This window comes from Copadichromis virginalis, linkage group LG5, assembly GCF_057382275.1.
Source record: "Copadichromis virginalis isolate Kocher_CV1m ecotype Utaka linkage group LG5, C_Virginalis_male_GT1.1, whole genome shotgun sequence".
In the NCBI taxonomy this organism is placed as follows: Eukaryota; Metazoa; Chordata; class Actinopteri; order Cichliformes; family Cichlidae; genus Copadichromis; species Copadichromis virginalis.
Genome location: NC_140622.1, coordinates 24919428 through 25055010, shown reverse-complemented (window position 1 = coordinate 25055010; position 135583 = coordinate 24919428). Strand labels below are relative to the sequence as shown.

The following is a 135583-nucleotide window of genomic DNA, read 5'->3' as shown; positions in this document are numbered from 1 at the left end:
CATAAATGTCTTTTTTGATGTCTTTGTAAACTTGTGCACTTCATTTTCTATTGTGATGCAATTCAGAGCAGCTCTTTCCTTTCTTGGCTCTGTTTGTTTTATTTTATTTATTTTATTTTATTTTTTTTTGTTGTTGGCATGTTCACTTTTGTAAGCTAGAGCCAAACAAAATCTTGAAAGGGACCTACATGTAAAAGTGGGTCACTTGGTCGCTGATGTATCATGAATATGTATAATATGTGTAATAGTGTGTCCAATCATGTTTTCATGTATTACTGGAGAAAAAAGGGACTTAATTGCAATTAAACAGCAAAAATTAACATTTTGTTACACATAAAAAAAAGATATGAACAAAAATGTGTATTTTAATGGAGAGAAAAAAGTTAGGACACCCTACCCCCTAATAACTAGTGTTGCCCCCTTTGGCTGATATAACTTCAGTGAGACACTTTTTGTAGCCTTTTACCAGTCTCTGACATTGATTAGAAGAAAGTTTGCCCCACTCCACAATGCAGAATTCTTTCAGCTGGGGGTTTCTTGCATGTACAGCCCGTTTCAAGTCACCACACAGCATTTCAATGGGATTAAGATCAGGGCTTTGACTTGGCCATTCCAGGACTCTCCACTTCTTAGTTTTTAGCCAGTCCTTGGTGGATTTGCTGGTATGCTTTGGGTCATTGTCATGTTGCTGTCTCCAGTTCCGCTTCAGCTTTAATTGTTTGTTTGTTTTTTGTTTTACAGATGATTTCACATATTCTTCAAGCACCCTCTGATACACAGTCGAATTCATGATGGATTCTATGATGGTGAGCTGGCCAGGTCCTGCTGCAGCAAAGCATCCCCAAACTATGATACTGCCACATCCATGCTTCACAGTTGGTATGAGGTTCTTTTCTTGGAAGGCTGTATTTGGTTCATGCCAAACATGTCTACTGTTCTGGTGTCCAAATAATTCAATTTTAGACTCATCAGTCCAAAGAACATTATTCCAGAAGTCATTGTCTTTGTCTATGTTCACTCTGGCAAACTTCAGTCTGGCCTTAATGTTTCTCTTAGAGAGTGAAGTTTTCATCCTTGAACACCTCCCATAAAAGTCAAACTTGTGTAGTCTCGTTCTGATAGTAGAGTCACGCACTTTCACATCGACAGTAGCCAGAGCCAGCTGTAGTTCCCTGCTACTCTACACCAACCCCACTACACGAAGATGCCACACCAATAAAACCACTGTAGAGGAAGTAAACAACAGTGATTATCTTATTAGAACGCAGTGTTCTTCAGAGAAACATTGGTTCCTGGCATTCGTGTGGATGTTTCTTTGACACATAACACGTGCCCAAACATTGTTGCGAACCAAGCAAACAATGAACTGCGACCCCCCCCCCCCCCCCCCCCCAAAAAAAAAAAAACAATGCTCAGGAAGGGCTTAAAGGAAGAGCTTTTGATTTAGCCTCCAAATTTCCCAGATTCCAAGGACTGCATCCGCATGATACGTGAGGTCTTGAGGAACCAGAGGTGTGAAGGGTCAGAGGTGATTTAGCCGCAGGTAGGGGACTTACACAATGTTAGGAAGGTGGTTTTAATGCTGTGGCTTGGTGGTGTATTTCACATGAAAATATGCTGCTTCTTTTACTCCACTACCCAAAAGTATAAAACCTTTAAAACTAGCTAGGGTACTCTTTCCATTTTTGAAAATAGAAATACTATTATAGTTTTAAATAGTTTCAGAGGCGAGTGAAATGAGCTCAAAGAAAAAGTCAAGCTTTGGTTTTTTGCGCAGTTTTGTCAAATCAGCAAAATCTTCTGTCTTTCACATTTGTTTAAAATGTTAAAGAATAAAACAAGAAATGGAAGACTTCTGACCGAGAACATGAGGTACCAGGCAGAGAAAGCGCAGCAGCAGATTGGACTGAATAATTGTGAGCAACATCAAGCAGAGCAGGTGTGAAACAGCAGCAGGGATCACTTCTAGGATAAATGAGACTTACCAAATGCAAGTCTGTTTACAGAACATTTAAAGTAGAATCAAGGAATTTGGATAAAAAGGGTGTGTGATGTTTAAAACTCAGAAATTATGGCTATGATTTTCAAACAGACATGTACTGTTGTTTGTTTTTGTAAATATTTGGATGCAAACTTAAATCAGCCAAATACATAAATAAAAATACACCTTTTATTTACATTGTAACTGCATACCCCTCTGAAATCCTTTGCTATAACCTGATATACACCCCCTAGAAATGTAACTACACGTCGACTCTCACCGACATCTTGGTTAGGTACACCTCTTCAACTCCTGATTAGCCGATTACATGGCTTGATCTCAGTGCATTTGGTCGTTATGGTCAAGATGACTTGCAGAAGTTCAAGCCAGACATCACAAGGAGAAGAAAGGTGATTTACGTGACTATTAATGTGGCATATTTGTTAGTGCCAGATGAGCTGGTCTGATTATGTTAGAAACTTTTGATGTACTGGGAATTTCCCACAGAACCATCTCTTGAGTTTACCGAGAATCATCTGAAAAACAAGACACCCAGCCAACAGCAGTTCTCTCGGTGAAAATATCTTGTTGATGCAAGAGGTGACTGGCCATATTGTTTTGAGCAGCTAGGAAGGCAAAAATAAGTCAACCACTTGTTACAACCAAGGTTGTAACCAGAAGAGCATCTTTGAATGTACAGCACGCCAGTCTTTGAAGCAGATGGGTTACAGTAGCAGAAAACCACAGTCTGTACCACTCTTGTCAACTAAAAACAGGAAACTGAGGCTGAGATGTGTATGTACTAAGCAAAATTAGACAAGAAAAGATTGGAAAGATGTTGCCTGCTCTGATTCTCAATTTCTGCTACGGCATCCTGATGGTTCGGTTATGATGGCTTCTTCCAGCAGGATAATGCACAAACTTCAAATCATCAAGATCATCAGATCTGAATCCAACAGAGCACCTTTGGATGTGGTAAAACAGGAGATTTGCATCATGGACTCAAACATGACAAATCTGCAGCAACTGTCACACAGTTGCTTCAGTGGACCCAAACATGGACTAAATCTCTGAGGAATGTTTTAAGAGAATTAAGACGGCTATGACAAAAGAGATTTAACATGGTACTAGTAAGGTGTACCTAATAAAGCGTCTGATGAGCGTATGTGACCGACGTCGATCTTCAGCCCCCCCGTTGTAGAAATATTTTGCAAATGAGGAAATTAAATTCACAGAATATCCCACAGAGCACATGCAGCATACAGAAGCGTGAATGAGCGGATATCTGTGCCCTCTGTCACATGGAGGAAACCACAGCTATTTCAACTAGTTGACTTCATGGCCCAATATTGTCAAGCAGTTTCTGCAAACTGCAAGGAACCCAGCCTAGTTTCTGAAAGACTGTGACTGAACTCTTTAGGGCAGCCACTGCTGCATGACCAGAGTGTTTTCTTGAATATGTATTTTTTTAAAAATATATATAATTTAAAGTGTAGCTGTGCCATTTTGCTTTAAAATAATTTGCTTAATCTTTGACATTTTGTCATCTAGTGCAGTTGACCTACATTTTTTTAAAGTGTGGTTTTGGTATCCAAACACATTTTTGAGGTTACCTTACATGTAATACACAATATAGTGATGTGTGGTATCTTAACAAAAGAAAATGATTCTTTCAGCAAAACTGTACACACAAGATATGCATTTTACAACAAAGATTGGATATAGATGTAATATATTATGATGACTGTAGACTACACCTCTCTCCATATTTACATTTTTATTTCCAGCACGGCTTATATATATTTATATATACATATATATACAAATATAAACAATAAGTAACAGTTTCTGCCTTCAAAGTGGAAATAGTTGTGTACCTTAACATCAGTCTTTCATGCATATGAGTCTTGCTTCGTGTGCTCAGTGCAGTAATTGGAACTCTCCGGCACTGACATTAGTGACTGTTTGCCATCTTCTTGCTGTGGGGTGCTAAAGGACTCCTCTTCCTCTCCATAGGGGAGCTTACAGTCAGGTTTTATCAAGTCCGCAGGTATGAAAGCTGGTGTCCCACAGGACCCGTTTCCTATGTGCAAAGTGATGTTAACGTTGACGTGTGGGCTGGTAGTCATGGGCGTGATGATCTGAGGGCTGCTGGGCTGAGAGGACGTCTGTGTTTGGATACTGGGCTGTGGTGCAGCAGAGTCTTTGTTGGAGTGTAAAGTCTTGGGCTCGGACAGAACAGACAATGGATTGTCAAGCGCAAAAGTGGAATGTAAAGGGCTGATGGATTCCTGGCTGCTGCAACCATCAGTTCTAGTTAAAGTTTCGGTATTGGTTGTGCATTGACTGTGATCACTGCTGGCTTCCCCTTTTTCTAGCAGGCACTCATTTTCTTGTGATGCAACTTTAAATAAAGTCAGCTGAGTTTTCCCACTGTATTTCTGCAGGGAGGAAGAAAAAGAGAAGTTCATTTCCAGCGGATTTTAAAAAAAATCACAAACACTGAGCTATTCTGCCATAAAGACAAATTTTATGGTGCCTACCAAGCCCAGTTTTTATTGATGCTTTTATTGGAAGTCGCACTGTGGTTACAGTTAGCAGTGGTGTTGTACTGGACTGGATTATATCAATAAACGTGCAAATGGGAATGTTTCATGATTTAATTGTTGTAAAACTGAACGCAATCAACTTTAAAAGGGGGAGAATAAATGGCAGTGATCTTGTACTGAATTGCAGACCACAGAGGATGTGTACTTCACTAAATGTAGGGTGTATTCAGTATGAAAGATAGAAAGCCGAGACTTACTTCGTCAGCAGTCTCACAGTTTCCGTTTGCATCCACCTTAGGAGATAAACTTGCAGTGTCTAAGAAAAAAGAACAATGGTTGTAAGTAAGAGAGGGAAAGTGTAATAAAAACTGTTCCTTGTAAAGAAGTTAAAAACTAACTGGTCCTTATCATTCTCTAATGTAACTCAGAAATAAACATAATGCCTATAAAAGCATATATTTACCTTTCTTGCAGATTTTTTGACAATAACATAGCAGAAAAAGGATGATGGTGATGACAAGTAATCCAGTGACAGAAGCAATTAATCCAACTAAGAGAGGTAAGCAGAGATACATCTCAAAAGAAGCAAAACAAGAGCACTTTTGAAATACTTTTCATACACAGCTGTTTTCTTATGAGTAGTCTGAAAGTTAGTCAGTTATAGTACCATAACTGCTGTCAGGCGGTGGGGTCAGTAGGCTTGTTATTAAATAGGTGGAGGGTTCTTCTGAAACTGAGGCAGACTGTGTGGTGCTTCTTAGCAGAGATGTCGAGCCTGAGCTTGGTGCAACTGTGGTCGTGCTTGTGCTGGGAGTTGTACCGACACTCTTCTTGTGATTGTCAGTTGTTGTCGACTGTGAGTACGGTTCACACACATTGTCTGATTCAGTATTGCCTTCTCTAAGAACAGCCCTCCCATTGCAGCTGAAGAGAACAAAGAGAAGGGTCAGCAATTTGAGTCTGGAACACCTTTGTGGAAATACCATAGCTCTCCTTCACTCACTCTGTGTGGGGCTGGCAGGGGTCAGTGGAGGAGGTCTTGTCAGAGAACGTGCCTTCGGGACATATTTTACACTTCACATCTGAATTTGGTGTGCCTGGCAACAACAGAAAAACATTTAATTTAATGACGTGTTTCACTCTATGACTTGTATTGTATGGAACATGTTACAAAACAACATTAATAAAAGCACTGGCATATTGAGACTTCATGGGAAATATCAGAGAGACTGAATAGAAATCTGCAGAAAAAAACGCTGTAGCTGCGAAGAGTGCATCTGACCCACTGTCCCGAAAAAAGCAGTCACATGAGCACAGTATACCGACAGCTATATTGCACTAAGGATAAAGGTCAATATACTAATAATGTCATAACATGGTATTTGTTGAGTGATTTGGTGGGATGAGCCAGAATAATTGATCATGTTGATGACTCTTGATTGATCTATAAATGAATCTGTAACAGCATATAACTTTGTCAATGAGTGGAGTATATCTACGAGGAGGCTGAGGGCCGACACCAGTACTTTTTCTATTCCAGTAACCACTAAAGTTAAAGCTATACTTAGAAAAGGGCCTGTTCTTGTTAAATCAAAACATCAACCCAGATAAGTGTGGACTGTGGGAGGAAATTAAAGCACCCAGAGGAAACTCGCACAGGCAATCAGGAGGTCTTGCTTGAGGCAAAAGTGCTAACCACTGCACCAGCATGTACCCCTCTCCTTTTATTTTTGTTATATTTTTATTAGTAGTAATTACAGAAGACCCTCACAGAAAGAAGTTGGCTCATCTGACAAATGGTACATCCTTAAATTTCAAAATATTGTTTTAAGATGTACCATAAAAACATAGTGACAAGAGAGATATAAAAAAAAAAGTTTTACCTTTTACAGACACTCCCAAGCCAGGTTTGCATTGTTTGTATTTTTGGCAGTCTGAGCAGTATGGATTGTCATATCCCAAGCGGCAGAACCTCCCAGGTCTGCAAATACACTTGGACGGTGTTGTAGAGGAGCAGTTCTGTGCATACTGTAAACCTTTTTCTAGTTGAAGACAGAAAAGTATTCTTTGCTCACATCCATTGCTTGTTGGTATTAAACAAAACAATAACTGGACAAATATGAGTGTAATAACATGGAGATGTACAGTTCATCCACTGACCTTCTTTGCATTTTTGACAGCTATTACAGTTTGGATAGAAGTTAAAGTTCTCTCGATACTGATCCGGAGGACATGGTGTACACACAGTATCGGTAGTTTCAGTGCAACGTGTGTCCCCTCGATAGCCTGTAATTATATCATTTTAGTTACTTAACTTACATTTATATTTAATTTATAAGTTTTATATGCATTTTATTACTGCACATAGGTACCGTAACTCTACAAAAGCCCCAAAAAGGCCAAAAGCATAAGTTTAATGTTATTTGTCATAGTTGTTAATTGTTCAGCCTAATAAAATCTGGTCATACTTTGATAACGTAACAGTGACACATACAATGCATTATAATACAATACTTTATACTCTGTCCCTGAGTGCATTAAGTTATTGCAACTATAGCATTTAATACACACATTTAACCGATAAAAGGCAGTCCAATAAAATGTCTGCTGCACTCATTCAGTGGTAAAGTGGGAAGTAAAACAATTAACTTCATACTGAGTGGGAGAGATGAGATTAGTGAGCATGGGAGATCAAGTTATCTCATGAGCAGGGGTGGAGTGAGGGCAAAACGGCTGAAATGCTTCAAAGTAAAACTGATTTCCAGCTCAGTGTGGCCCAAATCACTGTTGTCACAGCAGGAGGTTCACAAAGCCAAAAACACACACAAGCCACTGCTTAACAAAAGAGGAAATAAACAGAGGGAAATCCTTGTGTGAATGCACCTTTTGTTAGTGCAGTCATTACGAAACCCAGCCTACCTGCAGTATTAACCAGCATTTTTGTTCGGAGTCAGGAAGTACACAATTACCAAGCTGGTAGTTTTTGTTGCAGAAAGAACAAAAAAGCCCCTGTTCTCTATTCCTCAAATCCCATAAAGTCCACCACTGAGTAATACCTTAGTATTTAATATATCTGTATCATTCAAAAGAGTGTTCATTGTTACTACTTGTTGACAGGTACTACCTGTTTATGTTACAGTATACACATTGTATTTTAACTATGAAATTCTACATAGTAATAGCTTGATTTTTCATGTCTATTTCAGTTTGTAATAGATGTGGAACTGTAGACTTTTATGAGGCTTTGTGTGTGCACCTTTCCAAATGAAGTTGGGCGGTCTGTGTTTGTTAAGCTGTGTTATGTGTAAGGTATTAAAATTCTGCTTTAAATCTTTAAGTAATTAACAGTATTGTGCGTTTGCTTTCCTTCGTCTCTGAGGATGAAAGAGCAGCTTATAAATACATATAATTAGTCACAGTAGGTGAAAATTTCCTTCTTTCACACCTTCACACCCAAGTTTTACTAACACGTTTCATGACATGCGTTAGTGCTCATCGTGTAGTGATGCAACTTTCAGAATAGCTTATGCCTGACCATTGTTTATCTAGTCTAACTGTTGTGGTGGAAAGTTTTGTAAAAAAAAAAAAAATGCAGTCTTTGTTATGTTTACAGGACAACTCTTACCAGGGCGACACTTTGTACAGCACAGGCCATTGTGATTGTACTCTGTGTCATTTCGACACTGTCCATTTTCACTCTTGTAGGGTGTAGAGCAGACCTATGGGAAACAGACAAATACTTGAGCGCATCTCATTTTCTGCTCCTTAGATGTAGACAGCGAAGAATGCTGTAACCCTCCAACCCAGAGCCAGTAATTCAGGTAAATTTAGTAATTCTGAAATTACAAATTTATGTGGAAAGTGTATGACGTTTTTGCTATAAATGTTCTCAGAAGTAGACAATAAGCGTAAACATTAGCAAACTCAGTTAAGATAGTAATTTCAAAATCAAAGATTTAGTCACTGTCTGATATAGGAAACAGACAGGTTGAGATATAACCTGCTGTACTTTTGAGTATGTTAAATAGGACCTTAAAGTAGAACCAGACTACCCACACCTTCGCCCACTTTTTCCTTTCTGGTAATGGTGCTGGCCCCAGTGCAGACATGGTCAAACAAGCAAACTCTTGTTCAGAATTCATAGGAAGTGACTCTTTTTTCTGCAGTATTTCTGGGCGTTTGGGCAGTGCACGCATACCAATGCCTTAACTCACATGCCATCTCTGCCTGTGCTTCTGTCTCACACACCAAAAGATAGTAAAGACTGAAGTACATTGTAGCTGCTTGCACACCTGTCCTATGCACACACAAAAAAAACATGAAACTCCCTCACCGCAGTGGCCTCCAATGACAAGCAAAATGAACGATTATGCTGACTGCAGCACCGTGTTTCTCGTATTACAGGAAACAGAGGCGGCGACCTGGAAGCGCTGGGTTCCTAAGCAGTAAATTCTTGTGTAGTGTGACCACCGGTACTACTGCGAGTCATGACAAAGGTGATTTATGAAGCACTTTGTTCTTATTTCCTGACAGTTAATCAGTGATAATAGTCTGTGTTTTCCTCCAGCTCTCGGCTTCATGCCTAAAACAACTAATGATTTACAGAAAAGCACAGTGATACAGGGAGATAACAGAAAGAGCTGCTCCTTCATTTCTGCAATGAGATATTCAGTCTGAAACTCCATTAGAGAGCAAGTAACCGAAACCAAACATTCATACAGGTTCACCACAGCACAACCTATTCATTAAAATTCCACGGTAAAACTTACTGTAATATGATCACATTGATACAGACTATTAAGAAATGCTTTAAAAGAAATGAAAAACTCTCCGTTTGTTGGTTTCAGGACAGGTGATCAGATTAAACAATATACAGAAACACATTAGAAAGGTTAAATTACATGACAGAAGTTAGACATCTACATTAAATCTTTAATGTTAATGACGGTCTTTCAGTGATTTCAGAGAACTGCGTCTTCAGTTCCTTTTCCATTTAAACTGTCCCTCTGGTCATTAGCTGAATCCCACTGCACTGGTATTCATCCAGTCTGCGATGAACAGTACAATCAAGTGTGACAGACTTAAAGACAGTGACAAAGCCTACCTTGATAGTTTGGGCACACAGCAGAAACAGCAGTAAAAGCGTGTCCTTCATTGCTTCTTTAAAGTAAACCACAGAGGAGACGAGTCGGCAGCCAGCGTGCGCACTGTACTTTTCATTTCTAGGCGGGTCAACACTCACTGTGCTCATGTGTAAGCAGGAGTAGTTTCCTTGAACTGAGTTAAGTAGTTGGAGGAAGTAAACCAGTAACACGTATTCACATATCTGTAAAAACCTAATACGAAGTGGTACAGTTCATGTTTAAAAAGCGATGTTGGACTCCCACATGTTTACATATGATATCCGTTATAAATGCGCAGTATAAGATTGCTATGATCTCAGCGTTTGTTTACCTGGGGTAATTCAGTGTCTGCTAAAAGAGTAAGATTTACTCCAGCTGCTGGCTGTGCCGTGAGGAAACAATGGTGTTTATGGATAATATTTCTTTCATGTTAAAGTAAAATTTAGACTTCTACAAAGAAATGTCTGCCTATGGACAGAACACCAGTATGAATAGGTAATAATTAATTTAGTACATATGAAAAGGGGTCGTTAGGTCAGTAACATGATGTGCCAAAAAGTTTGTCACATAAAAAAATTAAGAAATAGACCTTTGAACAACAACTTGGAAGTCATTTTTAACCCACATCTTTTCGCATTATGTCGATTTGCTAAGTGGTCTTTACTAGTTTCAACAAGAAGGTAGGGCTTTATTATCAGTATCTAAACATCTGAGTGAAAAGACATTGGATCTGGCATTCTCAGCTACTAAGTTCTATTTAGTCACGTAAACAAAGAGTTTTATTCAGCTAAAATGCATGTGACATTAGTGTTTAGCTATAAGCATTAAATTTGCTGATGTGCATTGAGATGAGGATTGTGTGTCTGTTGCCCTTCAACGCTCGAACGTAGATCAGCATAAATGCACCAGAATTACTTCCCACTTATCGTGGTTACATCTGCCTAATTATGCTGCTTTAAATTCAAACTCAGCAATCAAGTTCTGCTGCTGAGGGCTGTACTACAAAATAGCATTTGGGACTTAGCAGGGTTACTTAAGGTTCAGCCCTGAGTTTTTAGTGTCACAAAGATTGTTGGAAGATAATGAAAAACATCGTCTTGGAGTTGTAAGATTCAAAATAAGGACATTGTCCTAAAACCTAAGTTTTGATACTCATGTGTAAGCAGGAGCAGTTTCCTTGAACTGAGTTAAGAAGTTGAAGGAAGAAAACCAGTAACACACATTCACATATCTGTGAAACCTAAGTTTTGATACTTGTCACCCTATATACATTTGTAAGCCTGCTTACAAGTTTGAATTGTGCTTTTGTATTTCTTCAGTCCATTTAACACGACCAGGGTTAGGGCTGAAAGAGCAAGCCGAATCTTGTCTTACCTGCCATAAGACTAGCATAATTTAAGCAACAACACACTAGATACAATATGTAATTATAGTCAGATTCACCTGTGCCTTAATGAAGGCGTAGTGATTCTGGTAAACGTTAGGTTTTGTTGGCAGCTTTCCTTTCCAGTTGTAAATGGACTTTATCTGTAAGCATTTGTCTAGTCTAAATCACAATTGCATTGCTTTTAGCCTGTATTATGCCAACAGCATACTTCTCCATGTGGTCGGTAGACTAGATTGGGAGATCTTGGATCAGCTTATGGAGCTGAAAACTACTTTAATTTGATCATTTAATAGGATTTTTGATGTTCGGGGAAAAACTGACAGGTAATAAAAAGTTAAGCGCTGTGTCAACAATTCATTCAAAAAATAGAAGTGCTAAAAAAAATATGTATTGAAGTCACCTTTAAAACAGGAAGTGAATGCCCTAGATTTCTTTATACACAGCAACCTAGATGCACAGCCGTCTATAGAGCACAGCTTGCAAATTATATGGGTCAAATGCAATGGCTATTGTACTACCTAATCTACTCAAAGGATTGATGTGGATAGATATGTGTGTCTAGACTTATAGTTTTGTCACACGAATAAAGATTTTTAAGTTCCTTTTTAATGATCTAAAAAAAGAAACCAGAAACACAGGTTCAACTCTGTGGCTGCTAGCTGACATTGCTCAAGAGTCTTTGGGTGAGACGTTCCCAGCTTGATCTCTCTGTGGAGACATGGGAATAGTGAAAGGCAGAGAGGTTTGTTTTATCATACTTTACACCTCAACTGTTTTATTCTTGTTAAGACATGTTTTCTGCTATGACACTGAATGCGTTTGTGCTTTGCCCAGTCTGATGCCCCTGTGCCGCAGTGTTTGTTCCTGTGTGAGAAGTTGACATTTCATAATAAAGTTTCCCCTCCCACATTGTCATCACGTCTCTGCTGCTCAGCAGTATCAGCCCTCTTGTCCATTACAGTCTTCTAATGTTTAATCTAAAATAAAAAACTTTTTTCATGAAATTCTGAGCTTATTTTAGAGCATTAGCCTCACCTGAGTTTCATGTTGTAGTAAAAAACCACAACAAGGTGAATTGAAACCTTTTTAAAGGTTTTTCTAAATATCTTAACTTTCACGTGATAGGGCACTGATTTTGCATATAGTACTGATGACTAATTTCCAAAAGTACAGCATGATATTTGTTAATGACAGACATGAAACATTCTTGAGACGGGAATGAACGCACTGCTTGCTTCTATTTCTGAAGAAGTCAGTCTAAATATTTCACAGCAAATTGCGCATATCATCGAAATCCCAAAATGCATCTATGCCACCGTTACCAGCCATAATGATGATTATGCAATGCCATCTTGTCACTCTCTAGTGACTTTCAGATCCTGTTTTCGCTGAAGGAAGAAAAAGTTGGTGCTTCTAACAAATACACTGAAAGGTTTAACGACCATAATCAACAGGGTTAGATTCGTTTATTGACAAGTGTTAGAGAGAAAAACACTTTTGCTATCACAGGGCCACATCTTACACAGAAGCCTTTCATTTATGTCACAACATCCGCAAAGTAAGTCAACTATCGGATGTCTGTCTGTCAGATAACTCAGTCTCTGATGTTTGTGGCACAAACCTTCAAAGTGCTTCACCAGAACAGGAAGATATGAATTATTACCCAGTCATTATATCCCTTCGGCCTGTTGTTTTAGAAGGTTTTTCACCTGTTTCACTACCAGAGCTGGGAAAAATAGTTAGTGCAACAAAATTATCCTCTTGCTCTCTTGATTTTTTACCTGCATCATTATTTAAAAATGTCTTTTACTCTACTGGTCCCTGTATTCTTACTATAATTAATACCTCCTTGGCCTCGGGCATAGTCCCTGCCTATTTTAAAACTGCTGTTATACATCCCTTGTTAAAAAAGCCTATGCTGGACCTATCTCTCACTAGCAATTATAGACCGATCTCAAAAATTCCGTTAATTGCTAAGATTCTAGAGAAGATCGTGGCTAAGCAGCTTACAGCAGTTTTAGATAAATATAGTATTTTCGACAAATTTCAATCTGGCTTTCGTAAAGTTCATTCCACTGAAACAGCCCTTCTTAGAGTTTCTAATGACATTTTGTTACAAAGCGATGCAGGTAAATGTTCTGTTCTCTTAATGTTGGATCTTACGTCGGCCTTTGATACTGTTGACCACTATATTTTACTTAACAGGCTGAAACACTGGGTTGGTGTCTCTGGGACTGCATTGAAATGGTTCTCCTCGTATCTCTCTGAACGATATTCTTCTGTGGCAGTTTCTAAGTATAGATCATCTTCTGCGTCCCTGTCTTTTGGTGTGCCACAAGGCTCTGTGCTAGGGCCATTACTGTTTTTAGTTTATTTACTCCCTCTTCAGCACATTTTGAGCCCTTTTGAGGATATTTGTTACCATTGTTATGCAGACGATATCCAACTCTATATATCTTTTAAACCGGAAGAGGCTTCTAAGCTGCGGCTTTTAAATGTGTGCTTGGAAACCATTAAAGGCTGGATGGCTGAAAACTTCAACTAAATGAAAGTAAAACCGAAGTCCTCTTATGTGCCCCAGATAGACATATACCCAGTATAATAAATGCTCTTGGTCCTCTTTCAACGTTTGTAAAACCATCTGTCAGGAACTTAGGGATTATCCTTGATCCTGCTCTTACGTTAGATAGTCATGTTAAATCTCTTGTTCGGTCTTGCTTTTATCATTTAAGAAATATTTCTAAATTGAGCTCTATTATATCCTATACCGAACTGGAGATTGTTATTCATGCTTTTATCTCTTCACAACTGGACTATTGCAATTCCCTGTTTACTTGTTTAAATAAAGGTTCTTTGGAGCGTCTGCAGATCGTTCAGAATGCTGCAGCAAGACTTTTGACGAAAGCTTCTAAATTTTCACATATAACACCGTTGCTCATGCAGTTACATTGGCTTCCTGTTGAATTTAGAGTCCAGTTTAAGATTTTGGTTTTAACTTTCAAGGCTCTTCAACAACAAGCACCACCATATATCATTGAACTTTTACAGCCCTATGCCCCTAGTAGGTCTCTGAGGTCGAGTAGTCAGGGCCTACTTGTCATTCAGTATACGAGACTGAAAACTAGGGGTGATAGAGCTTTTGCTACTGTGGCCGCCAGACTGTGGAATTCCCTTCCTCAGGACTTACGATCCGCTGATTCATTGATTACTTTTAAAAAACAGCTAAAAACACATCTTTTTAAAACTGCCTTTTGCTAACTTTGTTTGTATTTTGTCTTTTTAATCTGTTATATCTTGTAAAGCACTTTGTGATCTCTATCTAGAAATGTGCTATATAAATAAAATTTTACTTACTTACTTACTTACTTCTGAGCAGCAGAAATACATCAGAAAGAAATCAGTAGAATCGTGTTTACCCTATTTCTGTGGATTTAATTGGTTGAAATACATTGCATGTAGATTTTTTAATGTATTCAGAAATTCAAATTAGTTGGCTTAGAGGGGACAAACTGGAAAGCGACAGTGTTATGGGTGGGATTTCTACAGCATGTGACATTTAACATAGGTGTTTCTTTGGTTTCCTGTGAACTACTGCTTCTGTACCTTACATCAGCCCCTGCTTTTGCTTCTATTGTGTTCTCAGCCCAACATTAAGGAAGTGTCAAAGGAAGCTTAAAAACAGAAGTAAGCTAGACCCTGGAGCCAAAACAAGAGGCTGGAAATGGAAAAGCAAACTTGAGACAACCAAAACAACATCCTTTATGTTGCAATGTTGTACATACACTTCACTGAATAATTCTAAGTAGTCTTGCTTCACATCCACAAGGCTGTTGACAGTAACATGTGCAGTCTAAATCGGTTCAGCTTTTAACAGAGATGAAAAAAAGGAACAACCAAATTGGAATTGCTGCAGTTATTCAAGTTTTATTGTACAGACGTGAATAAATTAATCTAATCTGTCATCTATGACAAAACTTTTTAGACATCCGCTCAAGGTTTTCAGTTTTGGCGCTTAATACAAAGAAACAAACAAAAAAAAGCCCACTCAGTATACTTTGATAGTTTATCAGCACGCAGGGTAAGGAGGGTAAGATATGCCGCCCACTCTTCTTTTTGGATTAAACCGTTGAAAGTTGTGACGAGCTAAGCGAGCCACATCTGAGATCTGGTTTGGGTTATGAGACACCCTCAGTGCAGACCGATCCTGAAAAATATTTTTAAAAACACCGTTTAATTTGTGACATGTACAGCACCCTCCGTAATTATGTTAACAAGAGCGAGAAACTGTATACTAGGAACAGCTGCTTATTTATTAATTATTAAATCAGTCAGCCCTGTGGCAGCTTGGACTGTATAAAAACCACACAGTTGTCCAGTTCCTCACCTCCAGTTGTTTATTCAGTGGTCCTTTTGGGTTCTTCACATTAACACTGCTCTGCAGGTCAAGGCTGCTGGGTGGTGGCAGGGTGCTCTGCCCTGTGTTGGACCACCCTGATAGACAGTGCTTGAAGGTGGAAAAAAAAGAAAGAAAAGAAAGAATGCTTTGAGATGAATTTATAGATTTGAATACAGGGGCCATAACACAAGTTGCAGAGATGGCTGATCGGCTATACAGACCTCATGGTCAAATTCACAATTGCGGGTACTTTACAGTCAGAACATCCGACCAATCAGTTTAAAAAAAATAAAATTAAAAAAAAAAAAAAAAGATGCTAAAGCCTTTCTAGAGATGGGATATGCAACACTTCTGTATCATAGTATCTGGTAAAGTGATGGCATTACTTCAGATACAATAATTTTCCTCAGAGCTATATTCATACAAAGTCATGGTACTTGTGTAATATACCTGAGATACCAAGTAGGACATCAAGCCACACAGGATGCATGAGGTCAAAATTTTCTTTCTGCGTCATAACAGGCCACAGTACTGCAAGTGTTCACTATGCTGAGCAACACGCATTCTGAGAGGTACACATTTATCAGGAGTAGTAATCTCGTGCATGCCTATCTCTTAAAGTTTGCAGCATTTAAATGTGCTGTGTCTACAGCACCATATTAAGGTGTTTATTGGTCTATATCGCCTGTACAGATACAGGTGATGCAGATTTGTCAGCTGCACCTCCATGATGTGGATCTCCTATTCTACCATATCCCAAATATGCCCTCTTGGACTGAGATCTGGTGACTGCAGAAGACATTAGAGTACAGTGAACTCACTGTCATGTTAAAGAAACCACTCGTAGATGAACATGGCCTCAGTCTCCTGTTCTTAGCTTACAGGAGTGGCACCCAGTGTGATCTTCTGCTTTTGCCTTTTCCTATCAGGTCAATGCAACCTCACCCAGAGAAATGCGGCTCATCGGCTGCTCTGTCGCTTTCAGACCATTCCCTCTTAACCCTAGAGGTGGTTGTGTGGGAAAATCCCAGGAGATCAACAGTTTCTGAAATACTCACACCCACCCGACTGGCAAAAACAACTATGCCACGCTCAAAATAAGTTAACTCACCTTTCTTCCCTATTTTGGTTCTCACTTTCAGCAGTTTCAGCATGTCGTGTTGACCATGTCTACATGCCTACATGCATTGCGTTGCTCCCATGTGACTGGTCAATTAGATATTTGTGTTAGCAAGCATATTAATGGGTGTACCTTACAAATTGGCCAGTGAGTGTGCGTTTGTGTGTATATACTGAAACATTACAGTTTATTAGCTATAAGAGCAGCAAGTAAGACAATAACCCGTGCACACGGTCTAACTGTTTTTAGGAAGTGAGATGTTGCACCTTCAAATCACCAATGAATGGAAAGACACAATGGCTAGAAGGGGTTTTATTATTGTGGGACAGTGGTTCAATCAAATCAAGTGGTGATGATCTTTAGTCATTAACCTGTAACTCACCGATGGTAATCCTAAACTGTCAGAAGGGTCAAAGCTGCATCGCCGATGAGCTTTGTATATGTAAGGTGGCAGAAGCCTGGTGCGAGGGATGCTGACCCTTAGAAATACAAGAGAAAGAAGATGAGTAAGAAATCTGAAGAAATCTATTGTGAGGTGATAATTTTTTCAAACTAATCCTGATAATTTTTTAGTCAATATCACACAGCAACACTACTGATTACAGCACATTTGAACAAAATGTAAAATGAGAATACAGGCGCCGTTGCTTTTAGTTATTAGGACTTGATCCAGTGGAGGTTTCGGACGCCCTTTTCACAGGTTTCCCTTGCCTTGTTGCAGTGTATCATACTACAGATCAAAGCTACCATAGCTTGCTTTTTGTGTCGCTGCTGTTTTACTGAATTCAGAAACAGCTTCAGCTTTTAACGTGTAAAATATGGGAAGGCAGAAAAAAATAACACAAGGTCTAAGTCCCTGCTGCACACAGTAGAGCTGCTGCCTCCTGTATTCAATTGAAAGTGACAGACTAATATATTTTAGATAAAACTGATGAAGTGCTTTAATGTTCATAAGTGGTTTAACAATGCAGTTCAAGTGCAGGCCATCAGTACCTGATTAGAGCAGGTTCAGCAACAGTGTGAGGGTGGGAGGATTTAGGCTTTTTGCACAAGGGACAGCACTCCTGAGAGTGGAGGGGGACCGGGAACAGTCTGCTGTTAATCCTGTAAGAGAATGTACCTGCACAAAAGGTGAGCAAGCAGAGACAAGTGTTAGAACAGCCTTAATGAGAGGAAATAGAAAGTGGCCTGTTCAGATAAATGCTCCCTCTTACACTGATGAGTGTCCATGTTAGCTTGTGGGCCATCCTTGTCTGTTAGCAGTTGTGTCACTGGCTGGTTCCCCTGAGAGAATCTGTGAGGAAAATCTTAATGAACCACAGGAAAACACAGTATGGATATATAATAGAGATATTTAAAGAGCACCACTCACTCGGTTTGTCCACTGTGGACACACTCGTCCTTATTGAGCGATCGAAATACACAGAGATCATTGAAGAACTCGTCTGAGCGCTCTATCAAGGAGTCCTCAGTATCCAGCACTCCTAACAGGGTAAAAACAAACATCAGCTGTTATCGGTACTTCTGCTTCAAAGATAAAAAGTGGACTCAAGGCGTGGAGATGTCAGAAAGCAGCTAAACAGGACAGTTATAAGCACCTGGGTATCCCATCGGCCAACAGGAACCACAATAACAATACATAAAGGTCAGCTAAAGCCAAATACCTCCACAAGGTAAGACAGGTGCTGAGAAGCCAGCTCAATGTTAGGAAAAAGATCCAAGGCATCAATACAAACACCCTACCAATCACCAGATACCCAGCTGGAATAATAAGCTGGCCACAGAATGAGATAGACACTAATGATGTAAAGACACAAAAACACCTTACAGTGCACGGAGGTGTCTACCCGAAGTCCAGCACCCTGACACTCTATGAGCAATGGAACGAGAGGCAAGAGCGACAGGATGAAACACGGAGCATACGTGAATATACCATGAGGATCGCCCCTTGAGATGAGCTGCTCCAAGAATACCTCAGGCAGCTGAAGACAGACGGTGATGACAAAGAGGAAGAGGAACTATCACTGGACGACCAACCTCCTGCATAGGATGTACCATTGACATAAGACAGATACAGAGGAAGTGGCTGACACCAAGAAATCCTACCAGTTGCTAGAAAAGGCCGGCTTAAAGAACAGCACAAAGGTTCAGTCCGAACCTGGGTGGCTGGCTGGGATAATGTTCAGGAATATGTGTTGTTCATATGGACAAGTGTCCAACTCCCGATGGGAAATGCTACCACAGGTAGTAGAGAACAACGGGGCTAAGAAGTCTCTGTCCAGAAGTGCAGTCAGTACCTTAAACTCTGGTAGAGGATCAGAGCCTGACGAACATGCATACCACACTCCCAGGGGGCAACGGGGAGAATTTTGATATGATAATTTATCTTTCATCATTATTAAACAATTTAAATATCAGAAAACAGGTCTATGTAAAGAAAACTTAACATGCAACATTACACTAGAACTATACTCCGCCTTAATTCAAAAGAAAAAGCTGTAATAAATGTATTGAGATGTCTGTGGATATCTCCACAATCAGACTTTTTAAATTATTTGTTAATCTTGGGCACCACAATAGAAAATGCAAAGGTTATATCTAGGTTATATCTATTTCACTACTGCAGGTTCTATGAGTCAGTACTTTCAAAAGCATATTGTGAAAATGTATTACATGTGGGATTAAAAAAAAGAAATCATGTAACTTGACTTTTCAGCATTATAGATTTCCTGTTACTAGAACGATTAAATCAAAGGTCAGAGGAAAGGTCAAAAGGTTAAATAGATCTAATAATAAGATTTGAAATATATGCAAACTAATTTAACCTAAATTAGCAAAGCGTGGCTCCCTATATTTCAGGAGCATTTTGGCTGCAGATCAGTGCGATATGTGACAGACCGATAAAGCTTACCTGCTATCCAGTCATATCCGAGTAAGGGTGGTAGGTGATGCCTCTCTGGGTCAAGGACGTCTTTGAAATCGTCCGACTGAAACGTGACCCTGCTCTGCACACCCCTCTACAAAAAGAAAGCAGGCAGTGCATTAGCAATCAGCATATTCTACTTCCACCTTTTCAGTGGACATAAAGCACACAGCTTGCTGCAGACTTGTAGTTTATAAACTAGTTGTAACGATATAAATACAAAGCTCCCAAACCAATGTAGATGTGAATTAGCTTTTTTGAAGGGGGATTGTCAGTGAAATACTAGTGAGTGCCTTTTCAGTTTGAGATGAATTATTTATTCCTACTAACTTTATAAGAGTAACACAGGCAGGGTAATGCTGATGCTCCTTTGCTTACCTGTCCTTTGCTCGGATTTACTACACAGGACTTGGTGCTGAATGGCTCTGTGTCTTGTTTCTTGCTGCCTCTAATGAGATCTGATTTAACTGTTTGTTCAGCAGTTCCTTCTCTGTGTTTGGTGAAAGATGGTGTGAAAACAGTCTTTTTGATGACTGTTCTTTTCTCACAAGTGCCTGATGAAGACAGGAAGAAAATGATTTCTAAATGATTATTTCACACATTACATGCAGACCACAGGCTCACAGTCAAATGGAAAGTACCAGCAGGATAAAAAGGCTCCACAACAAAAAAAACAAAACAAACAGAAAAAAAAAACTGCCAATAGTGTCAATAGTGAAAAGGTGATAAAGACACAAATATTTTTTTTATTTTAGTTACATTTGAACACATATCAGTTAATTGTCATCTCTGATGAATGGTAATAAAGGTGCACTTTGTAGTTTTTCTTCCAGATACTTTCAAATTTTACACATCATTTCATCATGTATATACTAAATCCACTATTAAAAAATAAAACCAAGCACCATCCACTCTCTATAATAAAGCTCACATCTCCAGGGAAGAAATACTTATATTTAAAGTACTTTATTAATAATTACTTCAGGCCTCAGTCACACTACACCACGAAAAACCATTTGTCTTGCATTTGATTGCAAGTGTCTGAAGTGGAATGTTGAGCATCTTAATTTAATCAAACCTATCATACTATCGAGGGGCGTGAAAGAAATGTGAATATGTTGCACTGTGTGAGCGAACTGCTGCTTCACTGTGTCGAAATGTGACTAAAAAAACTGAAACGCCCACTCTGCTTGCTGTAAACAGAAAAAATAAAGTTTTATCCATTTATCTGTTCAGTTCAGTTCTGCTTTATTTCAGGGTTGTTAGGGAACAGAAATATGCGGGCCTTTGCTCTAAACACTCACAGTTACGGGGCAAAGCCAAAGTTTTGGCACTGCACTCAGCTTTGAGCAATCCATCCGTAAAAGTTACGCACTCATTCTGCTAAACTTGCTCTCCTCTCATTCCAAATAAATGAACACTCCTAAAGACAACTAATGCACATATATCGGGCGCAAAATAAGACTTTTTTGTGCTATTTGCAGGCATTTGCTAAAAACTTTAGCAACTCAATTGTATGTGATTTATTACATTATATCCTCACTTGGAGAAGTAAATGATGGAGCAGACTAACTCCGACCGATCTTGGCAATTAATTTTCCATTTACAAATAAGACAGCGATTAACTGCAGACGTGATACAGGTTTACTCCCACAGTGTGGCCTATGCAGTCGCTTTGCAACCAAAGCTGGTCACTGAGAGGTTGAGGGTGCTGCACGCTTAACCTCTAGATCATAGGTGTCAAACTCTGGCCCGCGGGCCAAATTTGGCCCGCAGCCTAATTACATTTGGCCCGCGAAGCCATACCAAATTACTATTAGAGCTGGCCTACCTGTATTATACAGCTAATATATATATTGTTTAGTATTAAGCTTTGCTTGTTCCATATTCAGTTTTTCAGAAAAACTTGTTTGAGTCCATAAGAAAAGATTTATTCTTCTATCTGGAGGAAGATTTTTTTTTTTCAATAAATATTAACGTTAGCCCGCGACTTTGTTCCAGTTTTGAATTTTGGCCCACTGTGTATTTGAGTTTGACACCCCTGCTGTAGATGACAATTTGGTTGGTGCAACTATTTGCAAAAAAATTCATTCCAATCACTCACCAACCACCACCTCTCGTGATCGCACAGAAGTTACCGGCCTATTTTTCCTCTAGTGTGACTGAGGCCTTAGTGAAATCCGAAACAGACTATGAGAGTTTGAGAGTAAATATGTGAAGTTTGGCTCTGTAATGTCTGTTACAGCATCAGGCGCTGCAAGTTCTAACTGGGAATGAAGCAGTAAAGTGACGGTGAGGTTAGGGTCTTTTCACTCAGGAGTGAGGCAGCAATTGCACCTTCTGTTGCAAAACCAACAAACATTGCACATTACATGTCTTCAGAGACGCCCACATAACAAGGCTTTCTGACTGCGAGATGTGAAACAGCAGCCGCGGTGCACAGACCCAGTTCAGTTTCACAGACTGTAGAACAACCCACATGGCACAGTAGCAGTATCTGTATTAACACACAGACTGCTCTGGATATGATAGCAAATTACCTTTTTTATCTTGTACACAAATATTTTGTTCTTGGTAGAATACTGAAATGAACGAGCTGCGTTTGTGTTTATACATTTATAAATTTGCCCTTTTTCAATCTGGCTGTCTGTGATCGAGAGAATCAAACCCCATGTGTGGCTTCTTCGTGGTCTGCCAGTAGCGAGTCCACCTCTAGATGTTACAGCACCACAGATCTGATGCAGATAGCAACAGATTAGAGATTTATCACAGCTAATTGGGGTATTATTGCAAATAGATTGCATGTAAGTGGCAACTTGATCCTTTTCAATCAAAAACTGATTAAACAGGATCAAGACTGAGTCCATCGTATTTTCATTTTATTGTAGTCTTGACACACCAAGGTCATTTTGCAGATGGCAACTGACTGGGAATGGTCTCAGACTTGGTCACTGACTTCGAAATAATATGTTACTATTTCATGAAAAATATATGTTGACTTTCATTTTGATGGCAGCAAAACATGGGCCAGGGGCAACGAAGGCCAGAAAAGTAAATGGTACTAAAAAGAAACAGCTAGAGGAGCAGGTCAAGATGATTGGATTAAAAAAAAAAAAAAAAAAGCATTTTAAACAGGCAGAGTTTCCCAGAATCAAAGATGGGCAGAGGTTCAGCAATCTGTACAAAACAGCATGTACAGCTTGTGGAACAGGTTCAGAATAATTTCTTCAATGTGAAATTAAAAAGATTTTGAATATCTAATCTACAGTACATAATATCATCAAAAGATTCCAAGAGTCTGAAGAAATCTCTCTACACAAAACACAAGGCTGAGAATCAATACTGGATGCCCATAGTCTTCTGACTATCAGGCAGCACTACATTTAATGATGACTCTCTCATGGAAATCACTACATGGACTTAGGTAAAGTGAAAACAGTTTCTTTTTGGAAAACATGGCTGCTATGTCCTTTGGATTAAAGAGGAAAAGGGGCATAGAGCTTGTTAATAATGCTCATGGCATGGGAATACATCAGCATCTATGAAACTGGCATCTGGAAAGGTCTCATGAGTGCTCAAATATATCCTCGTTTCCAGACTTCTTTTTCAGGGAAAGTCTTGGATATTTCAGTTCCTCCATGCTGCATGTATTTCAACAGCATGGCTGCTGGGCATTGAACTGGCAAGCGTACAGTTACTTCTAACCAAGTAAAAGCATTTGACGAAGAAGACCATCTGAGCAGCTAGAATCCCCCAAAAGACAAGAATGGGACAACATTCCTGTCCCACAAATCCACCACGTGGTCTCCTCGGTGTCCAGACGTGTACACAGTGGTAAATATGATCCTGTCCCACGTTTTTTGAGACGTGTTGCTGCCATCAAATTCAAAATGGCATTATCTTCGCCTCTAAAACCGTACGTTTTCTAGTTTAAACATTTGTTCTAATGTGAATATGCGCCTACGAGATCTGCAGATCATCGCAGTCTGCCTTTATTTACGTTTTACACGTTCTTGGAGTTGGGGCTGTATATGTGAAGGAGTTTAATCTGGCTATCTGGTAAACAAAACGTCGACAGCTTTGGTTTGTTGTGATGTGAGGTCTGGATTGATCAAGAGCAACTCTGATGTGACCTTAGCTCATTGCTAATTACTTCTCTCGTGCTGCTGGCGTCAAGTAAACAAACAGTTTAATTACCGGCAAACTTCACGGAAGACTTGGCTAGGGCCGCCCTTGCAAGGCAGCGGTCTCCACCGGTCATCCCGATCGTTTCTTCAAGTGGTCTTCTCTCCTCAGCTCCATCCTCTCTCTCCCTCTTGCGGCTTTCACGGCAGCCGCACAGCCGCTCCAGTTTCTCTCCATGCTGCCTCAACTGGTCCAGTAACTGTTTATTGCGCTCTCGCAACACCTCCAGCCGATCCATGGACATTTAGTTTTAATATTAGAGAAAGCAAATAAACTGTAGCTTTAATTAAAAGTACATCAAACACACAAAGAAACTTTCGGGATCTTCTATGCTTTCAATTAGGCCGACTCCATAACAACGCGTTGACAACAGTGATTTGATTGGCTGTTAACATTTTACCCACAATTCTGAGCATTCTTAAAGTGACAGGCACACGTGTAACTATAAATTTTCACTACAAGGCCAGATGTTGAACAACAGAGGGCGCCACACTTCCATGATGGAAACACTGATGAGACTGATGGGTGACTTCCCCAGAAACAACAGGACCCACGTTTTTTAGGATATTAGCTGGCTTTTTCTCCCCCTTTTTCATCCCCCCTTTTAAAAAGAAACACTTATAAGTACATTTTTATGTTTCTGTTTTCAGTAAGTTTCTGCTACTACTTAATTTTTTCCCCCAAGAAGCACGAAGGAGTGACCAAAGTCTAAAAAATATCAAATTCTTCAGTAGCATAATTTTATATTGTCGGGCATTTTATATCACAATGCCCGACAAGTTTATCTCACAATAAAAGTATCCTGTTACCTGTACTATTTTAATAAATGTATATGTATAATATATGTACTTCAGTAGTTACTTGTTATTTTTTGTTATATTTTTACTTTTGCCTTCCTCTCTACTCAAAGCACTTTGGTCATTTTCCTCTAACCTCTGGCATCAACAAGGCATTTTCTTTCAGAGAACCGCCACTCACTGCATATTTTCTCTTTTATCAAACCATTCTCTGTAAACCCTAGAAATGGTTTTCTGGGGAAACCCCAGCAGATCAGCAGCATCTGAAATACAAGTCCAAAGTCCCTTAAATCACCCTTATTCCTTCAACAGAACTTCTGTACTGTAAAATGGTTCCAGTTAGTGATTTGCTATTAAATATGATATTTTTTGGATTAACATCACCTTCTGCATACCCATTGCCAAGATAATAGAGGAGTTTTGAAATTATGTATTTATTTTTAAAGTAGGAGAATTTTTTTTAAATGCCATAAAGGAGAACATAATCCAAAGTTCATTATAAATATTAAAATTAGCAACATCATGAACAATGTACCTTAAAAGCAGTTTGTTCCTATGATGTACTAGTTACATTCCAATACATTTTTAATGTTGATATACATAACCATATAATATTTAATCATGCCTCCATAACTTTGCAGCCTTTTGTTTTTTGTAAAAACAATTTTAGTGTTTCTGTAAAAGTACTTGGTTGCTCTCTACTTATTGATAAGGTCAGTGATGTAAAAAATATGAACGCACAAGGTCAAACTTAGTCTTAAAGCCATTCACAAAGCATGTTTTAAAAATTTTACAAAACACGAGCCCAACAACATCCAGCTAATAAATGAAAAGAAAAAAATGTTATTTATAGCACAAGAAAAACAAAACAAGATACGATAGACTACAGAGAACAGAACAAGCCTTTAAAGGCTGAGTTGAGCCTAAACAGTACCATCGGGGTTTCAAAGAAAACAAGGACAAAATGCTCCCAAGAAACCCATATTAGGTGCAAGGAAGACCAGGCAGCTCAGAGGAAAATCCTCCACAGGCCCCTACAAGAGGTGCTAGAAAATAATAGAACCTTTGGTGAATTTACAGTTAAAACTACTTGTATTTACAGCCTTTATGTCATACACAGTTTAGGATATTTGGCATGTAGTAATGAACTTGTTTGCAAATTTCCTAAATGAAGACACAGGCTCCCTAATAACTGCAAAACCCACCCATCACTTGTCAGCAAACTATAATTATTCTACTTCAGGGTCTGACATACTTCTTGTTTTCAGTACTCGGACATCTCCAGTTGTCATTGATACAGCCAGAGAGGCATTCATTTTTAAGACCACAATTTTTAATGTTACTGTGTTATACTGACTTGTCTTTGTACTATTTTGCATGTGCATTTTACTAAAACGAATTGAGATGAACAGCAGAAACAAGAGCATTAACGTCTCTCTGAGCCCTAACTGTAAATTGCAGTAATAAATTATATGAAGGCACTTTAAGTGACTGACCTGTTGCATTTGGACTGGATTTAAGTCTATGGGTGTATCTAATATTTTTATCTAACATACAAGCAGTTATCGCCATGACTGTATTTGAACATGACCCAGCTGATGTTTTTGCCCAGCTGCTGCTATTTACTCGTAAGATTAAAAATATAGAAGAGCGCTGGTTAACATTTGCTTACAGTTGTACTTTATTTATTCTGTTTATCTGTCTCAGTGGCAGTAACTATACTTTGCCCATGAAGTTCAGGATGTGTCTTTATCCTATGATTCTCTTATACATACAAACTTTAGTCTCTATGAATATAAACTGAGAGAAACTACAGCAATGAACATGCACGCTTCAGTTTCCTGTTTTTCTCAGTTTTAAATGTGATGTCGTCATCAGAACTTTTTTTATACCTTAGAGTTCTCGTAATACACCAAGTACTACCGAATCAGCACATTCTTTTCCTGTTGCCACGCTGCCGTTAGCTGATGATATTCGTATCAGATAAGAGCATGCAAAGATCAATCAATAATCAGAATTTCTTGCCAACTTCCTGTAGATCAGCACCCTCATTTTCTTCTCATTGTATGACCTTTCAAGGGCAATCTGTGCTTGTAAAAGTGTAGACAGCAGCATGTGGTCACTCTTTTTACTGGGTGGCTTGATGACATTGGTTTATTTACATTAAACTGTCCATGCGTGGTAGCACTAATGACATTGTTGCAGGTGTTGCAGGGTCACACCTATAATCATATGCCTGATCCCCTGTGGAGTGAATGGTGTGGAACTGTGTGGGCGAGCACCTGCTCAGTATTCCAGTCACGGCTCGTTTGCACTGAGAGCTGTCCAGGCCGGCCCAGTATGATTAGCTGACCACAGTAGTGTGGCGTTGCACCCCATTATCATTAAACAGTACCAGTCATGAAGTCATATACTCCTCCCTGTCTCTCTAATTACACCCCCACTGTTGGGCTCTGAGCAATTACTGCCCGCCGCCAGAACGTTTCATTGTTCATTAGGCACAGATAACGGACACATCAACAACAAAAACAAAAGAAAATGTGAAAATATTCATATTTCTGATAACGAAATCACCTAAGAAAGACATTTTCTTTTCAAAGAAACCACTGATGTGTTCAGAAGAATGGCTGTGCAATTATTAGAAAATGAGTCCCATGACCCAGAGAAACTGTTATATTTGTCGTGATGTGTTCAGAAGGACCGTTTCAAGTCTTTGTATCCTTTCCTGTTTGGCTCTGTGTAATGAAGCTCTTACTAAATACTAAATCAGCATAGTGCAATTGGCTCACATATAGAGGGAAAGAACTGTTTACCATTACAGTTGCTTAAAGCTATTTATGTATAACTTAGCTTATAATAATAAAGAAACAAATAGCATTAGTGGCAATAAGTATTAATAAGAATTAACATATAGACTGTATACAAAAGCCTGGAGAGCCGCTGCTATTTTAGTTTTTGGGTTTTTGGAGTGAGAATTAACAATATTTAGATGAAAGAACAGAGTGTTGCCAACTAACAGGCAAATTTATTTAGAAAATTATTTCTATGCGTAATTTGTGATGAGATACAAGTGAAATAAAACTGGAGCATAGCTTTCTTTGACTTGCTGGGAGTACATTAAATGCACCTTAAGCTGTAGTATTTAGCAGATAATTCAATAAAAATGCTCCAAAAGGCACCAACGGCACAAATATGAGCTGGAGTTAAAGCTGCCCAGTCGGACTCACCCTACCTTCAAAAGAGCCACACCCTAATAATATATAACTTTTGTCCAACAAGATTTCTATAAAAATCAAACCTCAGTAGCTGTTACGAAGAAGAAATCTACTATAGCTATAAACATGTTGTTAATTGCTCTAAGTTGGGCATTTTAACATTTGAAAAAGGAGAGATCATTTGGAACAACTGAACATGAGTTGAAATAGACAAATTTGTTTTTATTGTCTTCACTAATTATTGTAGAAATGAAAAATCACAGCGATTTTCGCAAATTGATGATGATTCATCTCACGAATTATGACACACTGCTCTCCCCTACATAAACCTTCATAGGTTTAAAGTGTCAGTATCAATATTGGTATCATCAGTACTGTCCCTGTATTAACTTGGTATTAGAGCAATATCATGGCAGAGAGCACTGAGATTTAAACCACGCAGAGTGGAGGCTGATTGGCTCAAAGAAAGTGGGGAAGAAGATATTAGACTCGTGTAATGATATCACTAGTAATGATGTCGCTTTGCCGCACTGAGTTTGATAGCATGGGAAAATGGTAGTGAAGAAAAGAACAGACTAGCAGCCAAACACCCAGGAAAGCAGGCAAATGGATGAATACAGATCTTACTTATTTGAAATTATGCATAAGTTCAATAAGGAAGATCTGCATAATAGTAATAGAAATTTGGCACTAACGTCAAATGGCCAGTGGAGCACCTAGGGGTGTGCCCACAAGGGTGTGCACACTGGACGCTTGTCACATATTGCTTTGAAACTGATGGCATTCAAGCCTCTTGTTGCATAGATGCCTAGATGTATTTACTACCGGGTCATATGTCAATCAAAAGTATTCTTCATTGTTAATAGTGGTCACTTCATTACTTGCCTGGAAGTAGGAGTGCCAAAGACACTAATAAGAACAAATAGTTTTAATTTTGACCATCGGATAGGAGTCTATCTGATGGTCAAAATTAATTTTTATTTTCACATTCAGCACATTTTGGTGTCAGACCGATCTCCTGAAATGACAAATGCATCATATTGTATAAACAGTTTTAGTCTTAAATACAAGAAAAATGTGGTGAAAGAAGACAATTTTGTTTCCTTGTGCTACAGTGCCTGAAACAGAAGAACTAAAACACAGAACTAACAAAAAAGTGATCCAACTGATGCTGATAGCTATCAGCTCCTGAGCAGCAATTATTTTTCAGAGCCGATTATCATCCATGGTAAATGATTTCTGCACACAGAGTGTTTTGGACAGTGAAAGTCTTTCACATACAGCTCAGCTCCCTTCACGTTCGCGATGAAAAGAAAGATAACGTCACAATAAGACAAAGTAGAAGATTTAGGCTGAGCTCAGATTTATTAATATGAATGCTGTTTGAATATTTCAAATATTTTTAAGCATTTCAAGCAAAATCTTTGCATTCACATTGCATATTTGCTAGGACATGCTTTTTCTGAGTTTTAGTGTTTATACAGCACACACAGTTTTGCCTGGGAAACCAGGTATATCTACATTTGTTTTCAGTCGACCTAGGGAAACTCAACTTTCTTGTTATAAAAGCCAAACTGTGATAAGGCTTTGCAAAGAAAATCTTTTTTAAAAATCTGAGCTACAAAGCCTCTCTTGACTCCCCTGTTGCAAAGTCCCTATTGCCACAGTGGGAATATGGGGAGGCAAAGAAAATAACCCAGAGCCAAGGTACAAAGAACACACAGGACTGTGTGTTCTTTGTATTTGCACATAAATGTGAGTGTTTTGTTTTTTCAGATACGTCAGCCATATGCCTATTTCAACAGCAGCGACGTTTCCTGAGAAGATTTTTTAATGTTTTCCTGGAAACATGCATCTGGACATCAACCGAGGTTGGGATTATCACATTGCACAAGAAGATTTGGTAAGTTCAGAGTGACACAGGCCTACTGATGGTGAGAGAGCAGGGTGACCAACAGGATTGGTGAGGGAAGTGGTTTTTGCTGATAAAGAAAGGCAAAGGGTCGATCTTCCCTACAGCTCCAGCAATAAGGCCAGATGCCATTAAGATAAGGAGGATTAGACCTGCCACGGTGCTGTCCTAGCTGCTAAAACCCGAGGGACAGGTGGCTAGTGGGGGGTATTTTGTCACTTCACCTTTCTGTGACCAAAGAAACTCATCCATTCACGTTAACACGTTTTATTTAGTTTAATATTATTGCAATTGACAGCAATCCAGTTATATTTCACCATCAACAGTTCTACCTGAAGCTTAAAAAACTCTCACCATCAATATTTCCATAATAATGAAATAATGAAGAGCTGAATGATTCTCACTGTTCTCTTGTGATTAACAGCTGCAGTGAAAGAGCACTAAATGTCCAACAAAAATGAACGGGTTGAAGGAAAGGTGGTGACAATATGTAAAAAAGAAAGGTCTTGCAAGACGCTACTATTTGCAGTAGTACATTAGTTAAATCTGTAATATATTGATTAGAGTTTATTAATAGGTAAGCTGTGCAGATTAGACGATTGTGCCCCTTCCAGCATGAATTACGATCACGCTGTTGAGTAGTTCAGCCTATGATAATGAATCATCTCCCTACAGTTCAGCATAAATTATACCTTTACAAATATAACAATGTTCAGTAGTGATTGACACTGTCAAAGAGCTACTGTTATGGTGAATTGGGTTGCATCATATTATTAAGTATTTTAATGATTTTATACTGATGTCAGGGGTCACTGGTGATTGTACCTGTTGTAAATGTGTCAGTAAAATAAAAAGTAGGAAACATTTAAGAAATTATTAAGCAATATCATGAATTGCATTTTATTTACATTTTTACTTATAGAAGTCTTTTGTTTTTATTGGGTCATTTTGTTTTATTTTATTGAGCTACTTTATTTGGGGTGTTTTGTTGTGTTTAATGTGTAGGCTACGGGTATTCACAACTTTGTGCTAAAAAGTCTTATTTTAAATGCCGTATTTGAAGTATTTGTGGTCCAACTGCAGACAGACTTCAATAAAGCTTTCATAAATGCACCATACAAAGTGTATCGTAGTGCTTTCCATATGAAAGCCTAACCTAATTCAAGCTCTTCATGCTGCTGTGACTGTTTCCCCTTTCTTGTTATTACTTTCTAATTAGTTCAGTGCAGGTTTACATCTGCTTGACAAAATAATTCAGGGAAAAACTATTTGTTCTTATTAGTGTCTTTGGCAAGCTAGACAATATTCACAAACTGAGAAGAAACCATGAAAAGCAGAAATTACCCTATGTTCCATCTATAATGGACTTTTTCAGCAGAACACAAACATAAAAAAAGACAATGCTAGTCAAAAAAATATGTTTTTAAAATCTTTTTGTATGGCAAAATCGTCTAAAGAAGTATACTTTTATACTTTCTTTTCCAAAGAAGTTATCCCCAAAGCAATTATGCTCAGCCATGCTTATGCTGCATTTGAGGAATGAATATACCAGCAGCCACTTGTATTTCAACACATTACACCTGCAAACTGTGATCTAATGAATGCTGATTTGTGAGATGAGGACAGAGAACATGAGGTTTGCTTCCCATTTGGTTCCTCAGAGTTAGTCTGCAGCGGGACCTCATTTTGAAGCTTTTATGTTAGCTCTGTGCTTAATGGCCTGTGTGCCTTCTCCGAGGCCTATTAAACACATGCAGTAAATCAACAGAGGAGGAACATACCAGTTAATCACAGCCTTTCTTTCAGGCTGAGGGAAGACAATGACTCTAACTGAATGCCACCAAGCTGACAAAGAGTGTCAGCACAACATACACTGTCAGACAGACAGACAGCCTCAACATCCACCTGCTTCTAACAAGATTCAATGCCACTGTTTCATGCAATCTCTGCCTCTTTCAGCAAACCACTCTTACATAACCAAGAGACTATAGTGGTTTTTGAAAGAAGAGACAAATATAAGTTCATATCACCTCATCAGAAAGTCCCAGTAAATGAGCTTTTTGTAAAATGGCATGGTTTTAATTGTTGGAGTTGAAATATTCTGAGCTTTTTAAGCTTACGCTGACTGCAGGCCTAATCCAACAACCCACAGGATGTAATTAATAGGGAGATGAGAATGTAAAGCCATGATTGCTGCTATTGTCGTGCACCAAGCTCTAAAATAGGCAAAACCGTAATGAGCAGAAATGAAAAACTGTTTTTTAAATGTTTATTAATTAAGGCGTTTACAGTTAGAACATGCTGTTTTCTTATCTACTTAGTCTAATGAAAAAAATTAAATAAAATTTCTATTTTTTCCAAATTGCATAACACATAATCTGTTATCATTCTTAGTTACGGGGTTTAAATATACAAACTGTCTTCCCACAACAACAACATCCTTCTAACCTCACTCTGAGAGTTTCTGAACACACATTCCATTTTCTGGCAAAAGCTTTTTAGCAAAGTAGATCAGCCTTCTCCATCAAATACGTACAGTAGCATTCATCAACAATAGCCTAATTAAAAAGCTTTCAAGCTTGTTTTTCAGATCCACTAATCACCAAGACAGTCCAGTATTTGTTTATGGCCTGCGCGAGAACAAACGGTCTTACAGCAAATAAATCTCCGATAATCTAATTTCAGGTTGCCTACTTAAACGCTATAAGACTCTTGCAAAACCGCAGGTAAACTCTGCACTTCAGTATATGACATGCAATACGTGGAATTGTAAAAAGTACGTTGAAAAAAGTAAAGACTTGATGCGAGCAGAGCAGCTTGTTTGAATTGTGGCAAAATAGAAAAAAGAAAAAAAGAAAAAAGAAAGGTCAACCAAATTAACCAAAGCTTTTTGTTTGCCTACTCCGAATTAAAGCTCGTATATGTTGAAAAATAGAAGTCCTTTCTTTTAAAGCAGCAACATTTTTATTGCCTAAAAAGTAATTTCACAGCTCTTTGTAACACTTAAATGAGCATCTGTGCAAGTCCTCTGCTTTTGTGTGTATTTAGCTCGGTCCTTGTGGGATGACTTCATAGTTCAGAAGCAGAGAGCGATGACCTAACACTTTTATGCCTGATTGCATGTTCCTGTTTCTGTGAGTAAGAAATACATCTCAGCACCTCCCCTGCAGGAATTACACTTGGACCATGCAATAAGACACATCTCTCTGTAGAGCCGACATTAAAGTATTAATAAATAATAATGATGATGTCTTGGGAATATGTTTCAAACTGTGTTTAAAATCCATGTGTAGTTTTCTTTTTTTTAATTGTAACAAGTTATTCTACTTTTTAGTAGTTATTAAAGTTAGTCTGATCATTTCCTATCACTGTAAGCCTTAATTACACGAAATCAGTGAAATCAGTGGACTGATGACCAAATTCAGGATCAACACTGAAATAAATTGATTGCAGTCTTGCAGAAACATTATAGGAGAGGAAACATTCTCCTGCTAAATAAAATCTATGAATAAATTATTAACTCAGTTTCAAATCTCCACTCCCTGCTGCGTTTCACTCCATCAGTCATGCTAAATGACTGCAGCTTTGCACTTGTAAACATCTCTCCACAATTCCTTTTTCTAAATGTAAATGATGCTGCATGTGAGTAATAAACACACGAGTGCATTTTCAACAACACGTGCTCTTTATTTTTATATTTTTTAGTTTTGATCAAGATCCTTAAATTTGTTGTCAATTTCTTGGGTAGCAACAACACCTGACTGGGAGTCTATGATCATCAGCCAAACACATTACTTTCTCTTTATTATCAGCTTATTAGTGTGGTTAATCAGGCTGATAATGAGCCCAGGCGCCATGCCATTTAGATTTGATACCAGGCCAGGTATCCCCATCAGGCTCTCCATAGGCATCTAAGAGCTCCCTGGAGTTAAGTTTTCCTGGACACTAGGGGAGAGAGGGGTGACAGGAGGATCAGCGGTGAGTGGTGCTTGTAGTGATGATGACTGGAGTAGTATAGATCCATATGTTTGTGGCTGCTGGGATGAGAACAAAACAGCTAAAATAGGTTTAAACACACGGTGTATGCCGGATTATTTGTTAGCAGAGGGCTTTGAAGACGTGTTTGTCTTATCTCTCTGAGAGCTTTCCAGATTTTTCTGGTCTTTCCGCTCAGCAGCTGGGCACACTCCACAGTGAGAAAAAGAAATTGATGCTCACTGTAACACAACCAATATCCTTTTGACCCCTCAGCTACACACCTCAGCTCTTCATAACACACACACTTGTTCCTGATGTGCGTTTTTTTTTCTTCTCACAGTCATGCAATCAAAAACAATCTAGTACTATCACCTCCCATCTGCCTCCTCTTTCTCCCTCCCTCTATCCTCTCCTTCTTTTATTCTCCCTCCCTCTCGGCTGCCTCACTCATTCCCTGAGCAGCACACTGAACTGGATAACGTCTCCTTCAACCCGCAGCACAGACTCATTTCTCTACACACCAGCTCTGAGTGGATGCTCAGCAGGGGTGTTTGAGATATTAGCACGCTGTGGGGGAACGGCTCAGGGACTTCTGCCATCCATATACAAAGGTAAGCCTCCGGATCCTCTAGATTGCATTCCTGTTTGCTGTCAAGTGCCAAAGTGAAAGTGGTTAAAGTTACCCTGTGAAGCTGCAGCCTTCAGGCATCAGGTCAGCAGCAGAGTGGTCCCAGGACAGATTCAAAACACTAAGCTGTTAAGACATTGCTGTGGGGAAAACGTAGATGGCACCGTCACAAAGTTTAGGGCAAAATAAGGGAATGAGAATGAACGCCTATGAAAGTGTGCAGATCGCTGGCTGACCTGATAATCCTTGTTTTGTTTGTACAAAACAGTACCAGTCACTGAACAAAGCCGCATATAATCTTAACGTGCCTAAAACAAAGACTCCATAAGACCTTTAGCACAGATTGATCCCACTTACAGAGAAAGGCTCTTATTTTGGAGACCCTGAATCTCTGACTGTTAGATTGTATTTGATACTTTTGGGTTTTATTGTTTTCTAGCTTTTAATGTCAAAGCTGCCGTGAATACCTTTGGAAATGAGTTAAAATCAATCTGAAAGTGTTTAGCAGAATTTTAACTTTTGATCTGCAATGTCACTCAACAAATGAATTGGTTTTCGCTTAAATGCTCATCTCACTGTTGACAGAGTGTACCACTAACTTAAACACATTAATCTCTGTTGGTTCTCCCATATCTTTTTATATGAATGTGTAGAATTAACAAAATAGCCTGTAGAAGTTGTTTGCACTTGTAATTTGTCATTTTAAATATATTTTAAATAAGCTATACCATTTATTCTCTTCGCTCTTGTCTATTCTCCTACCCTCTTTGGCCAAATATCTTCAAATATGATATCGTAATTTCAGCATGGTTTTTAACTGATCAAACAAAGGAGCCTAGAAATAGAAATGCCATCTCAGCTGTGACAGACAGTGTTACTCTGCCTTGCTAAAAGCTTACTGACAGACTGTGATGGACTCAGGAATATTGAAAATGTGACAAGCCTGCTGCAGTTAGGGAGTTTCAGAGCTGTGAGTCCTTTAAATGGTGCTTATAAAGGCTTAGCGTTATGCTACATTGAGCACAGTAATCTCACAGTGTTATGAGTAGCAATATGATTACCGGCCAGGTAGCCATGTGAGCCTTTGAACTCAGCTAAACAAAGTAATTTGAACCAACAACGAGAGAAGGAAATGATCTCGATCAGTGATCTTGATGATAGAGTTGGAAATATTTACTCTCTTGGCTGATTAAAATTTTTGTCTTTGCTCGCTTATGTCTATTTGAGCCCTACTTCAGTAAAGGTTATCAAGGTTACCAACTCAGCAGCCACCTAAATTTCAGCACCCATTTTACTTCTGTGTTTTTTTGCCTTTCTTTTAAAAAGCAAGTAAAACTCCGTGGATCTCAGCTACAGCTGACGCAAGTTGTCCTCCACTGCTAAAAGCTCGTGATTGAGTCAGTGACAATGCTGATTCATCTCACTTTGAAAGCATGTGTTTAACATGTCTTTTTTCAATCTGCTGAACATCTGAAAACCTCAAGCATGGTGCCCATGCCGTCTCTTAAAAGTGTTGCCAGCTTTATAGTTGGTAAAATGAAGATAAATCAATACGCTGGACTGACAATGATGAGTGTTTTCGGTCCTCTTTTATCCCGAGTTGTGTCTCTCAGGCTACAAAGAGCCTGTCCTAACCATCTGCTTGGTCATGTTGAGGAATAAAGATGGAAGCCGGAGGTAGGCAATATGTTTTTGGCTTCACTGGACATAAAAATAAACGACAACTTTTTCCCACATGATAAAGAAAGTGGTCTGAGAAGGAATTGGACTCCTGAACCTCCTCTAGGGTCTGGTTATAGGATTTAGAAAATCGAATTTATAATAGGAAACGCTTGCCAATTACAGGTGTCTTCAGAAGGCTACATCTTGGCAGAGCACGGTTCAGATGCTGAGTGAATCAACACTGATTTAATTTTAGTGCATGTGAAGCACATGCGCTTGCGCACACTCATCTGCTTGTTGTTCATCTATAAGATAAAATTTTAAATCTCAAATGCACTAATTCAAACAAATCAGCACTGATAAATATCTCAGTTTCCGTAATGGCGTGAAGTACAAATTAAAAGTGACATCCTTGTGTTCAACTTTTAACCAGCTTTTCCTAAAATGACCAGTCAAAAATAATACATGATGGTTTTAAAGGTTTCTTGTCTTATTAGAAAAGGAGTCTGTAAAGAATAATGAATTTTGCTTCTTTATTGTCCATTTCTTTATGCCAACTCAGTTTTGCATTAGTTGGAAATGAACATTGGATTTAATATTCAGTGAGACTGTCTGAGAACATTTGAAATATGTAAATAAGTCCCTGTAGTGAGCAGTAAATCTTGTGTCGTCACAACAGACTGAACATTATTCCTGAACAGTTTTCTACAATATGAGGTCGGTCTTTAACGCTTTGTCAGGATTGAGCCTCAGAGGGTGTTTCTATGCGGTGTGATGCTGATACAGTCTGCGGCTGGTAGTGAAGCTTTAACAAGCCCCTGCCTGCTCTTCATCACTATAGAGCCAGATATGTGCCCATGAGTATTCATCAGGAAGGGCTAATGGGCCACAGCAGTGTGAACCTCTGATTTACAGCCCGTCCCTGTCAGGCCTAATGATAGGGCAATGGGAATGGTTATGGAAGAAACAGGTGCTGCAGAGTGAATAGATGCAAAGCAATGCTGCTGAAAGCCACGGGTGATTGTTGTTTTGTCCATTGCACAAATGCTCATTTGCAATATTGTGCTCACAAATGCATAATTATTGTGCATAGAAATTAGCTCCCTTGAAGCAAAGCATGGCTCAGTGTGCATGTGTGTGGGGCTGTAAGGTGGGACCAAATACTTGCATTTAAAAAAAAACAATGAACAGAGTAGGCAAGTTTAATGTTCAACTGTTTGTTAAATTGTTGTCAGCTTGAGCGTCGCATTCGATGCACAGTGACTCTTTTCTTGCCAGATTAATAACATATGGACCTTAGCAATAAGGGTGCACCGGTGAAATGATCTTCTACACAGTACAAAATATGCTGAATATAGTAAAAGTATTAAACCATGTAGACCAACCTCTGTAGAATCATCAGGATTATAGAAAAATATTTAACAACCAAACATTCCCGCTGACATATTAAAGCTACAGAAATCCATTGTGTAATCCAAAACAACAACACATCCACACGGCTTCTACAAAAAAGTCTTTGACCCTCACACTTGGCCTTAAAATGTGTCGAAGGTGATGGGCCCACAAGTGGACAGCTGAGACACATAATCATTTACACCTGTGTATCTAAGGTGTCCAGGTAAACGTTTGGCTCTACTGGAAGGCCAAGATGCCTCGAGCACAGTTCTCGTATCTGTCTGTTCATTTTTTATAGCAACAATGTTTGACCTATGCCTGTGGTTCCTCTCCATTTTGGCACATGGTTGCTTAAACTGAAGCACCTACTGTTTTGGACTGTGCCGCCAACTTTTTTCTGAAGGACTTAAGAGATAAAGATATCCACCAGTTTCACTTGGGGGGGGGGGTTAAAGTACCCAAAATGGAAACATAATTTTGACATTTCTTTCATAGTTACTGTCTCTTAAATCACACCAAAACTTTTCATCTCCCCCCATCCGTCTGCACGATGAAGACTCATTACCCACATGGTGACCTTTTCAGTTTAAATATTAACAGCAGAGTAATTTCTCCATATTTATATTTCTCCATATTTATAATTCAGCATTCCTCCTCCTCTAATAAAATAAAAAGATTGAAGGCACTTTAACCTCTCCAGCTACTTGGATTTTATTAAGTTTATAATATATTGTTAAGCTGTGTAAAGAAAATCTCAAAACCTTATTTGTGGATTGAACAGGTTCAGAAGTCTTAATGAAAGACTACAGAAAAAAACCTGAGCTAAAACATTTTATGTCACTTTAGAAAAGAAAAATAAATCGCATCGTGCATCAAGACCAACAGTTTCACTGTCAGTGAAACTCATGTCAGTGAAGTTGTTGTAGGTGTTCGGCAGTTGAAGCTCACTCACTGCAGGTCAGCTGGCACAGTTTACCGATGGATCACTGCACAGCCCACACACACATACACACGCAAAAACACACGGCGGTAGCTCTGTGCCTGGACCATCCCACACTCCAACGGTGTCTTTCCTACAGAGCCGGCAGTTAGGAGGAATATGGGAAAATCCGAAAGCCAAATGGATATCATGGAGAAATCAAGTAAACCCGGAAAGCGTCGCTGGACTGTTGCGGAAATCGGTCTGTCTGTGCTGCTCCTGTTAGTCAGCTGTGCCTTGGCCGGGCTTGTAGTCCTCTACACATCAGCTATGAAAGGTAAATGCTCTGCTACGATAACCGTGGAAAAATCCAGATATTACAGTAGTAATGGCATGTGTCTCCCTACTCTGTTTGTAACATCAAGGCAAAACTGACACATGAAATAATCCTGGAAGTATTTTTTAAAATGGTCATCTTTATGCAATAATAATGTGTGTATGTTTTTAGATATCCTTGGTAGAAAGTTTAATGTTTAATGTCACTCACAAAAATTTAAACATTAAGTTGGAAAATGCAACTGGCTTCTGTCTGATGGCCTTTTGTTTAAAAATATAATTCAACCCACTCAACCCAGTTATTAAAGTCATGATAAATGATTGCAGAGTTTGTCTGATGTTTTGATCGTTTTTCTTGCATCCGACTCAGAACAATCAAGCAGGCCGAGCGCGTCCAGGAGCTCAACAGGTGAGGGTAAGTATAATCTTCTAAGCTCAACACAGAATACACTGCGGGATGAGCGGGGTGGCATGTGTCATATTTGAGCCTGCACCTCTGAAAGACACTGTAATACTGTAATTCCTTTTACTGCCTGATCAGCAGAGCCACACAAAAGTGAAAGAACACAGTCACTGCTGACACAGGCATTTCCTCTCTCGCACAGACTACAGATCTAGGCTACTTAAAATTGGGTCTGAACTTCACACAACAACATCCTCCCTCTCAGCTGGGGCACAGTTTGTCAAAGAGTTCTCTCGTAATTGTTCGCACTGATTTTTCCAGGCCAGCTGTTACGCTCCAACCCCAGCAATGTGTGTACAACTGCAGACTGTGTTACCGCAGGTGAGAAATCTGCTTTTTCTTTTTTTTCTCCTGCTCTTACAATTTTGAAACTATCATCCTCCCTCAGTTGCCTTGTGAGATTTTCACCGCACTGTTCTTACGTCTCTCTTTCCTCGCCAACATCTTAAAGCTGCCCGGCTCTTGCAAAACATGGATGAGTCCGTGAAGCCTTGTGATAACTTTTACCAGTATGCCTGTGGGGGTTGGCTGGAGCGACATGTTATTCCGGAGACCAGTTCCCGTCACAGCGTCTTTGACATTCTGCGAGACAAGCTGGAGATTGTCCTCAAAGGTCAGCTGGGTGAAATCTTCAGTGTGGGTCAGTGTGGGCTGCAGTATTTCGGTGAGACATTTTCAGACAGAAAATGTTTGTTTGTGTTTGGTTGTTGCAGGTGTTCTCGAGACAGTCAGTGAAGAGGACAGAGATGCCATCAAGAAGGCCAAAATCCTTTACAGCTCCTGCATGAATGAAAGTAAGGCTGTCTACAAAGGGGCAAGAGAGCACAAGATACACTGACAAAAAACTGTTTGCTGTTTATTATATCAGTCAGCCTTCCACAGCCGGGGTATCAGCAGGGTTCCCCAGCTTGAACTGAAGACTTTTTAAGACCTTAATATTTAATACTTACCAGCTGTGCATACCAGTAATTTCTGCTATGCAACCTGGGCCTGGCTAAATTGCATAAAATCGTTTGCTAGAGTAACCTGTTAGAGTCACTGGGAAATTTATTTAAGAAAACTTGCCTTTTGAGTCAGTGAATAAATAGCTTTGTATCTCAGAGCAGTGTAGGTGCCTGCTGCTGGTCTGAACTCAACATGGCGCAATTTCTTTTAGTAGTGAGACCATAATGTTCCTGTTATGTTCTACAACTGAGATTGTTCTTTTTTCCCTGCAGGCCTCATAGAGCAGCGTGACTCGCAGCCCCTCCTGAAGCTCATTGAGAGCATCGGTGACTGGCCTGTGGCGTCAGAGGACTGGAACACCACCACAGGTACAAATCACACTCTGATTAATGCCTCCTGCCTGTTCTATACAAACAAGCACGTGTGCACATGTAACACCGGCACACAAACAAGTGCTGTTCTTTCTCAAAAACATCACGCAGAGCCTGTGCAGCTATATTTGCTCTCAGTGAATAGCTGCGTATAAGCTTTGTTGGTGGGATCAAGAGGCCGGTCGAGGCTTTTCAGTCGAGCAGTCAGGTGTGGGGTTTGGGAGAGTGATGCGTGGGCAGAAGAGCAAGTCCTCAATCAGGACTGTGAAGGATGCTTTAAATAGTCCCCTCTTCCTCGTGCTCCTGGCTCTTGCCACTTTAATTAAATGTAATCATGGATGGTGGCTCAAACAGAATTAGCCACGCATAGCTGCATCTGCGCACACCGATTTACAAAGCGAGCCCAGAAAATGTGCAGCAGAGGCATAGAGATTTCTGCAGCCAGGTATGCTGAATAGCTCCTTACAGCTAGATAAATGTTCTTAAACGGAGTACAAATTTCTCTTTTTTATTTTGCAGAGGAAGCCTGGAGCTTTGAGGACACACTGGCAACACTTACTGCTCATTTCCACAAGAAGGTCGTGCTGGACATGTATGTGTGGACGGACGACCGGGACTCTCAGCGCCATATTATCTATGTGAGAAAACATTTTGTCTGGGCACAATTAGTACATGACAGCTGCTATACAACTACTACAGATAAACCTGACATTTGCTGTTGTCAACAAGGTCCGTAAACTAATGAAATGAACAATCTGTCCAACTTCCTTCATTGACTCAATCCTAATCACACGTACTCAGACATTTGTCTGGTTTCTTTTCTTAAGAAGGATGAATAACATTCTGAATTGACTGGCCACTTTTTGGCAAATGGTACTCCAACAGGGGTAGGTTTTCAGCAGGATTTAGTGCTCTGCACCGAAGGACAGTGTATCACTCACTCATCGTAATGAAGACACATGTCTCCCAGTCCAACAGTGTGTCCCATTAATGTGTTTCAGTGTTTACAGAGACATTAGAGAGCATTGTTCAGAAGAATGGCAGCACTGTTCTGTCAGTCAGTCCATCCTTTCACTTAAAATTAAAACATCTCAACAGCTCATTGCTCATGGATTGCTATGAAATTAATGGTACCCAATAAATTAGACAGACCTCTCTTTTCTTCGTTCAGCTGGTCTTTCTAGGCGTCACCACAGCATCAGGCACGTGCAGAGGGGGGGGGGCTAGAGGGGCTTGAGCACCCTCCCCTTTCCTGATGGGTGCCCAAAGTGCCCTTTTGTTGAGGCAACTTTTCAAAAAAAGTTATTATTATTATTTTTTATGTCTGTGCCCCTCAACAATAATATTTAACTATTAATCACAGTTTTGCTAAATAAAAGGATCTGGCTTGCATCAGTCACATGATCACATTTAACCAATGATCGCCCTTGACGGCAGAACGCGCTGGTTACGAGCCGGGAACGAGCTCACAAAGAGCACGCGCATTTTTAGCGGTCCGGAGCTGTAGGAGAAACACAAGTTAACTCAGAGACACAGACTTACTATATTTCTTCCATACAGACTGATGCTACAAAACCAGTAAGTAGGTGTACAGCGCACACTGTAGTGTATAGCACACAGGAGTATTAGCTTATTACGTACACGTTGGTAAGTTGTCTTGTTGCAACTGACGAACTGAAACAAATGAGCGTCCTGTGTGTGCAACAGCGCGACAAACATTACCTGTCCTTTTTTTTTTATTATTAATGTGTGTTTTTTATTTAGATGGATTTAAAAAAAAAATATTACTCATGATATAACATTAGACGTGCCTGGTAAGGACATGAGGAGGAAACAGTAGGAGCTGTGTGAGGCTACTAAAGGCAGGGCTATAACATTTTTCTGTCATCATTTTATTATAGATTAAGTGCTGGAGTTGTTAGGTGTGGATAATCAGATTATAGTTTGCAATAGCAAGTTGTGCCTTGTTGTCAGATAGACAGCAAGTGGAGAGTGATATATGAAATGATGGGATGGAAGGAAGAAGAGAAGCAAAGAGTGATTCACAGGCAGAGCCTAAATTATTTTTCACAGTTTTTTGTTGCCTTATGGTTCCAAGTGCTGTCACCAATCTTTGCATTTTGTTATTATCTCATGACATTTAATCAGCTACCATCTCTCCTATGGACTTTTTAATGTCTACAGTCTCAGATCAACACAGCCCTGCCCTTCCCATATTAGATTCTTGATGAATGTGTGTTGTTGTTATTCAGACTGGCTCAATGTGCCCCTTTTTAACTTTGAGCACCCGCCCCTTTAAACCTCTCCGCACGGCCCTGCAGCAGATCACCCCATCTCTAACATCTTCCTCCGTTACATCAATCCTCTGCATCTCCTACTACATCCACAAATCTTCTTTGTGGTCATTCTCTTATCCTTCTGCCTGGCAGCTTTATATCTGACATCTTTTGTCCAGCATACTTTTGTTTCCAAACCACTCAGCCTGAGCCATCACTTTGATGTACTCATTTCTAATTCTGTCTGCTCTGGTCAATCCCAGTGAGAGACTTAATATCTTGAACTCTGAAACGTCTTCAGATCTGACAGTCAGACAGATAATTGAGTTTAGCATGCGGATTTTTGATTATCATTCTGTTACAAACACATCTCTGCAAGTATTTTATGGATTATTGGTATGAAAAAGTGTTTAATTGCTGTCCTTATTCTTATATTTTGTTTAGATTGACCAGCCCGGGCTTGGGATGCCATCTAGAGACTATTACTTCAATGATGGAAACTACAAAAAGGTGATACGCAACATTTCACTCAAACCCTGATAAAAAACATACTGTTATCTTCATGAAATCTTGTGGATGTCTTCTCTTGTATTTGATTTTGAAAAATGAATGCATGAGATATCTGCCTCCATCACAGTTCAGTGGAGGTGAAAAGGATTAATATTAAAAGCTAGTATCTGGAACCTGCAGTCCAATGAAAACTGCTCATAGTGAGATCTCATCTTGAATAACAGCCAGTTTGGTTTGGGAAAAAATGTGCTGTTGAGTTTCACTTTTGCAGTTTTTTACTCATATAATACTTAGAATATTCGTTCTAAGCTTTTGTTAAAATAAAATTAATATATTCAAAATTTTATTTAATCTATACCACAGGTTCGAGAGGCCTACCTACACTTCATGGTTTCCATTGCAAAGATAACCCGAGAGGACAGGAATTTGACTCAAGATGACGACCGAGTGTGGGAGGAAATGATGCAAGTGCTGGAGCTGGAGACAGACATCGCCAATGTGAGTGCCAGCTGCAGCAGGAAATGGAACTGTGAAACGAGGTTCAGGAAAATTAACAATGACAAGATGAAAAATGAGCACCTCCTCTCTGCTTCCAGTAAATGAGAGAATCAGACAAATACATATTGGAACCAGGAGATCAGCCAAGCTCTTAACCATCCTTTTTTCAAATTCATGCCTCCTAGGAGCATAACAAATGAGACTCTGCTGATGAAAGGATAGCAAAATGTGACTATATAACAAAAAAACAAATCAGTTTAGATTTTTTTGTTTTTCCTTCCTGTTGCCTGACAGGCTACATCACCAGCAGAGGAACGCCAAGATGTCACCATTCTTTACAACAAGATGGCACTTGGTGAACTGCAGAGCACATACACCTTTAATGTAAGAATTATTTCACTTCATTTTTGTTATTGAGGTGCAGGCAGGTCACTCTGATTGGTTACAAAAAGTCAGATTGCATTGAAGTCTATAAGAAAATGATCGTACTGCTTGCATGATGTATAAACTCACTAAAGCCTTTCCTGATGACTCTTTGGTCACATTCACAATTTTAATGCCTTACTTTATAAAGCCTGACTTTTTGAATATTTTGGGCCTCATTGTAGTTAAAAATGGGATAAAGCAGGGTGTGCTTTAGGGTGAGATTCCACTCAGGTTCCCTTCCTCTCTTCTTCTCTCCAATTTACCAAGACGTCGACACCCAAAATGCTCGGTTTAAGGCTTCAGAATAGGACTTCACTAAAAATGGATGACCTCATAATAACTACCAGGACTCAGTTAGCATGTAAAATGTTAAAAATCTGTGATAGTAAGATCAGCAAAAAGACTTTGGAAGGGTTGCCAAGAGAAAACCTTTTTCTCTCTAAAAAGAGCATGATAGCACAGCTTAGGTTTGCAAAGCAGCATCTGAACGAACCACAAGACTTCTCAGACAATGTCCAGAATGGACAAAGGCCAATTTCAAGAATGCAACAATGGACAGATGGGATCAAACCACCACATTTGGTAAAAGCCAAACACCTCATACGAACTGTCAGCACAGAGGTGATGGTTTGGGCTTGTTCTGCAGCCACAGGTCCTGGATACCTTGCGGTCACTGAGCTGACTGAACACCAAAGTATTGTAGTGTCAAGTTTCTGAAAGCTAAAGCTTTGTGCCATGAAACAGAACAGCGATCCCAAACACAGCAGCAAATCCCCAGCAAAATAACTGAACATGGAAAAGAAATCACAGTGTTGCAATGACTCAAAGTACAGACCTCAACCCCAATGAAATGATGTGTTTGCACATGAACAACTACCTCCAAACCTCAATAAACTGAAGCAATGTTGTAAAGAAAAGTGGGTCAAAATTTCCCAGCAGTTATGTGAGAGACAGATAAAATCCAGAAAATATTACTTCAGGTTATTGTTGCTAAAAACGATTGTACACGCTACTGAATCATGGGGTGTGGTTAGCTGTTTATAGGACTGCAAAAAGCCCTGTGAAAACTTTCTTTTTCACATGACTCCATGTACTGTTTATGAGAAAACATCCGTTTCTGAAATGTAAATGCAATTTATATGCCTTGTTTTAAATTTTGCAAAATCACCTCATTCCTTTTATTATTAAGAGTTAGGAAGAAGATCGATGACCCTTTTCCTGTACAGGAAATATGAAGATATAACCGGCAACTAGTTAGGTCAGCTTTGCATAAAAAGTTCCCAAAATGCAAAATATTTCTCCAAAAATCTGCAACAAGAAGCCCATATGGCAGTTAACAAGCGCAAGACTGCTGGTTAATAAGGCAGCATTGCTTCAGAATTATTCAGGTTAATGCTTTTGACTCTTACATGTGATACTTATGTAGCTGCAAAGAAAGTATTTACAGAAAAAGAGACCTTTGGAAACATCTCTTGGATCCTGTGCACAACAAGCGGCCAGTGTTCAAAATCTGCCGTGTTATTTTTGTGAGTAATGACGCCTTGTACAATGTTTACACCTTGCACATTGTAATTGATGGTACCACTTTAACTTGTTGTGCATGGTGGCTATTTTGGACACCGACCGACACGGGGGCCATATTTGATAGCTGAAATTAGAAACGTTACAAAAACCCAGGTGATTGATATATGCTTTTTTTTTTCTTTTTTTCTTCTTTTTTTTTCTTTTTCTGCTCATTCTGTTGGTTTTTGGTTTTTGCCCTTCTCCCCCGTCCCTCTTCTCAGCTGTTTCTCTTTCCCTCTTTCTTTCTCCCCTTCTTTCCCCCAGTCAAGTCTGTCCCATATTCAGTAAGTGAAAATAAAAAAAATAAAAAAAAGAAACGTTACAAAAAAATGGCTGAAAAAAATAATGTTGTTATTCAGTTAAAAAGGAACATTTCATAAGCATCCCCCAAATACTCACATAAGAAAGGAGCACACTGACTTATTGGAAAGTCAGTGGTTTGATTCATGGCTCCTCAAATCCGCCTGTCTCTTTAGGCGAGATACTGAATCCCAGGAAAGTTCCTGTTCTTTCCTTCACTGTGTGTGTGTGTGTGTGTGTGTGTGTGTGTGTGTGTGTGTGTGTGTGTGTGTGTGTGTGTGTGTGTGTGTGTGTGTGTGTGTTTTCAGTAAAAAGCACCATATAAATGCAGTTAATTCACAGTGTTTGTATGGCTTTGGTCAAAAATCAATAAGTAATTAACATGTTTCTTTAAGAAATACTGTTTATCAGCCATTGTTCAACCTTATTTTAAACAAAGGAGGTGTTGAAAACCATCTTAGTTGAATCCAATGAGATGTAAAATCTTTAAAGATTTAAAGTTTGTACCTATGAGTGACCCCTCACCCTCTAAATTAACTGAGAGCTGGAAGGCCTACAACATGTAACCATATTAAATTATAACTATACACAAATAAAACTAAATATGTTAAAAATATAATATATTTGTCTTGCAGGGTTTCAACTGGACACGATTTATTCAAGGTGTGCTGTCGAGTGTGTCCATTGATGTCCAGTTGGACGAGGAGGTGGTCGTGTATAGCTCTCCCTATCTTGAGAAGATGAACGATGTTCTCTCCAGACACAGTATCAGGTCAATCCTGGACTGTCATCCAAGGAGTCTGTAAAGATTATATTATAACTGAAAATATACACTGCAACACAGCTTAACAAAAACTATTAATCTTTGCAGAACTATGCAGAACTACCTCACCTGGCAACTCATCATTGACAGAGTTAACAGCTTGAGCCGCCACTTTAAAGATGCCAGAGCGCGATACAGAAAGGTTTGACATAACAGAACAACATATGCTAATGCCAGCTTATTTGAAGACAAAATAACTGTATTTGTGTGTGGTTAGACTCTCTATGGGACCACTGTCGAGGATGCTTGGTGGCGAGAATGTGTGCGTTATGTCCAAAGCAGCATGGAGAACGCAGTGGGAGCTCTGTACGTGCGCGAGACTTTTGCAGGAGAAAGTAAACGAATGGTGAGTGCTTTTGGCCCCGAAACCGCTTCGAACACAGCAGAAAGAAGTTTGAAAATGAGTTTAAATTCAAGTGAAACACAAATTCTGCTTCGTTGTTACGTATTTGTAGCATTTTTATCCAAACGCCAAATTGGAAAAAAAAAAAGTACATATCATTTATTAGCACTGATGCTTTGGAAGAATTAGACAGTATGGGGATAACTTGCCTTCTTTATTTAGAATTTATCGCAGGTTTTAATACATGCTGAGTCAGCTGAGTTACTTAAATGCAGCTTTACTTAAACAGAAAAATAAAAAGGGGGTGCAGGTTACAATTGTTAATGCAGGAAAAGATAAAGACATGGATAATTTGCTCTACGGTCTAGGCTTGAACTTTTTTAGCAGTATTTTTGAGCTGCAGTGCCACAAAATTAGGAAGCCAAATAGGATGAGACTTTCCATTAGGCCATGCTTAACATTTTTATCACACTAGACAGACCTATTTGTAAACTCAAAACATATTTTTTGGCATATTTTTTCTGAGTTTCTCCTTTAGTACAGGACTCAGATTCTCAGTCTTTGTCATTTGTTCACAGGTGAGTGACCTCATCAGCAAGATCCAAGCAGCGTACGTAGAAACACTGGAGGAGTTAAGCTGGATGGACACTCCCTCAAAGGAGAAGGCGAGAGAAAAGGTATAATATAAATAAAAGTTTTTGTTGCTTTCCTCAGAGGGTGATTGGCATTATCATACTGATTGCTCTGCATCACTTCAAGGCCATGGCAATCAAGGAACATATCGGCTATCCAGATCATATCCTGCAGGAGAGCAACCAAAAGCTTGACCAAGAGTATGCCCATGTAAGTAAAAGCCTAGTTTCTAGTTTTTCTAAAGATTCTCTCATCATTGATGTGTCACATTTCTCTTTTTAGCTAAATTTCAGTGAAGAACACTACTTTGAGAACATCCTGGAGAACCTCAAGTCAGAAGCCCACAAGAGTCTGAAGAAGCTCAGAGAGCCTGTGGATCCTGACTTGTAAGTGACTGATACAACTGGTCCTGTTTCAGATGTAGTAAAGACAGATGTAGTTCTGTCTATCTAAAAATGTACTGGGTGCACTGAATGTACTGCTGCTGCTCCACGTCCTTTTAAAATAACTCAAAGGATACTAAAAGTGAAGGTTAAAATTCATTTTTCATGGTGCAAAATGAGCTCTGCGCATGAGCTGTACAGCTGCTGTATTAAGTATAAATGTGCCTTAATAAAGCCTGTCACACCTCAGGTGGATCATTGGTGCTGCTGTGGTTAATGCATTCTACTCACCCAACAGAAATCAGATTGGTAAGAGCTTTACAAGAATCACACAAGGCCAACGGCAGCCTCTCTGACACATTAAAGATGTTTTTTATAGTAACTCTCCCTCCTAATCACATGCCTGTTCAGCACTGCTAGTACTTGTGATTTCACTCCCTCTTTGCCTGTATCCATCCAGTGTTCCCTGCAGGAATCCTGCAGCCGCCGTTCTTTAGCAAGCATCAGCACCAAGCTCTTAACTTCGGCGGAATAGGGATGGTTATCGGACATGAGATCACGCATGGATTTGATGACAACGGTGAGATGCTGGTGACTGATAAGTCATATTTTTAGGAACCTGAAATGATGAAGGCAGTTTGTTTTTAAGTAACCTTTTATTTCAAATTTGTTATTGCTAGCTAATGACAATGATGAGTGTCTCCGTGCAGGGCGTAATTTTGACCAAGATGGTAATATGCTGAACTGGTGGAGTAATTACTCTGCTGAGCACTTCAAAGAGCAGTCGCAGTGCATGGTGCAACAATATGGCAACTTCAACTGGAAGCTAGCAGGCGGACAAAATGTAAGCAGTTGCAGCACGTACGAAATAGCATGTTTTGTCTTGGCTGTAATACCGTTTATTAAGCGAGCACCACAATGAGTGTTTTCACACTGCTGTGTGTGAATGGTTTTGTCCGTGTGATTGCAGATCAGTGGAATCAGCACTTTGGGGGAGAATATTGCAGACAATGGAGGGGTTCGTCAAGCATACCAGGTTGGATGTTAGACGCACAAAACCCACATGTTACTATTTCAGCAGCAGTGACAAACTCCAGAAGGCTTATAATAAACTTTCTGTGTGGGGATGTGTGTTTACAGGCTTATCTTAAGTGGGTGGAGATGGAAGGTGAAGAGCCTCGTCTACCTGGTCTAGACATGGATCACAAGCAGCTTTTCTTTCTTAACTTTGCCCAAGTAAGTAATGGGGGAACATGAGCTAAAACCCGAAGCTCACAAGGAGCATTTCTTTCAGTGGATACTTTGCGCTGTGAAGTAAACAGAGCAGCAGAAGGAGAGGTTCAGGGCTTCAGAGGGTGAAGCAATCCCAAAGCAAATCACTGTTGAGCAACACACGCAGCTGTGTGGCAGAGTAGCTGCCAAAGTAAAGAGCATCTTGGTGCCACAGTATATAAAGCAAAGGCAGAAAGCTGTCACTGACAATAAAACAGTACAAATAATTAAAAAAAATCTGCTCCTCACTGAGATAAAGAGATAAAAAAGTGGACATATAAAAACTGAGAGTTGATTTATTAGGTGGGATATTAATACTTTAAATACACAAAGTATTCAGAAGTATATTTGGTTGGTTTAATACAAAGAGAAGCCTGTGCAGTAATCAAAGTCTGCAAAAAATCGAGCAAAGCACTAATGCATTATTTTTTTCCAGGTATGGTGTGGTGCTTATCGGCCTGAGTATGCCAGCCAGTCCATTAAGACTGACTCACACAGTCCTTTAGAATACAGGTAAGAAGCTTTAGTATGGAATAATTTCAGAGGTACACTAATAACATTTTATTTTTGTCAGAACCTCAGACGTACCCTTAAGTCCTTCCTCTCCACTCAAATGTGAGATCTGTGCAGTGTCATTTCTCTGCACTGAGAAAAAGGACTTTAGGATCAAATCTTTATAGAAAGCACTGAAGTAAATGTGTATATATGAAAAAAATACACACACACAAACACACACACATATGTATATATACATAGTGCGTGATAATGTAGCTCTGAAAAGCAGAAAGAGGAAAAATGAAACTGAATAAAACAGAATTAATATTACGTGTTTTGTTTTATATAATGACCCAATGAAGAAATCTTACTGACTAAATAAAGATTTGGATGCAAAATAAATGCTGCTGAATTAAAGTGTTGGTGCAGCTATGCTGAAAAAAACCCTACTTTTTACAAGCAGCAGTCCTTCATTTTTTAGAGCATGTTTGTTGGAAATTTTATACATTTACAACACTGGAAATTCATTCAGCAGGGCTATTTTATATAAAATCAAACAAATTTAATGTATTTATATGATATGATATATCTTTATTAGTCCCACAAGGGGAAATTTCATAAACTATATGAAATACTTATACATATATAAAGTGTTTTGAGTTTCATCTATTTTTAAAATTCACAATAACTTTAGTATATTCACTTAAGGCATGTACAGTTTTACCTTACCATAATAGTATGAATGTTCTCAGACGTACAGATGCTCTCAGTACATAGGGGTAGATCAAAGCTTTTTTTTATTGCACGTCATTCTTTCCAACAGTTATGAGCCCTCATGACTTCTTAAGTACAGCACATACCCACATGAAGTTTTCAGACACATTTAAGCTGTTAAAAACCACAACCAAATCATCCACCCACTCCAAGTGTCAGCATAATGTTTTTCCATAATCAGCTTTGAGCATGGGCCCACACTGATGACGTAGAAGTCTCAAAAATGTATTAAACATGATACACTCGGTGTTAAATGGTTAAAGCTTGCGGGTAAGTGTGGAAGTGGCTCAAAAAATGAGGTACTGTGAGTATAATTATCACTTATTTGCACTTTGTAATTCATAGTTGTGCTTTTATGACTGACCTTTTATAACCTTTCCTCCCGTCTGAGTGCAGCTGCACTCCTCAGCTGAACAGCTCTGCTTTGCTTTATTCAATTTAAAGATTCTCCATACTGAAAATATAAGCCTGATACTCCCACTTGTCATGACAAAGGATATATCCGTGAAGTACTGGTGCAGTGTAGCTCAGTTTGTTGATCCAAATGAGTACTTGGAGACTGAACTAACACCATCAACATACTTTAGCTTTTATTATCCTTGATGTTCTGCTTTTCTTTTGTCCTCAGGGTCCTTGGATCGCTCCAGAATTTTGAAGCTTTCTCAGAAGCCTTTCAGTGCCAAAAAGGCAGTCCAATGAACCCTGAGCTGAAGTGTCGGGTCTGGTAGAACTCCTGAGATTTGTTGGTTTTCTTAGCATGGGCAAGTCAAATCAAAAGAATAAGTTGTACTTTAAAACCCACAGAGATATCCTGCTCATGACTTATTCCAGTATGTTTGGGGCCGAGTGATGACGCAGACACGTGCATATATGGTACCGTAGGTGTTTTTTAAACAGCTGGCGTCCTCAGTACTCCATAGGTTCTTAAATTTAAAGCACGCAGATTGTAAAAGAGAAACTTGCTTGAATATCTTATCAAGTTTGAATTATTGTCAGTGGATGAGGAGGTCAGTTGTTCCCTTTTGCTTTGTTTTTATTTGTATTTTTTTAATGTCCCACATCGGGGCACATGAATGGAAAGGCTACATGGAAAAGATGAGACTTTTTGAAAGGCTTAATGAGGTTGACTTTAAATGCCCAGCGAGCATTTGTTGAACAAATTCTTCTCATAAATCTTAAGTGGATTTTTGTAATTTAATGTGTAGCCTTTCATCTGATGTACTGTTTTTAAGACATCGTGCCACTTCAGAAGGAATAATGGTGAGCAAATCTGACTCTGGCTGAAGAGCATGAAATAAATGAGAACTTACGGCTTTGCTGATGCAAAGCTACAAAAGAATTAGTCACACTCTGAGAGTTTGGTCATTCACTGTTACATGAAAACAAATTGCTTAAAGACTTTAAGACTGTTAAATCTTTGCAGCTTTAACCTTAAATTAACACTCTGAGGGAGCTGCTGCGTTTAGCATTTTTACACTTACGGCATGGATAAATATTTAACATTTTCAAAGCTGGCTAAGCAGTTTTCTAAGTTTCTTTGCCACATTTTGCAAATGATTGTTACTCAATACTCTACCACGGAAATGTACTATATACATGTACTGTATGTCATGACACTTTGCTGTGGCCTGCTCCTTAGATCGTGAGAAAAAAAACCCAGGATTTGTTGGAGGTCGAGTGATGTGACATTGATATTAGTTGCATTATTGGTTACTCCCACTTTTGACTGTAATCTGTTTAGACCCCAGTTGTTATGTGTTTCTGAAGCCGAGAGGTTAAAGAGCTGAGCTCAAAATCCTTAACATGACGTGAACCTACATTCATTTTATAAAATAATGTTACTCGTGTGAGATCTGTAAGTTCACATTTAACCCAAAATAGTGCTTGGGTTTTTAGTTTTGTGCGCTTTCTTTCCGACATGAGTGAAAACTCACACAGACATTTAGCCTCTGGGGCGTAGCCAATTACATGCTGTGCTGAAATGAGGGGAAAACCCCCTCAGATACACTTGGACAGGCAGCAGATGAAGTGGTTTTCTTCTGATCTTGCATTGATCAGTGTCGTATGAGATGAAAGGATGGAGCGCGGTGACCGCTGTAGCTGATCCACAAGCTCGCACTGAAGATTGGGGCTTGTCATTAACAAGATGGCCAGGGCCAGGACTGTTATTTTCTACCTTTATTAACAAGTAATGACAGGAGAATCAAAGAGGATGGAGACACTGGCTGCCGTAAGCCGACATTTTTGTGCTGGAGAGAGCTTTCAAACACAAACAACACACACACACACAGACGGTTTTGAATGTTTGCTGTCACTGGTCACATTTAGGGTGGCCTTGGTTAACTGAACACGACTGTTAGGTCTCAACAGAGGCTGCTAAATTGAATGTGCATATTGAAGCTTTATACTTTCAGAGGGTCAGTCTCAGTGCTCCAAACAACAAAAACTGTTGTTTCAAACAGGGGGGGGAGAGGAAATATTACTGAGAGATTTTTCCCCAGAATCTAAGTGATGACAGTGTGCTGCCATCTCAAAGACAAATGTTTGACATTTTGGGAAATGCATTTAAAAAATATATACATGTAGGTATTCATTTTCACATTTAATAACAAAGAGGAAACAGTTACATCTGACTAATGGTAACAAAATTCACCTTTCAGCACCTTTGTCGTTTATAAATCACAAGGATGTCTACTAGAAATTACAGCTACTGTATATACTTAAAGATTTTCCCAGAGAACAACAATCACTTGGCTACAGTTAATAACCCTGGCTGTATCTAAAATCATTATGTATTATATTTTAATTAAGCCAGACCCAACTTTATCACAGGTGGGTAAAAAAAGCAAAGGACAAAATAGTTAAAGTCTCTTAACCCGTAAACCTTGAAACACGAAATAGTTACCAGTAATTTTTTTTTTTAAATCTTCTGACAAAATCTTCTAAACAATATAAAGTTAGGATGCAAACCTCTAAGTCAAGTTTGGCAAAAGTTAATTAAAAAACAAAACCTGCCAAAGAATCAAAAAGAGGCACAACTGGGGGGTAAAAAAATGTTTGAAAATCAGCTAGCAATGTGGCTCAAAATAAACTATAATCACAATAGTTGCAGTCTACTATATATATATATGCGCTGAGAATGATACAAATAACTTTGTTGAGTGAACTGGTAACTGCAAGGGCGGGAAAGGCAGGGGTTATCCTAGGGCAGGTGGTAATAGCATGATCTGAAATGACAGAAGGGTTAGAGTTTGAATAAGCTGTGACAGAATCTTCTCCCAACGGAGGCCAGAAACTAACACAGCCAACCCATAGTGGACCACCAGGAGCAGTCATGTAGAAGATAAAGGGTGCAGGCGGACAGGCAGGAGGGACGAATGGTCCTGCTGGAGAAGTTGAAAGCAGAGCTGGGACAAAGAGACGGGACAGTTGCTCAGAGCAGGATACCTACTCGCCACTGTGCAGCTATTTTAGCTTGAACCTGATGTCACCTGATGTGAGGATAATGTCTTTATATTCCTCAGTTCTCAGTGTTTTTTGAACCAGAGAGATAAAACACTGATAGTTCAATTCAATTAAGTTTTATTTATACAGCACCAAATCACAACAACAGTTGCCTGAAGGCGCTTTATATTGTAGGGTAGACCCTACAATAACCAGTGTTGGGCAAGTTACTTTGAAAAAGTAATTAATTAGAGTTACTAGTTACTCCTTCAAAAAAATAACTGAGTTACAAGATTCTGAAAGTAATTAATTACTTGAAAAGTAACTATTGCGCTACTTTAAAAAAATGTTTAACCCTCTGGGGTCCGGGGATAATTGGCCATTTTTAACTACTTTTGATTTTCCCTCCACATTTCACCTTTAAAAACTATTTACTTTGCCTTGTTTGGTATCATTCTTTTCAGCACAACCTCACGTGTCTGAATTTACAGTTATGTTTTCATGTTGACATACTGTATTAACACAATTGATCTAAAATCAGACAAAAAACATAAAATCCGAGTAGAAAAAGTTATATTTTTTTACTGTAACAACCAAAAAACATGTTTAATGAATCATATTTCATAACTTTAAATGCAAATATAAATTCTCCATTTTAAAATCATATGCACAAGTTTTGCAAACAACAAAGTTATTTGCAGCCATTTATCTTTTACCCCCTTTTCTTTTTAATAACCATTCAAACTGTTTACATAACAATCAGCTGTTCTGCATTCAATAAGATGCCGCACAAATTATTTGTGCCACTCCAAATATTTCTGTCCACTATAAAGGAGAACATCACAGCCTGATACCTGCAGGTCTGAGAGCAGGTGTATCACTCCTGTTTCTACCTGGAGACAGCAGTCGCCTCATTGTTCTGACACACAACACAGAACTATCCACAACACTACACACTAACTCCACAAGACACATTAACTACACACGCCAAACACGCTAAACGTCACAAATCTCTCACATCTCAAAACTCACTCTCTCTTTTTCTGCTCTCTCTCTCTCTCACTGTGACTCCTAAAACTTCCCCCTCTTCCTAAACAACCAAATCTCATGTTGCCATATCATTTTTTGATTGGTCGACTTGGTGCATTTTTCCACCAACACGAAGGGGCTGGTTTTTTTTTTTTTTTTTTTTTTGGTCATAAGCAGCAAGTGCTTACTAGCGCTGTCCTTAGACAGTAAACGTGATGAAACTATTCAGGAAAAACACCGGTATATATTGTTTATCATGACTCTGGTTTTACGTGGCCTATCAACACAATTTAAAAACTGGTATATATCACCTTGTATGTCTTTAAGTGGTCATGTGATTGGCTTACCATGACTACTTTATTCTTCCTCAGTCAAACAGCAGCACTCATGCGATCGTTTTGCCCCCTTAGCTCCAGGTGTTGTGCTAGAAAGTGATCGTGATTACAGTCCGTGGGAGCGCGCGCAGCTGCTTAAAGCTGTAGCGCCCAGATTACTTACGTAGTCAGCTACTTCCGTGCAACTGATATAAGATGCGGTAAGCTGAACACAGCTTCAACCGTCTGTTGAAAAATAGTAACGTGACCGCATTTTCTTGTTAGTAACGGTAACGGCGTTGTAACGATAGAGACAGTAATTAGTTAGATAACCCGTTACTGAAAAAAGTAACACCGTTACTCCCATCACTGACAATAACACATACAGGACTGGACAAAAGATAGAGGAGAACGTCAACGACACTGGCAGGAGTTCAGGTATTTGGTGAAGACCATGCACTCCAGGTTCCCGTCAAAAGTCAAAAAAAGGCTACTCTCAGCCAATCTCTGTGCTCCTCCAGAGCAAGCTCCACAGCTGTCAGTTCACAGTTGTTAGCATCTTCTGTTCTTTCTTTACCGGAAAGCTTCCAGCAGAAAATCAAAGGTATATGGATGGACATACAGTGAACGGTCACTCCCAAAGTTTGTTAAAGTCCTGGAAGTGCCAGCTGATGAGCTTCTGTATGTCACCAACAAATATGAGTACAAATGAAACTGTGAATCAACATGAATTGCGAAGTAGGAAAGAATCATGACAGACTCTGGTCAATTTTAATTACGTTTTATTTAGCATCAAAGGTAAAGAGCCTACAATAACACAGAGAAGCAGAGTGATACTGTGTGATGGCATTTGAACATGTCAGACTGTAAGCATAATTTAAACCAAGAGCAGTAGAGGGTCACAAAACCGTGTGACCCTCTACTGCTACTGAGCAGTACTCTACTGAGTGACCGACAGGTGCATTTTTAACTACTAGAGAGGGCGTTTTCTTTCTATAGCTTTAGGCAATTTTAGTTCCCTTTGGACTGATATGCGATTTCCTTCTGTTTCAAGTTTTTTTTATGCCGAGCCCAGTGAGGTATCAGTCCTCTGCTAACTTTCTCAAAATGTCAGATGTTTCCTTTGAACAACATCGCACATTTTAAAGCGATGCTGGGAGATGGTTAGAAGACAAACAGTTTAAACTTCATGTTTTGTGCAACAAGTTGTTAACTGAACAAGGGTATAACAAATAAAACGTGTTATTGTAGATGCTTGATGTTCTCCACGGAGGAAAATCAGGTACAGAAGAAAGTGTGTCTTCACTTAGTTTTAGCACCACATTTACCTAAATTGTGAAATTGTGTCGTTTTGAAGTTACCAACTAGAAACGCATTTTTTGCTATATATGAACATGTTTCAACCTGTATACCCATTTAGAGTTTATTTAGCTAAATGAATATTTATGAAATATTATTGCTTTGCAAGATTCCAGATGTTTAAGATGTTTTATGAATGTTCCTGCTGCTATGTAATTATCTAGACTGCTATTTTTGTGACTCAGATATGTTATTATTGCCATTAAAGTGACTGTCTCAACTGGCGCAATCTCAAGTCTCTCCTTTAAAAGTGCAATTTATTTTTTTAACATAAAACATGACTAAATCTTTTAGAAACCATTCTCAAACTGCAAAAGACTAAAAGATGGACACAGCCACAACTGCATCACCCATCGGTTTGTGCACTACCTTTATACACCTCATGGCTAGCTTAAGGCCGTCCCTATCTCTCTTTCTGAAACCAGGAAAGGCCATTTGTTGACAGGAAGGGAGAGCGCTAAATTATCAGTGAGCAGACTTGGTTAGGAAGGTCACAATTTCTGTCAGACAGCCGCAATAAAAATCCTCCAAATGGCACCAAGACAACACAATCTGGACAAGAAGTACAGTTCAGTTTGTAACTATTTTTTAAAGCCAGTAATTACAATCACTCACCACCAAGTTACTCTTGAACAGTAAGACCCTGCATAAATAAAACACATAAACAGACTCGGCCTGCAGACCATCACCTGAGTGCTGGTGATCCACTCGTTCCTCTAAACGTTTCAACTTTAAATAAACTCTTAAAAAAATATATTTGTTTACTGTTTACTCTTACTTGTGTCACAGGCTGGCTCAAGGAACTGACAGAGGAGAGGAAGACTTGAACTTTTAACTAAATATTATTTTCATAAAATGCAAGATAACCATAATATGAGGAGAGTAACTCAGTAACATCAGTGGAGTGCATGCATGAGGAAATAGACCAGTGTTAGGTATCATGACAGAGGGCCTAAAATATCATCTGAATCTAAGTTTATGTTACAGGTTTGTGAACTTGTCCAAAAATGATATATAGTAAATTTAATATATGAGCATAAAATGAATCAGAAGTGACATTTTTCTATAAAGTGAAGCTACAAAATGGGCCAATTTCAGCTTTAAATTATAAACAAAAAGAGCTGTAGGTGTTAATATTTGAGCCCTGTCAGTTTAGATTTTGTTTTTAAAGTAAATTTTTGTGGATTTTTATCTTTTCTCCTGAGACGACAGTGAAGAAAAGACAGAAGAGAGGAGACAGACATGCAGTGAACATTGTCAGAGCACAGTCAAACCCAGACCTCTGCATTAGCTTTATGACATATGGGTCACCTGCTGTGCCCAGTGAGCTAAAACAGCCTCCAGAGTGTTGAATTATTAATGAAAACAATTCTTCTCTCATATCAAGAAGTCAAATACCTCCTGACCCATTTTGAAAGTCTTTAAATGAAGTCAAAGGCTTTTTAATGAGCAGATATTGTTAGACACATACAAAGTAAAGCTTGTTCTTTATAAACTGGATATTAAAAAAAGACAATCACAGTGATGTAAACACAATTTAAATGTAAAATACCAGCTGTTGTAAAAACAAAGATTAGAGCACTCTATTTGTACCATAAACCATTACAGTTTATTAAAAAACAAACAAACAAACAAACAAACAATAGATTAAAAACTGTGGCACTGGAATATTATTAGTGATTATTGTCAATCATTTTAAACGGTATCCCACTTCATGAATCTTCCAAAGAGGCGAGACGTGCAGTTCAGGTACGAAGAGCAGCTCCGTCATCATCGTGTACAAACATCATCGTTGCACTGCAACAGATGACAAAGATGCATTAAACAATGAGAACAATAAATAATGAGCCTCAGCCATGTATTTAGGAGAAGCAGCAGCTCATAGATAAAGATGCCGCTCACCGATCACCTTTTGTGGATAAAGCTCCATCAATAGGAAGCCTTGTTTGTCTAAACACCGCGTCTTGTTTGCGGTCCCTCAGAGTGATCGCTCAAGTTAGAACACGAGTCATTCTTGTGGGAAATCTAGTTTGAGAGTTCCCAAACCTGGGCACAGATAGAAGAACCTCCAAAGTAAACAGAAAGGTTTGAGGAGAGACATTACTTCTAAACCCATGAGTGGTCTTAGTGGTTTTATCTGGACCAGCCTGTGACCTCTCTCTGTTAACAAAACATTGCCCGGGCCTTTCCAAACCAGACATTAGCTTGTGACTTTTACTCGTTCCTGACACATTTTGACCCCTCAGAGATAACAAGGTCTATTCTGTTGTGGGTTGCAGAGATGACATCGGCTGGTCGTCAGAGATCATGGGGACTGTTGCAATAGTTTCGACACGGTGGATTCTGTGGGAAGCGAGCAATAGCGCTCAGAGGCAAAGTGGTTGAAGAGCATGTGCTGGATGTGACGGGCATGTCGAAAGCCCTGACGATCACAGGACAAACCCTGCAGAACTTAAAGTGTTAGGCCCATGATCTGTGAGCAGTTTGTTTTGTGAATACACTAACATAAACCTAGGCCACATTTTTTTGAAATCTTATAAATCAAACTGAATTCTTATATCTTATACCAACACAGCAATCAATGCAGCTCATTCTCTGAAGCAGAGTTTCTCAAAGTATATCAAAGGTTCTCAGAGCTACAGCCATCAGGATGTGGATGACCGGAGGGGGCGGGGGGGATCTAAGTTGAATGAAAATGGTTGTACAGGAGATAAACAACAGTTTGCTGATCTGACCTTTACTTCATTAAAGTTCAGATTTATTGTTGTCAATGACTGATAAAAACTGACAGGTGTGGGGCTTCTTTTCTTTTCTTTTTTTTTTAGTTTGTGAAGAGAGAAGGAAAGAAAAATAAAACACTGCACTGTCTGTCTGAGACCTGTGCAATGCCTGCACTTACAAACTGATAACATATAAACTGCTGTGCTTAACTGATGTTAAAAAGACAGTTTTTTTGTAGCCTGAATAGGTGAAATGGGATGCATAAGTGTTACCATTTTCATTAAACACAACAAATGCTCTGATTTTGCAAAACTAATTTGTAAGTGTAACAATATGAACACTTAATCCTGAGATTATTCTTTCTTATCAAGAACACAAAGCCAGCGCAACTCACCCTGCAGAGTGAAGCAATACTGAAGCTTTGATGTTTTATGATGTTTTTATTACGACATGCTGATGTCAGCCTGTTATGGCGTCATATATATTACTCGATATGGCTTCTTGAAACTTTTTTAGAGGTCATCCTTGACCTTGGGTGCTGACTGTGAAAGTCAAGGTCAAATGCTTAGCCAACCTAGGTACTCCTGTCACCCAGGTTGAAAGACAATCCAAAAACAAAACACATGTGAGTAATATAAAGTTTTTACTGATTTTGGCCTGACCTTGATCCCATTTTCACCAAAATGAAATCAACTCCTTATTGTTATCTGCCATCACACAAAATGTGAATATGTCTTGAAACCTCTGAATGCTAGACTGCTAACAAACAGACAAACAGAACATATTACATACTCCATAGTGTTACTCTTGTAGATGTTTTTATTATAGACACAGGACCGCAATCAGCAGCTGGTTAGCTTATCTAACAAGTGCCTGGCTCTGTGGGAACATAATAAATACCACCTCAGAATAAGATGTGCAAAACCTTTTTTTTAAGTTTGGATACAGCAAGCCATTTCCATTCTTTGTGTTGTATTAAGCTAATTTTAGCCTGGCTGTAGCTTAATATTACAGTCCTGTTTCAATATTCTTGCGATGCCCCCAGCCAGAAAGCCAGATCTCTCAAGAGATTTAAGAGTAAATAGTGTTGTTGGGTCTTGTACGTTAACATAAACTAGTGGTTTTGCAATAGATACTAAATTCCTGTTTGCAGTAAGCAAACAGTTAAAAAGCAGGCACAATCTGTCACTAAAAATGTGTTAAGTGCTGAGACTTTGCATATAAACATAATGATGGTAGTGCAGTAAGCAAACAGGAACTTATGTTATTGTTAAAAAATTCCCTATGCAAGCAGACTACTTAATACTACATAGCCTCCAAAAAAAATACATCCCATGATTTAAAAGGTTCATGATTACGGAGGAATTTTGATCCTCTCCCTTTGCAACAGTCATTGTTGTAGATTTACTGCTGACTGGAATCATTGGCCCTGTCCTCTTGTTACATTTCTAGGAAAATCCAAGTCAGGTTACGCTGTAATTTACGACGTAGGGTTTCAGAAGGGTTTGAAGTTACTGCTGAAGCATAATTCCCAAGTAAGTGCTCAACTTCAAATTTGAAGTATCTGAAATCTAAGCAGCGCTTCATCACAGTGGTCGTAATCAATGAGGAGAATCACATGGATGCTACAGCGAGCCTCTAGTGAGCCTATTGCCAGTCGCATGGTGGAGGAGAAGCGACGATTATGAGCTCGCTACACAATAAGGTTGAGTCAGGACATTTTATAGAAAACAAATCCTCAGTATAACCATTTTTGAAAAGGCAATAATGCTCTAATAACATATAATTCTCAGTTTTACACTTTAAATCTGCTGTAGTTTTAATATTAAATATCTGTAGTTTCTGTTTTTCATTCACAACATGTTTGCCTGCCACAGGCTGTTTATCATTTGTCTCTCAGTGGTAACCAATTTATGACACTGTCATGACAACACTGACCTTCCAGCTTCTTAAAATCCCACTGTGCACATTAGGTAAGAAAATTCTGAGTCGCCTCTACCAGAGGGTTTAAAAAAAAGAAAAAGGATGTAAACAGGGCAAAATGATTAGGGTGGAAACCACATGAGGTAACAATGACCTCAACAGAAATGGTCACCGCAGCCAGTACTGCCAGTCATTCCCATGTCCTCTTACTAGACATGTCCCATTTCTGCTGTGCTGTACGAGTAATCTACCACACATACACAATGATGATGGTAGTGATCAAGGACTTGCTAAAAAATATGAATTCCTCCATAATATAGTGATAATTTCAATCTGCAGAGCATTTGTGCTTTTCAGCTTGCACTACAGCACCGCTATTATATGGATCTGTAAAATAACTGCTGTGTTTTCAAGTACGGAGATCATCTTCAGTCAAGTTTAAAAGGTTTCGGGGCCTTTGACACAGACACTGACAGACCATGAAGATGCTGTAATAAGTGTGAAATTGTCTGTGAAGAGGATACTCTGATGCATTTGTCTCTACTGACGTAAAACAGACTCTGTTGAAAGAAACTGATGATTAGATCCCTCCAGTGTTTTCACACACACAATGACACCAGTTTGCTCTATCCCATTTAACCCTTTGCTTTACAGCTCAGTTCATAGCATCAATTATAACATGGACATGCATGGTATGCCTTACCACTGGCCTCTGTCCTTCTTTTACTGTGGCTGAGATACCCAGAGCCTTGGTAATCTCCTCCAAAGGCAGGTAGTCTCCTGGTGAATCTTGGATAAAGTGCAGTAGGACCTTTTCTCCACCTTTGCAGTGCAAAAATAAATCACTTAGATACTTTCATCATATAAACAACTTGCTGGCCCTGTTTATTACAATATAATAATGTAACTTTGCTTTGGTTGCCTCACTAGGGATCCTTTTTTAAAAGCAAAATACATGAAAATAAAAAAAATGCTACGGCACACACAGAACAGTATTTCAAACATGTATGTATAGTGCAGTTTGGTTTAACGCAAAGCTTCTGTTTGATAAACTACTTCCAAACACAGAAAAATGTTAATATTATAGAAATAGAACTTCACAGGGTTTACTGTGTAGGTGTTGAAGGACTTTTGGTGGAGCCAAGGCTTTAACACTGGGAGACACACCAGACAAAGTGACCCACTACCTACTCTACCAGATGCCTTTTTCCATAAGGACAAACTGTTCTACCGCACCGTAAGAAGACTTTGGCACACAAAGAGGGAGAATTAGAGTGACCAACCATTTTATTTGTATTGTAAAATTAATTGAATACTGTCAAAAAAACCTTTTAATATAGTCTTCGTTTTCCTAATGTTGTGCTATAATGTATATATGTAATGTATTTAGGACTGTGCCTTTTTATTTGGTGAGCATATTTGCTTTTATATGTTTAAATATAGCTAATAATCTAACCTTAATATATTCGAACAATTGAAAAATAATCCTATACTTCATGTAAATGAGCAAGAATAGTCAGCAGACCTGTGGAAAACTGGATTTAGAAGTAAATGCTGCTCCTGACTGCGTCACCATAATGTGATGCTGCACTGCCCTCTAGAGGACACACCACAAAAATGCAACTTAAAATGACAGAACACCTTTTCTGTACTCAGTGCCATACCACAAGGTGAATTATGAGGAAAATCCTCTAATTTGTCATATGTTTTAACTCCTTATCTCCTGAATGGGTACTAGGGATAACCTCTGAACTGAACTGAGCCATTTCTGTCATACTTCAGGCCTGCTTCCAGAACAAAATACCTGGGTTTTCATCAGAAGTTAGCACGGATGATCCCTGCCTATACAGCTTACCATGGATGCCCTTAAAAACCTGAAACCTGTGCTAATAGTTGTCAAACCACATCTTTATTGGTACAGACTGAGGTAACAAAACTTGTCATTAGGGGTACAGGGGAGGTGGTCATATGTCATCTTTATTTGGTAAAGGTTTAAACAATCAGTGCCTTTCCACTTACTTTTACATAATCTTAAAATGGACCCTTGCACCCCTCCACCCCACTGGTGTCCACCCAGTTTACCTTTGGCCACAATGACCATGCCTCCACTCTGGAGCAGATCTCCTGAGAAGTTTCCCTGGATTCCTTCAGCGCTGGCCTGAAAAAAGCAAAAATTATCAGCTTGAAAAAGCCACCGTGTACCACTGCTCTTTTGTTTTTAATTCGTTTTTGAAAGTGACAAATATGTCTACCTTTGCTGCTACATCTCGTACTTTTTTCCCCAATGCTGCAGGAACCACACTTAAAGCGTTGTACCTGAATGGGAAAAGAATACAGTTTTTCCATTACAGAACATTAAATATTCGTGCATTTGATTTGATGAATGTTTTCTTGATTCCTGTTATGATCCCAAGATGATGTTTTAAAATGATTGGGTTGGTGAAATTTGTTTACTATAATGAATTAATTGAGTCAAGATCAATACTGTTTAAGTTACTCCTTTTTTTAGTAAGTTTGACAATTTAAAGCAAATCACATCTTGGTCAAAGCACTGGTCTTAGGAGCTTATCCGTTTTAGGTTTGCAAGAGGTAGTGCTGAACACTACCCCAGCTGTCATAAGGCAAGAAGCACTGTTCACCCTGGGTAACAAATACGAAGACAACAGCTCATGCAGACAATCGCCTGCCGGGGTGCATGGCTAATTAACAACAGCTAGTTAATTTAACACTGATTGTAGTAAAACCCATGCAAAACAAGGAATAGCATGTAAACCCCACACATAAAGGCCCCAGCAGGTTAAAACCTAGAACAGGGTTGTCACTTTAATCCTAAGTGGGCCACAATGGGTGAAACTCTTCTTTCTGTTAGTGTAAAGAGATTTAACTATACATTTAATTCCCAAGATCTTTTAATGCAAGAAGTGTAATTTAAACATTACATCTCTGTTTTTCTACGTGATTAAAAAATGCTTCTTTGGGCTTGAAATGAAAGACAGAAATTTGTAATATTGCAGAAGAAAATTTTGTTAGCTCTTTGCACAGACTGCCCTTTAGTTATAAAATGGAAACATTTAGTTGATTCATTTTGCTTTTCTTTTTTTACTGTGAACCCACTATAAAAATCACAAGTTTCTATTAATTATTTATTCGTTTAAGTATTACATATTTACTTTGGTGTTGTCTCTTGGGGGGGGGGGTCCTTTATCAGTTACAATTCAAAAATTTATGTCCTCAATTTTTCCAAAGATGTTCAGTGGGCCAGATTGGAGTCTTTGTGCCTTGTGTTTGACATCCTTGACCCAGAACCTTCTTGGTGTACTGACATTAGCGCTCTACATTTATTGCACTCACCGTTTGAAGCCCAGATCCTTGTAGCATTTCTTTTGTTCATCCACATAAAGGGCTAAAAAAAAGGAAGCTGATTAATGATTATTCACAATCACACAGCAGGAGTGGCTGCTGACAATTTTGAATGCTCTCAGCAGGGAAGTTCTAGTCAGTTACAGAAGGCCTTTTTTTTTTAAGATACTCTAGTCTGGTGTAACCTAATTTTTCGACAGCTTTTATAAGAACTTACCAAAAGATAAATTAATATGCACTGCACTGAATGATTAAGGATGCTTACGTCCTTTTAAAAAGCCTCCTTGCTTGAACTCCTGGAGCCCAAATTCTTCTGGTCCGACTCCCACTAGCGCTACCCCGTTGGCCCTCAGGTCTGGCTCCAGTTTGCTGATCTCTGATGCCGTCCACCGACATACCTGACAGCCAAACCTGCGCAGGAAGAAGAGGACCACGGGCCGGTCCTGCCACAGAGACTGGAGCTCTACTTTCTGAAAGACAAGCCGAAAGAAACAGCAAAACACACACACACACACACACACACACACACACACACACACACACACACACACACAGTAAATATATGAGGAGCTGGCCCTGTGTGTTATATGTGCAAATGAAACGTTATGTCACAAGTGAACATCATCATTATGTCACTTTAAAGGCCTCGTTACTCAGCAGTTGTTTCAGTGCTGGGGAGGGGGGTGGGGAAACAGGTTTAATTTAGCTGCCTCGGCGGGGTAACAAGTCTACTACTTCATATCACAGCTTAATTTGAAAAAATAAAAAGGGGGTGGGGGGCACAAAAAAGCGAAGCAACTATCCGAAACGATAAATAAAGTCCACAGCTGTAACCCTCAGCAGCCGCCCATCTACGTAACTCACCTCCTCGCTTTCATCGCTCTTCAGTAAGTTTTTTCCAACTTTAGCAAGGTCGACTGACGCCATTTTCTCCGAGCCGGGTAAAAGACTCCAAAACACCACGAATTAAGTTCACAGATCAAGGTGACAAGCTTCGGGAGTGAGTGACTGTACAGTAAAGACGTCTGTTACACCCGCATAAACTGTTGCAAAACATCTACATCCGTATACGCCCACTCAACACGAACCTCCAATCATATTCAACTGGAACTGAAAACACAACCAATCAAGGGGCGTGCTACGAGTCGCTTTCAGCACGTGCAGAGAGTACTACAAGCAGCTTTTTTTCTTTCTTTCTGTTTTTTTGTAACACGGTGTAGTAGTTGTTGTTTTAAGATATCTGTTGATGCACATGTGAAGCATGTGCGGAACAATTTTAAGCTGACCCCATGCTCTGTGCTTACAGTCGTGGTAATATCTATATGTTGTGTAAGGTTCAGCACAGGTGAGCTCAAAGGTGGGATTTTATTGCATGGTCTCTGTTTACTCTCTTCGCTCGATTATATATCCATTTTATAGCTCTTTAAGTTCATCCCATGTCCCAGCCTTCTGTTTTCTATTAACTCCACAGCAAGTTGTGCCACTCCATCTGAAATCACCTCAGGCCCCGTGGGTAGTCTTTATCTGTCCTCTACCCTTGTGAACAGAGATCTCCGATGTCGTTCCTGGGATCTGCTGGAGCCACCCGCCCAGTTTGGGGCTTCCTGTCTGAGTGCTCAGATTACCACCGGGACCACTGTTGCCTTCACCCTCCACATCTTTTCGAGCTCTTCTCTCATCTCTGGTATTTCTCGAGCTTCTCATGTTTCTTCTTCCTGATGTTGCTATCACTTGGTATAGCTACATCTAGCACTATAGCCCTCTTCCTCTGCCACGTGTGATTAGATACTCATCACCAGTTTGTCCCTTTGTATCTGGAAGTCACACAGGATCTTAACTCGGTCATTCTCAACCACCCTAGGGGGATGTGCTATTTTGACCTCCAGACTTCGAGACCATATTCGGCACAGATGTTTTTGTATACTATGCCAGACACTTGCTTATGGTGTTCCATGTATCCCCTGCTTGCTGGCATCTTGCGCCCTACTGTTATGTGCTAGATTGTCCAAAGGACATCTTTGCAGAGCCTGCACCTGGGGTCTTGGCTGATGTGGTCGACCCCACTGCAGAGATACTTTTGACAAAGGTGGGAAAAAAAATCTGAAATGATTAAATTCCTATGTACACATTTAAGATACTGTTGTCTTCACTTTCTGCTGCTTATTTTACTGATTTTTAGAAGAAAATTGTTTCTCTACTTACTGTAGATCAGCCCAATTACACAATGTAACAAAACCTTTTTCCTCTGTATATTTCTCGGTTGCTCATGTCTTAAATGTAGAGAAAAAATATTATTCTTTTCAGAATGTTCTCTCTTGTGACCAGGACAGTAACATTTTCTATTCTTTCTACTTCATTGTGTTATGAGACATCACTGACTATGTTACTTGCTACCTTAAACAAAAAAAATCTGTTTCTATATCAATGGGATGTGTGTAAGATGTATAATATTTGCGGTCTCATTCTGCTCACTGCTCAGGCTGGTCAAGGCAGATGGCTGCCCCTGCCTAAGTCTGTTCTGCTGAAGGTCTTCCTGTTAAAAAAAAGTTCTTCCTTCCTGCTGTTGCCAATTATTTGCTCATTGGGTCATTGGGGGTTCTTTCTCTCTTTTAAGATCTTTAGCTTACAATATAAACCAACTTCAAACAACTGTTGCTGGGAAATGATTATATAAATAAATCAGCATTCAATCTAACCAGTTCTCCAAATAGAAACCATTTCATTAAAAAGATATCAACCTCAGTAACAATAAATTTAATACACTATACCTACGGGGGTGTTTCCATCTCTCATGTACCAAGGTGAACATCCTGCAGGCCAGATTAACCTGCTACAAGTCAATTAGACATAATGAGCCTGTTATCAGAGGTGGCCCTAAAACCACTTTAGTATTTCTGCAGGGACCAGAGCTATCTTTCGTGCTGCCATTTTAAATAAAGGGCGGTCGACTCCTTAAATCTTGAAGGAGCTGTTAAAGAAAGCAGCCTTACATCCACCTGCTGATCTGGGAGCGGCCTCAACGACACACCAAACTGAAACCCCCACCTGCTGTTATTTCCCTCTGTCAGTGCCAAACATCTAATCCAGGTGGGACTGCTCATGCAGAACAAGTACTGTTTTACAAAACATGCATTTTCAAATGGCATAATGCAAAAAAGTGTGAATTTGCACAAGACTTTAGGCCAGCTACAGTTTACCTGAGTATTCTTGATATGACAGCTCTACGTGTATCCTAGCAAAAGGTTCTGTAGCCATTTGACCTTTCCTTTAACACAGTCCTCTCACTCACTGCTAATGAGGGGTCTAACTGTGCCAGCAGCACCTTGGGGGGGGGGGGGGGGGGGGGGGGGTGTTGCACATTTTCTAGACTGAAAGACATGTTTTACAGACACAGTGTGAAAGGGCATGCAACACTCTTTGATGTAGCCTAGGATTTCACTCTAGCTCTGGTGGGTGTGTCACATGTATTACCCAACGTGAAGCCTTCATAAACATGTCATACTAAAAAGGCAGTGCACACAATGGGCCACACCCTGATGTGCTGTGGATACATGCTATAGGGACAGGAAGCAATGCAACACCATTTGACTATCTGACTGAAAAAAAAAAAAAGCGAAATATCTGCACAAACATCGTGGACAGGAAAATAGTATACAACCACATTCACGATGCACACAGAAAACTGAAAAAAGCCGAGCTGTCTGCATTTATATGTGTTGGTTATTTCGAATTTCCTGCTGCTTTCTTATCGGAAAAGTCACAGTTGAATAAAATAAAAACTATCTAGCAAGTCAAAGTTTCAGTTAAAAAGCAGGAAAGACATAAAAAAGTAGTTCAAGAATGCATAATTAAACAAAGATTAACCAATATGATAAAATAAAGGTGTGAATTTCTTTTCCTATAAAAGAAAAAGGAGTGCAATTTATTAAACCCGTTTACCTGAATTTGGAATATAATTATTACATTAATATTGCTGCTAAGTACTAGGCTCATACTGGAGTAGTGCTGTATGCAGATAGATGGGTCCTCTGTGCTGATGTTGCAGGGAGGGGCGTGACGTCACGGGAGAGACGGGGAGGAAGACGCGAAGGGAGGGGGACAGATAGGGGGGGATGAGGAGAGGGGAAAGGAGAAGGGACGAAGGAGAGAGCGGGGGGATGACTGCATCAAAGGAAAACAAAAAAACAATCATGACTCCTGTAATTCATACTACGGTTTCTATACATCACAAAGGTTGCTGTGGTTATCTACACAGTATGCCGCAATAAATGACGAGCCGCCCCGAAAAGGTAATTATCCTCTTTCACGTCGTAATGTGCACGCTTTTTATTTATTTATTTATATTTCTGTGCATCCTCTTACACAGTAGATCGCCTAATCGTCACCTTAAGAGTCTATTGCAAACAGAAGAAAAAATCGAGGATCATGTCTCTTAAAACAAAAAAAAAAAAGCAAAAAAGGCTCTGGGTCGGCAGGCTATCAGTCAAGTATTTCTATTAAATGTGAGCGACAATGATGCGTTATCCTTGTGAATGTCCTGAAAGCCGTCATTGACATCCACACCGCTTACATTGTGTCCTGTTTGAGCTTCCTACATGAAAAATTAAAATGGAAACAGGCGTCATGAGCGCTGCCGCATAGTACACTGCTGTAGTCAGCCACGCAGAGCACATGGGCTTTGCGCACAGCATGCGCACTGGTTGCAGTGCGTCGTGCCCACCGACGGTGTCTGCACATGACTGCAGTGTCCTTTTGGTTGCACTACATAACCATTAGCAGCACCAAGTTAATGCTGTGCTAGTCCGTGCTGATCTTGAATCAAGTCCAAACAAACTTTTGCGCATGTCTGACTTGTAATTCATCATTGGTATCACCCTTTAATATGTTCCAGTTGCTGCTGGCTTGAGAGAGATGTCATCTCCAGGAATGGGCACCCCCAGTGACCCCCTCTTGGCCAGTCCAGGAGGGAGGTTTTCCACAGCTCAGGAAGGTATCTGGAGGAGCTCACTTCCCAAAACTGCCAGCTTTCCAACTTCCACCACTCGGCACCTCAGTCACAGAGCCAACAACTTCCAAAGACAGCCAAAGCGGAGGAAGCTGATAAGACCTTCGCCTCCTCCGCCACCCAACACACCTTGTCCCCTGGACCAGTTGGACCTCAGTGAGCTTCCCCCGAGACGTACCTTCCAGGAGCTGCTCTTCAATGGCTGCATCTTGTTCGGGATTGAATTCAGCTACGCCATGGAAACAGCTTATGTGACTCCAGTGCTTTTACAGATGGGCCTGCCTGATCAATTCTACAGCTTGGTGTGGTTTATTAGCCCCATTCTCGGTAAGTAAGCAGCAGAGGTAGACGACTAGCTGCTGTACAGGCATATGTAATGTATAATAAGAATCCTAGTTGCATGGATTCTAACTTTGTATTTCGTTTTGACTTGAAGGATTCCTCGTTCAGCCTCTCATAGGAGCATGGAGTGATCGTTGCACATCCCGGTTTGGGCGAAGACGACCTTTTATTTTCGCCTTGGCAATAGGTAAGACGAATTAAAGCAGTACCATAGTGTTTTTGAAATGCAATTATGTGAAGCTGCGTAGCTTGCAAGTGACAGTGTTGATCAAATGGTAAATAATCTGCAATTATATGGTATAGTTACCTCAAATGTTAGCACTTTTGTGAAGTGCATTACAACATGTTTCTTATTGCTGTTATTTAGAAGAATGGTCAAAATCATAGCAGTTGTGGCCTCAAAGCAAATCCTGCATTTCCTCTGATGCAGCTCAATCAATAAGCAGTTCATTCCTGTAAAATGCTCAAATAAAACCATGGTTGGATAATCATAACTAAAGACCATAGATAGGAACTTGGCCACAGGTTCACCAAAATGCATGTGCTCCACCTAAGCACCTAAGTGTGGTTGCATAACACAGGGGAACTTATACACATACCTACTCAGTCTACTGCTTTTCTGTTACACTGTATACATGCCATGCTAGTACAGTGTGACATACAACATCTCAGATACATTTTAAATAAAACCACTGTGAAAAACATCCCACCATAAGGCACAACTCTTCATCTGGTTTTCAGTAAAGAGCTCAAGTAAACTCCCAGACAGTTCAGATTCAGTGGTTATAACTGGCTGTGTCTCTGTGTCGAATGTAATTCAGAATCAATCCACCTGGGAACTTGTACTGTTTCTCCATATTGACTGCAAGATCACAATTTTATTTTAAATTTATAGCCACATCATTTTGATGGCCAAAGATTATACACAGCCAGTAAAAACATGTAACCATTTGTTATGCTCTACATCAAAAAATTGGAAAACCCAGAGTTCAGGAGACATTCAGGTCTTCCGCCTTCATCTAGCTCTCATCTAGTTCATCTAGCTTTGGTGCTCATGTTAATTTTTTGTCACTTCCTCTGCTCTGCATTGTAGGAGCACTGATTGGTCTTACTCTGGTTCTCAATGGACGGGATATTGGGAGTGTCCTGGCTGACACAGCATCAAATCACAAGTGGGGAATAGTCCTGACAGTGTGTGGTGTGGTTCTAATGGACTTCAGTGCTGATTCAGCTGACAACCCAAGCCATGCTTATATGATGGATGTGTGCAGCCCAGAGGACCAAGATCGGGGACTGAACATCCATGCGTTACTGGCAGGTAGGAAAATAGTTCTGTAGCAGGGAAAGCTGAAGCTGTAACATATGTCCTTTTGAGATAATTTAGCAGAAAACAGTAGAAATTTAGCTTTACAAGTATTTTGTGGTTTCATTTCTCTACTCAGGTCTAGGAGGTGGATTTGGCTACATTGTAGGTGGCATCAACTGGGACCAGACACAGTTTGGAAGGTCAATGGGAGGTCAACTCCGGGTCATATACCTGTTTACGAGCATCACTTTGGTGATCGCCACAACCATGACTCTAATGAGCATCCCTGAACGGCCCTTACCGAAGAGCCAGCCGAACAAGAACTCAAGCAAAAACAGCCTGAAAAGCCCTAGCCTCCCTCTTCCCCCCTCCCCACCCGTCCACCCTGGACCAGATTTGGGACTAGATGAGGAAGACGAGGACGGTCTCTACAGCTACAATTTCTCAAAGTCTCACCCATGTAATCCTGACCCCTTGGCCCATTCTTGCAGTGCAAGTGCGCGTCTTTGTGCGGGCCTCAATAGCCCCATATCGCCCCTAAGCCCCCTCACTCCAAAGTATGGCAGCTTTATTAGTAGGGACAGCTCTCTCACTGGCATTAATGAGTTTGCCTCTTCATTAGGAACCTCATATATCGACAGTGTGCTCATAGACTGCTACACAGGCCAGCAGACACCACAAGCTCTGCCCCCCAGCTCCACCACTGTGCCACTGCCTCCAGGGGACTCCCCTCCCCCAGACGGGCTCATGCAGGGGCCAGGGAACCACCCTGCAGGTGCAGGACAGACCCAGGCCAATGTGGTGTCTCATCCAGTTGGGGACGCACAAGATGCAGAAGGGCCTCAGCCTGCTGGAGATGCACAATCTAACGGAGCATCTCAGGTCACAGCTGGGGCTCAGACTGCTGCGGGGTCACACCGGGGCTCCACGGCTGGCATCCTGAAGCGACCTCAGAGTCTCGCGCTGATGGAAGAGCCCATGGCAACACAGATTGTTGGGCTGGAGAATGGACGTAGGAGGACAGTGACTTTCAGCCAGCAGGTCAGACGCATGTTTTGAATCTGACATAAGGTGTTTTGTGAGAAGCCAGAACAGAGCTTTTTAAACATGATGTCATGTGGGTTTTTTTTCTCCTCCAATGAAGGTTGCAAACATTTTGCTCAATGGAGTGCGCTATGAGAGTGATCTAAGTGAGAATGTGGAGAGTGGAGAATCCCAAATGTCAATGAAGCTGCTGTGTATAGCCATCTACAGGATGCCTCCCTCTTTGCGGAGTTTATGCACTAATCATTTTTTAGGTGAGTAAAAAAAAAACTTAATTGAAATGTATCTCTTTTTCTACACTGCTGAACCTTAAAATCAACCTGTTTTGCATTTAATTTCATAAAAGCGTGATTTTTTTTTTCAATCTGTGCTTTAGGCTGGCTGTCCTTTGAAGGGATGCTGCTCTTCTACACTGACTTCATGGGGGAGGTTGTGTTTGAAGGAGATCCCAAAGCACCCCACGACTCCGAGGCTTACCAACGCTACAATGCTGGTGTCAGCATGGGCTGCTGGGGCATGTGCATCTATGCATTCAGTGCTGCTTTCTACTCAGGTAAGTACTCACACATCACATCACATCTGGCAGGTGTGATTCCTTACCCTGGTTGGATTTGTGCACTGCTTCGTCATTCGCTGAACCTCTCTCTGCTTTCCCTTCTTCAACTTTCAGCCATATTGGAGAAACTAGAGGAGCGTTTCTCTCTTCGCACGCTATATTTTTTCGCCTACTTGGCATTTGGTTTGGGCACCGGCCTTGCCACACTATCCACCAACCTCTACGTGGTACTTTCTCTCTGTGTCACCTACGGGGTGCTCTTCTCCTCTTTATGTACGCTGCCTTACTCTCTGCTGTGTGAATACTACCAGAGCCCTCAGGTCAGTATCGATATAAGTGCAGCAATTACCTAATTATAGTTGCTGGATGATATTTTCCCTGTGTGAACGTAAAAGAATAGATCAAAATGTATATGATCACCTTACCATTATCGTGTTTGTTTGATGGCTATGAAGCCACAGCCATCAGCCAGTTAATTTAGCTTAATGTTAAATAATGGGGGTAATAAAATCTGCCTCTGAGCTGAATAACTAGAGGTTTTATTCCAAATCATACAAAATTGAAATATAAAAATAAAACTTTATTGTTGTGAAGCAGCTTTTTTTAAGCTTTAGAGTTGCAGGAAGTAATAGCGCCAGATTTGCTGTCTCACTGTTTCTTGGACGTTCTACAGTAGAATGCTTTTCTGGGTGCTTTTTGCCAGACATTAGCATCACCCTGGTTCATTCATCAAAGAGCCAATTTAATTTTTAGGCCTTTTGAATTACTGCAGAAAACGACCTTTCTGGGAAATGAACATGAGTTTTGTTCAGCGAGATCATTTTTCCCAATTAACTCAAAGTTTAGGATTTTTTAAAAGCTGTAAAATGCGTAGATTTTACTATAAACTTGTTATGCCACAAAGCTCTCATATTTTGCTGTGATCAAGTTAAGTTCTGGAGTTTCATTTCGCTATTTTTTTGGGGAAACGCCTTCTCTGAGACAGATAAAAGAAGAAGAAGTTGAGTATTTAGGTATGTATTTTATGTTGTAGAATAAAAGCCTGCGTAAGCATCTAGAATCTAACTTCCAGTTAAGGGACCCAAAAGTGCTCAAGGTCCATTTTCAGATTTTAGGACTTTTTCCCACAGCACTATCTAAAGCAAAGCTTTGTATAATTTGCATTGACTGTAGCTTCATATTTAGTTTAGTGATGTCAGAAGAAAACAAATGAGCATACTGTCAAAGTCTTTCACAGCTTTACCCAGCAAATGTTTCAATGGGAGGAAGACTTGAAAAATAGTAATCACTCTCACTTTCCTTCCTAGATGCGCCTTGAATATCATTGTTGGAGAGAAATTTTGTTTTCAGTGATTGTTTTGTATTATCTGTTTACTAATTAGATCAAAAATCAAAACAAAGAAATCTTTATTTATTAAGAGTTAAAAAAAAATACATACAACACAAGAATAAGTTGATTTCCTAACTCTTACTCTGGATGCTTTTCTTCAGGGAGCAAAGAGGCAGTGGTTGTGACAGTCCAAGTTCATCATGGCACAAATGAGGCAGAATTTACATGTAGATAACCATAAATGACTTAAAAAGGTTCATATTTAAAAAATAAACAAACAAACAAACTTTTTTCTACTTGATTTACATGGAGTTGACATCATGCAGCTGTCTTCATAGTTACATAGTCTCATTACAAAAAAAAAAAAGACAAGAGTGTTTGATTTCTCCACTCCTGTAAAATGACTTGCATTCTTGCTTTGTCCACTGTTAGAACATCACCTTCCAGCTAGCATGTTTGCTGAGTACTTGCTTGCAGTGCTTAGACTGTTCCCACACTGTAATTAAACCAATTGTGTCTTTCAGTTTTGCGGCTCATCGGAGGAAGGGACCAGACGAGGGATGGGGGTGGACATCTCTCTGCTCAGCTGCCAGTACTTCCTGGCTCAAATCCTGGTCTCTGTGGCGATGGGACCTCTGACCTCCCTGGTGGGTGGGGCCCAGGGAGTGATGTACTTTGCAAGCCTGATGTCATTCGTGGGCTGCCTGTACTCCTCTCTCTGCGTGGTGTACCAGCTGCCCCCCCCTGAGGGTGAGCCCCCCGAAAGCGAGACCCAGCCACTATTGGTGCACATTTAGAAAAGCCTCTTACAAATTTATTTTTACCTCACACACAACCGCACGCACACACATACTCACTCCACAGCACTGTTGCTTTAGTGTCTGCTGTGTTGACCTTCACAGTGCGACAGACGCACTTGTAAATCCTGCCGCACACTGTACAGCACAGATTCATATATTGTTTTACACCAATTTAGCACTGCTCCTCTCAGAGCTAGACAGACAGACAGACAGACATTGGCCACCTCTCCAGTCTTTGTTTATACATGACCAGCGTGTTCATACAGTGTGTGTGCCCATGCATTTTTTCCTAACTTTTGCAAACGAATGTGTGACCTCTCTGAATGTGTGTGTGACTCTGAGTGACTCCTGTGAGTATAGATAAGCCGTTCTTGTGTCTGATTCTTTGCTGTCAAACTCTTGCATCATTTTTCTTGCTCATTTGTTGGTGTTTTTAGGATAGAAGTGTTTACCAGTATGCGCAAGCTAACCACTGCTTTCCCTCTCTTTTTCTTCCTTTTATCAGTTGCCTAACGTCTGCATGAGCTGCAGTGTAATCTCTTAAAGCCCTGTGTTAACGTTTTGTTTTGGTCATATGGCCAAGGGAATGTCTACCTGCCTGTTTCTCTGAGTTAGCATACTACACCTTAGGCAGGATTTTCTGACTAATTGAATGTGCTGCCAGTAGCCATTCAGGCTCACCGTTCATTCCTCTTTATTAATTCAAGAGCTCTCATTGCATAATTTAGCAAACACATACTTAATATTCACGTGAAGGCGAACTATGCCTAATCACAGTCTGGAAGGCTTTCACATTCTCCACATTTTAACAGCAAATACAAACAACACTTTCCACACTATCCAGTCATTATGAGACTTAACCAGTGTGCTATCCCCAAAATTTCACAGTTTGGTGCTGGGTGACTCTTAATCAAGAGTCCAAATAGGAGTACAATGTCAACTACTTAATCATCATAGAGCAGTGTCTAATAGGATGACACGCGTACTCGTACAAAAAACACAGAGAAATGTGTACTGGTGGCTAATTCTTGTCTGGGCCCTCACTAAGCCATGGACAGCCCTGTGAGCTGTTACCCTACTCCTGGCCATACCATTGTAATAATGACAGTGATTCTTGTCATTATCAGGAAGAGGAGAAGTTGAAACTGGGGTCTGAATCAGCAATCAGTCGGAAACCGAACAAAACAGAAGAAGAGAAAACAGAGAGAAGACTCATGTGAATGATGGGTAACCCTGAAGGTGGACAGCATTTTAAAAAAGCAAAAAAAAAAGACTGGGGGTTCACAGCCAGCGGCGGCGAATGCTTATCGTCATCATTAGGGCGCATGCTTAAGGTAGTAGGCTTCCGCTCCACTATGCTCAGTCCATCAGTGACGTATAGTGATGACTTTTCGTTTGTTAGCTGGACGTTTTAAACCTCATTCCTTTTTCCATCATCGAGAAGCCATCTACATCACTAAACTGGTACATGCAGTTTATTTTTTCATGGCAAAACGGTACGCTTTGTCTGTTCAGCCAAACACAGGCACCAAGCCTGATTTCAGGGCTTCAAACAAGCTTTTCGTTGTGTTGGTTCCACTGACTGAGCACCTCAACATGCAGGTGCCCCAGAAGAATGTCTGTAATTGCCTACTATCAAAGCCTGCTGGACTGACCAGATGCACGCCACGCTAACGTTTCTGAGGAAACAGTAAATGTGCGGATCATGCTGTTGCAGCTTGCTTGGGAAAGAAATAAAACACAGTTTTTGTGTTACATGGTACCACCTATTGCTCAGTATTAGCAGTGCTACTGTAAAAGCTACTTTTATTCAGGGTTAAGTTAAAACTAAAATGATCATTTTTTGCCACGCTTGACTCCTGTGTCAATTATTTTGTTGCATGCCATGTCAGTTGTAGCTTCCCTTAATGATGGGGTGAACTTCTCAACTACACCACATGGGGGAGCAAGTGTATACAAGAAAGTAATCCATTGATTCTGTTCACCCTTTTCCATTACCAAGTGAAATTATTCCTCTTTCCTGCATCTAAGCCAGCCATTTTCCATGTTAAGAAAAAAATAGGTCAAGTGACATCATCCACTTATAAAACCATGTTTTGTTTTTTAAAGAAAGCACTGATGATGAGCTATTAACAGATAATAAACACACACGAAAGACATTCTTAAGTAAAAAGACAATTTATTTGTTAATCAGAATATACAAAGCAGTGGCTGAAGTAACCGAATGTCATTCTGGTTCTGAAAAAGGCAGTCTTGTACACAAAACTGAGCTACCCAACCATAACATAACACTCATTGAAAATGTAAGAGAAACAAAGTATAAATGGTACAAACTTGCGTGGAATGCATACAGAACAAATGACCAAAGCTTTAAGATTTAAGAGGGGTTAATTAACATTGCAAAATCCTGCCTCCACTGAACTGGGAAGTTTGGGGGGAATCAGGGGGGTCAAACTATCTAATCACGGAGGTGCAAGACAGAGCCCCTCTAATTCATTTGCACCATCTGCTATGTTAACAGGGCAGCCAAAGATTAAGTAGCAGCTCAAACACAAAATATTATGCCTTTTAACTAATAATGCTAACAACTGTCCATTATCCCCTGCTTAAAACTTATCTTTGGTCCTTTAAGTGTATCTGAGAGGTCAACATGAGCCTTGGAGGTGAGCAGCTGCCTGTATGTATGAATCATCTGGTCAGCACTGACATAATAGAGATTGTGCTTCTAACATACTGATATCAAACCTCAGGAAATTTAAAAAAACAAAAAAACAAAACTGATCTCGTGGCATGGCCCGATTTGTACAAGTAGGAAAAAAAAAGAGCTCATTTTAAAGACCAATAAATAACATTTCATTTAAAAAAAAAAAAAAAAAAAAAAAAAAAAAGGATGCAGGGCCACTATGTTTCAAGACTCCAGTGCAATGTGATAACATGGGAGCAAACAAAAAGAAATTTCTCTCCAAAGATACAAAAAAGCACAAGCTCTACAACACGATGTTGACCAGGCTGGTAAGACAGTGCTGCAAACAAGTAGCAGGACAGAAACCTAAGCCTCCACTTCTGCCTCTTTCGAATCCCCATTTTCCTCTGTCTTCTGCTTTTTTGTCTCCACCTTTTCCTAATGGAAAAAAGAAGAAGAGTCACATTAGCAAAGGCCAAAACCAAGACTAAAACTTGCATACTTAAGGCCCAAAGACAACCCACCTCCTCCTCTTCAGCTGCACGCTTCACAGGCTGTGCATCAGTCTCCTCAGCAGGGGGCGCCTCCTCTGCATCCCCTATAAGGACAGTTTGTCACTTCAGAAATTACAGCCCTCACTTCCAGCGCATTTTCATTTTTAAACATATCAAGATTCACTTGTATTAAAAAGGGAAGATTTTGAGGTCAGTACCACACAAGAGAAATAATTATAGGGCAAATCAGTAAAATCTGAATACAGTACACATATAGTTGCAATTCCAATCTTTCAGAAAACACTAGTAGCACTTAAAATTAACTTACCTTCCCCATTCTTGTGCTCCTCCTCTGTGGTTTCTTCCACTTTGTCACTGTGTTCAGCACCATTCTGGATGAAGCAGAGGAAACATCAGTCTGGTAAGGGTATGCAATGACTGGCCTTCAATTATGTAAACAAATTATTTGCAGAATAACAAGGCATCCCGAGCATATTTTAGATAATGCTCCCACAGACTTGCATGTACAGGCTCCTTTGGGGATTCTTTAAAAGGCAATGTGTAGTGAGCTGTTATTACACTCCCAGAGGATTAGCTACCAAGCTCTGGGAAACCTCAGAGTAGAGAAAAACCAATGGAGACGTCCAGAGGGTTGCTAGCGAACATCTGCCATTTCACAACCCAAACAAAGCACAGTGTGGAGAGCAGCTGAACAGGAGGGGGGAGGCGGGTGCAGCGACACCTGCATGATGAGGGGCGCTAAGACAAAAGGCCATGAGGCTGCCTCTCTCGGCTCCAACTTACTGTGCCATTGGCAGGTGCGTCCCCGTTATCGGTCTTTTCTTCCACTTCTGCCTCTTTCTTCTCTTTCAGCTCCTACAAAATAAAAGCCCCTTTGATCAATGTTCAGTTAAGAAAAAGAGTTAAGTGCCAAATGTTACTCCCACGTCCGAGTTTGATTACGAGCTGGGATTGAGAAAAAAAAACACGATGAAAACGGTATTAATTTTGTGTTCTTTTATTAAAACTAAGCGGGAATGCTGGTCTTTTTCACCCCCATGCCGCGCAGTTACACAGCAGTGTAAACCGTGCTGTGGCTTCCCGCCCACAGCGGCAGCTCCGCTCCACCAGCTGTACCGTTTGTGCCGCTTTGTCTGCTTAACAAGACATTTTTAAGTCAAACCACATCACACACATTTCAGTTTCCAGTCACAGCAATTAGTCGTCGATGCTGAAAACTGCTAAATGACTCGCCTCCACGAAGTATGGCTTTCGCCATGTGATATTTAAGACAAGTTGCTGGTTTAACTTACATGAACTAACGTTAATTACAAGCTTTGCTGCTGCCGTCAAATAACTCACTTGTTCAGCCGTAGTTAGCTAAAGAAACATAAACACTGTAACAACTTGTACAAGTTTTCTAAATCTTTCAACACGACGGTTCAGCCGAGAAAAAAAAAGAAAGGGGGAGAAAAAGGTGAATGAAACGCACCTTGGCTGTAACCTCTGCAGTGGCGGTTGTGTCAACAGCTGTGTCGGCCATGGTTAATTTTGTGTATTAATTTAGCTAATTATATTCCCGATCTAAAGAATAATTATTTCTCGTCTCTTCGCCTCTGTGTGAACAGTCCAAAGACGCTGAGAGAGAAACGATGTCTGCCTGTCTCCGCTTTTCTCTCGAGCTCGTTGAAAATCCACTCTCGTTGGATACAGCGGCTCCATCCTACACCTGATTGGACAATGTCGACCACCGGGATGTTTGATTGGATGAGTATCTTTTCAATCTTGAAAACGAATCCCACCTCTGGTCTATCTCACCGTTGATTGGTCAATTTTTTTAAAGCGCTGCACTACACCATAATTCCCCCCCCCCCCCCCCCACTGCCCTTCACTTTGCGTTTGGTTTTTTCACTTAAATATGAAGAATGAATACTGTGAAAGTTATAATAATCAACAAGAATGTATTATTTATTAATATTGTTTCAAGTTGATGGATTGTAAAAGTTTATTCATACACAGAAAGACCCCAGGGCAATATCTTTTGTCTCAGCGCTCTTTCTCCGCAGAGATGTGGTGTCAAATTACATGCAAAAAGGAATAATGTGACGGGCTTGAAAGCAGACGGCCACTCCTCCTTTCTATATTTAACATTTTTAACGAAATGTGCTCACGCCTGAGTGTTCTTACACTTTCATTTTTTCCTTTACAAGACCCGATCAAAGTCACTTCTGTTTCAATAACTTCAACACACATCTTAATTAATTAAGACCACAACTATAATCTAAACAGCAACACTATGCCCCGCAACCCTAGAGCCTAACATACATCCTAAAATGAAAGTTTAATTGTTTCCACAAATGCTGTGCATTTGGACTGTATCTATTTATAATTGAATGTCTCGTCGAACTATTGAATGAATAGTGACATTTTTATTTGTTTTGTTTTTTTTATTTGTTTTTCTTACTGAAAACAGTGAAGATGATCAATTAGTACTTTAAAAAAATGTACAAACCGCTATCTGCTTCAGTATGTATTTATTGCAAAGCTAGGAGGGGAGATCAGTTAAACATTGTATGTGGTATGTGATTTGTGAGCTTGTAAAAGATAGTAATAGAGTGTGGTGTGCCGTGTGAAAGCCTTTATAGCTGGCACATGAAGTTGTAACCTTTATTACACTGTCAAAAAATAAAAATACAGACTTCCTTTTTAGTGGGAAAATATAGAGCGAGCATGAGCTCATATTTAAAATAAAATTGGCAAAAACTGAGTTTGTACAACTGTAGCAAGCTTGAAAGTCAATATTTGGTAATGACCACCTTTATTCTTCAACAAGGGCTGAGCTCTCTTGGGCAAGCTTTCTTCTAATTTCCTTAAGTAGTCTTCAGGAGTAGTTCTTCAGACTTCTTGCAGAACATTCAAAGCTCTTCTTTGGATGCTGGCTGCCTTTTATTAAGTTTTCTGTCAACATGATCCCACACTGCTTCAACAACGTTGAGGTCCATGCTCTGGGGAGGCTAATTCATGACTGATAGTGTTCCATTGTGTGTTTTACATCCAGGTATGCGTTTACTGCATTGGCAGCATACTTGGGAATATTGTTATGCTGAAAACGGAAGCCATTTCCAATCAGAGGTTTTCCACTGCCTGAAATGCAGCCCCAAACCAAATTTGGATTCATCACTCCATGAGACGTGTTGTGACTGATTTTCAGTCCAGTTATTGTGTAATTTGACATACTTCATCTTTTTGCCACATTGAAAGAATGAAGTAATTTTTAATGAGGCTTTAGTGAACAGTAGATGGATCAACTGAAGCTCCAGAGGTATCTCTCAGGTCCCACGTCAGATCTTTGCTGGTCTTTTTTGACGTTCAGATGCTGTTTGTCACCTCCAGCATGCTGCTTCTTCTTCTTCTGTGCTCAACTTGTTCAGTTTCTCCAATATGTTTTGGCACAGACATGCATACCATGCCAAGATATGTCAAGCCTTCCACTAACAGCTCTTTAGGGATCAGCTTGGTGCGAAAATACTATTATATGTCTGTCAAACTGTGTTTTGTGACAGCTTGCAAGTAACAAATTGCCTAACATTCAATTTATAATGGGTTCTTTGCTAAGTTGTCTGTCATATCTACACATCCCTTTAGTTAGAAGTCATTTTTTTTATGTTGAAATGATTCATAGGTCAGTGTTAACAGGCAAAAAACATTCCTTTGAAAATGGTGAAGGTAGAAGGACTGGACTGAAAATTAGTGGAAAAGCAGCCAATGTCCAAAGAAAAACTTCAGAAAGACATATGTGGAGGGATTTTGGTGTCATTATTGCCATAGCACTACCTGCAGTTTGATATGAGGTGCTATATTTTCATTTCTAATTATATTTCCTCTTGACTAAGAGAAAAAAAAAATTGGTACTGCCGCGTGATGTCTCCATCCAAACTATACGCGCTCCACTTCAGAATATTTCTGAGATGAACTTACTTTGCCATCACTGCAGTTGCTCATCGAGCAGTTAAACCAAAGGAAGTGGTAGCAAACCACGTTGTGGGCCTCGAAGTCTGTAATTTAAGCCTACATCTGGTCACTGCTTCACTGTCAGTTGAATACAAAGGAAAATATTTTTATCTCAGGTAAAATCTCCACATATGTGCCATTACACTCACAGCTAAAAATCCTCCACTTTGGGGCTGTTTAACCTTCACCGGCCTTCACCACCTCGCACAGAATTCATTTGTAAATTATGTTTAATGTGGCGTCATTTCCACTCGTTTGTGCCGTTTCACAAGCCATATTTGCATGTGTTTCACATAATGTATAATTTGAATTTGAACCATTTCTAGAAAGTCTAACTAATGTTTGTGTCTTGTGCTTGTCTCAACACACCCTAGCAGAATTTCTCAACACAACTATATGTTCACCCTCTAATTTTAAGACCTTCTAAAATCTAATCCCATGCTGCCTCAGTTATCGTCTCTGTGCATGCCAACATTCAAGCCACTGATTCTAAAGAAGCCTCCAGGCTTTATGTTGTCATTCACCTCACATTCGGCTGAAACACAATTATGAAGAGTGTAATTACGTTGCGAAAGATCAAAGGGTCGTGCTTCGGTCTACAGGCTTGCTACTTAAAAATGCATTTTCCGTCTGATGTAAGTTTGATTTTTTTAAATGATGTTAAGTTTATTATTCTATAACATTACCTGGTAACTGTACAGGTCTTGCCAATTTAATGTGTGAAAGATGCACATTTAGATGGTATAAATATTAAACAAGGTATCGGATGATTGTATTGATAGAGCATTAGTTTTTACAACGAGGTTGAAAATTCATGCGCAAAGCTGCAAAAAAAAAAAAAGGCATTCATCACACCAGTGTCCTTGGATTTGGGAAACGAATGACCACGGAGAAGAGAATCCAGCGCACTGAAGCAGGAATCCACAATGTAATGAGCTCAGTGTGTGCAAAAGCTAGTGTGAATCCATGGCAGGAACAGTGGAGCAGACTGAAAAGCAGCAGAAGGCATTACTCACTCTGTTCCTGCAACTGGAAAATGGGAGCAATCAGAGAGAGGGGAGGTGTTTGTGAGATCATTTCCTGTCTTTTTTTTTCTCATTTGCCTACCTCGACATGTTTCCACGTGCCAACAATATGCTAGAGAGAGAAAAAAAAATCTATCTATGGGTAGCTTGTGCTTTCTGCAGGTAAAAGAAAAGACCAGCCTGGAGCTCAGAGAGGACAGTCAAGCATAAAACTAAAACAGAGATGCAGTGATTTTCATAAACCTCTTATTTGCCATGAACGGTGTTTACCATACTTTCCACAGGCGCAGGAAAACTTTTTATGGCACTGAAAATTATTGAGACCACAGAAAGTAATACTGCATAAAAGCTTCTTTGTGTTCACTGTGACTCATGTTTGAAAATAAATTAAATATTTTGTACCCGTTCAGCCTTGCCTGGGGAAACATTCGTTTGAGTGCTAAGATCTTACCTGCTGGGGTTGGAGGTTGTAAGATAAAAGATGGGAAGTTGCCCAGGTTAATTCAGGTTAGTTCAGCCCGGTAATTTCGTGTGGACAAAGGACAGACCTGACTTGTGGAATGTCAGCACTTTAGAGAAGAACAAAGTGGGGTTCATCGTGGAGCAGAGCTCAGGATCAGCTGGGGGGAAGGGTCCTGATAATTGGAGAAATTGGTGGGGGCAAACTGAGCTCTTTTGTTTTGTGTCCAGCATTGGCTGGCTGCCGATTATATAGAATATAGAGGCAACATAAAGTTGACTTCTCACTGGGAGTCAAGTGCCCAGAACAAGTGTGAGAAAATGTGGTCTTTAATTAACAGCATATATACTGACCATTGACAAAAATAACAACCTGTACACTTGTAGTTTTGCCAAAAGATTTCTGGAAACTATCTCTCATCGCTGGTGCATAGGCCACTGACAACACTCCTCCAGCACACTCCTCTCCGATCTTCTCCTAAAATCCACACAGGGGCGTCTGCTCTGGATTTTGGTCTTAGCACCTTACACCATATATTCTCTTGTGCATTCCAGGTTAAAGCCCGCCTAGTGATGTTATTGATAGGCTTCCTAAGGGTGTGGCGAAACCAGCTCCACATTCTTCTCAGGATATGTGTGGCTGTTGGTTCCTGCTTTGTTCTCGTCCAGTTTGTCATTGGTAATCCTCTCTGGTCACTGGATAAGACGGTACAAGCTGTAGTTGTCTTGGATGTCAGAAAGCGGGTCAGCTTTGTAACTTCCAACGCTGCAACATGTCATACCCCATTACAGAAAAAATCCTTCCATGCTGAAATCTATTTGTTTTGAGTTTGCAATCAGTGTTTCTGAAACAGTTGTGCTTTTCCAGTATAATATGTTCTCTTTACCCGTTCACCTGTGAGCATGGGCGTCCCTAACAGAAGCTAATGTTCCCTGTAGTATAGGTCTCTGAGTTATTGAAGCACCAGCCAGCACACTGTGATTAGAGATGGACCAAGTGGTGGAAAAACTCATACTGTGTTTTGTAATAATAACTGCAGGCATCCTTCTTAAGTAGCTACTGTCTAAACCACAGCCGAGGGCTGTAACCTGTATGATAACATCTGTCAAGTAGCCTTACCCAAAGATACTTGACATACAGGTTAGAGGAGCCAGGAATTAAACCACCACCCCACTACAATAATGTTTTTTATTGTAGCAATACCTTAACATCCAGTGCAGTGTGTATTAATAAATGTCTAAAAAACAGAGCTTACAATCAGTTTACAGAATAATTATATGAAAGCTGGGGCACAGAAAAGCCAGAGCTTCAGCTGGATATTCTCTAGGTTCTTGCAGTTCTCTTTATTTATTTATTTTTGCATTAGTCTGTGGAGACTTCAAACATTTGGAAAAAGGCAGATGTAGAGTTCTTTTTTCTCTTTTGGTCTGTGTGCTTTCATGTGAAGCAGTGTTTGTCATTAATTCAACATAATTCAGATAATGAATGTCTCCATCCCTTTGTGTGATGATTATGATGCAATGGTGTTCTGCTATAAAAGAAAAAACCCACTACATGTTACAAACACTGTTGCTATTGAAATAATATCTAATGAAAAACTGTGTGGTAAATGAAATAAGAATTAGGTTCTCCTAAACTGAGGCACACATTTTTATTGTTCAGTAAAAGGTGTCTTATCCCATTCAGGTGAGGGGAAAACAGCTACCACAGAGAGGATTAAATGGTTTAGAGGCTCATTATTAATGAATGAGATTAGGAAATACTGCGATCAGACATTTGGGCAAAATAAGCCCTCAAAGAGGTGCTAACTACTGTTAAATGAGTGTACTGTAAACAGAACCATGATTGTTTCTTTAAACCTAATCAGCTAGTTTTGTTGTTACATGGCCTGAAAGTAAAACCAGAGAACTACATCTCCCAGCTAGCACGGCTAGTGAACGTGCTTTAGAAAACTGATGGGCAAAAAGGGATCACCTGGGGTACGCTAATGGTTATGGTGTGCATCTGACGCCTAAAAGCACTCAAAAAAATCAATGAGTGAACAAATGTACGACTGATATGATGTGCAGATGTACTGTAATAATGGTACAGAGGCAAGGACACTGTGCTCTGTTTATCAGGAACTCTTCGTGTAAGTCATCTGTCTGCAAACATGTCTCTGTTCGCTGTGTAATCCTCCACAGTTTCCTGTTGCTTTCTTTTCCAAATAATTATCAGAAACTGAACATAGGATCCATTTTTGAGAAATTATTATTCCAGTGAAGAAGCAGCAGGACATGCTGGCATTTTTCGGTCAGTGCAGTACTAAACAAAAAGGATGCATGACAGAACAAGCATTATAAGAAAGAATGCAAACATCTGTTTACATCTGTTGTGAGATTGTACACATAAAACAGGAAACCGTGCTGCAGGTAAAGTTAAAACAACTGAGAGCACTGGTATACTATGAAGATCTACAAAAATGCATATTGGGCTTCCTAAACCTAACATCTAACAGTGGAAGGTGGAGGACATGCTTTCCTCCACCCTCACCACTTGATTTTAACTCATACTCGTCTACCTTATTTATTTCACCTCTGTAGCTCCACCCATGTAACTGTTGCCAGAGAAAAGTGGAAATTTCCAGTAATTCCTGCTGCTTTGCAAGTAATGCTCCTCCTCCTTCTAGTTTCCCGCCTTTCACTCTACCTGCTCTTTACTGCTTCACGCTGGCCTCGAGACCTCATGGCTCTGTTGCTCAACCTTGCGGGGCCCGGCAGTTTAAAAAAATTTTTTCTTTGCACACTGAACAACTTGGCGATTTCTTGCACAGATTTTGTTTTATACTTCTAGTGTAACCTGCATCCAATACAATGCTTTACATTATCATTATAGATGCCTCATGTTTCTCTAAAGATGTCAAAGATTAGAATGGTTAATCTCCTTTTTATTCTGAGGGATTAGCAGATTAGCAGTTGAAAAATCCCTTTTCAAAGGTGCTGTTTGCACTTATCTTTCTGTGAGAGCTTGCCCCACTGTTTCTTGGTTTACTCTTCTGAAAACAAAGTATCTTATTGTCTCTATATTACTGGCAAAAACCGTCTGTAACTATTACATTGGCTCTTGAGTGATGAACATGGGGTAGTTTGGGATCACAGAGCAGATGGTAGATTTGCATTTCTATTTCTTTGGCTGATCTGATATTCTGATGTCTGGTTTGTCTCAGAGATCCTCCAAAAGCAAGCACGACTAAAACTGACACGTCATTTAAGATTCATCGAATGTGAGGAGCACTATGGTGATTACATAGAGGACCTCGGTGTAGTGTAGTTACGGCAAACAAGATCATAACGGCTCATGTGTTCGCAGACTGGGATGTCCACGCTATCTCTAAGCTACATGTGTGGTTTTATGACTTCCTCTTTATTAAAGAACACAATATAACAGTTTACAAGATGATGTGTGCTAGAAAATCAGCTCGGACGAACTGCAAATAAAGCCACGAGACAGCTGGAGTGAAGAAGTTTTGAGTATGTGGATGGCAAGAGGCACACTGACCTTAGACCCATTGTGAAGCACCAACAAAGAGCCATCTGCACGGCAACCAAAGCTGAGATGAGGGACTTGCACACAGGGGGACAGGAGGGGGGGGGGGGCTGGAGAGTAATAAAAGGCAAAACAAATCAGTGATAACGAGAAAAAAAAATTAGACTTGATCAGTTGAATGATGTGTAAAACATCAAAAGAGAAAGAGGTCTGCACACATGGGGAACAAGAAACACAGATCTCTCCACTGCTGGTAAAGTGGAAGACGAGAGCTGCAGGCCTAATCACTCAAGAGCACATTTCCTGCCTTCTGCATGATGAGATGAAGCCAACTGAAACTGTCAAAGGCTAATATTTAACCCGAAGCTCATTCATTTTCAGCAGAAAACACACAGGGTTTATCTGCACACATATCCGAACTGCAACAATATCCCAGCCTGGCGGGTTAAAATCTTGGATGTTGAGCAGCTCTTTATTGTGGGCAATAGGTGTGCTTTGCAAAATGGTGATAACAAAGACAAAATGGTGTCAGGGACATCTGTAAAAAAAAAGAAAAAAGAAGAAAAAAAGAAATCACAAATGTTTCACAGGTAAGGTATGAGAATCAGGATTGCTTAGCAACAGCAGTACAAAAAAAAAAAAGACTCGCTCATGTGTGGTAAGCAGAGAACCGGCCGTGCTGCCACCGAGCGGTGGCCTGACGGCACTTGCAGGAGGGACACCGGCACTTGAAAGCTCAGTCCTCAGAGGCATACATGCGCAGTAAGAAGAAGCTGCAGCTTTCGTGCAACGTGTGAACCACGCGAATGAAGAAGGGCTTTATTTTAAAAGGTGATATCATCTTCGTTTCCTCGACGCTTTGAAATATAGGCTCAAGTGATTTGATTGGCTAGAAAATGCACCGGCTCTCATGGTGGCTGGTTGCTTAGCAACGTCACTGGTGGGGAGGGGAGGGTGAGTGAGAGGGGTGCTTCGATGGGGGAGGGAGCATTGTGGGTGCAGACAGACTGACTGACTGGGGAAATACCTGGCAAAGTTCCCAAATAAACAAATAAGAGCGAAAAGGAGAAGGAGGTGGAGGGCAGAGCGCAGACAGAGTACAGGGGTATTTTCTGGTCCAGATAACAGTCCCGTAATAGTCGGCGGGAACAAGGCATTGTACTTCCAGCACAGTTTGCCCCCAGAGTAAGAGTGAGGTCAGCAAGTCAGAGCAGATTTTTTAAGAAAAGTTCAGTCTTTTGTGATATGAAAGTTGACCAGAACTTAAAATCCCGGTTTCTTTAAACAGTGTCTTTGTTTTTTTGTTTTATTATGAAGAGGAACTGAGAGGAACACAATTACTGCCATAGGAGGACATCGGCTGCTGTAGACGAGGAACAGATAAAGATGGGGCCCTGGACACATACTGAAGACGGAGAAGCACGTAGCTGCCAGATGCAACTTTGGATAAATAGCACATGTACCTGCATGTTCTCGTTTGCATGACTGTGGGTGTTGTAGGTGTTTCTAGGAACAGATCTTTGAATCCAACTGAAGTTGAGTTGAATTGAATAAAATAGCCTCAACCAAAGAGTGCAAAAAAAAAAAGAAGGAAAAAATGGAGTAAAAAAAGAAAAGGAGAGATGAAGAAAAAAGACCTATAAAATGGCAGCTGAGCTAAAGGAGAAGAAAAGGTGGGAAATGTGCTTATAAAGAGAGGAGGGGTAAAAAAAGAAAAAAAGGGAGGGCTGCTGCTGGTAGGTTGAGATCTGAAGAAGGAGGTGGGCTTTGGAAATGGCTGATGCAGGGCGGTCTCTACAGGCAATGAGGACTCTTTGTCAGGAGCAGGAAATGAGGTTTCTGTTGTGATTAAAAGGAAGGTTTCTATGGCAATGCAGAGAGCCGTGTGCACAGAGAATTTCTTGGCAGCGGAGGGGGCTAAGTGAGAGTCGAATGTCAAAGAAAGCAGCCTTCCTCCATCTCATCTCCCACCACCCCTCTGCTTTGCCACAGCACCACTTTTTATCTCTCATAATCTGTTTTCATAGACACAGTTAAGACTGCACCAGGGGGATTATCTTGAGCAAACCGAGCCACTGGTTGATCAGTCATTTATGTTTACGGAGTAGCAGTTTCACTTCACCAAATCGCTACTGTCAAATTAAATAAGGAAAGAAAGGTTTAGCTGAGAGGCTAATTAAAGCAAACAAAGAAAACAAACCCCACAAAACTGAAGATGATTAGCATAATGACCTGATTGTGTCTTTTCTTGTTTGTCCAGACAGGTACAGTTTTCTCCACTTACCCCCCTTTGCCTTGTTCAGCCCACGAAGTAAAAAAAAAAAAAAAAGCACAGTGGCATCAGTGTGACCTTTAAAATCTAAATATAGTAAAAATCTTTGTTTATTGTTTCACTGAGTTCAAATATATTTCTTTAAATAAATCCCACATCCTGATTTTCTATTTTCTCCGCTGGAGGAAGTTGCTCTCTGCAGTACGTGCCATATTTGCCCCGAACACAGATTTGATGCAGGATGTTTGGATAAGGAGACATTTCAAACTGGGGATCAAAGAGAATTTTTAAAATGCTGTTGATATTACCGACTCACGTGAAAATAATATGTTAATGTACCCGGTCTCCCTTCACTTCCAAACAGACCGAGTGGAAAAAGGGACTGATGTTAAATGGTTGATATGTGCGACAACAGAAAAAAAGCTAAAGGGGAAGTCAGAGCTCAGAGTTTATTTGATGCTCTTCTGACTAATGATATCTATCTAATTTGCACCCCCCCCCCCCCCTTCCCCTGGTTAACAAAAACATCCAGTTACCTGCATATTCTTCTCAATGATCATCATTTGTAAAATAAACAAAATAATATCTGAAAATAAACATTGTTATTCTGTTCAAAAGAATGTATTTAAAATCCCAAAGTACATAGAGCCTTAAAAGGTCCTAAAAAATCACCTTTTTTATTCTCAGCATGTCAATTAGAATTACAAAAGGTTCTGCTGCCCCCAACCTTTTTGTCTGAGCATGGCAGCAAGTATCATGTAATAAAGCGCTGCCAGGGAGGGAGGGCTGTGCTGGAACTGGATTGTATAGTCAAAGCCAGATGGCAAGTAACACATCAAAAGGACAGCTGGTTACTAGAGACTTTATAGCTCCTAAGCTAATTAGTCCCGCCTAAGCAAATCAGAGCTACGTACAATACAGCAGACCATGCCAATGATTCATCATAAAAGATGACAAACATACAACATAATTAGGCTTTGAAATGTTACATGTGGTAGCTGGTTCCATCAGCTATCACGGCCTTCGCTGATCTGTACAGTAAATGACAATGATCCTGTTTTTAAAATGTGCATCTTTACTGGACTGGTGGGGTCAGTGTTTCAGATTACTGCCTCTTCCGGTGGGTGTGATCTGACTCTGAACTGCAGACTGATCTTTGATGGTCTTGTTGCTGTCTGTCGTGCAGAACTCTTTCTCCAGAACCTGGAAATCAAAAAATCCCCCCCCCAAAAAACCCCCAGATGAGCTTCAAAAACTGACCAGTGCATATATCCCAAATTATCATGTTGGGGTACATCTGGGACTTATTACTGCACTCACTCCCTTCATTATCCTTTGGCGAAGTTCCCCTTGTGAGAGTGGCCGTTCTTCTTCATCAGTAACAGGAGACTCTTCTGCATTATACGCCACGCTAATGGATCTAAGTTAGATGCACACATTCATCAACCCAATGCGTTGCATTTATTTATTTGCAAATACACAGTTCTGACCCAAGGACTACAGCAAAAGTAAAAGGAAAGATTTACAAGACAGCAGAGAGACCTGCTTTGATGTATGGTTTGGAGATGGTTGCACTGATAAAAAGATAGGAGGCGCAAGAGCCGAAGATGTCAAGGTCTTCAATGGGAGTGACCAGGATGGACATGAAGAAATAGGGAAAATAGGGACTGTCCCTTATTAGGGACAATAAGGGACAGCTCAGGGTGAGCGGTTTGGAGACAGAGTTAAAGAGGCATGGCTTGGATCAGGGGTCTCAAACTCCAGTCCTTGAGTTCCGGTGTCCTGAAACTTTTCCATGTGTCCCTGTTGCAACACACCTGAATAAAATTACTAGGTCATTAGCAAGATCATAGAATTTGACTGCATGCTGAAGTGGCAATCCCTAACCCTACTGAAGTAAATTTAAGTAAATGTAAATGTTTGGAAAAATATATACTTCTAAAAGTACTTTTATTGCACCATGTTCATTCATTCATGAGCTGCTGTAACATGAATCAAATGGCTGAATTGCCACCTCAGTGTGCAGTCAAGTGCTATAGTCTTGCTAATGACCTACTAATTATATTCAGGTGTGTTGCAACAGGGTAACATAGAAAAGTTTCAGGACACCAGCCAGTTTGAGACCCCTGGCTTAGGTGGTTTGAACATGTGCAGAGGAGGGATAGTGAATATACTGGGAAAAGGGTACTAAACATGGATCTGCCAGGGAGGAGGAAGACCACAGAGAGGATTTGTGGATGTTGAGATGGGTTGGTGTGCCCAAGGAGGATGCTAGGGATAGAGTGAGAAGGAAGCAGTTGATCTGCTTCTCCTAAATGGAGAAGCTGAAAGAGAGGAGGAGGAAGAAGGAGAAATACACAGTTTTCAAAATGAACAGATAAACAGCTGACCTGTTGACTGCAGGTTGGATGCTGATATTCTGCTGAAGTAGTTTTGGATTCTGACCCAAAGGGAAGCCTGCTGGGTCTTCTAGATCCTGTAAGAGTTTTAAATGCAGAATCTTTGTATCACAGGAAAGAAAACAATATATACATATGTTAAAAGGCCAGCCTGATTACTTTAGTACTGAGGAAAGCCTGCACAGTGAGCAGTTCGTTGGTCTTCTGCTCCACTAAGCTGAGGTAGGACATTATGTTGTTCTCAGTGATCCCACTGGAGGAGCCCAGCATATCTTCTATCGCTGAGCGGTCGCATTCTACTTTAGTGAAGATGTTGTTTACACCTGCGATAAGGAAGAGAAACCATGAACTGTTTAATTTGTTTTTTTTAATAAATATCCAGGTGACAGCAGTAGCATGTTTTAGCTTTTTGTTTTTGCTTGTGATTGCTTGAGAGCTTTGATAATTTTCATGATTATTGGGACCTTCACTGCAAAAAAAGCCTTAAGGATGTATGGAGTTATGAGAAATTACTAGTTGTAATGATAACAAAATATGCAAAATAAATCAACCTGTTTTAGTCTTGTCCAGGATCTCGCTTATGATGCTGGCTCGGTTCTCGTTGGCCTTTCTTTGAGATAAAACTCCCTCTAGTTGCTCATCAATATCTTGCAACAAAGATTGGTGCTGTCGTTCCTGCTGTAAACCTTTAACCCGAAACTGCTCCATGTCTTGTTTGATCTGCCGAGAGGCAAATTCCAGCACAAACAGACATATATACAGTGCACGTTAAAAACATAAATGAACAAACCTCCCCACCCAGCACACCCTGACACTTCCTAAACTTAATCATTAGCTTTGATCTAATTTCCTAATATTTCTTCGTCTTTCAGAGTTTTTTGTTGTTGTTGTTATTTTTGGCTTATTTGTAAATTGTATAACAAAAGTGTGTGCGCACTGCATAACTGCACTGGGAAACAATACGTCATTTTTGTGATTTAAAGGGGGAAAAACACACTTACCTTGCTAATTTCTTCCTTCAGTGCCTCAGCCTCATTGGTTTGCTCATTAACAAAATTGAAAAGTGCAAAGTTCCGGTCTTCAACTGAAGAGCAAAACAGCAACACAGCAGTGAGACACCAAGTCCAATTATCCCTGTTTTCCAAGTGGGATCTTACATACATTGAATTTTACTGTATGTAGACAATGTAAGCTAAAGTAAAAACAAAAAACACAGAGATAAAAAGCTGGTTTGTTAGACTTACCCTGAATGTACCTGGTGACCAGCTGGTCCAGGTTCTCCTCCCCTGTAGCAATCCGAATCCTTTCAAACGCCTCCTCTAGAGCATCCAGTGACTCTTCTCCAGAGTCCATCCTGGACTGCTCTTTTGGCTCCAAAGCTATGAAACACAAAGCCCATCCCCCACCTTGTCAGTCTGGACCAAACTTGTTCCAAATGTCCCCAAGAAATTTACACACAGTCTTCTTTTCCTTTTGAACAGTTAAGTCACTAACCAGAAATGCAACAGCGATCCTTTTGAGATCTATATTAAAGCAGCCAGGGACACGCTGGCAAGACTGACTGTGCCTTCCCATTTTTACTGGTTTCTAAGCCAACAGCAAACTTGTTTTACTGAATTTTCTGCTTTGTTGCTGCACTTTTAAATATGTTATTCTATATTAACATTTAACAATTTGTTAATAGTTTTGCTGCAGGAAAAATTTTATTTTGGGGACCAAAAGAAACACTGAAAAGGATTTGGCAATTTACAGGTCATAGCCATGGAGATGGAGAAGACCACATAAACATACACCATTTGGACAAAAGCAATAGGCCACACTGATTCATCTTTGAATTTAGGTGTTCTATATAAAATATACCTGTGGAAATTACTGTATAAAAGTCATTAATCCCCAGTAATGCTCAGGAAGCTTCAACCCTTCTCTTAACATCAGCACAAAAACTGTGCACCGGGAGTTTCATGGCATGGGTTTCCATTGCTAAGCAGCTCCTATAGATGTAATGTGTAGGTGTCCCAGTACTTAAGACTGTATAGTGTACTTTATCATTTGAAACATTCTTAATATTCATATTTAAGTACCATCTGTAATGTTGCTAGAGCACAGTTTCCAACTTAATAATAAAAAAAAGGCAGCTTAAATGTATATCTCAGTTGGCTTCTCATGGTTTTTTTTTTTGGCGTGTTTATGGTTCAAGCCAATTCCTGTGTTGTTTTGTAATTTCTGGTCACTTCTGGTTACATTCCTGTGAGTTTATTTCCCCTCTACTCTTCTGTTTCCCAGATTACTTCAGTACAAACTACCATAAAGCTTTCTTGTATCCTTTGTGAGAATGACACTGTGTTACGCTTACATTTTAGCTACATGTAGACTGGGTTACATACAGCACTGTACTGTACATTACTAATCTTTGTCTGAAAACTTGTTAAGCATAAGTGTAAAGTGGTCTAGTTCTATTATTATCATCAACTCTGTCACAACATACATAACATGTATTATTGATAGTTCTTTAACTTACAATAATAAGAACCTTGAGGCAACTGCTATTGTGGTTTGGCAATATATAAATAAAACTGAATTTCATTGAATAACTTGATTAATATCATTAATATAAACAGACATAGCAGCTACAACACACTGGTTGCCTCTTACATTGTCCAGGTCCCATTTCATGCTCGTCGTCCTGCCTGCCTGCATCACTGCACTTGACGATCATGAACGTTTTCAGGGTGGACTCATGCGCAATAACCCTCTCCAGCTCCTTCAACTCAGTGCTGTACTGGTCACGGTCCTTCAGTGCCTTCTCTTTTATCATTGTTGCCTTGGAGTGAGCCTCCACCCTAAGGTGCAGATAACAATTAGTGCTTGAACTGAATAACATGCGGACATTTTTTTGCCCTTAATAGAAACTGAATCTCAAATCTCACCTTGTGTCATAAGCAGCAGAGGACTGGTTGATTACTTCTCCAATTTTCTTGCGTACTTCCTGCAGTTCCTATAACACAAATGTTCATGTGGAGACATGTTTTCAGTTTGCACCTGCTATTTAAATGTAATGAAACCCAAGTAAATAAATGCCAAATAACAAAAATATTTGCCTCCAGATCATATTAAATGTGATGTGACCTCTGACCTTGCTTAGCCTGTTGTGTAGTTGCTGAAAACGAACACGCTCAATATAAAGAGTATGCAGCTCCTCTCTCACTTGGCTGTTTTTGGTCATCTGCTCATTTAAGCGAGTCAAGGCCTTGACAAAGAACACATGAATTTCATGATATTTAACATTTAGTTCATTTTTCTGGGTATTTGGCTGTAGCGTGCTTCGTGACTCACTCTGTTCAGTTTGTATTCCATAGTGCGTATGGACTTTTGGATTCGCTGTTCTGGGGAACTTTGAGCGTTACTATTACTAACAGCTCCATTTCTCAACTCTGCTAGCTTCGACTCCATGCTGGAGATCTAAAAACAGCACATAAAAATCGTGGTAAGCATGAAACAATACGAGGAAGTATCAAATAATATGAAAGCTCATAATTAACCTCCTTCTTCAGCTCTTGCTGGCATTTTTTGCCTTTCTGCAGCTCCTCTTCCAGCATTTCTCTCTGCTCAAGCAGGACCTGAATAGTCTGGATGTCCTTGTTTTCCTGCTGTTGACGGGCCAAGCTGTTACAGGCACCGAGGTTTCGTTGCAGTTCCTCCTGCTCCTTCTGCAGCACCTCTATCTCCTGCCTTTATCCACATGACACAAGAGACTGAAGAGAAAAAAATACACAGACTCCTAACTATGTTGTATAGGTGTAGCTTTTACTCACTGTTGTTTGCGGATCTGTTTCCGGGTCTGCATGTTGTAGGCCTGCAGATCTCCTTCCATGATCCTGAACTGTCTCTGCAATTTGGCGATCTCTTCTACTTAAGAACAATATCATGTGCACATGATGTTACAGCTGTTTCAATCGAAATAAGAACAGTTAATAATACCAACACAGAAAACCTTACCTGCTCCATCAACATCAACCTCACTGTTATCTGAGCGTGCGCTTGCGGCTGATCTTCCTCGAGGCATGGCTACAATGAACATGAACATCCCTGACTAATTATTTGAGGAAAAAGCATTACATTTATTATTATATTACATCTTCTCCCCTTGCTGTTTAGTTTCATATTCTGCTTTTAAACTTAGACGCTGAATATTTGTTCAAATAAGTCAAAACTTTAAGCAGCTTTAGCCTAAATCTTAGAGACATATCAGTCATTTTTCCCCAATTATTTATTTACTGTTTTTTATATCATGTGGTTTGTGCACTTTGAATGACACAGTTACAGTGCGTTTACAATAAACAATAAATATATCTTCATAACTCTTGCTGTAGTTTTCTGTAACTAAGTTAAGCTAAGTTAACAGGTTACCAAAAACACCTGCGTGTTTCATGCCAGCTGTTGTGTAATATATATAATATGTTGAGTTTAGAAATTGTTAGCTTGCCCCCGAATGCTACACGAGAAGAGTGTTATGTTATTAATGACAAATACCATCTTATCTTACCTGTTGTAACGATGAGGGCCACCGAGCCCTTCACCACCTTCCGTAACAGAGGCCTGAGTTGTTAGCAACCGTTGCTAGGTGTTTTGGGACAAACAGTCCCTGGGCTTAGTCTTTCAGACAGCAGGCTCTCACCAATGAGTTTATCATTTATTAAAAAATTAAACACACGATTAAACAATTCTTTCATTCTTATTCAATAGTGGTTGTGGGTTTTATGAAATCTACAAATTTAGAGAAATGTATTCATATATATATTTTATATATATAAAAATATATAAAAGAAACACTCTTGAAAGCAGCTGTGATTAAATTATTTAAACAATATATAATTGTGGATTTTCTTCACACACACACACACACACACACACACACACACACACACACACACACACACACACACACACACACACACACACACACACACACAAGTATATACGTTTTTAAAATTATTAACATACTTTGTATTTGTGTATTATGGTGCTTACTCTGTCCCCCAGCCAAGAACTTCCCTATAACAACTATTGCTCTGATCACCAAGTACACAGAAAAACTCCTAGAATTTGCATTTTGCATATATTTACCCCTCTGATTTCCGTAGTATATTTAGTAATATACAATACTTAAGTTTTATGATCTTGTACTGCATTTTCAGTTCTATTCTTGACCCCAACATAAGTATTATTTAAAAGTTGAATATTGTAGTTCACACTCTAGTCATTAATCTGACAGCTTGCCGGTTCTGGTACAAACAAGAAAAACGCAATACAAAAAAGCAAGGTTATAACTCCATGTTTACCAGTTTAAAAAATTAAACTCATAAAAACAATAATAAGATTCCACTAATGCCGCGTGTATTACTCTGAGGCATAACCTTATAACATAAGTCACAACACAAGTCATACCTTAAATTAACAAAACATTACACAGAACATTGTTTCATTGCATTTTTATTCACTTAATGCTGTGACTCTCAAAAGGATAAGTGAAACAACAATCCTGAAAGATAATTCTTTTTTTAAAAAAACGTTTTAAATCAAGTATGAATATATTTTTGTAACAACTAGTAAAATATTACATGCTACTACTGTATCTATGCACACTGTACTCTTGTGTTATATGATGTATTTGTTACATTGAGAAAAAATGCTTATATGCTTATTAGGGCTGCCACGATTTGTCGACTAGTCACGATTACGTCGACTATCAAAATCGTCGATGACTGATTTAATAGTCGACGTGTCGTTTGAAGCTTTGTAAGATCGCAAAAGACGCAGGAATAATAGCAGGATTTAAGAGTGTAATAACGGACTGAAACAGAAGATGGCAGCACAGCATGTACAAGGATGCCAGCTGCCGTTAAACCCCGAAGAAGAAGAAGCAGCTGTGTCCCAGAATTCATAGCGCGGCCCAGCTTAGTTTCCAACAATGGCGGTAGCTAGTTAGTTTTAATATTACTCTTATTATTCTTTCTGGGTCACAAAATAAACGTTTAACATATTTTCAGGCGAGAATGTAGCTGTGTAAACCTCAAATATCTGCTCAGTTTATCAGGACACCACATATTTTCAAAAGCGCTCCGACGTTTTCGGAGACGTCTGTTACCCACTAGCTCGATAGCTAGCCGGGGGCTAGGTCACTAGCGCCGTGAGAACACCGGACTCCCGGCAAATTGTTTTCAAACCCACCGCCGTCTTTCGCGACTCAGGTTAAATATATATGAGTCACTTAGATAAATTAAAAATGTTATTGTTTGGCTTTTTTTTTAGTATTTTATTTGTTCCTGAGTAAATCGGTTTGGCTGAGATTAAAGTTATAGTTTTTACACAGCTGAATAAACGACAGCTGATTATCAGAAGTGTGTAGGGTTGCCAACCGTCCCTTAAAATACGGAATCGTCCCGTATTTAGAAACAAAAGTACACGTCCCGTATTGAGCTAATAAGGGACGCACTTTGTCCCATAATACAGTGAGAATCAAAAGTAGTCTATAAATGTTAATGGCATTAACGCTTTGTTTGAAAACATAATTCCCAGCCCCTCTCCTGCTTTGTGACCAATGAGCTGACAGCACACTTATGACAATTCGAGTATAACAATTCAGATTACCGCTCATCTCATTGGTCGAGGAAAGGTCGCTTACAGAGAAAATACCGGAAGACAACAGATGACCACAACAAGAAGCATGGCCAACAGGGAAACAAACGCCGACACTGCGGTGCAAGTCTCGGATGACAGTACACCTAATGCTGGGCAGACACTGTGCGATTTTTTCAGTCGCGATTTTCAGCTCCTGCTCAAACTGCAAGATTGACTCACAGGGGTTAGAAGTTGGTAGGTCACGTGCAGGGTCTCACACTATTCCGCCCGATGCTCTGATGCCTGACCTGAGTGCTCACACTGTGTCTCCATAAAATGAAGGTTATAACAGAAAATCTGTCGCTCGCTCTCTCTGTCTTTCACTCACACAGACACACCACCACCATCAACTTTGCTAAATTGCTAATGAAAAACACTGATCAGGCAGCTGTGATTGAGCAGCAGTGTAAATCCAACTATTTTCACGGTTGTTGTGGTCATGATAATTTTTGTGATGCCACATCGAAAAGGCTCAGATGAGCTTTCCAAAGTTCTACAAGTTGTGCCTCCATCACTTGTGTCCAGATCACACGCTGCACAGCCGTGCTGCGCCGTCTTTTTCACCGACGTTTACGTGTTTGCGCGCGAGCAGTGTGAGCGCCTGTGGTGACACCCTCACGAGCGATTGATAATCGGGAGCTGGTCGTGAGGTGTTAATCGCTTCTCGTCACCCCACGTATACTACACGATGCACGATGAAGGCCAAAATCGGTCCGATCACTCAAAAATCGGCTCAAAATGGGCCTAAAACCGCACAGTGTGAGCTCAGCGTTAGAGCAGCAATGTGTGTTCCCCTCAGAGAAAGGGAAGAATGGGAAAAGGAAAACACCTGGCTGGAAAAAGTTAATATGGGCATGTGCAGTGAATATCAGCGCTATGTGGCCAGAAGTGTGATAATATAACTTATTTTGTGTAATAAACAACTGCAAGGATGGATGATTACAACAAATTGATGACTAATACATAAAAGTAATACATAGATGAATAATGATGATGAGTTATGATGCGTAATCATGGGAACAAGCGGGTTTACAAACAGGAGCAGCTGATTAGCATTAGAAAAGCTGAAATAATACCTCAACTGAAGCCAATTGTACTAAATGCACTAAATGTGCACTGTTACAAGAATGTTTTTCTTTCTATTGTTTTCTATTATTTTAAGTTAAGCAGGACAGAGTTCTTTTAAAGAAAGATTTACTTATATTCTCAAAAGTTAAGCATGACAGGCTTCTGTTTAAGAAAGAGACCTGTTTTATTGTGTTAATGTTGTCATTTTGAGCTAAAAATAAATGGCTAAATGATCATTTGTTTCACATGTGTTCATATCACAAAGAATAGAATATGCATCTACTTAAATCAACTTCAAGTCAAATGGTTAAAAAAATAATTTCACACACAAAAAAAGAGCTAGAAAATTCACCACACTGGGAAGGGTGAAGACAACTGGGTCGCCCGGCCCTGGCCACGAGGTGTCCCTTATTTATTTTTCAGGGAGTTGGCAACCCTAGAAGTGTGAGATGCTGGAGAATATACTCCGGTGTCCTGTTATATTTTAGATAGCAAGGAGTTTATTAAACTTTACCGAAACAATCTGCAAATTTCATTAAAATTGAATAAACTATCATCTTGTCTTTATTTTTAGTTAGCACCTTAAAAGCTTAAAGCTGTAAGCTAATGATAGTTATATAAGAGCAGATGCTGCTGGTGCAATAAGCTGTAGTTTTACGTCCAGTGGATGATGATCTGATTAGTCGACTAATCGCATAAATAATCGGTGACTAGTCGACTATCAAAATAATCGTTTGTGGCAGCCCTAATGCTTATACTTATCCCAATCTAATCTAGTGGATTTTATAGTCTACTGAACTACGGTATATATTACACAGTTGTTCCTATTCTTGTAGGAAGTAAAAAAAAAAAGTACGTTTTTCAAAATGAATGATTCTTTGATTTTCTTATTAACCAGTTTAATTGTTTATTGTCTTTCCTGTGCTTTTGGCTGTGGCTCCTCTTCTGTTTGAGTTGGTGGGACATCCTCTAAGAAGGTACAGAAGTACACCAGGCAAGACCCCAGGTGCAGGCTGTGTAAAGATGCCCCAGAGACAATCCAGCACATAACAGCAGGGTGCAAGATGCTAGCAGGCAAGGCATACATGGAACGCCATAACCAAGTGGCCGGCATAGTGTACAGGAACATCTGTGCCGAGTATAACCTGGAAGTCCCGAGGTCAAAATGGGAGATGCCCCCAAGGGTGGTGGAGAATGACCGAGCTAAGATCCTGTGGGACTTCCAGATACAGACGGACAAAATGGTGGTGGCTAACCAACCGGACATAGTGGTGGTAGACAAACAGAAGAAGACGGCCGTAGTGATCGATGTAGCGGTTCCGAATGACAGCAATATCAGGAAGAAGGAACACGAGAAGCTGGAGAAATACCAAGGGCTCAGAGAAGAGCTCGAGAGGATGTGGAGGGTGAAGGTGACGGTGGTCCCCGTGGTAATCGGAGCACTAGGTGCGGTGACTCCCAAGCTAGGCGAGTGGCTCCAGCAGATCCCGGGAACAACATCGGAGATCTCTGTCCAGAAGAGCGCAGTCCTGGGAACAGCTAAGATACTGCGCAGGACCCTCAAGCTCCCAGGCCTCTGGTAGAGGACCCGAGCTTGAAGGATAAACCGCCCGCAGGGGCGTGCTGGGTGTTTTTATATATATATATATATATGACAATTTACATACACAATCTGTCTAAAAAATACATGTCGGTCTGTAATTCCTGTAAGTATGGATAACAAGTTCAATCAAAATACAAGTTTATTTTAATCACATTAAATACAGAACAGCTGAGAGAAGAATATAATTTAAACACTGCATACTTTCTATCTGCACACTGCCATTGTGTGGCAGTGTTTCACCAGTCTTAACTCACCTGTAGTGAGATGGACAGGATAACGGAGAGGGTGACAGTTTGGAAAATGGAAGTGCAGGGCAGCTGAAGACGACACACCACATCCCCTGGCTCCCCCAGGAAGAGCAGCAGACTCAGGCATGCTCCCATTGTGCCGAGCACAGCCACACAACTCAAGGTTCCCCCAGAAGCCTTTAACAGGGAGTTCCTCGATGCATCAGAAACATGACACCCACTGCACCCTGACATACCAGCAGCAGCATCCCCACCAGCATCATTATCACAGCATCCTGGCTGTTCCAGGTGAAAAACTTAAAGATGGGGTCAGTGCAGTTCGTGCTGTGATTGTGGGACCACTGGTGGTTGGGACACTTAGTGCACTCGATGTCATCTATGAGTGAGAAAGCACAAAAGTTTAGGTTGGTTAAAAACAAAAGAAAAAATTAAAAATGAAAACATTTAAAAATCAGTTTAACTGATGGCTGTGATTTACTGATTTACTGAATCTTAAACATCCTCAAACTTCAATTTTGGGTTTTTAAAGGGTTATTTTGTCAGAATATTTCTTCCCTGCATGCAGTGACTGTTGGAAGTCACATTTCTGCCCAAGAAAGGTTCACGCTGTACAACTATGAAACATTCTCTAATATTTTAATTAATTAAAACGGGCTGGAGCATGCTAATCAGTGAATTTTAAAAGTGCTGGCAGGTAGAGGAATGCCCACGAGATTGACTTGTTCTCATGTTATGTTAAGCTTACCTGCTGGATTATTCTCTATTTCTTGACAAAGATGCAAATAAGCAAGGTCACATATTGGAGACAATGGTGGAAAACCACATTACCCTTATTTGGTGCCTGCCAAACAGTCAATACAGTCAAAACAGCAGGAATGGACACCTTTGACTCTGTGGTCCTGGCCTTTGCCACACATTGCTGAACAGGCAGACTCAGGAACTTGTAACATTTGCTGTAAAAAATCTTAGAAGTCAAATACACTGGACATTAAAGCTTTTATACAATATAAGTTGATGTACATAGTTTCAAAAGTTACCTTATTAGTGCGCCATCGAAGGAGAGACTTATTGAGGAACAATTTTTGTTCAGTATATTCTCTCACAAGTCCACTTGAGATGAGTTTGTCCAAACCCACTGAATCACATTGTATCCTATGTTTGGGTTGCTGTCTTTGTCAAAGTCTAGATCTGTGCCATTTATGTCAACAGAAGTGTTCTTTAAAACCTGCAACAGCTGCAAAATTCTTTAACGTTATTATTGACACCGTTGTTTGGAAATTGTGTCCAATCATCTACAGTTAGGTCATTAATTTGTTGTAGTGTTGCCCGTGTACACAAACCACTGACGACCAATCAGTCGATCAATATATGATCGATGTGTAAACTTTCAGGTTTAATTCCAGGAGAGAAAAAACTGCCTTTAGAAAAAATTGTATTAACTGCTTATGAATTAAAGACATTAATTATTCATGTTCCCCCACATTTAGAGGCTCAAAATTAATTAGAAATTTGTCTAACCAGCAGTTTCATGGCTGTATTTGTCATGATCTGTGTGCGCAGATGGTGTATTTGAAGAGAGGACCCAAAAGCAGACAAAACTAATCTTAAGAAAAGGCAAGCCAACTATTTAAGGCTGCATGAAATACAAAAAAGGCCAAAAGAAGAATAAGACTTTACTAACAAAAAACTAAACTGGCCAAAACTAAATGCTAAACTGGCGTTCCAACGAGGGACAAATGGGAACAGACACAATATATACACATGAAGGCGATTAAGAAAAGTGGAGACATATGGGAACACAAAAGCAACAAATCAGGCATAATGAGACAGGGGAAGCGAAACTGAACACAATGCACATGACACGAGGGACTGTGAAAATAAAATAGAAAGACAAGGACACCCAGCCCTGACAAAGACGGAGATAAACAAACATGGAAACAAACGACAGACTGGGGGAGACAAAGGATGAAACACAGGAAGAAGAACATGGAGACAGAGCACAGGGACGAGAGAGAGAGGGCAAGAGATATGACAGAGAGGAGGGAACGCCAAGGAACAAAACACAGAGACCAGACCAAAGGAGCGGGAACATAAACTGATAACCCTAGATTAACTTAAAACTAACCTAGAGATTTCTAAACAATATAGAAGGAAAATTACCAGGGATTACCAAACGATACCATTTCTAGTCCTCTGAATTAAACAAGAAAACCCAACATAATAAAATCTAGAAACTAGGTTCGCTTCTCAAATTCAAAATTAATTTAACGAGATTCAAAAGTGCAAAGCACAGAACACTGGGTCACGATCCCAGTACCATAAAAAGATAAATCCTGTTCCCTTCTTAAGCCATAAGAAATGAAGCATAATATTTGATATTCATTCTGTGTTAAATTTGAATTTTATAGTGTTTCACTGTAATTTTCATGAAAGGAAATACAGAGGGGCTTAGAACAAGGGGTAAAGAAGTGGTTATTGGATTTTCATCCAAGTATAATTATGATAGTTTAATATAAGTATGAAATTTAAAATTGTTAGTTTAATTACTTGTTAATTACTTGAACCTCTTAAAATGGCTAACTATATTTGAAAACGAGCTTTAGGAATTTGTATTAGAATTAATGAAATGTCCTAATGATGAGAAAAAGCTGACAATCTGCATCTCACTCACATCTTAATTGTTTGATTTAAAATACAAAATGCAGTGATGCACAAAGGCAAAATTATATACCTATTAAGAATTGTGTTTTTGGCCTGCAAATTAAAGACCTAACTATATGTACTGGGTGAAAAAAAAATCACCTTCCAGGGATAGATTTTACTTCCAGATCCCCACTTACAGGCAGTTGAATTGCACTCCAGCAGGTTATGCAGTGCCTGTGCTACACTGTAAACAGCAGCATACACACTGAAAGCTGATGTCTGGACTGCAGGTGCTTCCACTATGCTAATGTTGTCTGGTAACAAATTCCAGCATTGTGGTCAGGGATTGTTTGACTGATTGATTGTGACTTTCTTGAAGAGCTCCATTGCATAATCGGCGAACAGGCCGAGGGTGTCTGTTTTGTCAACAAATGCAATGACTGTGCCAACTGTTTCAATGTTGGGCAGAGAAGTCACTCGAGTATGTATTGCCCAACTTGTGCTGCCAATCCACACAAGCGTTAAATTACTCCTGATAACCTAGAAAAAATGAAATGGTTTACCGGTACTGAACAAACTCCATACACTAATAGATTATAATAAATTTCTTAGTTGCTTTAAACTTCTGCTTCACCAACCTCTTTGAAAAAGGCCACAATTGGCTCTGGAAGAGTAAACACCACTACCACTCTGACACTGGTCACTCGAATGTTATGAATGATGGTTTTGATCGCTGGTTTGGGGTCAGTGTACACTGGAATCAGACTGATAGGCCACACAGACAGATGTGTTTTCTGCCAATTTGTTTACTGTCATTTTAGTGAACATCTGCACACCTCGTTGCCCGTACTCCTCGTCACTGCCCACAATTGCCACCCAGTTCCAGCCAAACTCCTCTATTTTCTTTATCATGACATCCACTTGCCATTTATCACTTGGCACAGTACGAAAGAATGACGGGTAGAGAAGTTTATCACTGAACTTGTCACTGGTGGCCCCATAGCTAATCTGGTGTGAAAATTAAAAACAGAAAATCAGAGATACTTACCTCTAATTTATGTTTATCAGGGTTAAAAAAGGTTAAATTGACTGCTGAACAAAACCAAATCCAAAAGAACAAGTTAATTTTTCTGTGATATAACCTGGCACCAATACATGGAGTTTTTAAAGATTTATTTTTACATTTGAAATATTTATTGCATAATGAGTCAAATCTTTTCCAAGTTTTCCAATGACTGACACCATTTCTGAGCCAAGAGGACCAATCACTGCAACTATACTGGTCTCATGGTCAGTGTAATTACACTGCACAGGTAGTTCTTGGTCGGATTTTTCAGTGAGGAAGGACAGAGTGGGCTTTATAATAATTGAAGATTGTCTGCATGTGTCATAGATTTCATAACCTAACTTGATGCCAGTGAGGAGAGTCTGATTTCTGTTGATTTCATCCACTGCATATTTCATGGCTATAGCAAGTCCCAGTGTGCGTAAATTTAAACTGTTCAGCCACAAGCAGAAAACAGTAGAAGTCGTTGTAAATCAGGGTTAGCATACACAGTTATTCTGATTCTCATATTATTAAGAAATGGTTGTTCATAACCATCCTTACCTTTTACAGCTTATCTGGTTGGTCTCTGTTATGTCACTGAGATTACTGGTGACATCATTAATGGGAAAGAGCCCTCCAAGCATAATGTCCCCAGACAAACTGAAGAGGTTGGGAGAAATGTCGCTGACCCATTCAGGCAAACTCTCACTGCAGCTCAGTGTAAAGAAACAGCACAAAACCAGCAGAGTGAAACATGAAGCCATATCGCCAGTAAGCCAAAGCAATAACAGGAGTATAATTATATACCAGTGCATAATGATAGGTTGTTTTATGCAAATTCACCTGTAAGTTGTCATGCCCTCCCTCTTCTGGCCACCCAAACCTGACACTTCAGTAAGAGCATATCATAAAGAAAACAAATAAACAAAAATACATGTGTAGTATAAAGTTTTTAAAATCACATTAAACAAATTTTGACTACTGTTTGTGAGGATTTATTGACACAGTCTCATTTAATGTTCTTGATGGTTTTCTGAGAAAAAACATTCTCTTTGCACCTTGTGTGTATGTTTGGGTCTATGCTGTGTTGGTGGTGTTCATATTTCCGGAGTATTTTCATAGAATTTGTTTGTGGTTTGAAATTTGTTTTCCTTTGGTGTAACTATCAATGATTCAATTCAATTCAAAAAGTTAGCGGCCATCCAGGTCTTTATGTCCTTAAGACATTCCTGCAGTTTAACTAATTGGTGTGTGTTACCTGGCTTCATGGATAGATAGAGCTGGGTGTCATCTACATAGCAGTGAAAATTTATGCTATGTCTTCTAATGATACTGCCTAAGGGAAGCATGTATAATGTAAACAGAATTGGTCCTAGCAGTGAACCCTGTGGAACTCCATAATTAACCTCAGTGTGCGAAGAGGACTCTCCATTTACATGTACAAATTGGAGTCTATTAGATAAATATGATACAAACCACTGCAGTGCAGTACCTGTAATACCTACAGCATGTTCTAATCGCTCTAATAGGATATTATGGTCGACAGCATTGAACGCTGCACTGAGGTCTAGCAGGACAAACACAGAGATGAGTCCACTGTCAGAGGCCATAAGAAGATCATTTGTAACCTTCACTAAAGCTCTTTCTGTGCTGTGATGAGCTCTGAAACCTGACTGAAACTCTTCAAATAAACCATTCCTCTGCAGATGATCTAGCTAAGACAGCTGGGTCCAGAGATGGCTTTTTAAGTAATGGTTTAACTACTGCCAGCTTGAAGGCCTGTGGTACATAGCCGATTATTAGAGATAGGTTGATCATATTTAAGATCGAAGAATTAATTAATGGCAGGACTTCTTTGAGCAGTTTTGTAGGAATGGGGTCTAAAAGACACGTTGATGGTTTGGAGGAAGTAATTATTGAAGTTAACTCAGAAAGATCAATTGGAGAAAAAGAGTCTAACTTAACATCAATGGTACTAAAAGTAGCTGTAGATAATATTACATCTGTGGGATGATTATTGGTAATTTTTTCTCTAATGATAAGAATTTTATTTGTGAAGAAGTTCATGAAGTCATTACTAGTTAACGTTAAAGGGATGGTTGGCTCAAAAGAGCTCTGACTTTTTGTCAGCCTGGCTACAGTGCTGAAGAGAAACCTGGGGTTGTTCTTATTTACTTCAATCAGTGACGAATAGTAAGATGTTCTGGCTTTGCGGAGGGCTTTCTTATAAAGCAGCAAACTATTTCTCCAGGCTAAATGATGATCCTCTAAATTTGTGACACGCCATTTTCTCTCCAGCTTACGAGTCATCTGCTTTAGGGTACGTGTTTGAGAATTATACCACGGAGTCCGGTACTTCTGATTTGAGACCTTAGTTTTCACTGGAGCTACAGTATCCAGAGTTGTACGTAGTGAGGAGGTAAAATTATTAACAAGATAATCGACCTCTGTTGGGGTAGCGTTCAGATAGCTGCTCTGCTCTATGTTGGTACAGGGCATTGAAGATGATAACAGTGGGTGGATTATATTCTTAAACTTAGTTACAGCGCTTTCAGAAAGACATCTACTTTGATAAAGTCTACTCTCCACTGCTGTGTAAGCAATTATTGTAAAAGTAAATGTTATCAGGAAATGATCAGACAGGAGAGGGTTTTCAGGAAACACTGTTAAATGTTCAGTTTCTATGCCATATGTTAAAACAAGGTCTATAGTGTGATTAAAGGGGTGGGTGGGTTCTTTTACATTTTGAGAGAAACCAATTGAGTCTAATAACAGATTAAATGCCATGTTGAGGCTGTCATTTTTAGCATCTACATGGATGTTAAAATCACCCACAATAATTATTTTATCTGAGCTCAGAACTAAATCAGATAAAAAGTCTGAGAAATCAGACAGAAACTCTGTGTAAGGCCCAGGTGGACGATAGATGATAACAAGTAAGACTGGTTTCTGAGTTTTACAGCTGGTGTGGACAATGTTAAGCATCAGGCTTTCAAATGAATTAAAAGTCTGTCTTGGTCTTCCGTTAATTAATAGGCTGGTGTGAAAAATTGCTGCCACACCGCCCCCTCGGCCTGTGCTTCGAGGTTTCTGGTAGTTAGAATGACTCGGGGGTGTTGATTCATTTAAACTAACATAATCATCCTGCTGCAACCAGGTTTCTGTAAGGCAGAGTAAATCGATTTGTTGATCAATTATTAAGTCATGTACTAACAGAGACTTGGAGGAGAGAGACCTAATATTTAATAATCCACATTTCACTATTTTACTCTTTGGTTCAGATGTGGATACTGTATTGTTCTTTCTTTGTGATTTTTTATGTTTAAGTTGTTTGTTGCTGGTTTTTAGTTTGTTTTTTGTCTTTTTGGGAGCTGACACAGTCTCTATGGAGATGGGTTTTTGGGGGGGTAGCAGGAGGAGAGAAGCTGCAGAGAGGCGTGTAAGACTGCAACTCTGCTTCCTGGTCCCAACTCTGGATAGTCATATTTTGGGGGGTTTAATAAATTTGTCCATATTTTTAGAAATGAGAGCTTCTCCATCCAAAGTGGGATGGATGCCGTCTCTCCTAACAAGACCAGGTTTCCTCCAGAAGGTTTGCCAATTATCTATGAAGCCCACATCGTTTCTGGGACACCACTCAGACAGCCAGCAATTTAAGATAACATGCGGCTAAACATGTCACTCCTGGTCTGATTGGGCAGGGGACCAGAGAAAAAAATGATGAGTGTAGTGATTCCTGGTTTGGTCACTGAGTTTTGAGTTGCTTTGGACTCCTGTTAAGAGTTTTCTATTCTCTCTGTTGTTCTAGTATTTTTGATTATTCTTTGGTTAAGTTTTTTATTCCTGTTTAGATTTCATAATCATTCTGATACCCTAGGGTTCTTGTGGTATTTGAGTTCGAGTAGTATTTATGAAGTTTAGGATTCATGTTTTGATTTGTTCATTAATCTAAAAGTCAGGTTGATTTCTCGCTCTCTTTTATTCAGATTAGTTACATTTTATTTATATAGCACAAAATCACAAGATAATACTATCCAGAGTAAGAATATGGTTAGTCAGGCGAAGTACAATAACCTTGGTTTTATCTGAATTTTATCAAGATCTTAATGTTTAACTAATTGATGTGAGTCATCTGGCTTCATGGATAGATAAAGCTGGGTATCATTTGCATAGCAATGAAAATGTTTGCAATGCCTTCTAATAATACTGCCTAAGGGAAGCATCTATAATCTAAATAGAACTGGTCCTAGCATGGAACCCTGTAGAACTCCACAATCAATCTTAATGTGTGAAGAAGACTCTCCATTTACATAAACAAATTGGAGAGAGTTAGATAGATATCATTCAAACCAGTGAAACACAGTACCTTTAACCATGGCATGTTCTAATCTCTGTAAAAAAATATATAGCTTAAATACAGCTATATAATACAGCTTAAAGGCCTGTGGTACGTAACCCATTACCATAGATAGATTCATTTCATTTAGGATTGAAGCATTAATTAATGTTAGGACTTCTTTGAGGAGTCTGATAGGAATGGCGTTTTAAAGACACGTTGATGGTTTGGAGGAAGTGATTGGTAAAGTGGACTCAGAAGTACAACATGGATACAAACGAATAGTCAGCTCAACAGACCTCTGACTGTTTGTTAGCCTAGCTACAGTGCTGGGGTTGAGAAATCTGGGGTTGTTCTTTTACTTCAAGGTTTTTGTTGTTGAGCTTTAGTATTGTTGTATTATGGAAGCTCTCGTCGTCACGGAGGTCTGGATTCCTGTTTAGTTTTCATGATATTTTCTCTGTCTTAAGCGTTACTTCGAGTCTTTGAATTCCTGTTCAGTATTTATGAAGTTTTAATGCCTTTGAAAAAGACTTATTGTTCTCGTGTTTGGTTTAGATTCTTTGGTCTGTATTCAGCTTCAGGTTAGCTTTTGAGCTTGTTTTTTGCAAAGGTGTATTTTCCTCAGTGTTTCACTGCCAATTCTTTCAGCAGTCACTTCTTTCACCCTTATCTCTGTCTTTACATTTAAGACTTGTTATACCCATGTTTTGTTTTTTGTCTTTGGGATCTTTTGTTTTATTTTTGACAATTGGTTGCTTTTTGGTTGAGTTTTGCTTCCATTCAGTTTCCTCTATTTCTGCACTTGTGTCCCATTCAACCAGCTGTCCTTTATCCCTAATCAGCCTTCTGTGTGTACATACTTCAGTCATCCTTGTGTCTATTGTTTGTCTGCATCATGAGTCCTCTGAGCTCCTTTGCATGTGTTTCCTGATTACGCTTTGCTTTTGGATGATAGTTTTGTTGTTTTATGTTTAGTTTAGGTCTTCAATCAGCCACAATAATGGGTCACTTTTTGTTTAGTATTCTGCCTGCAGTATTCCACATTTGATTCCTCCCCTGTAAAATCCACACACTAACCATGCTGAACCTGTACAGTAAATTGCTGTGTCTGTTTGCTGAGATGATATGAAACCAAAACCTTGTTATCTGTTAACCCATAAGAAGTATCAACAGCCTGACAATGATCATATTGATAACAATATTAATGGTAATCATTTTAATGCACACTTTAAAGCACTGGTACAATGCTTTGAATAAAACATACATTAATGAATTTTACAAACACACAGTCAAACATACAGTCATCCATTTGCTCATACGTAACTCATATTACATTATATGTAAACTATAACCTGAAATATTGGGTGAAATATTAACAAATAGCTAATCTTTAAAAATTAGCTTTCAGCAGCTGTTTAAAACAAAACACAGATTCAGTCAACCTGAGAGACTGAAGAAGATTTCCTGAGTTTCAGTGCAACAACCTAAAAAGAGTGGTCCCTTTTGAATTTAACCTCCTAAGACCCGAACTCTTCCAAGGCATGCATTTTTAATTTCTCTTTGATATTTGGGCTGATTGGGACCTGATGAATGTAAAAACAAAGAATTACCAGATTTTTTTTTTAACCTAATTTTTGTTTCTAAGAAGAATGAGAGCCACATATGAGGATATTCATTTAAAATGTTGATAGAACAGTAGCAGTATAATGTCCTCGTAAGTGGATATCAGGCCCTTGTAGAGCAAAATTTAGTATTTTGGTCTAAATAACCCAAAATGTGGTGTCCACATATTTGGACGCCAGGACCTAGGAGGTTAAAGTAAGAATGTGGAACAGTTAAAAGACCCCCATTAAATGACCGGAGAAGCGGATTCAGGTGTGATATGTAAACAAGGGCTTGGCCATGTATAGGTTTAAAGTAATTGATGAATTAACACAATCTTTAAATGAATTTCGCTAGTTTTTGTGCATTCTGGTTCAGCTGAAGATAAGTTACAGAAGACTGAGAGATATGTGTGAAAAGCGAGTTACAATAATTGAGATGAGACAAAGTTCTACATTTATAGAATTTTTAGGACATTACATCTAAAAATTCTTTGTCTCAAAGAAAATTTGAGTCAAAAGGAAATTACTAAAAATAATGAAGCATTCGCTGAGGTAAGAGACTTTTGAGGTTTGTTAGACTTACCTGAAAAGTACAGCTGTGAATTGTCAGCAATGCAAGGAGATGACTTTAAAGCTGTTTAGTAGATAACTCAGCAGATAACATATATATGGGAAACGTATATACATTATATACATTTGTATTAAGATCTATGTTTATCCATTTTAACTTTTATGTTTTGTATTCACCTCACTGATGGTTTTGAATGTTTATTTGCATGTAATGTTGCTCATGCACAAAAGCAAATTTAGATATTTCCTCCCAAGATATTTGCATAAAACTACAGCAGGCATGCAAGTAAGCTCTTTTTAAATATTAATTTAAACACATTTTAGATCAGCTTTTTTGTTCATATTTGCATATTTTGGATTCATATTTTCAAACAATATGAATATTTTCATGTTCATATAAATATGAAAATCTTTTTGGGGAAATCTTTAGTAACAGGAGTTTGAAAAACATGTAGCCATTTAAAAAAAATCTATATGTATCGCTTAAATATCTTATAACTACTTACAACTACTGTATGAAAGGGTTGAAAAGAGAAAATTGATATTTGGTGTGCCTGATTAAATGCATTAAAAACACAGACATATTTCCAGTTGTTAAGCTGATATCTATACCAATAAAAACTTTCTGGCCACCCGATATGCCTCCTTTAATTTCCATGTAAAGCCAGTGTGAATTCAAATGAAACTAAAATGAGGTGATAGGGTGATTACTGTTCTGCTTACTGTTTATTTGAATTATTAAAATCATGACAAGCAGTAAGGCGTTGAGTTAAAAATGAAAAAGCAGCAACAACAACAAAAATAAATTTGTTGAATTGATACATTCTTTAATTCTTTCTTTTAACTTAACTGGCTGCAGGTTCTTAAATGTTCTTAAATGTTAAGCTGGAGTGTCGGAGTCATATTACTTCAAGGACTCATACAGCCCAATTTGATCTCAAGTGGGTCAGATCATTAAAGCCATTTCATAATGAACTGTCAGTCTTCCTGTCTCTCCACTCTCTGCTCTCTCTTTCTCTTCTCGGTTTGTGTGCATGAGGGCGTGTGAGTGCATAATTCTGATTCTGCTTCAGCATTTCAAAGGCGGAGTCTCATTCTGGTTCCTGCTTGTTTCCCCTGCCTGTGGCACCTGGAAGCAGTCAATTACCCCCCCCCCCCCCCCCCACACACACACACACACAATTCATGCTACAATTATTGGTAAATTTGTGTGCTAAGTACATTTAGTCAAAAATAGCCTTCAGGTTTTATTGTACAAAGCATGTCAAAAACTTTGGACTCCTGTTTTAATGTATTTAGAATCCATATACAATTCAAGTACAGTAGTGTACAATACATTCTAGTACTAAAAGAGTTATACAGCAGTAATTTGCAATACAATATTTATAATAATGGATTGCATTTATATGGCGCTCTTCGGGACCCTCAAAGCGCTTTACAATGCCACTATTCATTCACTCTCACACACTGGTGGAGGCAGCTACAGGTGTAGCCACAGCTGCCCTGGGGCAGACTGACAGAAGCGAGGCTGCCATCGGCCCCTCTGGCCATCGACACAATGACCGAGACTGTCCGAGCCGGGGCTCGAACCGGCAACCTTCCGATTACAAGACAAACACCCAACTCTTAAGCCACGATCTCCCAGATTTACCAGATAAAAGGTCAAACCCAAAATTAGTCAGTGACACAATAATAAAATTGAAATAATTTAATGTTTATTATTCTGAAGCAAAACTGTCTGCATGACGTGATCACTGAGAGTGAGATTATTCTAAAGCAAAATGCCATTAAATCTCTAATAGTAGGTTTCTAAACTACAACCAATAATGTTAGAGTAAAAATTTCACACTACATTGTTTAATTACAGCATTACTTTAATTCAGTAAATACTTTTGTCACCAACATCAACACAAACAAAATATGAACCTGAAAAATAATAATTTCTTAGACGAATAATCTATTATAGATTGCATGTTACTAAATAAAAATAACTTCTTCTTCTTCTTTTTGGCATTTTTATTTGATAGGGATAGTAAAGATTGACAGGAAAGTTGAGGGAGAGAGGGGAAGACATGCAGCAAAGGGGAGGTTGAATTCAAACCTGGGCCGGCAGCCACTCGGCATATGGTTGCCTTCTCATCCCACTGAGCTAAACTGGCACCTGCAATCAGTGTTGGGAAGGTTACTTTTAAAATGTATTCCATTACAGAATACAGAATACATGCCCTAAAATGTATTCTGTAACGTATTCCGTTACGTTACTCAATGACAGTAACGTATTCTGAATACTTTGGATTACTTAATATATTATCATGCTTTTTACAACAACGTGAATGTACTATTGCTGTGTGATTTATTACTATTACTGAAGGTCCGCGACTCCGAACTGTAGTAAAGGGACCTCTGACTAATACGGCGGGGTCCCTGTCGGCTCGTAGCCGAAAAATAGCTTTACTTTGTTGTGTGGGTCAACTTTTCTGGCGAGAGACAGAGAGAGGCGTTGAAAGGCTGCTCCAACGGAACTTATTGTTTTCGGAGGAAAACACGAACACGGTGTACAGTCGAGTCTTAATAGCTTACTTACAACTGGGCTCGTCAGGCACTCTTCTTGGCTGCAGTGGTTATTATTATATTTACATGCTTCCAGCTCCCGTTTTTCCTCGATGACAACTCCTACCTTTCCACTCCCCTTTTTCTCCCTTCTCGCGCTCACAGACCCATAACGTGTATGGCAGTCCATTCTCCCTGCAACACGGACTACACTGCCCACGATGCTACATTCTTTAGAGCTATGCTTGTAGCATTCTGCCTGTTAGCTTAGCACAACAACAACAACAACAACAACGAAAAGGCGCTCTCTCACCCAGGAAACACACAGTCGCAGAGAGAGAGAGAGCGTCGCCCTGTAACCATGGCAACTGTAATGCTGCCGCCTGGAACAACAGAACGTAGCTGTCAAACAAAACCCAAACAGTCCTGACCCGCGACAAAATGAAACAGGAAAGTACCGCAGTGTAATCCATTTATTTCAACAAAGTAACTGTATTCTGAATACCACCTTTTTAAACGGTAACTGTAACGGAATACAGTTACTCATATTTTGTATTCTAAATACGTAATGGCGGTACATGTATTCCGTTACTCCCCAACACTGCCTGCAATATATTCATTCTACACTATTTGGTGTATAATTTACATAATTGTGGCGTGATTGAGAAACAATGATTATTATATCATTATTATATCTAATCTAGTGTATTTTGTAGAGTACAGTCTCATGGTATACATTACACAACTATTGCTGTCCTTTTTTCACATTCTTTCATTTACTTTATGAACAGTTTGTTTATTGTCCTTCCTGTGCTTTTGGCTGTGGCTCCTCTTCTGTTTGAGTTGGTGGGACGCCCTCTAAGAAGGTACAGAAGTACTTTGGTGTGTTTAAGTCAGGTTTCCTTAACAGCAAGTAGCATTTTGGAAAGTAGTAGGCTGCCAGCAGTCCAAAGTTGCTTGCTAGGCTGAAATAAACATGGACAATTGACCTGTTCTTGTTATTATCTCTGTTGTTGTCTACGTAGATAGGAATAAAGATCACCCAAATGACACAGTAGATCAGGGTGGAAAAGGTGATGTCCCTGGCTAGATTATACTGATGAAGAGGCTTCACTGCCATGAAGGTGCACATGAACGATGCAAGGGCCATTGCATAATTGAAACCTTGCATTAAGGCAAATACAATCAAAGGTGAAACAGGACACGAGAGGAATGATTCTACAAAGTCTATTGTCATATTTGCCACATATCCAGACAACGAAGGTCCTTCTTGAACAAACCAGCCACAGAGACCAGCCTGCACAGCGCAGCAGATCAGCACAAACAGCCAGCTCACAGGGCCTCTTAACAAATGCAGATGAGAGGCAGCCATCTCTGGGAACTCTGTCACATAGAGTATCTGTTTGAAAAGAAAGGTTGGGTTCTAAGCATGCGTAAGATCTTATGGAAAGGCCTAAAATAATGTAATAAAGTTAGACATATTTAACCAACAAATGAGATTCTTATAGATCAATAGTTCATTCATGTCAGCTGTTTGCTTCAAAGTTGAATACTGCTGCAATTAAGGTACAAAATTAAAAGTACAATAGAAACTGTCTCTAATTACACACGATGTCTCTAATTGGATGTGCCATAAGCAATAATCAAAATATTTTTTAAAACAAACTTAAAAAAGGCGGGAAAGCTGAGAGAAGAATTAAAGCACTGCATGCTTTCTATCTGCTTTTTCTGTAACTGATTCTGAAGTTTCTGCACAATGCCATCGTGGGGCAGTGTTTCACCATTCTTAACTCACCTGTAGTGAGATGGACAGGATAACGGAGAGGGTGACAGTTTGGAAAATGGAAGTGAAGGGCAGCTGAAGACGGCAGACCACATCCCTGGGCTCCCCCAGGAAGAGCAGCAGACTGAGACATGCTCCCATCAGGCCGAGCACAGCCACAAAACTCAAGGGTCCCCCTGAGGCCGTTACCAGGGGGGTTCCTCGGTGCATCAGGAACACGATACCCACTGACCCCTGACATACCAAAAGCACGGTACCAACCAGCATCATTATCACAGCATCCTGACTGCCCCAGGTAAAAAACTTAAAGATGGGGTCAGTGCAGTTCGTGCTGCGATGCTGGGACCACTGGCGGTAAGGACAGTTAGTACACTGGGTGTCGTCTATGACCGAGAAAGCACAAAAAATTTGGTTCCATTAAAAACGAAAAATCAACCAACCAAACAAACAACATACACACACCATTTAGGGATCCTGTCACACATCAGTGACATGTTATGGATTATGCTGATTTGCAGATAAAGACAAGAAAATGATACAACTTTCTCATTTGTGTTTTTAATCTAGTATTACAGGTCATTGATTTAGCTAAATACTGCAAAGAAGATGCATTAATTGCCTGAATACAGTGAGTCTTGAAGGTCTCCTTTCAGCACAAAAAAGGTTCAAATATAATGTCTGCACATCTACTGAATACTATTTTAACTCTGTGATTATCACAGATTAAAACTAGTTGCCGCATTTTAATTGTGAATTTTTACAGGCGCAACAGGTAGATTTTGTATTTATTAGGACAGTGAAAGGCTCTTTATGTTTACCTGTTTTTATTCTATTTTAAATGAATCTGTTGACATTTATATGCTTAGATATGAGCAAGAATCTTGAATTTTGAAATGAAAATGAATTTAATCCATTCTGGAATAAGGCTGTCACATAGCAACATATTAAAGAAGCGTACCGTTGTGGATTCTAGATGCACTGAATATCTTGACAAGGAAGCAAATAAGCAACATCAGATATCTGAGACTACCACATTACCCTTATTTGCCTGGTAGGTGCCTGCCAAACAGTCAATACAGTCAAAACAGCAGGAGTAGACGCCTTTGACTCTGTGGACCTGGCCTTTGCCACACATTGCTGAACAGGTGGAGTCGGGAACCTGCAAAGTTTGTGGTAAAAAAGAAAATCCAAGATCTCAAACTGGATCGTGACCTGGATATTAAAGTTTTTACATAAGTTGTACATATTTTTCTGAGTTACAAAAATTACCTGATTAGTGTCCCACTGAAAGAGGGACTTATTGAAGAACAGCTTTTGTTCAGTAAATTCTCCCACATTTCTAAAGTCCACTTGAGATGAGTTTGTCCAGATCCACTGAATCACACCATATCCTATGTTCGGGTCACCATATTGGTCAAACTCTATATGTGTGCCATTTATGTTAACAGAAGTGTTCCTTAAAGCCTCAGACAGCTGTAAAAAATGTAATTTAACTCATTTTGTTATTGTTGATAAGCTTGATTTTAAATACAACGGTCTATAAATTAGAAAAAATAAATCACCTTCCAGGGATAGATTTTTCTTCCAGATCCCCACTTACAGGCAGTTGAATTGCATTCTAGCAAGTTATGCAGTGCCTGTGCTACACTGTAAACAGCAGCATACACACTGAAACTTAATGTCTGCACTGCAGGTGCTTCCACTATGCTAATGTTGTCTAGTGACAAATTCCAGCATTGTGGGCAGCGATAGTTTGGATTCTCAGGATTTGTGGTTGGAGTGGATGTCTTTGCCCGCTCTTCACTGAGTTTCTTGAAGAGCTCCATTGCATAATTGGTGAACAGGCCGAGGGTGTCTGTTTTGTCAACAAATCCAATGATTGTGCCAACTGTTTCAATGTTGGGCAGGGAAGTCACTCGAGCATCGTTGGCCCAGCTTGTGGTGCCGATCCATACAGCTGTTAAATTACTCCTGATAACCTGGAAAAATTAAACGATTGACTGGTACTGAACAAACTCCATGCACTAATAGAAATTAATACAGTTCTTAGCTGCTTTAATTCTCTGTTTCACCAACCTCTCTAAAAAAGATTTCACTTTGCTCTGGAAGAGAAAACACCACTACCACTCCAACATTGGTTATTTGGATATTGTTTATGATGGTTTTGATTGTTGGTTCGGGGTCAGTGTACACTGGAATCAGGCCCTGATAGGCCACACAGACAGATGTTTTTTCTACCAATTTGGTGAACATCTGCACACCTCGTTGCCCATATGCCTCATCACTGCCCACAATTGCCACCCAGTTCCAGCCAAATTCCTGTATTAGCTGTATCATGACATCCACTTGCCATTTGTCACTGGCCACCGTACGAAAGAATGACGGGTAGAGAAGTTTATCACTGAACCTGTCACTGGTGGCCCCATAGCTAATCTGGTGTGAAAATTAAAAACAGAAAATCAGAGATAACTCTAATCACTATTGACATGTAAGACCTAATATATCATTTTCAAGGTAAAAACAAAACAAAAAAACAATTATCTAAAGATCAGGCAATAAAAGAACAAGTTAATTTTTCTGTGATATAACCTGGCACAAATCCTTTGATCGACTTGTAAGAGTTACTTTTACATTTGAAACATTTATTGTCAGATCTTTGCATTAATAGAAACTATGCTGCAAATCTTAAGATGTATGTGTATTCAAACCTGTGGCATCAAAAAGAATCCCAGGAGTTTTCCAATGACTGACACCATTTCTGAGCCAAGAGGACCAATCACTGCAACTGTACTGGTCTCATAGTCGGTGTAATTACACTGCACAGGTAGTTCTTGGTCGGATTTTTCATTGAGGAAAGACAGAGTAGGGTTTATAATAATTAAAGATTTTGTGCAAGTGTCATAGATTTCATAACCTAACTTGATGCCAGGGAGGAGAGTCTGATTTCCGTTGATTTCATCCACTGTGTATTTCATGGCTATAGCAAGTCCCAGTCCAAACTTATTTACACTGTTTACCCACAAGCAGAAAACAGTAAATATTGTGGTAAGTCAGGGTTAGCATACACGATTAGAGTCTCATGTTATTATTAAGGGTTGTTCACAACCATCCTTACCTTTCACATCTTATCTGGTTGGGCTCTGTTATGTCACTGAGGCTGCTGGTGACATCGTTAATGGGAAAGAGCCCTCCGAGCATAATGTCCCCAGACAAACTGAAGAGGCTGGTAGAAATGTTGTTGACCCATTCAGGCAAACTCTCACTGCAGCTCAGTGTAAAGAAACAGCACAAAACCAGCAGAGCGAAACATGAAGCCATGACACTGATAAGCAAGCGAATGAAGCCACAGCAATGACAGCAGCGTATTTTTATGTCAGTGCATCATGTAGGTGGTTTTATGCAAATTCACCTGTGTTCTCACACAGACATATTTAAAACCTCTATGGTTTTCTGAGAAAAAAGATTCACTTTGCACTTTTGTGTGTTTGTGTGTATGTCTGCAGTGTTCATCTTTCCGGAGTATTTTCATAGAATTTGTTTGTGGTTTGAAATTTGTTTGTCTTTGGAATAATTATCTATCATGAGTATCATGATTCCTGGTTTGGATCTTTGAGTTTTGAGTTGCTTTGGACTTTTAGGGCTCCCATTAAGAGATTTCTATTCTCTCTGCTGTTCTAGTGTTTTTTAATTTTTGCTTTTTTTTTTTTTTTTAGATTTCATAATCATTCTGGTATTCTAGAGTTCTTGTGGTATTTGAGTTTGGGTAGTATTTATTAAATTTAGGATTCTTATTTGAATTTCTTTAATATTCTAAAAGTGAGACTTATTTCTTGTGCTATTGCTGAACTCTGTTTTTATTTCAAGGTTTTCTGTTACACTTTTTTACTGTTGTATTGTGTGAGTTCTGGTTTTTATGGATCTCTTGATGCATGCTCAATCATCCGGGGAAGTACATCTCCAAAAGTTTGATTCTGTTCATCTGGACGTGGCGTTTTCAGTGGGAGAAACGTTTCGTCACTCATCCAACTGACTTCTTCAGTCTCAGCTGACTGCAGGTTTCCCCAATCTTATAAACAGTACATTTGCATAATGACTGAAACCAGCCCACTGAAGGAACAATGGGCATCATAATTATGCAAATTCTCATGTGTATTTCCCACAGTGTTTGACTGCCTCTTCTTTCCTCTTTCAGTGTTTATGTCTTCCTTACCTCCGTCTTCGTTTTCATGTAAGACTTCTTACAGTCATATTTCCTGTTTTACTTTAATGGTAGGTAGTTGGTAGGTGGTTGCTTTTATGTTGAGTTTACCTTCCTTTCAGTTTCCTCTTAGTCTGCACCTGTGGTTCATTCTCCCAGCTATCCTGTATCCTTAATCGGTCTTGTTTGTGTACATACTGCAGTCATCCTTGTGTCCAATGCCATGTTGTCTGTTATGCTCCCCTTTTATTTGAAAAGGTCTGGGACTTTTTGTTAAGTATTCTGCCTGCAGTGTTCTGAATTTTGGTTATCCCCTCTTCAATCCACATACAAACAATGACACTTAAACAATCTCACACATTAAATTCCATTATGCCTCCTTGCTAAGACGCTATTAAACCAAAACCTTGTATCTTGAGTGTTTTTGATTAACTTTTCAGTTTTTTCAACCCCTGAAAACGTGACTATCCAGAGCTGGGTCTAGTAAGCACATTGTTTTGAAATATCATGTCATATATTTCCCTCACTGTTGGCTTGGTATGTTTATTTGCATGCAATGTTGCTCATCCACAAGGCAAATTAAATATTTCCTCCCAAGATATTTGCATAAACCTTCAGCAGACTTACAAAGTAAGCTCCTTTTAAATGTCCATTTAAACACATTTTAAATCAGCTTTGAAGTTTTTTTTCTTTTTTGCCTTCTTTTACTATTACAGGAAATCTTTGGTAACAGGGGTTTGAAAAAACACAAGCCATTGTTTTTTATCATAAGGTATCTCATAGAAAACTTATAACTACTTACAAGTACGAAATTAAAAGGTGTAAATCAGAAAAGCAATATTTGATAATTAAACGCATTGAACACCACAGCCATAATTTTAGTTGTTAAGCTGATATCTATTACAACATCATTCAAGAATTCAAATTACACTATGGGCCTACAGAAAGATGGGCATTGCGTGACTACCAAAACTAGCAATTAGGACATGGAATGTTATCTCTCTTGTGGGGAAGGAGGCCTGGTTAGTGCTTAAGGTTGAGAGTTACCGGCTAGATATAGTCGGGCTCACCTCGAAGCACAGCTTAGGCACTGGAATCAGAGGGTTTGTTCCCAGCACCTTTGGGTCAGGGAATGTGCCCTGTCTGTCATCTGCGCTTATGCACTGAACAACGTTCAGAGTACCCAGCCTTCTTGGAGTCCATTGGGTGGTTGAGGGTGCTCTGGGAACACCTGGCAGAGGCCCTGGTCTGAGAGATCTTCAACTCACACCTCCGGCAGAGCTTCAAGAGCATTCCAAGGGAGACTGGGAACACTGAGGCTTTCTTGGTTGACACGCCTCTACAATGTTGTGTAGAGATGGTGGACTGAAGCATGTGTTCTAACTGCCATGGATAAGCAGTCACATGATATCACACATTGAAGGGATTACAAAATGTAGTATAATACACAAATATATGTTTCTAATAAATATATTGAGAATATTAATATAGATAATGACAATTAGTTTTCCTTGGTCAGTGATACAGATGGAAGCTTGAGTGTGAGAAGTGTTTAGGCTAAGTTAGAGCTGGGCGATATGAGATTTTTTCATATCACGATATGTTTTTTTCATTTCAGTCGATAACGATATCTATCACGATATAAGCCAAATAACTATATTTGTAAGATTTAAATGTGCCGTTGCTCACAAGTAAAATGTGAAATAATCAGCAGCTTGTTTTGATTTAAATATTTATTTCTCATAATAAGTTCAACAGGGTAGATGTACTTAAGGAACATGAGACTTTTTCAGATAAATAAAGGCAAATATTGCAAACTACACAAAAGGCAGCCGCTAAAGCGTTTAAGTTTCAAAATAGAACAAACGAAACAGACTAAATTGTCAATTCCACTTAGAAACAAAATATTAATTCTAAAAATAAATCTTAGTTTGTTTTACAGAAGAACAGACAAAACTGACTAACTTTTGTCAATATCAAATAAACTGAGAACTAAAAGGAAATTCTCAATCTCTCCTTGTTGTATAGCTTAGCTTTTCAAACAGTTTTAACAGTTACTTTAGTCTGACAAAAGCCGAATGACGAATTAGCGCTTCCAGTCAGAGACTGAGGCTACGTCCACACGTACACGGGTATTTTTGAAAACGGAGATTTTCCGTTTTCGTTTTAAAAAATAATCCCGTCCACACATAAAGGCAGAAATGAAGGAAAACGCTGCTATGAACATGCAAAAGCAGCAGGTGGCGCTAGATTCCTAACCGTGCAGAAATGTTGGCCAATCAGAAGTCTAGAAGCCTCGGTGGGAAAAAGTAAACAAAGCTGGGGCATAGAAGCAGAACCGAGTCGTATGTGTGGAGGGACAGTAACTGTGTGTATATGTAAGCATTTAAACACTGCAGAGAGTAGAATTAACAGTAACAGTATTGTAGAAATTCATTTCACCGAAACAATAACGTGGCGCACAGTGTGACGCATGCACCAGTTTATTGTATTTCCAGACTTGCTTTCGGCACAATTTACAGTGCACGCTACTCTGTTTTTTGTCAGACTTGAAATAGCCGAAATACCTTCACACTACGGAACTTCTTTGGCTCTTCCGTTCGACAATCTCTCCGGCATTGGAACCATCATCTGTTTTCTCTTCGGTCACGCTCGGTTGATTTTTCTAGTCGGCACACTCATTTCCTCCATTACGCGCTGGCTCCATTACCTGCTGGCTGCTTCCTAAACAAACACACGTGCAGCTTGGCACTTGTGCTGTACGTAACAAGTCACGCGACGTGACGCTGCGGCTGTGATTGGTTCGGCTCTGGGTTACTTAATTTGGATTGGCTGACCTTTTTTTTTTTTTTTTTTTTTTTTTTTTTTTAATAGGACAAGAGCGGCGAGGTCTATCGCGATAGCTTAATTTCTCTATCGAGTAAAAGTTATATCGCGATACATATCGTTATCGTTCTATCGCCCAGCATTAGGCTAAGTACAACTCAGCATTGCAAATCATGTGGATATATGTTTGAAAATTATGGCCTCAAAGCTTTTCTTGCCTGTGGCACCTGGAAGCGGTTGGATACACACTTACTCACCTGTGTGCACTCTGATGTCACTGCAGAGTTCCTCAGTTTCTCCCTCTTAAAGATTTGCTTCTCATGCACACACACACACACACACACACACACACACACACACACACACACACACACACACACACACACACAATATGGCAGCTTTATTTAGTAATAAATAGCTCTCAGGTTTTGTACTGAGCATGTCAAATATTTTTGACTAGTATTTTAATGTATTTAAGATGAAAATACACTGCAAGTACAATAGTGTACAACACATTCTATATTATTTATGAAGTTCACACCACAAGTATTAATGCAAAAAAGAAAAAAAAGACGGAACCAGTTTCACAACAATAAATTTACAATCTGTCTTTACCAGAGAAAAGATTAAACCCAAACTTAGTCAGTGTATCAAGATTTTGATAATTTAATGTGTATTACTCTGAGGCAGAATTGTGTACATAACAATTTTACTTTTAGATAACTTGAGAGTATTTTTAAAGAGAAAAGCAATTATTATATTTTTAAATGATAAACATTGTAGGTTAAAAATCCAGTGTTAGAGATAAAAAACTGTCACAGTACAGTATGTCTAATTGCTTCATTATTTTCATCCAGTTCATGAAACTGCAGTAACACAAACAAAAGAAATATAGAAAAAAAATTCTTGAATAAAATAGTTTACAGGTACAAATCTATTTTAAACTCTTTTGCAGACTACACATTATTATATAAATGCAATGCACTTTCTGTGTTATTTGCTATATGTATTACGTGATTGTAGAGTAATTCAGAAACAACTATTTTTATAATATTATCTAGTTTCTTTTGTGGTGTACTGAACTATGCTGCAAATTACTCAATCATTCCTATCCTCATAGAAAGCAAAAGCTATGGAATTTTGAGATTCTTTGATTTTCTTAATAAGAAGCTCAGTTGTTTTATTGTCCTTCCTGTGCTTTTGGCTGTTGCTCTTCTTGAGTTTGAGTTGGTGGGACGCCCTCTAAGAAGGTACAGAAGTACTTTGCTGTGTTTAATTCAGGTTTCTTTAACAAGAAGTAACATTTTGGAAAGTAGTAGGCTGCCAGCAGTCCAAAGTTGCTTGCTAGGCTGAAATAAACATGGACAATTGACCGGATCTTGTTATTATCACTGTTGTTGCCTACGTAGATTGGAATAAAGATCACCCAAATGACACAGTAAATCAGGGTGGAAAAGGTGATGTCTCTGGCTAAGTTATACTGATGAAGAGGCTCCACTGCTATGAAGGTGCATATGAATGATGCAAGGGCCATTGCACCATTGAAAACTTGCATTAAAGCAAATCCAGTCAAAGATGAAACAGGACACGAGAGGAAGAATTCTACAAAGTCTATTGTCATATTTGCCACATATTCAGACAATGAAGGTCCTTCTTGAACAAACCAGCCACAGAGACCAGCCTGCACAGCGCAGCAGATCAGCACAAACAGCCAGCTCACAGGGCCTCTTAACAAATGCAGGTGAGAGGCAGCCATCTCTGGGAACTCTGTCACGCAAATTATCTGTTAAAAAAAGAAGAAGTTATCATCCTGATTATATCTTTATTTTTTATTTTTCTTATATTACATTATGTGTTTTGTCCAAAAGCGCTTGTGCTTTTATGCGCTTTCACTAAAAACAACTTCTGAATTTTTTTGAGAAATCTAAAGTAGATTACACTTGTATGCCTCCACAAACCTGTCAAGTTACAGTTTACGCTGAAAATAAGGTAAAAATTCTAAAATGTGGAAACACTGCAATGAAGATGAAGCTGAGCATCAAGCCAAATGGTTACAACTGCCTCATAGATATTAGACAGAAAAATGTTTTTGCAAAATACTGAGCCGTAGCAGTTAAATTGACCTTTGACCTTTTATATGTAAAATGCCACCTTTTTACAATTTATGATCGTTTTTTGCTGTTGGTGTATTATTTGTAAAGTTCTTACTGAAATCCCTTTTCTTGACACCACACACTGATCATGACTGATGTTTTTACTATGTTTTACACAATTTTGTGGGGTTTTATTTAAATTGCATGTATTAAATTGAAAATGTAGATTTTCTTTTATTGATGGGAGTATATACATATTAATAGCTCTTGAACGGTTTTGTTTCTGTGTCATGCTATATATCTGGTCTGTCTTGCAAAAGTAAACGTTCCTTGAAAACTGGCCAATAAATACATGTGATATCTCTAATTTGTGTAAGTATGTGTCAGTAGCAATTATCAAATTAAAGTTAGAAACAAAAATTATTGAAGACTGGAAAGCTTAGGGAAGACAGAAAAATTAACACACTGCATACCTTCTATCTGTATTTTATCGAGCATGTTCTTTAACTGATTCTGCCATTTCTGCACACTGCCATTGTGGGGCAGTATTTCACCAGTATTAACTCACCTGTAGTGAGATGGACAGGATAACGGAGAGGGTGACAGTCTGGAAAATGGAAGTGAAGGGCAGCTGAAGATGGCAGACCACATCCCTGGGCTCCCCCAGGAAGAGCAGCAGACTGAGACATGCTCCCATCAGGCCGAGCACAGCCACAAAACTCAAGGGTCCCCCCGAGGCCTTTACCAGGGGGGTTCCTCGGTGCATCAGGAACATGACACCCACCGACCCCTGACATATCAGCAGCAGCACACCAACCAGCATCATTATCACAGCATCCTCGCTGTCCCAGGTGAAAAACTTAAAGATGGGGTCAGTGCAGTTCGTGCTGCGATGCTGGGACCACTGACCGTTGGGACATTTAGTACACTGGGTGTCGTCTATGATTGGGAAAGCACAAAAATATGGCTAAATTAAAAAGCAAAATAAAACATCACAACAGTACACACACGCACCATTTAGAGATCCTATCTTGCACAGGCTACATGTGTGACTTACTTCATTTTTATGCCTTCTTACACAGAAAGAGATAAAAATCATTCCCCTGATTTGAAGAGGAGAAATGTATTGCCCTAATTAACAAGACCTAATGATTTGGAAAGGGACACATCTGTCTATATAAGGTTCCATAGTTGCAGTGTATGTGAGAGCAACAACCATGCCTAAAACACTTCACTGATCAGGCCTGAAGGGTAGACTCGCAAGAGAGAAGCCACTCCACAAGAATAAGCACATAGCAGCCTGCCTGGAGTTTCTCAAAAAGGTACTTGAAGGACTCTCAGACCACGAGAAACAAAATTCTCTGGTCTGATAAAACAAAGATTGAACTGTTTGACATTAATTCCAAGTGTCATGTCTGGAGGCAACCAGTGCTCTGGACCTCTGATTCATCAGGTTCAAGTTCATCTTCCAAAAGAACAACAACCTTAAGCACACAGGCATCATAACAAAGGAGTGGGTTCGGGACCGCTCTGAATATCCTTAATTGGCCTAGCCAAAGCCCACACTTGAATCCAATTGAATATTTCTGGAGAGGTCTGAAAATGGCTGTGCAATTACACTCTCCATCAAACTCGATGGAGTTTCAGAGGTTCTGCAAGGAAGAATGGGAGAAACTGCCCAAAACCAGGAATGCCAAGAATGTAGCATCATAGTCAAAAAGACTAGAGGCTGTAATTGCTACCAAAGGTGCTTTAATAAAGTATTGAGAAAAGGCTGTGAACACTTATTTACAGTTTATATGTTTTATTTTTAGAAAAACTTATATTTATTTTGTAGAATTAAGACATAGAATTTTTTTCACTTTGCCAACATGAAGTATTATGTGTGAACTCTTGAGGTGAAAATGAATTTAATCCATTCTGGAATAAGGCTGTCACATAACACTGTGGATTCTTACTGGTTGCTCTGTATGAGCATGAATCTCATCTGAGACAACATCACCTTCATTTGCCTGGTAGGTGCCTGCCAAACAGTCGATGCAGTCAAAACAGCAGGAATAGAAACCCTTGACTCTGAGGACCTGGCCTCTGTCACATTTTGCTGAACAGGTGGACACAGGAATCTGTGAAGGTTGCGGTACAAAATTTAAGATCTTAAAATAGATCATGAACTGGACATGAAAGCTTTTACATGCTAGAAGTTGTGAAGATTTTTCTGAGTTACAAGCGTTACCTGTTTAGTGTGCCACTGAAAGAGGGACTTGTTGAGGAACAGCTTTTGTTCAGTATATTCTCCCACATTTCTAAAGTCCACTTGAGATGAGTTTGTCCAGATCCACTGAATCATATTGTATCCTATGTTCGGATTGCCATCATTGTCAAAGTCTAGACGTGTGCCATTTATGTTAACAGAAGTGTTCTTTAAAACCTGCAAGAGCTGCAAAATGCAATTATTGTTGTTACTGATAAGCTCGATTCCAAACTTTGTATAGTGTCTCATATATCTGTGAAGGTTCTCAGTCATCCAGGTCATCGTAGTCAAAGGAGCTTGCAAAGAAAAGCGTCTGGACTTCTTTAAGTTGCTTGAAGACGTTTCACCTCTCATCCGAGAAGCTTCTTCAGTTCTAAGGTCAAATGGTGGAGAGTCCCAGATATAACCTAGTGGGAGTGACCCCCACAGAGGGACAAAAGGACCCCCTGATGATCCTCTAATCACCTGAGCCAAGGTGTGAAATTGGGTGTGGGACCCAATCAGCCAGAGTTTCGGGTGTGTTCATTGTGAAACCTGGCCCCACCTTGTCATGCGAATTCCTGAGGTCAGATGGCCCAGGATGTGAGTGGGCGTTAAGGCGTCTGGGAAGGGATCTCAAAACTGGATTATAGATGGCAGAGAGTTGGTGTCGTAAACCCCCGCCTCTGTTCAAAGATGGTCGCTCACAGTGGACATAGATGGCTTCTTTCACTCCTCTTTCAAACCATCTGTCCTCTCTGTCCAAAATGTGAACATTGGCATCCTCGAAAGAGTGTCCTTTATCCTTAAGATGCAGATGGACTGCTGAGTCTTGTCCTGTGGAGGTGGCTCTTCTGTGTTGTGCCATGCGCTTGTGAAGTGGCTGTTTGGTCTCTCCAATGTAGAGGTCTGAGCATTCCTCACTGCACTGTACAGCATACACCACGTTGTTAAGTTTGTGTTTTGGCGTTTTGTCTTTCGGGTGAACCAGTTTCTGTCTGAGTGTGTTGCTGGGTCTGAAATACACTGGGATGTCATGCTTGGAGAAAACTCTCCTGAGTTTTTCTGATACATAGGGGATGACAATGTTGTTGCGTCTGTCCTTCTTATCCTCCTTCGCTGGTGGATAAGAAGGACACCAGCGAAGTCCTTCTTATCCGCTCAGGTGACACTGAGCGAAGGAGGCTCAGTGTCACCTGAGCCTCCTTCGCTGGCTCAGGTGACACCAGCGAAGGAGGATAAGAAGGACAGACGCAACAACATTGTCATCCCCTATGTATCAGAAAAACTCAGGAGAGTTTTCTCCAAGCATGACATCCCAGTGTATTTCAGACCCAGCAACACACTCAGACAGAAACTGGTTCACCCGAAAGACATCCCCAACCATCTTTGAACAGAGGCGGGGGTTTACGACACCAACTCTCTGCCATCTATAATCCAGTTTTGAGATCCCTTCCCAGACGCCTTAACGCCCACTCACATCCTGGGCCATCTGACCTCAGGAATTCGCATGACAAGGTGGGGCCAGGTTTCACAATGAACACACCCGAAACTCTGGCTGATTGGGTCCCACACCCAATTTCACACCTTGGCTCAGGTGATTAGAGGATCATCAGGGGGTCCTTTTGTCCCTCTGTGGGGGTCACTCCCACTAGGTTATATCTGGGACTCTCCACCATTTGACCTTAGAACTGAAGAAGCTTCTCGGATGAGAGGTGAAACGTCTTCAAGCAACTTAAAGAAGTCCAGACGCTTTTCTTTGCAAGCTCCTTTGACAGTGTCTCATATAGTAGAAAAATAAAAGAAATCACCTTCCAGGGATAGATTTTGCTTCCAGATCCCCACTTACAGGCAGTTGAATTGCACTCCAGCAGGTTATGCAGTGCCTGTGCTACACTGTAAACAGCAGCATACACACTGAAAGCTGATTTCTGGACTGCAGGTGCTTCCACTATGCTAATGTTGTCTAGTGACAAATTCCAGCATTGTGGGCAGCGATTGTTTGGATTGTTTTGACTGTCAGGATTTGTGGTTGGAGTGGATGTCTTTGTCCGCTCTTCACTGAGTTTCTTGAAAAGCTCCATTGCATAATCTTTGAACAGGCCGAGGGTGTCTGTTTTGTGAACAAATCCAATGATTGTGCCAACTGTTTCAATGTTGGGCAGAGAAGTCACTCGAGTATGTATTGCCCAACTTGTGCTGCCGAGCCACACAGCTGTTAAATTACTCCTGATAACCTGGAATAAATTGCATTGGTTGACTGGTACTGAACAAACTGTCCATTAGCAGAAAATAATACATTTGTGAATCACTTTAAATCTCTGTTTCACTAACCTCTCTAAAAAAGTATTCAGCTTTCTCTGCGAGAGAAAACACCACTACCACTCTGACATTGGTCGTTTGGATATCATTTATGATGGTTTCGATCGCTGGTTCGGGGTCAGTGTACACTGGAATCAGGCCCTGATAGGCCACACAGATAGATGTGTTTACTGTCATTTTAGTGAACATCTGCACACCTCGTTGCCCGTACTCCTCGTCGCTGCCCACAATTGCAACCCAGTTCCAGCCAAACTCCTGTATTAGCTTTATCATGACATCCACTTGCCATTTATCACTTGGCACAGTACGAAAGAATGACGGGTAGAGAAGTTTATCACTGAACATGTCGCTGGTGGCCCCATAACTAATCTGGTGTGAAAATTAAAAACAGAAACGATTTACTTTTACATTTAAAATATTTTTGCAAGTCTCAAATTTGTAAATCAAGAGAAAAAAATCTGATAACTACAAAATGTATGTGTATTCAAACCTGTGGTAGCATAAAAAATCCCAGGAGTTTTCCAATAACTGACACCATTTCTGATTCAAAAGGACCAATAACTGCAACTATACTGGGCTCATGGTCAGTGTAATTACACCGCACAGGTAGTTCTTGGCTGGATTTTTCAGTTAGGAGAGACAGAGTAGGGTTTATAATTACTGAAGATTGTCTGCATGTGTCATAGATTTCATAACCTAACTTGATGCCAGGGAGGAGAGTCTGATTTCCGTTGATTTCATCCACTGCGTATTTCATTGATATAGCAAGTCCCAGTACAACATTATTTGCACTGTTCAGCAGCAAGCAGAAAACAGTAGAAGTCATTGTAAGTCAGGGTTAGTTATTTTGAATCTCATGTTGTTAAGAAAGCGTTGTTCATAACCATCCTTACCTTTCACATCTTATCTGGTTGGGCTCTGTTATGTCACTGAGGCTGCTGGTGACATCATTAATGGGAAAGAGCCCTCCGAGCATAATGTCCCCAGACAAACTGAAGAGGTTGGTCGAAATGTTGCTGACCCATTCAGGCAAACTCTCACTGCAGCTCAGTGTAAAGAAACAGCACAAAACCAGCAGAGTGAGACATGAAGCCATGACGCCAATAAGAGGGAGACTGAAGCCACAGCAATAAGAGCAGAGTGCTTATGTCAGTGTTTCGGAAATTATTGTTTTATACAAATTCACCTGGAAGTCCTCATCATGCCTTCCCTCACTTGCCCAACCAAACCTGACACATTAGCAAAAGCAAATGCAAATCATACACATAACAAATCAAATTTGAATACAAGTGAACCTTTTGACATGATTAATCTATTTTTTCCAATCATACCAAAACGATTTTTTAATTTGAAATATCGTGGGAGCAAGAAATGATGCAGTCTCCTATACCTTAATGTTTTTCACATGGTTAGGATAATGTATTTATAACATTTTGCTCGAGCAACGACTCGCTTTGCACAATGTGTAGAGATATGTTTGCTTATGCTGTTCCAGTGGTGTTATCTAACCAGGGTAATTTCCTGAAATGTGTTGATATTTGTTTGTGGTGTGAAATTTGTTTCTCTTTTGTCTAACTATATCTCATAAGTGTCATGATTCGTGGTTTCTCGTGTTTGAGTTGTGTTGGAGTATGTGGGTTCTCATTATGTGTTTTCTGTTTATTCTCCCTTTTATTCTACTAAATTGAGGACAGATGATACTGTGGTGGAGTTTGGTCTACGGCTCTTCTGCAGAGGAAGAGTGGTGCAGAGGAAGGGTGGTGCAATAGGTTCAAAAGCTCAAGAGTGGAAATCCCTGTAAATAAAAGATCACTTGCCTGCAATGCTGTCTGTGTGTCTTGGTGGGGTCCCAGAACTGGTGTGTTTCACAGTTGGGCAGAAATCCAGCCAAGGAATGTTGGAGACATAGCCTGACTTATTGCTGGTGCATATGGTGGTGAAAGTTGTAGCACTGTCAGCAAGAGCAGGCGGCAATATGGCAAGTGCAACTGGAGAAGCTGTAGTACCAGGCTGAGCGCCTGAGGCAGGTTATGTAGAGACTGGTTCCTCACTGGTGCCTCTGCTACACTCTCCGTGACTGATGCTGAGGCTGGACTGGATGGGGGTGGAGACCATCCTCAGGCCATCATAGAGTTCAAAGTGAAAGCAAAGGAATGCCACAGCACATTCAGGAGTGGGCAGTGTTGCTACAGGGGGAAGGCCCAGATGGTGGCACTGAGCCTGCTGCCAGTGTTGCGAGGGCGCTTTGCCGAAGTCTCCAAGGTAAGTGAAATTCAATACATCCTGGACCCGAGACCAAAGCTACACACATTGGGGAGTTTATCAAGGGATAATATGCTCTATTGCTCTATACATAGATAATTTACTATATTTCTTTATTGTTGTCTTTTTTTGTCCTTAACCCTGTCCTCCCAGGTCTTTCTCATTACATCCAGTGGACCTCTGATTGATGGACAAATAGCAAGTCAGAAGATCAAAGGTTTTCAAACACTCTTCAATCATATAATAAATGACAGCAAAATAAGAATCAACAGCCATGGCCACAACCCATACACTCAGTTCTGCTGCTCAACCCACAAAAGCATTTTCCTTGTGGCAGCAGTTAAGTAGAAATAAACAGGCTTTCCAAGAGTATAACATTTATTGGCACAGATCATTGTTACAACAAAAAAATAATCAAACAAATGTACTTTTTGTGCCAAGTTTATATGAAACCATACCGTAGTGGTTCACAGCCAAGAATGAAAGATGGGGATGAAAATTAGCACCTCCAAGTCTGAGGCCATGGTTCTCAGCCAGAAAAGGGTGGAGTGCTCACTCCAGGTCACGGACAAGTTGCTAAGTTACTGATATTGTTACACTACTGATATTATTACTCCTGCTCTGCCTGCAGCCCCTAATTCTTCAAATGAAGATTGTGAAAAAAAAAACATAAACATAAAGGTAAAAAACACTAACATAAAGGTAAATAGTGAAGGAGGAGCCAAGATGCTAATTTTCAAATGTTTATTTCATGCTAGCGTTGAAATCATGGTTCAGACTGAGGCAATAATTTCAGGGAGAGCCAAGGCCAACATAACAAACAAAACATTCCTGATATGAAAATAAAGGAAATTGACCTAACTCCAAAGAAAACAATAAAAAAAAAAGAAAAAAACTATACAACCTATAACCATAACCTACCTAACAACCAGTATTGGGGAGTAACGGAATACATGTACCGCCGTTACGTATTTAAAATACAAAATATGAGTAACTGTATTCCGTTACAGTTACCGTTTAAAAAGGTGGTATTTAGAATACAGTTACTTTGTTGAAATAAATGGATTACACTGCGGTACTTTCCTGTTTCATTTTGTCGCGGGTCAGGACTGTTTGGGTTTTGTTTGACAGCTACGTTCTGTTGTTCCAGGCGGCAGCGTTACGGTTGCCATGGTTACAGGGCGACGCTCTCTCTCTCTCTGTGACTGTGTGTTTCCTGGGTGAGAGAGCGCCTTTTCGTTGTTGTTGTTGTTGTTGTGCTAAGCTAACAGGCAGAATGCTACCAGCATAGCTCTAAAGAATGTAGCATCATGGGCAGTGTAGTCCGTGTTGCAGGGAGAATGGACTGCCATACACGTTATGGGTCTGTGAGCGCGAGAAGGGAGAAAAAGGGGAGTGGAAAGGTACGAGTTGTCATCGAGGAAAAACGGGAGCTGGAAGCATGTAAATATAATAATAACCACTGCAGCCAAGAAGAGTGCCTGACGAGCCCAGTTGTAAGTAAGCTATTAAGACTCGACTGTACACCGTGTTCGTGTTTTCCTCCGAAAACAATAAGTTCCGTTGGAGCAGCCTTTCAACGCCTCTCTGTCTCTGGCAAGCAGAGTTGACCCACACAACAAAGTAAAGCTATTTTTCGGGTACGAGCCGACAGGGACCCCGCCGTATTAGTCAGAGGTCCCTTTACTACAGTTTGGAGTCGCGGACCTTCAGTAATAGTAATAAATCACACAGCAATAGTACATTCACGTTGTTGTAAAAAGCATGATAATCTATTAAGTAATCCAAAGTATTCAGAATACGTTACTGTCATTGAGTAACGTAACGGAATACGTTACAGAATACATTTTAGGGCATGTATTCTGTATTCTGTAATGGAATACATTTTAAAAGTAACCTTCCCAACACTGCTAACAACACATAAACAGGAGAAAACAGGGTGTCAAAATAAAAGGCAGCTCTCCCCTACAGGCAGTCTGAAAATGAAAACATAAAAATGCAGATACAAGTCACAAAGGCATGCAATCAAAATGGCCAGAGGGCCCAAAAACACAGTTCCACAGGTCTTAAGTAGCTCTCTGCTGATTGACAATTAGCTGGATATCTGTGAGTAGCATCCAATCAGGACAGAGGAGATGGAGCCAAGACATAACATAAGGAGTTAGTTGAAAGAAGAAAACCAACATCCTCCTGGGGGATGTTACAAGTTTTAAGACCAAATGGTGGAGAGTCCCAGATATTTAAACCTTAGTGGGAGTTACCCCTTAATAGGGTCTTTGACCCACTATTAAAATCATGTGTTTCATCACATGAGCCAAGGTGTCAAAAAGGGGTGTGGGTCATTATTAGCAGAGGTTTCGGGTGAAACCATTGTGAGTCCTTGCCTCAACCTATCATGTGACCTTTTGAGGTCATTTGACGCAAGATGTGAGTGGGGGTTAAAGAACCTGAGAAGGGATCTCAAAACAACATTGTAACTGATAGACAGCTGATGTTGTATGGCACCTCCTCTGTTCAAGTATGGTCGATCACAGTGGACATAGATGGCTTCTGTCAGTCCTCTTTCAAACCATCTTCCTTCTCTGTCCAAAATGTTAACATTGGCATTCTTGAAAGAGTGACCATTATCCTTTAGATGCAGTTGTACAGCTGAGTCTTCTCCTGTCGACGTGGCTCTTCTATGTTGTGCCATGCATTTATAGAGTGGATGTTTGGTTTCTCCAAATGTAGAGGTGTGAGCACTTCTCGCTCCACTGCACAAATGAATTTTTGTGCCACTGTCTGTACCCAGGGGATGCTATACTTTGCATATATGAACTTCCAAAGATCCACAAAGGATTAGTTCCACTCAGCCCCATTGTTAGCAGTATAAACAGCCACCTACAACGTTTCCAAGTACCTCGCCACCATTCTAGCTCCCCATGTGGGGAATATACCTCAGCACATCAAAAACTCTACTGACTGATGAATCGTCATGTGAGCTTGTGAAACGTAATTGCCTTCCACATTGCGTCTTTGAGGTAGTGCTAAATGAAAATAAAGCAAATTGAATCTTCTCTGAAGGATGACTGGTCTTTAGAAATAGGATTTTCCCCCAGATGAGCTAGAGGAGGAGGAAGTGACTGGGACGCGGGAGGTCTAGGCATCTGGGATGTTGAGGTTGTTGATCCAACAACCCAGATGTGAAGAAGTGGCAGAAAATGGATGGATAGATGCAGTGAGTGCAGAATTTCTATTTCTAATGGATTTCCACACTGTGAAAATATATACGTATCATATATTCAAGTAAAATACCTCATAGTACACTTTTGTCACACCGTATGTTTAATTGCATCATTATTTTTATTCAGTTCATGCTGTTATGACCAACATTACCACAAACACAACAACATTCCTGACAAATAATTCTTTCACAAAAGCTCATGTACAAGTAAGAATGTATTGTAGACTACATGTTGCTAAATAAACACACAACATTCTTTTTATGTTATTTGCTGTATGTATTATGTGATTGTAGAGTAATTGAGAAACAATA

General features: G+C 39.7%; 9 protein-coding genes, 1 long non-coding RNA gene and 1 pseudogene across 13 annotated transcripts; 3 read left to right on the top strand and 8 right to left on the bottom strand.

The window, feature by feature from the left end:
- Positions 1 to 3741: 3741 nt before the first annotated feature.
- On the bottom strand, positions 3742 to 9798 carry tnfrsf1b (tumor necrosis factor receptor superfamily, member 1B). Its single transcript, XM_085456945.1, has 9 exons — positions 9635 to 9798; positions 8156 to 8249; positions 6691 to 6816; positions 6414 to 6572; positions 5534 to 5627; positions 5198 to 5454; positions 4994 to 5080; positions 4788 to 4846; positions 3742 to 4422 (listed from the first exon to the last, which is right to left on the bottom strand). Exons 1-9 carry the CDS (start codon positions 9779 to 9781, stop codon positions 3874 to 3876), a joined length of 1572 nt encoding a protein of 523 aa, XP_085313071.1. The 5' UTR covers positions 9782 to 9798; the 3' UTR covers positions 3742 to 3873.
- Positions 9799 to 14938: 5140 nt separating this feature from the next.
- Positions 14939 to 24049, bottom strand: miip (migration and invasion inhibitory protein). The gene is made up of 9 exons (XM_085456944.1): positions 23677 to 24049; positions 19858 to 20033; positions 19468 to 19573; positions 17929 to 18040; positions 17771 to 17850; positions 17550 to 17676; positions 16939 to 17035; positions 15425 to 15544; positions 14939 to 15244 (listed from the first exon to the last, which is right to left on the bottom strand). The coding sequence occupies exons 1-9, from the start codon at positions 23906 to 23908 to the stop codon at positions 15107 to 15109; spliced, it is 1188 nt and encodes a 395-aa protein (XP_085313070.1). The 5' UTR covers positions 23909 to 24049; the 3' UTR covers positions 14939 to 15106.
- A 5401-nt stretch (positions 24050 to 29450) lies between these two features.
- On the top strand, positions 29451 to 56951 carry mmel1 (membrane metalloendopeptidase like 1). Its single transcript, XM_085456942.1, has 25 exons — positions 29451 to 29579; positions 34065 to 34177; positions 38331 to 38507; positions 38877 to 38921; positions 39231 to 39290; positions 39421 to 39582; positions 39683 to 39763; positions 40187 to 40282; positions 40805 to 40923; positions 43006 to 43071; positions 43435 to 43569; positions 43864 to 43953; positions 46494 to 46630; positions 46730 to 46823; positions 46899 to 47027; positions 47603 to 47701; positions 47784 to 47867; positions 47940 to 48043; positions 48291 to 48349; positions 48501 to 48620; positions 48751 to 48884; positions 49011 to 49076; positions 49181 to 49276; positions 49749 to 49825; positions 51210 to 56951. Exons 3-25 carry the CDS (start codon positions 38351 to 38353, stop codon positions 51307 to 51309), a joined length of 2310 nt encoding a protein of 769 aa, XP_085313068.1. The 5' UTR covers positions 29451 to 29579; positions 34065 to 34177; positions 38331 to 38350; the 3' UTR covers positions 51310 to 56951.
- On the bottom strand, positions 56134 to 65816 carry prxl2b (peroxiredoxin like 2B). The gene is made up of 7 exons (XM_085456943.1): positions 65596 to 65816; positions 64997 to 65201; positions 64723 to 64774; positions 63624 to 63687; positions 63454 to 63529; positions 62075 to 62193; positions 56134 to 58524 (listed from the first exon to the last, which is right to left on the bottom strand). Exons 1-7 carry the CDS (start codon positions 65656 to 65658, stop codon positions 58498 to 58500), a joined length of 606 nt encoding a protein of 201 aa, XP_085313069.1. The 5' UTR covers positions 65659 to 65816; the 3' UTR covers positions 56134 to 58497.
- A 3042-nt stretch (positions 65817 to 68858) lies between these two features.
- slc45a1 (solute carrier family 45 member 1) lies at positions 68859 to 77505 on the top strand. 2 transcript variants are annotated; one of them, XM_085456940.1, is made up of 10 exons: positions 68859 to 69020; positions 69623 to 70063; positions 70173 to 70265; positions 71172 to 71396; positions 71521 to 72425; positions 72529 to 72682; positions 72805 to 72981; positions 73099 to 73304; positions 74839 to 75064; positions 76242 to 77505. In XM_085456940.1, the coding sequence occupies exons 2-10, from the start codon at positions 69643 to 69645 to the stop codon at positions 76268 to 76270; spliced, it is 2436 nt and encodes an 811-aa protein (XP_085313066.1). In that variant the 5' UTR covers positions 68859 to 69020; positions 69623 to 69642; the 3' UTR covers positions 76271 to 77505. The 2 variants fall into 2 exon arrangements, with proteins under 2 accessions (XP_085313066.1, XP_085313065.1); XM_085456939.1 differs by having other exon boundaries at positions 74839 to 77505.
- On the bottom strand, positions 77274 to 80013 carry LOC146709805 (uncharacterized). Its single transcript, XM_085456941.1, has 5 exons — positions 79784 to 80013; positions 79096 to 79167; positions 78620 to 78683; positions 78322 to 78395; positions 77274 to 78235 (listed from the first exon to the last, which is right to left on the bottom strand). Exons 1-5 carry the CDS (start codon positions 79832 to 79834, stop codon positions 78164 to 78166), a joined length of 333 nt encoding a protein of 110 aa, XP_085313067.1. The 5' UTR covers positions 79835 to 80013; the 3' UTR covers positions 77274 to 78163.
- A 7935-nt stretch (positions 80014 to 87948) lies between these two features.
- On the top strand, positions 87949 to 89705 carry LOC146709804 (uncharacterized). The gene is made up of 2 exons (XR_014920488.1): positions 87949 to 88143; positions 88630 to 89705. It is a non-coding gene; the product is annotated as an uncharacterized LOC146709804 (long non-coding RNA).
- Positions 89706 to 90639: 934 nt separating this feature from the next.
- odad1 (outer dynein arm docking complex subunit 1) lies at positions 90640 to 96610 on the bottom strand. 3 transcript variants are annotated; one of them, XM_085456937.1, is made up of 15 exons: positions 96527 to 96610; positions 95980 to 96048; positions 95796 to 95892; positions 95523 to 95712; positions 95317 to 95442; positions 95117 to 95230; positions 94911 to 94978; positions 94636 to 94823; positions 93228 to 93362; positions 92985 to 93067; positions 92535 to 92703; positions 92143 to 92306; positions 91975 to 92060; positions 90905 to 91004; positions 90640 to 90787 (listed from the first exon to the last, which is right to left on the bottom strand). In XM_085456937.1, the coding sequence occupies exons 2-15, from the start codon at positions 96044 to 96046 to the stop codon at positions 90677 to 90679; spliced, it is 1698 nt and encodes a 565-aa protein (XP_085313063.1). In that variant the 5' UTR covers positions 96047 to 96048; positions 96527 to 96610; the 3' UTR covers positions 90640 to 90676. The 3 variants fall into 3 exon arrangements, with proteins under 3 accessions (XP_085313063.1, XP_085313064.1, XP_085313062.1); XM_085456938.1 differs by having other exon boundaries at positions 95796 to 95889; XM_085456936.1 differs by lacking the exon at positions 96527 to 96610 and having other exon boundaries at positions 95980 to 96061.
- A 4967-nt stretch (positions 96611 to 101577) lies between these two features.
- Positions 101578 to 106035, bottom strand: LOC146709802 (taste receptor type 1 member 3-like; annotated as a pseudogene).
- Positions 106036 to 114910: 8875 nt separating this feature from the next.
- LOC146709801 (taste receptor type 1 member 3-like) lies at positions 114911 to 119435 on the bottom strand. Its single transcript, XM_085458061.1, has 8 exons — positions 119233 to 119435; positions 118826 to 119126; positions 118194 to 118550; positions 117680 to 118096; positions 117392 to 117590; positions 117156 to 117287; positions 116130 to 116500; positions 114911 to 115733 (listed from the first exon to the last, which is right to left on the bottom strand). Exons 1-8 carry the CDS (start codon positions 119433 to 119435, stop codon positions 115131 to 115133), a joined length of 2583 nt encoding a protein of 860 aa, XP_085314187.1. The 3' UTR covers positions 114911 to 115130.
- Positions 119436 to 124224: 4789 nt separating this feature from the next.
- Positions 124225 to 130882, bottom strand: LOC146709800 (taste receptor type 1 member 3-like). The gene is made up of 8 exons (XM_085458060.1): positions 130680 to 130882; positions 130277 to 130577; positions 129799 to 130155; positions 129276 to 129701; positions 127468 to 127671; positions 127237 to 127357; positions 125803 to 126173; positions 124225 to 124924 (listed from the first exon to the last, which is right to left on the bottom strand). Exons 1-8 carry the CDS (start codon positions 130880 to 130882, stop codon positions 124322 to 124324), a joined length of 2586 nt encoding a protein of 861 aa, XP_085314186.1. The 3' UTR covers positions 124225 to 124321.
- Positions 130883 to 135583: the final 4701 nt, after the last annotated feature.

Bases quoted from the DNA above. Each gene is read 5' to 3' on its own strand.
- tnfrsf1b (XM_085456945.1), bottom strand. From the start codon at position 9,781: ATGAGCACAGTGAGTGTTGACCCGCCTAGAAATGAAAAGTACAGTGCG. The intron at 4,847-4,993 runs GTAAATATATGC...CTTTTTTCTTAG, and splicing joins TCAAAAAATCTGCAAGAAAG to ACACTGCAAGTTTATCTCCT. The intron at 4,423-4,787 runs GTAAGTCTCGGC...TCCTCCCTGCAG, and splicing joins ACTGTGAGACTGCTGACGAA to AAATACAGTGGGAAAACTCA.
- miip (XM_085456944.1), bottom strand. From the start codon at position 23,908: ATGTCCATGGATCGGCTGGAGGTGTTGCGAGAGCGCAATAAACAGTTA. The intron at 18,041-19,467 runs GTAAGCTTTATC...TTACCCTGTTAG, and splicing joins CGGATATGACTGGATAGCAG to GAGTGCTGGATACTGAGGAC. The intron at 15,245-15,424 runs GTGAGGAACTGG...AATATTTTTCAG, and splicing joins CACTGAATAAACAACTGGAG to GATCGGTCTGCACTGAGGGT.
- mmel1 (XM_085456942.1), top strand. From the start codon at position 38,351: ATGGGAAAATCCGAAAGCCAAATGGATATCATGGAGAAATCAAGTAAA. The intron at 40,283-40,804 runs GTACAAATCACA...TTTATTTTGCAG, and splicing joins GGACTGGAACACCACCACAG to AGGAAGCCTGGAGCTTTGAG. The intron at 49,277-49,748 runs GTAAGTAATGGG...ATTTTTTTCCAG, and splicing joins TCTTTCTTAACTTTGCCCAA to GTATGGTGTGGTGCTTATCG.
- prxl2b (XM_085456943.1), bottom strand. From the start codon at position 65,658: ATGGCGTCAGTCGACCTTGCTAAAGTTGGAAAAAACTTACTGAAGAGC. The intron at 65,202-65,595 runs GTGAGTTACGTA...CTTGTCTTTCAG, and splicing joins AGAGCGATGAAAGCGAGGAG to AAAGTAGAGCTCCAGTCTCT. The intron at 63,688-64,722 runs GTGAGTGCAATA...TTTCCCATTCAG, and splicing joins AAGGATCTGGGCTTCAAACG to GTACAACGCTTTAAGTGTGG.
- slc45a1 (XM_085456939.1), top strand. From the start codon at position 69,643: ATGTCATCTCCAGGAATGGGCACCCCCAGTGACCCCCTCTTGGCCAGT. The intron at 70,266-71,171 runs GTAAGACGAATT...TCTGCATTGTAG, and splicing joins TATTTTCGCCTTGGCAATAG to GAGCACTGATTGGTCTTACT. The intron at 72,982-73,098 runs GTAAGTACTCAC...TTCAACTTTCAG, and splicing joins CAGTGCTGCTTTCTACTCAG to CCATATTGGAGAAACTAGAG.
- LOC146709805 (XM_085456941.1), bottom strand. From the start codon at position 79,834: ATGGCCGACACAGCTGTTGACACAACCGCCACTGCAGAGGTTACAGCC. The intron at 79,168-79,783 runs GTGCGTTTCATT...TTTATTTTGTAG, and splicing joins CTGCAGAGGTTACAGCCAAG to GAGCTGAAAGAGAAGAAAGA. The intron at 78,236-78,321 runs GTGGGTTGTCTT...TTTTTCCATTAG, and splicing joins GTGCAGCTGAAGAGGAGGAG to GAAAAGGTGGAGACAAAAAA.
- odad1 (XM_085456936.1), bottom strand. From the start codon at position 96,061: ATGTTCATTGTAGCCATGCCTCGAGGAAGATCAGCCGCAAGCGCACGC. The intron at 92,307-92,534 runs GTTGATTTATTT...TCCTTATCGCAG, and splicing joins CCTGGACAAGACTAAAACAG to GTGTAAACAACATCTTCACT. The intron at 92,061-92,142 runs GTAATCAGGCTG...AAACTCTTACAG, and splicing joins AGGCTTTCCTCAGTACTAAA to GATCTAGAAGACCCAGCAGG.
- LOC146709801 (XM_085458061.1), bottom strand. From the start codon at position 119,435: ATGGCTTCATGTTTCGCTCTGCTGGTTTTGTGCTGTTTCTTTACACTG. The intron at 119,127-119,232 runs GTAAGGATGGTT...GTGGGTAAACAG, and splicing joins AACCAGATAAGATGTGAAAG to TGTAAATAAGTTTGGACTGG. The intron at 116,501-117,155 runs GTAATGTGGTAG...TCTCGGTCATAG, and splicing joins CACCTACCAGGCAAATAAGG to ACGACACCCAGTGTACTAAC.
- LOC146709800 (XM_085458060.1), bottom strand. From the start codon at position 130,882: ATGGCTTCATGTCTCACTCTGCTGGTTTTGTGCTGTTTCTTTACACTG. The intron at 127,672-129,275 runs GTGATTTCTTTT...TGCATTTTGCAG, and splicing joins GCAAAATCTATCCCTGGAAG to CTCTTGCAGGTTTTAAAGAA. The intron at 124,925-125,802 runs GTGAGTTAATAC...TTTTTTTAACAG, and splicing joins TCCTGTCCATCTCACTACAG to ATAATTTGCGTGACAGAGTT.